This window comes from Diorhabda sublineata, chromosome 9, assembly GCF_026230105.1.
Source record: "Diorhabda sublineata isolate icDioSubl1.1 chromosome 9, icDioSubl1.1, whole genome shotgun sequence".
Lineage (NCBI taxonomy): Eukaryota > Metazoa > Arthropoda > Insecta > Coleoptera > Chrysomelidae > Diorhabda > Diorhabda sublineata.
The window spans coordinates 12816752-12960930 of NC_079482.1; the positions used below are offsets into that span (position 1 = coordinate 12816752).

The 144179-nt window shown below is 31.2% G+C and overlaps 2 protein-coding genes across 2 annotated transcripts; both read left to right on the forward strand.

The window, feature by feature from the left end:
• Window positions 1-10562: 10562 nt before the first annotated feature.
• Window positions 10563-97802, forward strand: LOC130449019 (uncharacterized). The gene is made up of 3 exons (XM_056786650.1): window positions 10563-10685; window positions 82271-82444; window positions 96558-97802. Exons 1-3 carry the CDS (start codon window positions 10563-10565, stop codon window positions 96642-96644), a joined length of 384 nt encoding a protein of 127 aa, XP_056642628.1. The 3' UTR covers window positions 96645-97802.
• A 30982-nt stretch (window positions 97803-128784) lies between these two features.
• Window positions 128785-135411, forward strand: LOC130448866 (retinol dehydrogenase 11-like). The gene is made up of 4 exons (XM_056786420.1): window positions 128785-129069; window positions 130975-131304; window positions 132420-132709; window positions 135105-135411. Exons 1-4 carry the CDS (start codon window positions 128928-128930, stop codon window positions 135309-135311), a joined length of 969 nt encoding a protein of 322 aa, XP_056642398.1. The 5' UTR covers window positions 128785-128927; the 3' UTR covers window positions 135312-135411.
• The last annotated feature ends 8768 nt before the right edge of the window (window positions 135412-144179 follow it).

A 144179-nucleotide genomic window follows, 5' to 3' on the forward strand; every position in this document is an offset into this window, starting at 1 on the left:
TTCTATAAAACATTTTTCATTTAACGATAACGTTATCTCTGCTAAATATTATTGTTTATTAAACGTACATAGACCTACATTATTAGTTAGAACAAATTGTCGGCTCCTTATAGAAAAACTATTATTGTTAGACATAGTATTAATAAAGTGCAAGCAAGAATTTTATAGAATTCGTTTCAACAGTTATCAAGGATATATGATCAAAAAAAGTACAGTATATTACAAGACAGAAAAAAACTAAATTGAAATTAACGAACTATAACGGTATTTCTGCTAAATATTTTTGTTTATCAAACGTTCATAGATCTACATTGTTAGCTAGACTCAATTGTAGCATCAGTAAACACTCCAATTGAATCTCTTAATCTTTGGTTAAAGGAAAGTGTGTCAAAATCCGTTAAGTGTAACAATGAATATTATAAATTCATAATTATGTAGCTTCCAATTATCACAGTTATGTTGGATGAGTTTAGACGCAATATCACTTTTTAGTAATGTTCATTAAAATATACATCTAACAACTCTTCAATTCCAAGAAGTAAAAATTGCGAGCGACCGTTATAGTGCGTTAATTTCAATTTAGTTTTTTTTGTCTTGTAATATACTGTACTTTTTTTGATCATATATCCTTGATAACTGTTGAAACGAATTCTATAAAATTCTTGCTTGCACTTTATTAACACTATGTCTAACAATAATAGTTTTTCTATAAGGAGCCGATATTGAGTAATATCCCCCCTAGAAATCTTATTTTAGACAAAAGTGGAAAATTCTCGAGCTCGTCAATTTTCTTTTAGTCCAGGTGCTTTATAACATACAAAAAATTGTCACCCCTTCTACCCCCTACCCTTGACAATTACCCCTTCAGATTTTTTAAATAGCAAGAGGAGTTGCGCGATATTCAGCTGGAGAGGGTTTGAAGCAGAACTGAAAAATGCATAATTTTTTAATTTCTCCTGTTAAATTTCCGTCCATAGAGTAAGTGTCTATGAGATGAGCCCGTAGAATACATTTCCTATTTTCAAAAATTAAGTATGACACTCTCGGATTGGTCGAAAGTTTTTAGTAATTTAGATCTTATGAAATATTATTAGCTATAGTTTCACAATATTGCAGTCGTCTATCTGGATCACCATCTGTCAATTCGTACGCCATTTTCACTTTATATGGATGAAATGTTTGTTTTTTTTTAAGATTGTTTGGAACGGTTCTGTGTTCTTCGTATTCGCTAGCAATATTTCTACTTGAACTGGATGGACTACAAATTGAGGCAAAATATCCACTTATTTTTCCTCAGAAGTCTTTTTTATATTATCCTGTTCTCTGTTTTCGACAGGATCAGTTTAAAAATTTTAGGACAAAGATCTGATGGTAAAGTGGATCAATTTGATAATCTCGGAAACGTTCATTAAATATTCTTACAGACCTGAGGTACATCAACGTACCGAACCGAAAGCTAAAATAACGTACTTGTACGTGTTATTCATGCACCTTTAATAATTGGAATTTTGATATGAAGGAAATATGTACCTTTGCTTATATGTTTATATAATATCCAGGCAAAACTATTAATTTTTTTCTTGGGGATAAAAGATAAAATCTCAAACTTGTTTTTGTCACAGAAAAAGATATTAAATTTTGTTAAATCGAGTGTATAAAATGGAAGTAAAACCAGTGTAATTTTTTTGTGTTGTTATTAGCAAAGTGTGAATCTTAAAATAATAAATATCGTTGTTAACAAACAAATATTTGAGATTAAAGCAAAGTCGGATACATTTTTGAGTTTTACTTTTCAAACCTTTTCCATCAAAGGCTCGTACGACCCTTTTGATAAATAAAAAATCTAAAATAAGATTTCTAGGGGGGATAAGACTTAATATCCGCACAGTATATACCATATATGAAATCAGTTACATCTATACTGCCCAGAATCTTTATACGACATAATATGGAAATCCCAAATATTAGTAAAATCAAGTAGATAACACGAATAAGTAAATTGACGAACATTGATGAAATTCTAACAAAAAATATAATCAATAGTCAATATAAATGGTCACACAAATTATTTTCAATAAACATCATGGATTGATTGATGTTGATGTTTCATGATAAATGCCAATATTTTTAATAGTGTACTAAGGTGGATGACCACTTTTAACTTGGTGACGTAATCAATGATTTCAGAAACTGAGATATGGGTCTTCTTATACTAACACCTCAATTGAAGCATCGCTTAATTATATATCCAGCAGTATAATACTTAATTCAGGAACGCTTATCCAGAAATAATGAAAAGTAATTTAATTTAGACAGAGAATAATTTCACAATAAACGAATTCAAATATTGAGTTGATTAATACATCACAATTGTAAGGTTAATTGATTGCTCAAAATGTTATCCATCGGTCTCTTGAAGGAAAACAAATCTACGAACAAATAAAATCAAGAGGTGTAAGATCTGAAGATCATGGGAGACTCTCTATTGGTTCTCGTATACCAATCTACCTTCCAGGAAAATACTGGCTCAAATGTTGACTACACCATGTTTAATTATATACTGTCATCTGGTATGTTAGGGTCGTTGGTGTTTGAAAATATTTTGGCAAGGGATTGTGTTAACACAAATAGCAGATAATGTTCCCCTGTAAGGTTTACATGGAAAAAATGAGTACCCATAATTATGGCATCAATTATTTCCTCTCAGAAATTAATTTTCTGCTGGTGTTTATTATGCCCATTTGTCATCCAGTAAGGATTGTTCTTAATTTCGTATCGTTAATTTTGATGATTGACCGACCTATTTAGCGGAAATTTAGCCTCATCAAAAATCATTATAAGGCAATCGGAATCTTCATCGTTGATTTCTTGATGTAACTGACTATTGCACGGATGATACGTCTTTCAAAATATGTAAAACCAACCATTAAGATATACCTTTCTCCACAGCAATTTGGCTTGAAGTATTATGGCGATTATCTTCAAGACTTAGTGTAACACCAATATTTTAACATGTTCTGGATTTCTATCTTTATAAATAATTTTACTGACTTTAGATCGATTGATGGATCTATTTGCATTATTGCATTAAACAAATCGCATACCTAATGTTATATTAACATACCATGAAAAATTGAAATTTCTGTCTATGAAATTTACTTCGAAAACTTTTACTGCAAATTTAGTGTATCTGTCAAAACGTGAACTTATCTATTCAAAGACATGTCAGGTAACTTGATTTTTGAACATTAATTGTTGTTGTGTTTTCGTGTGTTTCCAGCTTAGTTCTATTCCTATTAAAAGGTGAAGCTCATTCAATACTATATATCGAGTTCAACAGCTTACTGTTGATAATTTATTTTTAATGGTGTATGAAATGTTCACATTGAAAAATAAACTTTCATTATTCACACTCTGTGTTTTATCAACCATGCTATAACTGATTACAGTATTAAAAGACTTTTCGAATTACATATAACAATTCTAATAAAAAAATAATTACGATATCACGCCAAAACTATTGACCGAAAACTCATATTTAAAATTTCAGTAGTTTCGTTAAAAGTAAATTGTAAGAAAATAATGAAGTTCTTCCATAATTTACCCGCGTTTATACTCATATATTTTGCACAAAATATTTCTAGCGACAAAGAATTACCTGTGACAAATATCTGATGTAATATTGAATGCAACATCAATCATCTAAATAACGAAATTTAAAATAAAATAATTCTGATACTTGTAATATTATAATTAATTTCAAAAATGAATTGAAAAACAAAAAACTACAGAGCAATATCAAACTTCAAAATATAACTAAAACCAAAGAATTTATCAATGAAAACAGAAATATCAAAATTTTGAAAGCAGATAAATCTAATAAAAATGTTATTATGAAATGATGAAATTATTAAACGATAGGACAACTTACAAAAAAATTAAATGAGACCCTTTCACCAAAAAACAAAAGAAGTAATATTATATATCTAGTGCCTTGTACTACTTGTGATGCTGTCTACATAGGGCAAACATCTCAGTGACTAAGAGGTCATCAATACGATAAAAAAATAGAACTGCATTAACGAATCATGAAGTATTAAAAAAACATCTTGTCGATTTGTTCTCTATTTCTGAGTTAATATGTACATATTTTTTTATTTTTCTCTTGTTTGATTGTTTGGAGTGTGGTGTCTTCCTATGTCTTGTTGTTTATGTTGTCATTTATAATCGAATTCAGAAATTGTAAGTGCCCTAATCCTCATTATAAAACTTCTTTCATTAGCAAGTGTTTTCGTTTACTTTTATATACTAAACTAAGCAAAAAGGGATGGAAAAAAGCGCGTATTTTTCGTTTGAATATATTTGAAATTTACCGGCTAATTATGTGTTAAAACTAAATTACAATTAAAAGAAACTTAAAATTAAGACGATTTATCAGCAAAAGTATATGAAAAAAGGTCTTAGAATTGGAGAAATTAATAGATATTTCTTGGTCTTTTTTTATTAATAATGTAATTTTTGCCTTGAAAAATACCTATCTTCTTTTATGTGATTTAAATTAATTTGAAATTTTGATAGGATAGGTCCAAACATCAACCATTATATTGAAATAAATACATATTTGCCTTTGCATTACATATGATTGTGAACATATAGTTAGATTAGAATAGTTTAACTAGAATTTTTGTTTTGAAGGTATATGGACTCATGAAATAATTGCAATAATTACTCAATCAATACGTTCATACGTTTTTTGATATTTTATGGTTTGTTAATGCAGTTCTATATTTTTATCGTATTGATGACCTCTTTTTCTATTTTCTAAATACTAAGATGTCTGCCCTATATAGACAGCGTCACAATTAGTACAAGGCACTTGATATATGATATTACTTCTTTTGTTTTTTGGTGCTTTAGATTTTAATTCAGTGAAAAATTTGGATAATGTATTATGTCCATTTTGACTGATAGTAATATCATATTTATTGAAATAATTCCATAATTATTTTATTATTAATTAGAGAACGTGGCAATGAAATACCAAAGTGGACTAACTTTAATATATTTTCCGAGTTTTGGATTACTTATGTATCGTCTGTGACTGAAATTGTGGTCAAATGCAATATAAGAAATATGTATAAATTTATAACAATAATAAAATTTTTATTTACAATAATTGAGATTTTCGGTGGTTTTGAATTGTATTAATTCTTGTAAAAATTTTTAAATTCATAGGATTGAGAATTCAATATTCAAATTGACTTTGATAGAAATATTGATTCTGGTTACTATAGGAATTTTTATTTGTATTTTTATATATATAATTTTTATGGGTTATTAAGGATAACTTCCAGTGAATGATGTTCAATATTGATTGGTTGATTTATGGATAACATTAAATTTAAATAGGCTAGGTCGTTGTGAATGTAGCTGAATATTCATTGGTTAGAATATACATTACAATAAATTTTATAGGTTAGGTAGTTATAAGTGAAGTTGAAATTCATAAGTAAGGTGAGGTTAGTTGTAGTTGTCATTTTTTTCAGTTATCAAAAAAGTTGGCAGATTCATAATTCATATTGTGTCCTTCATGATAGACATAAGTCGCTAATTAACATCTATCAGGATATAATCTGCTATCACTCCTGTGGGAACTTATCCACCTAATCAGTGTCCTATTCGACTGTGCTTTTTTTCACAATAATTTATTTATTGGTGTTTTATCTTTTACTTTAATAAAAATAGATTAGATTTAAGGGTACGCTATGTTAATATTATGTTGTTCAAATATTCTATAAAGTTTAGGAGGAACTGATTTTATATATGGTAAAGGTGTATAAATATATGAAATAGAAATGTTAGAAATGATCATTCAATGTTTATGTTACTATCGGATGTATTATACAGAATTTGTTTTAAACGATATGAATATTTGAGTTTTCATCAAAAAGTTTGTAAAGTATTTTAATGTTTTTTTATAAAAAATTAGATCAGAAATTTTGAGGACTCTATTTTTCATATGTTTGATTAAATTAATTTTAGTATTACGAAGATGATATAAACGATAATTGATATATCTTCCAGAACTTATTGGTTTCATGTACCAGTCAAACTTGAAAATGATCTCTCGCAATTTAAAAACCAAATAATTGGTACAACAAATGGATTCACTGTTGAAAATTTTGATTAACATCAAAATAAGAATAAAATCAAAATAGAAATTTATTTTAATAAGAAAAATTCATTTTTCCTCAGTCCTCACATCTCAAATATGTAGTAGAACTTAATCAATCAAATTCTATAACTTTTTCAATCTTAAAATGAGAACCATTTCTAACAATTCTCTGAAAAACTGAAATTAAGTCGAAACGTCAATTTTTTATCAATCTTTTAAAAATTTAAAAAAAAACTAATTTTAAAAGAGAGACCTAGAATTAAGAACATTTAGAAACACACACACACACACACATACACACACACACACACACACACATACACACACACACACACACATATATATCAGGATTCCCAAATTCCTCGATAAAATTTTTCAAAAATTTAAGTACTGTTCTTGCATTTGTTCTTGGAGAAGGGTAAAGTTTTACATATTTTGTGAAAATGTCTACTATGACAAATATGTGTTTATTTCCCTGAATACTTGGAACTAAATTGCTTACTAAATCGATTGCCAATATCTGCATAGGTCTTTGAGAAACAATAGATTTTGCCAAGTAGTTATTATGAAAATTCTTTTCTTTTGCCAATTGACAAATTGAACATTTTTTACAAATTTCTTTTGCTAATACTAAATCTCCTTTTGTAAAATAATTTTCTCTAAACATCATCCATAATTTCCTAGTTCCCAAATGTATATACTCTTCATGTAAGTCCAGTAATATTTCCTTTCCAAATTCTGGCGTAATTATATCTTCTTCTAGATCTTGTAATTTTTTGTACCAGATCCCATCAATTTTTAAAGCTTTATCCTTGATCTTTTTTTCTAGGTTCCTCTGATCTTCTTTAATTGCTTTCAAAGTATACCTTCCTTCGAATTGATTAAATAAGTTAATACCAATTTTATATTTTCTTCTATTGTCCAGATCATCAGTTTCCTTACTCAAAGCATCGGCTACAATATTTAATTTTCCTGGGATGTATCGAACTTCAAAATCATATTCTTGTAATAATAATATCCATCGATGAATTCTATTGTTTGCATATCTGTTTTTAAGCATGGCTGTTAATGCAGAGTGATCACTCATTATGCCTCATCCATTTCGTCTTATTTTATCTTCTATATCTTCCCCAGTTTCCCGCAATTTCTTATTCATCTCCTCCAATTCCCTATAAAATTGCTTGCCTATAGTCTCATTTCTTTTAGCGCATGTCCCTGTTTTTTCTTCTACTCTAACATCTAAGTCTTTAATTTTTTTATTGAAATTTTCTTGATATTCCTGCATTACTTCTTCATTTTGTCTTGTAACTTCCATTAGTATTGTTTCTGGTAAATTTTCTTCTATGCATTTTCCTAATGCTTGAACCTCTTCCACTACCTTATTCCACTACCATATTTTCTTGCACCTTATCAATTCTTTTTTTAAAATCTTCATTTTCTTGTCTAAGTTTCTTAATTTCCTTCAAACCTTCAATTTTAACCTCTTCAATTTTCCTCTCCAATCTATTCATATTTCCATTAATATTATCCATCTTTTCATTAAAATCTCCCCTCATATTATTCATATCTTGTTTAATTTCTCCCCTCATAATAATAAAAAATTCCATTAATTGATCATTATTGTTTCTTTGTTGTCTCCTATCCTCCTGTTCTTCCAATTCATCCCCTGTCACATTTCCATCTGATTGTTCTCTTCCTTGTTCTAAATACTGCACCTCAAAATCACCACTTCTATGCCTTCGTTCTTCGTTTTCCTCTTCTGATCTTTCTTCTGTACCTATCTGTTTTCCATTTCTTAAGTTCATTTTCCTTTCCATGATTTCTTTGTTTATTTTTATTTTTAGTGATGTGTTATTATTATTATGTGAGCCCCACGTTTTTCGTTTTATGTGAGCCCCACGTTTTTCGTTTTATGTCGATCCCCACGTTTTTCGTTTTATGTGAGCCCCACGTTGGGCGCCAATTTGCAATTATTTATTTCTACCTTTTTATTGTTTTTATTATTGTTTTTATTTTTCTATTGTTGTCGCTAGCACGTTATTTGCCGGGCATGAAACTCATTCTCTCTTTGAGTTCTGGCATAAATAAATAACTTATGGATGTTTTTCCTTTTTAATAAATCAATAAAAGTTTTATGTTAAAAGTTAATTGTATTATTTTTAATTCAAATAAAGTTTAATAAAATGTAGTTGAGTACGCCTATGAGTCTAACCTGAAGTTAGCCGTTCCTCTAATTTGATAATTCTACACAGTTCTCTGTTATAAATCGACTCAGATGAATATTCTATTATTTAGATGTACAATATAAGGAAAATACTAAAAAATTATGTCAATTTTATATGATATAATCAAGAAGTTCTATTTCTGTGGAAGGATTACATATGATACATTGAACAAAATTTAATTATACTACACAATTCATATTATTTCTACGGAAAAGGAATCTTAACCTCACAAATAAGGAATTTTATCCATTGTCAACATAAGTATAGGTAATATTCTTTTTTTTTTTAAATTATTTTATATTGTTACTATTATTATTATTGGCCAATAATACGTGAAGGAACTGACCTGAGATGATAATATCTTGCAATATCAGATCTAAAACTTGCATTTACTTCTGTGAATTGTCAGTAACAAATCTTCAACTCATTGGATTTTCTTCAGTCCAGATATTTATCTTCCATTCATCTTTAATAATTCGCAATTATTTTGTATTTTGATTCAAATTTAACTTCTATTTCTTATAACTTTTCACTCCCCATTCTCTTTTCTGCTGATACTCTTCTTCCAATCAATAATAATCCCCTTCTTTTTCTTTTTTTTTGTTTTTTTTTCCTTAGCAACCATATAATATGACTGACTAGACTTTTGCTGCTCTTGTCTCCTCACAATGTCCTTCACTTTTCAAATACTTGTCAGTTCTTATATTTATGTTTTTAAATAAACTTTTATTTCATTACTAAGTTTTATATTAATTTATAATTAATAACATTATAATATGATACAAATTATGATTTGTACATATGCAATCCTTTTAGAATATATCATTTTTAATAAATAATTCCTTATATATGAAATAACTATAATTAATCAACTTGCAAATATCAATTCAATTTCTTTTATTTTTTTTATCGATTTTCTGCCTTTAGTTTAATTATTATCTTTAGTGAAACTAATCTCATTAAATTATAAATTTTCATTATGTACTTACTTGCTTTTTGATTTCTGATCATTTCAATATATATATATATATATATATATATATATATATATATATATATATATATATATATCAAGGCTACAAAAATTTGGTTTTGATTTATTTAGTAAGATTATATCTCTACTCCATTTTTATTATTTCTAGTTCAATTAATCCAGTCCTATCGGATTGATTGCTTTTGAGTAATTTTTGAATTTGTTTCTTGTTCTTAAGAAACATTTTTGCCAACATTACTAATTCGAACAGAAGAGACCTAAAATGAAGAACATTTAGAATCATAAATATATGAAAAGGTCTCAGAAATTAAAGAAATATTTATATTATATAATTACATTGATATATTTTCAAACTATGAAATAACTAGATTTAAATAAATTCCGTCAAGTCAAATAAGGCTTAAAGTAGGATCACAGCGAGTTCTAAATTATATTGAACGAAATACATAAAAATCGAATGTAGAGAAAATAATGTTCGGTATGGTATAATTATAACTCATATTTGTCGATTATCAGTGGAAACAACTCAAATTTATCATCCAAGTCGTTGAAACATTCGTAAGAGCTAAAACACGCTTGTGCATCTGATGAATTAATATTATAATAATTATTAGTCACGATGAGTGTCTAGTGTCCCTAATTAAACCATTCTTTTCAAATCTTAAAGAGTATTATATATATATATATATATATATATATATATATATATATATATATATATATATATATATATATATATATATATATCTTGGAAAACAACGCCAATTAAAAGATATGTATTTTTCTTTTTCAACTGGATTAATTCAACTATCATGTTGTTGGAATGTTTTATGCTCTGCAACATCATGTGTAGAAAGGGTTAACGAATCAACTTATACTACTAGAAATGAACTTTGACGGCCTCCAAGAGTGGTTAATAACTGAAACACGCAAAAACGACATCGAAATATGAAAACAAACTTTATGAAATCGTGAAAATAATGTTCGAATAGCGTTTGCGTACGAACAACCCCTTTAAAAGCCGCTCTCCTCTATTCTATCCTTTACAGTTTAACGCCACCCTCACATTATCATCTCGAAGCTTAAAAATTAAAGCGCGCCAAAAACTTTCAAACCTGTTGATGCCTGTTATTCGTGACATGTTTTGAATATTACGCGGTTATCTACAATGAGAGGTTTGATATTTTACATGTTGCTTCTGGTTGCGACTGAAGGACTTCCTATAGGCAGACCGCCATTATTGGAAGATTATCCCGATTACCAGTTAGGCGTGAGATATGATGAATATCCAGTAAGTATAAATGATTTATCGGATTCCTTGTGACACTTATTGGATTAGAACGAAATGTTATTTATCATTTTAATTTGACAACATACATTAGCTTTCACGAAACAACAACTTGGTGATAGATGTTATGACATTATCATTCCATATTGTGAGTTATTTCGGAAGAATGTGAAAATAAAGTGATTATTGTTATTGTATATTAGACACATTAGTGGCTAATTAAACTATAATGTCTTATAGAGTACCTTTCTATTTAAATATTGCTAGTGAATATTTATATATTTTTGCGTATAGCGATTTATCTTTATATAGTTAAGATGTTATGGCATGATATGCGACTTTCATATTTTTATTATTTTAGGAATTCTGATTCGAATTTTCACTGAGGGACAATATTTTTAAATATAATCCATTGAAATTTGCAATTTATATCTGGGGTAGTAGGAGTTGACATATGGGTTAATTTTTGGGACTTTTCTTAGTTCATATTGAAAAAATTTATTTGAAAAACAATATTATTTTAACCCATATACTGACTTCCATAACAAAATAAATACTTTGTATATTGAGTTTTTGTTCTAATGTGATATATTATGTGTTCTTATACAACTAATAAGTTGATACATTTACAATTTAATATGATCAAGTATTTATAACAAAAATTTGGGGAAACTTGGGGAATTTTATTTTATTTTAATAAGATTATTTGATGAAGTTCTCTTTATATATAAATGAATATTTTAATTCATTTTTATTTTGCTCAGGTACTCTTTTCCATTTTTAGACCTTTTTTTATAACATATTCCAATGAAAATTGAGCGGTATAATGTTGGGATATCTAGGATATCAAAACTCGAAAGCATTGCCTCTGCGTTTCTCGCGTTTATAATATTTTTGGTTCATAGCAAGACGAACATTTCTGGAATAATATATAAAGTACTTAAATTTAGCTGAAAATATTTGCTCTCTCATATTGAAAGGAAGACTGTGAATTGCTTCCTATAATTCGAAAAACTTATGATGGATCATGAGTTTTTCGTTTAATGATTCATTGAAGAAAAAGGATCAACTATTCGATACGCTGATTCAAACTAGAAATTTATTTCCTGAGGGTACTGGTGTTTATATTACCCCATTAGTAGTAAATTTAGCTATTCTGAGAATTTTTTCTTGAAAAAAATTCTACTTAGTAGCAACATTCTAATCTTTTATTATCATCAACTTCTTCACTGTATGTGGAAACATTGTTTAATAAAGTAAAGTACGAAACTTCTTATAAGTATTGCTATAATAAATTATATAACTTCGGCATTATCAAGATAATATTCGATGATTATAATGGTGAGAATTATGATGGATTTTATGAAGTTACTACTTTTACTAACGCATTTATTGTGTCCCAAGTTAACCTATACAGCAATTTTCAAACAATCAGATTATTTCGATTTTTTCTGTTAAAGCTATTGACAGTTCAATTATGAGATATATAATACAGAAAAACATTCATTATTTTTGTCCGAATGTTTTGAATGCAGTTATATAGTTATTACAATAAATTTAACTGCATAAAAATTTAAATCTAAATTTCCAAATAACGAAAATGTGGTGGGATCTTCATCTTGAATACGAACACTGTATATTGGGTTCAATATCTATTTATCCTAGAAATAATTTCAAAATATGCGGAGCTCTTGAGTTAGTAAATGGTGATGATAATCTCATGAGATTCATTGTCGGATGAATCCGATGTGAAATATTATAAAGCTTCAAAAAACGTTCTATAGATTACCGGTAATAAAAAAGACTACCTCTTCATTTTAAAAATGTTATGATTGTATACGTAGAAAACAAAGTCATCTGTGTAACAGTCAAATTAGTTCATTCTAAGAGCTACGTGAAAAGATATAAATATAACAATATAAAATGTGCTTTCTTGACAATTGGCAAACATAAACCAAAGAAATCTAAAGTTTTCAGGTAGTTGTTAACATATGTTTAATAATTGTACAAATTACAACTCAACTATAAATATACTCACAGACGTTCAGTATTATCTTATGAATACTATCAACAATATGAAGTATTGGAGAATTATTTGATGGAAAAATGACTTTTCAAAGGTTGAGGACACTTTTGGTTATATTATTATAAAGGTGATTATATTGTTAGCTTCCACAATGTTTTTCACGTCATTTTCATTACAATTTTTATTAAATCTAACAGATAGATAAGATTCAATAAAAGATAGAAAAATTGAGAAAAAGAAAACCGAGAAAAAAATACGCAAATATTATTCTGAAAGTGCTCCATCTATTGGAATAACTTGTAATTGGTTCTATGCTTTGCAAACAGATCAAATTAGTACGAATGATGTCGTCTGTATTATTGTTTTGTACTTGGAGTATTTATAAATGAAATGCTTTGTCTATATGTATTGAATAGTTTAAATCTAGTCCTACCTTTATTATATTCCGAAGCCACATGTATCTACCAATGTCTTATGATAGACTAAATAGAGCATCTTCTGTATTTTGTGGTCTCGTAAGCTATCGATGAGTGCTGCACTCTCATAAACTCCAATATGATCTTGGTGCTGATAGATAGACGAATCAAACTAGACATTCAATATCCTCATCTTATTCTTGTATGGATTCATCACATCATCAGAAATCTTTTTATCCATAGTAGCAGAGATGATTGACTGGATTAAGGTGGAAGCCTCGTCTTTAAATAAAAATGGTTCAGGATTTAAACTACCACTTTCCAGTTTTCTCTTTCCTTTCTCGTTTTTATTTCCGAACATTACCAACTCACGATTCTTTAATTTCACGTTTAGGTCCGTGAATTCTATGTCGCGTAGTCTCAATGCCATTTTTACTCATTTATTTATCTTCTCCTACTTCTGATACCAATGTAATTAGTTACGTGTTTAAAAAATTCATTTATAGTTTATCCTGATGAGTTTTAGCACACCTTAGATTTCTTTACCCTTAACTTATCTTTATACTTCGCTACTAACTAATCCATATTTTAATTGCACTATTCACCAACCACTAATTTATATTGATTTCTTGCGATTGGATTTCTCGTCTTTCATATCAGGTGAAGTACTGAAGGGAACTTCCGTATTTCAATGTTGAAGTCTAATCATGAAAACTCGATTTCTGAGAATCGCCAAACATTAACTTAAATTTGAACATTTTGCAATATTCTATTAGACAGGATCGGCTTCGATTCTTAACTAAGTGTGCGATTGCATAACAATAAAAATGAGGATAAATCAGTCTAATTGAAAAAAAATACATACGCAAACCGATTTATTATTATATTCACACTTTACATTAAATTTAATAGTTGCTCAGTAAAACTGAATCTATGTATAATTTATGTATTAAATACAGAAACTGAAAAGCAAAAGCCTCGAAATTAATAAGAATCATTATATGTACATTTTTATTACTTTATGAAAAATATCGTACTTCGAATCATTAAACCCAGAATATCCTCCATTTAAATTTAGAAAGTTGTGAATTATTTAGTGCGAAAATGAATATTTATGTTTTAAGGATCATTTTGGTATTAGCCAATAATGTTATCAGATAATACGTTACCCGAATCTTGTGATATATTGTGTGCCTAATGATTGTCTATGATACTTATTTCAGTAATGTACATTGAAGGGTAACAACGAAATTGTTGGAATGTGTTCTTATGTCATAGTCAAAGTTTAATACATTGAATAAGTTTTGACGGATTGTATAATGTATGATTTTCCTCTAAAATTGCACAAGTTATCTAATCGTGCAGTTGAACTATTAATGCCTACAAATGTTGAAAGCACACATAAAAAAACCTATTCAATTATGGAAGATCGAGAAATATTTGCTATTGAGAGTATAAATTTTAATAGGTACAAGTTAAGCACTGGAAACTGAAATTTCTCCTGATTAACGAAACAATTTTGACGCCTACTTTTAATATTGATTTAATATATCACAATACTGTAGATTTTATCACTGAATTAAAAATTTTGAAGAGTATATATTTCTCTATTGTTATTACAACTCAATCACTATAGTACTTACGTTTTTTGACACTAAAAATGAATTTCAGAAGAATGTCAGTATGATACATAGATAAAATTTATAATTATCTCTTTTTAGTTAGTTAGTACGAAATTATGGACATCATATGCGGTGCAATTTCAATAGGATATTATACAGATTTCTGTCAATCACAATGTTCGGATAATTTTTAGAATAGCTAATAGTAGGAACATATATAGGACTTTTCATTTAATTCATCCAGTAAAGCTGTTATGAATCCTTTGTTGTTGAGTGGTTCACTGATAACTAAATTTGGCCTCTGATATCTAGTTATTAATAGGCTTGGACTCCATAAAACTTTTTTTCATATTACTGCTTTTTGTTTTGTGTACAACAACTTAATGAGTGAAAAACTTTTTTTTGTACGTTTTAATCTACGATTCTTTGATTATTTATTATTGTTAGTATATATTTTGGTTATTTCTGAATTATTTTTTATAAGCTGATTTGTATGTACCACATTTAAATTTTTATTGTATCATTTCAATGCTTAAAAGGAGAATAAGTAGTTTCTTGAATTTTATAAAACAAATTTTAAATAATAATTTCTCGGCTTGTGTAGAGGGTATTTCAAAAAAGGTGACCCCGTCTCTAAGATAGGTAGAAAGCTGAGAATTAATTGGGGTTTGCGTTGAAGAAAAAAATTTATACATATTTGATCGATTTTGTCAAAACTACTGGTAACATTGTGATAAAATTTTATACGTATATGTTTTGGAAGCTGATGTATCCCATAAGTTGGGTTTACATCTGACTCTCATAGAGCTAGTTACACGGATCGTATCATGAAAATTGGATTGAAAACTAATGAAATATTAGATAAAATTCAATTAGAGTCTATGCTTTTCTCTGAAGAATATATTGATTTTCTGAACGGTTGAGAACAATCTATGAAGTCATTGAAGTGACGCTTGAATTCTGTATTCCAATTCTTGACGTGAATTTACTCTGCAGCATAGACATTTTCTTTAAGATACGACCAAACTGTGTAGTCCAATGATTTGAATTAGCTCGACCGAGGAGGCATATAAATTGGATCTTCTACGCCTCTACCAATCAATCGTTTTAGAGAATTATGAAATTGCGGTGAAGCTGTAGCGTGCATAAAAAATATATTTTTGCTAGTTTGGGGTTAAATCTTCTAATATCGTGGATAAGAGATTATCTAGAAAATCCAGGTACACATCATCATTTCAATTTCCAGATAGAATATGGTAACCTATTAATTCGTTGACTAAAGTTGCTATATTTGTAATCATAAGGAAGTAGCTGCTGCTCTATTCTCTGCTCCGAGTATCCATCAAGTACTTGAAGAAGAGGTATTTTTTGTCCTGCCATATTCCTTACGCTAACAGTTTTATCTACATCAACTAAATTTAAAATTAAATAAATAATACTGCCTATTTAATAACAAAACATTACATCAAATTTATCAATTTTTATGGAACTTGTCAAAGCAAGGCAAACAGAAATAAGGTTCTTCAATACAGTCTCTTCAAAATGTCACCACTTCTTAACCTGGCTTTTTCTTTGTTCTGGTATTTCTTAAAACAGTTCTTTCTAATTCTATCGTCCTTCTTTTATGCTGAATCTATGTGATTGGAGAGATCTCCGCCGGGCTGATGTTGAAGCTTCCGCTTGCACTTCTACGAGGGCTGTTTTCGCAATAGCCTACGTACCATTTCTTCATTGCACTCGGTGAAGGTGATTTTTGTCTGAAGAAGATTATTGAAAATCTATCAAAACGTTTACTAGCGACTTTCCAAGGCTAATTTGTGATATCATTTCACAGTACGTCAGAAAATAATTGAATATCACGACATCTGATTTGATGTGTCGATATTGGTTGTACTTTTATTGTACTAAATGACTTTGATTTATTATCACTTTTTAGCTGCTTTTGCGTTGTACATCCGCAGATTCTGTACTATGTTTTGTTCAAATCATTAGGCATATCTTGTTTGTCGTTCTATTTCAATACCACAATTCCTCTATCTATTTCTCTGGTCACAGTTTCAGCTTTCTTCAATTTTTCTTTATAACCTTTTTGGGATTAATTTTTCTGTTATAACGGATCGTACACATAAGATGAGTTTTCCTATCTAATAATGTATTTTCAAAATCTACAGTGGGGAAGTAATTATCAGTAACAATTGTTCGGCCCTAGCCCAGAAATTTTTCAGTCAGTCATTACTCCGCTTGTAGGTACAGCACCACTTGGATCTCGTTACTTTCCTGCGTAAATTTTTAAATTCCATGTGCATCCACTTTCAGTATAAAGTTTGAAGACCTTATTGCCATTCGATTTTTAAAAGTATTTTCTGATTGAACAAAATATTGAAAAACCTGATAAGAAGTAACACTGGACAAAGTTACTTGGTATACCAGGGTTTACGAGGATATATTGAAAAATGCTTAGCCTACTATATAACCAAACAACATTTTATTGTCAAAATATGTTATTACTCAACATATTCTTCTCTTAATACATTTATTACAGCGAACCTGCAACGTCTCTAGACCTTTAAAAAAAATGTTTCTTCTTGCTCTGCAAACCAGACTTCCACAGTTTTTATTACCCCCTTGTTGGAAGAAAATTTGCGACCTTCTAAACTTTTTTTCAGTTGAGGAAAGAGATGATAGTCGGATGGAGCCAAATCTGGTGAATAAGGGGGGTGTAATTCAAACCCTAAATCACGAATTTTTTGTATGGCAACATGAGATTTGTGTGCAGGGGCGTTGTCCTGCAAAAACAAAACACCTTTGGATAGCTTTCCGCGTCTTTTCTCTTTAATTTTTTCCCGTAGAGTGGTTTGTAATGGTACTGTCGAATAGTGATCTCCAGTTATTTTTCTTCCCTTATCTAAAAAATCAATTATGATTACTCTATGGCAATCCCAAAAAACTGAAGCAAGAACTTTTCCAGCAGATTTTTGGACACAAAGCTCTGGATTGTAGAAATGTACCCAAGTCACATCCATAGTAATAACTAGGTTTAAGAAGTCTACATCCTTTTCAAATTGAGCACAGATCGAACGCGATGCTTTCTACTCTTGCACGCTTTTGGTCAACATTCAAACATTTTGGGGATTCATTTTGCAGTAATTTTTCTCATGTCCAAATTGACGTAAACTCTATGATGAACGCATTCGTATGAAATATTCAGTGCTTCAGATATCCGTTTTAGCCCAATGATAAAATCATGTCATGAATTGCATCGATATTTTCGGAGATTGACACAGAAACTGGCCTTCCCGGTCGGTCCTCATCTTCATTGGAAAATTAACCTTTTTTGAAGCTTGCGGTCCAATTTTTCACGGTCGCATACGAAGGACATTGATTGTCAAGGGTATAAAGCATATCTTCGTAAATTTGCTTATCTCTTAACCCTTTTAAATAAAGGTACTTGATAATGGCTCGTTACTCCAATTTTTCGATTTTCACAATTTCGGTGAGCATATTTTTTCTCTTAATTTATTGCGGAACTATGATTTACTTTTTTGACGTCAAACTTTATACTGACACTTCTAATAAGTTATTGTTTGTTGCTATGGTAACGCAATATTTTGTTTATGCATGGAACTGGTTTAGGCTAACTAGATATCAATACTACTCCAGAAGTAGTGGTAATAATAGTAGAGGCTGACGTTGTTTTTGTCTGTTACGGCTATGATAAAGGGTCTTCATTGCCGATAAATTCAGATTCTACTAACTAATGTCTGTTTGTAACAAGAGCTATAAGCATACTTAATAAAGTGGAAGGTGGGAGGTAGTAGAGTTGATAGGGTTGATAATAGTTAGTTAATACGTAATAAAAGGGTTTCGACAGGTCAATCACTTATTTATTTTTTGTTTCTAAAGGAAAACAGTTTTATATCTGATCGCGTGAACAACACATTTCTGCTGATAAAAATGTTATTCCATCAATATTTTTAGATCTAGGTACTGTTATTTTTTTCTATTCATATTCATTTTATGGAAAAAGAACTAATCTTGAAGGAGTTTATACATTTTTTTCCAATTTTTCAACAGTGTAGTAATGCTTTGTGTGAAATTTAAAAATAAATCAAAATATGTCAATATAGAAGTTAAAAATATCTATCGAAGGAAAAAAATATTTTTTTATGATTTAGAAATAAACGGACACGGCCGGATATTGGCGGGCACATAGGACCACTACATTTTTGCTCTGGTTACCATAATTGAATAGTTGCTAATGATTATAAAACTGTATGACATTTTTTAACTGCTGAATGCAGGTTAAAAACATGTTGGTGTAGTTTACATATGAGTACATGTTGATTAACAATATATGGTTTTCAAATAACAAAGTTCCAAAAATCTAGTTATTGTCAACTTCCATCAATAATTGACAGCTTTCCATGGCATAATTGAAGGAAATCGAGATAGATCGATTATTAGATTTTTGTGAAACGTCACAAGAAAGGTGAGCCTTCATCCATACCAAAAATTTTTGAATCACATCATGCCTACTTATTAATAATAACAACTTTATCATTATTTGATACCAGCATCGGTTATTACTTCATAATATCTAAATCATGGAAATGACACAGAGTATCGAATTTTACTAACCATACCTTTCTGGTGTAGGTGCCCTATATGAGAGTTACATATAAAAATTTATAGTATGTGTCACCCTCTAAAACATATTAGTATCGAATTTGATTACAATTTTGCCATAAGTTTCAGCAAAATCGTGAATAATTTTTTTTCTTCAATACCTTTTATCTTGAATACATATTATTTATTTATTTATTTTTTATTATTATTTTTTTTAGCTCTCTACCTATCTTAGAAACGTGGTTACTATATTTTTGAACACCTTGTACAATGAAAACAAAAATCTTGGTCATTATATGTGTATGAAATTTCATGATTGTACGTCTTATTATACTATTATATGGTCAATATTTATTTCAGATTCATCATATTAAAACTTTATTTATAAGTTTTTCATAATGATTGTCAGGATTCACTAGAAACTGATATCGTTGGATGACAATTAACACATAATTCTCATCCAATGTGTTATAAGGACATTTCTTATGATTCGAAGTAAATTTCCTGATCTACCTCAACCGTATGTAATATTGATAAAAGACAATTTCATTCTAATCTCATTTTATATATGTGAAACATTCACATCACATAATATATAGTTAGAATTTCAATAAGTTATGCTGATATTTTATTCATATTTTCAAATATTTTTAAGTGTTTTGAGTAATCAAGCAATTTCATTATTCATACTCAAAATTCAACGATTTCGTGCAATTTTCACCTATCATGGTTGGCTGTAATTTAACACATAGGAATCCATCCTCAAATTGAACTTTCCCTGATAACTTTTTTTATGTGAACTACGAGTACATACTTACCGATTTAATACATGGTAAATCGTATAGTACATAGACAGAATGTGACAAATTTCAAAAGAGTGTGAATGTTATAAATGACGATCTAACCCTGTAAAACAATCCTCGAGTGGGTGAAGAACTTCCTTGGAATGTTTCTAAATTGCACTTATTTTCGTAAATATTGTCATTTTTTTGTACAAAATGAGTTGAAACTGATTTTCCCTACATGCATATTGTACAAAAGTAAAAAAAATATACTTCTTTCAAGAGTCTGGATAGAATATGAAACAAGACCAAGTCTTAAGAAAAGAGAAAAAAGAAGCATTTTTTTAGTTTAAAAGACTGTGTCTCTTCCATTGCATTTTTTTGAAACTTGCAAGAATTTTCTTCTGACTGTGAAATTTTTAGGAACTTTAATATCTTCTCAGGACAGCACCCTGAAATTGAAATCAAAAATTTAATTTTCTATAGGATTTCTTCAATATGTCTTCATCAGCCAATACTTTTCATCGGATGCATTCTTTAGAAATTTTTGAATTTCTTCAGAAACGTTAAGGAATATTTTTTCTAATTTTCGTGCAAAAAATGTGTGTAGTTTTGCGTACTTTCAGATATTAACACCATTTTTGATAATTATGGTACTCGTACCATCGAGTACCTACCATAATGTTGATAGTTTTAGCTTTTGTGATAGCTTTTCAAAATAAATTAACAAAGTATTATGAGGAAAAGAATTCACCTTGGCTTGTAGTCGATAGAGCGATTTCAGAGTTTTATGTGCTCAATGTGCTAGGCGCTCATATTCAATAATTATCAAATCTAAGCTATTTCAATATAATAAACAGCAATAACACAATTCTTGTTTGGAAAGTTGACAGCAATAATAATATATATATATATTTAGATGCATTAATATATATATATATATATATATATATATATATATATATATATATATATATATATATATATATATATATATTATTAAAGAAACTAATTTTAAAATCAAGAACATTTAGATGCATTAATATATAAAATTTCTTTCATAGTCTTTGTTTTGTTTATTTAGTTGAGTAGTAAACAATTCACGTTTTAATTATTTCACTCCTTGATGGTTTATGTGAATTCCTAAATAAATAATAACTAATTCTAAATTGTTTAATACTATTACGAACATAATTTTGGTTTCTATCAACCTTGTTCTTGTGCCAGTTCTACTCAGTTCATATTGGACTTTCTGACCTTCGAGGTTAATAGTCACCACACGACTGTAGCAGAGTGCATTGTACAAGAATTTATTGGAGTATTTTCTTCATGATAGTCCTTTTTTTCAATCAAATACCCTAAGGTCACCATTAACAAATCCTTGTGCACTTTCAATATTTAAAACAATTAAGTGGCGAACTATATTCCATCAATACTCAACTTTGTGATCTTGTTTTGCCTAATTTAGTTCAACTAGCACATTTCAAAATTATTTGAATTGTTGTTTTGGCTTATATTTAATATATATCACAATTTAGCTGTATATCTTCATGCAATTTTTACAGAGTACGATTTTTTTTACGATTTTTCAATAAACTTTTTATCCTCATTAGTTATAATTTTCAGAGATGCTTCTTAAATTATTTGATTTCTATTTCTTCAAAGGTCAAATTTTCCAAGTAATTGTAGATATGTACCAATAAATTATAAGTTTTATAACTCTTTACGGACCATTAAATACTATTGATAAATTTTATTGTCCAACGCTGATTCATTTCACTATTGTCTGCCTTTATTTGGTTCTTATGGATTTGCGAAATAGTTCATGTTTTCAAGAGACCTTTTGATTAAGCGTAGTAGGATGCACTTTATTGAAAGTCGTGATATTGACAGCTTCGTAGCTATTTGGTTATTTTCACAAATCTCTATTTTACTCTACCATTTTTAGAAACTTGCAACCTGTGTTTGACATATAAGTTCGGAAGAGACAAGTCAAACAATTTTTATTAATAGTTTCATGATTGATTTATATGATTAATAATCACATTCCAACTAATGTTTTATGGAGAAATGACGCTGATGTGATTGTATACGTTGAGAAAGAGGCTTTGTTATCGGTATTAAAAATTATTGATTAGGCTTCAGCTATTGTTTTAGTTATCTATTGTACCTTTCTTTTCGCTAAAAAAATCTTCCAGTGTATAAAGTTCATCAATAAAAAATTTGAGCTGTAATATTGAGGACAGATTATGAAAGATATTATACACCAAACACTGTGGTAACTATTATCATTAATATGAAAAGATAAATCTAATATTAGACTACTGAATCCACTTTTCCCTAGTACACACTAACACTCTTTGAACATAAAAAGTCATGCTTATCCCTACAAATAATCTTTAGCCTTTGAAAAAGATAACTGGATTATTGAAGCATATATTAGATATTGTGAGTTTTGATGTAATGTCAGTGTAAAGTGTGTTCAATAAGAATATCACACAATATTTATAGTGTTTTTTCATATATAGCTGAAATCTCATAAATATCATACTTTGCTTTCAAATAATTTGAAAGGGGCTATCTTCGAGTTTTATTTTGAAGAATTTGATTTAAATAGTACTCATTGTTTAAGATTCTGATTTGAATTATGATGAAACTTAATCGGACATTATTTTAATCTGGTAATTAATACTTATTAATTATTTCACGTGCTTTCATAATCCGTAAAAATCATAGTAAAACACGAATCATGATGAAAAATGTTGTCTTCAGTATTTTCTAACCAATTCGGTAAACTCACAGCACTGTATTATTTCATACTCTTTTCGTTAACATTTGTTTCACTTCATGTTCAATTAGCTTTATTTGTATTGAATCTAGTTTTTGAGTTATTTGAACGGAAATTGAGGAAAGCACAGGTGGAATTATGAGCGACAGTATGCTGATGCATGTACTCGTAATTATGCAATATATCTCCGTTATATACCAGCTCCATAATTTTTTGATTGATATTAAGAGCTGATTCCAGAATTTAATTTTGACTCGAATAAGTTGAGGTACTTTTGTTCAGTTAGCATTTTATTAATCAAGCGCATTGTCCATTTCAGGTGTTTTAGATGTTCGTGACCATATCGCATATGTAACCGCTTTTTCAGCTGCTTGAAGTCGTCACTTTCGTATCGTCTGGAGAACATTTAAGGCTCCTCGCAGTGCGATAGCTGATTTCACGAACCAATTATTTATTTTAATGGCTATTTCAGACTTTTTCACATAATTGGTTTACAATGTCTTAGCGTAAAATGTTTATATCTTCACTCTGCAAAAAATACTGTTCTTTTGCTGGGGTGTCTTGTGTCCTAGAATCTTTTTCTCTAACTCCTTGATTTTCCTATTTTGTTTCTCATCTTTGTCATCTCTATCATTGTTGTCGTCTTATACTTGATATACAATTAGATTTTTACGTTAATAATTGTAATTTTATTCTCGATATCCGATTTTAGTGATGAAATTTCATTCGACATTAGCGGTAATGTTCATTTCCAATTATAAAATATCGACTTAAATATCGTTCCTCATAGTCGAAATACCGACCATCATGGTCGAAATATCGTTCTTTATGGTCAAAATCTTCTCGTCAATATTAACAGAAATATCATTCTTCATAGTCGATATCTTTTCATCCCTTTTAGCAGAAATATTTTTCTTCATAGTCGAAATATCGTCCTTCATGGAAGAAATCGACGAAATTAAGGTGAAAGCCTTGTCTTTGAGTAAAAATGATTCTGGTCGTCTCTTTCCAGTGTCACTTTGAGACTTTCCATCAATTCACTCTTCTTACTTGACGTTTTCAGCTTGCGATTTTCCAAATGTGCTTTTAGTCCCGTCACTTTCAGGTCATCTAGTCTCTTATCCATATTAATTTATATTGCTTTACACCTGACACCAAGTAATGTTCTTCCTATATATTTAAACAGTTTCTAATTACAAAACGCCGGAGTGAATGTATATACACGGTGTATTTTACTTACGTAATTTATTTACACATTAAACTAGTGCCTAATACTCATTACTAAATAATGCACACATGTTTAACACATTAATTTATGTAAATACACCGTTTAATTTACTTTGATCTATCCCGATGTGTTCAATATGACATCAAATTGTTCACTAGCACTGTCTGGCTGCTAGAGTTTTATATACTATCTAACTTTCTAGAATCTTAGATTTCCTGGAAATCTCTAGTTCGCCGCAATTAAAAAAAATATTTTTTTAGTATTTAGAAATTGTCTACATAGAAACAGCTACAAAAATGTGAATAGACCATAAACAAATGAGCTAACGAAATACAAAAAAAAACCCGGCGCATTTGCCAAACTATATCAGATAACAGGCCTGGCATCACGGTCGAGTTCGGAGTTATTTGGATTGGACTTCGTTCTATTACAATGGATTGGTTATATTATAATTGGTTGGATTAGATTGGATTAGAATATGGCGGAGCCTAATTAAGATTTTTAATCAAAACCAAAACACAGAACCTCTTTATTTATGCCGATTTATATTCTTAGGTTTTCTCAAGAAATTTCCAATATTGTTTAATTTATAGTTCGAATTATTTCAAAAGTAATGGTACTTGATCTGCATAAGACAACAACACTTAGAATTGGTAAAATTTGAAATTTTTAGGTAATATTTCAATGGCGCAATGGTGCAAAATTCGTGTATTAGATGTAAAACCCCGTATATTATACTAAACACCTTTGAAATATTGAATAAGCAGTACAGTGCTGCTTTCTATAGACAACAGCAGAAATCACCTATATCAGCTGCTCCCAAGATTTAGTGTGAGTACCTTGTAGATTTTGTATTTTTTGAGCGTTTTCTTATTGTGTTTTCAACATTGCGAATTATTCAATCTTGACACCTTGGATAGCTACTGCTATCTTTGGTCAGAATACAGACGAATTAGCAATCATCTTATACGAATTCATCGCAAGAAAACTTCACGGAAATACTAACAATCATGTCATATTTTACAGTGATGATTGCACATATTAAAACAGAAACCGCATAATCAATGCTATTTTGCTACAGAAAAAGTTGGAAAACAGATTGTAGGAGTACTCTGCTTCAACCTACTAAGATGTTTGTTGAATAGCAAGACTCACTCCTAAGCCATACAAGGAATACTCTCTACACCATTACTTCTTTAAAAAGTTCAGTAATCCGAACTTTTTCCAATTTTTCAGAACCAGCATTGGAAAATGAACTTATTTTATTTTGGATTATATTTTAATGACTTTCTTCTAATTTATTGAAACTATTCCACTTCTGACACCAATGTAATGTTTTTCTTATTTATTTCAACTATTTATAACTATAGGGTGCACACTTATACTAGACTACCAATAATTATCCTCTAGATAATAATTAACCATTCACTTATTATGTAATTTATTCAAATTCACCGGTTACTTTCTAGTATTTCGATACCTTCACTATGACTTTTAATTATAAACTACTAAAGAATCTCGAATTTATATCAGAAAGGAATTTCTAGAATTCTAGAAAGTAAACAAACAAATAAATAAATTGGCCTTCCTGAAAACTGATTGAAAAAAATAATATAAACAAATTGCCGTTATGATAAAAGCATACACTTATCTACTTAAGCTGGAACCATATGGAAAACTTTTTTATTAGTCGTTTTATGGAAAAAGTTATCTATGTGTTTTGTAATTTTCTACAACAATTAACACAAGTTTTATTTTTTCTTTACGATTTAGTGAATTTACCATTTTTATTGTAATGTTATAAACAACAACTTATCCTATCAATCACTGTCAGGGCATCCTAGATTAGGTTAAATTTTATCCCGCCCGAATAATTAATACAGAATGACTAGTAAATAATCACAAAATTTGAATATAACTTATAATTCAAAACAACTTTACTTCATAGCATTTTTCTGAATTGTGGAAAATAAAGATACTTTACTCTTGCACAAAATTTTTTGACAAACCTTGTATACTGCTTTAAAAAATTGATATCTGATGATTGCATTTCAACTTTTGGACCATGCAGAAGTTTTTTACATAAATAACTTTTTTTCATAAAACCACTAATAAAAAAGTTTTCCATATGATTCCCACTTAAGTAGACACACTGTATAAAAACAAACATCAAACGAATTTTACGAGTCAGCGTATTTATCAAATTTTAGACTTGCATTATAACCGAACAGGACCAGCTTCACGGTCCATGTCGTGGACGTGTTCGTAACAATATTAATTTATAAAGCAGCCTGAAGAGGATATTTTTAAACAAAAAATAACTTTTAGTTACGATACAAAATTTTATTTACTTTTATTTTAAACTCCATACAATGTAGTAATAACAAAAATTTCTTCGCCACTACTTATATACTACTACTATTACTATTATTATATAATTTTTCTGATGGTTGGAATTAACGGATAAATATCATATTCTAAATATTACCTCTTTTCTCTAGATAAAACAGCGATATGTGTTCACACTGTTTACTACCCCTACTCTCACACTTACAATTACACTGTCTGATGCCTTTTCCGATAACCAAGTTATAATCTTCAGAGACGGTAAACTGAATAACCTGAGTTTACCTTCGGTCGGTTTAACTAATCCACAATCATATTACATGTTATGTTATTAGAAGAATATTGGATATTATCCTGAATGTTTTAATGAGAATTCAATCGAGTACCATAATGATTTTGGAGTACTTTTATTATAATAAATTTGTTTTATTTTCAATTTAGTCTTTTCAGATTAAGAAGAAATAAACCTTATCTATTTCATGGAAATATACTACAGATAAGGAATATATAAAATGGTGGATTAATCATCGGAAATAATTATCTAAACCGTTTAATCTAAGTTTTTGAAGGTACGGAATCCTTACTGAGGAAAGTATTGTAACCTTTAAACTCAAGCTCTCTTGCTCAGAAATGTCTACACGATATAGAAAGAAATTAAAGTTGAACATATAATAGAGAAAATAGAATAAAAAATCTATTTTATGAAGAAAATTTCAAAAAATTTATAAAATTGTTAATATACATCTTGATGTAAGATTGATAATAAAGTACTTGTCATGTAGCTCGTTTCTCAAACTGAAGGAAAAGTAGAATAGCTCTTTCGTGAGCTTACTTTCAACTATTTCAAAAATATCCTAGGATTCACTTATATAGCAGAAAATTGAAGGAGGTAGTGAACGGTATTGGAATATTCTTGAATAATCAGTTAGGATTTTACAAGGAAAAGTAGAGTTAGTCAAAAGAATAGTTAATCAAATGAATGGATATATGCGCTAAAAATGCCATTTTCTTATAAAAATTCCAACTTTTAATGAAGTGCGGTTAATTAGACTGTCATTTAAAATTAAGAACCTACTACATCCTCCTCTGTTATCCAGGAGAATGAGCATACTTATTCGCAATCCATTAACACAGGAGTTTGTCAATGAGAAATAATAATGTTAAATCAGTATAAATTTTCTCCATTTTCTCCAGTCACAAGCAGAGGACACAAAATACCTAGGTAGGCTAACCTTTCATGTTGTCTTTGGCTACAAAATCTTGAAATCTATATAGATACATATATGGAACAGGTTCACAACAAAGACCTACCACGTTGGTCTTGATGTTGTGAGTTGATGTTCACCATTCAAGGATATTAGCAGTTACGGCGGATATTGAAACGCTTGTTACTATCCAATGTGAGCTACGAGTATACAGATAAGTTAAGATCTTAGAAGAAACACAAAACTGAAAATTCGAGAGAGCTACCCCACTAAATTGATTCTTTACAAATAATTTCTCCTATTCTCCGAACGTTTTTACCTAATTTATTAACTTATTAATTTGAAAAGTGCCAAACAAATTTGCAGAGTGTCACGTTGTTCCTTCACATGCTTTTAATTATAGACTTAAAAATCATTACAGGTGCCAATTTGCAATTTCTGCCACAGCTCATATTTGCATCTATTTCAAAGAATCGACAGCTTTTCAGGAATTGTCTGTTTCAGTTTATCTCAACAATTAATCGGAAGAGAAAGTTATTGGAAATTTTATTTTACTCCTATCGACTTGCGGTTACTCAATTGTTCAGAAATAGAAATATAATTATTGACTGCTGTGGATTTGAAGAGTTCATATTCAAATCCACCATATTTTATGAATATAAAAGTGATTGTTAGAAATGATACGTGGAATATTAAATTTAGCCTGGAATATTTTGTTAGTATGATAAAGTATCTGCAAAAATAAATAATATACTCATTATACTAAGTAAACATTATTCTCAAATGTGAACAGGAAGTTTTTCTTAGCACAGTATTGTTTTTAATTACAATCCAGATATGTGCGTTTAATATATTCTCAAACTTTGAATTGGCTTCAACTAAACAAGGACCAGAAATTGTACAATTGGAGATTATGCGGTAGGAAACTATTTATATCCGTATTTGAAGACGCAAAAAAGATGGTTTCAACTAAATAAGGACCATGAATTGTATAATTGAAGATTGTGCGATAGGCTACTATTCATGTTTGCATTTGAAAAAACAAAAAAGATTGTGAAATAAAAAAGGATTTTGTAGTTTTCCGTGGTGTCTCATTATTAAGATAACTGAATTATACCTATTATGATAGACAATCATGTTATAATAAAATTTTTATATTGGACTTTTATGAAATTAGTAAATTAAAATTTTTCAAAATCACTTGGCAAATGAAAAAAATTTGGGTTTTTTTCGCCCACAACTCGCTTTGGTAGTAAAGAGATCAAACGATCTAGAGTTTTTATAAGATAATTGGATCGAATTTCAATGTAAATGTTTTTTGCCAATATGAAGCTCATATGGAATTTAATTACTTTATTTGACGTATCGCATTGATTAAAAAACCAACTATAGATTATCAATTCATTGCTTCAAACCCTCCTCACAGGCGCTCATTAAACATTACTTATTACGAATTGGTTTTTTGTGTATAATTTCTTCTCTATAATTAAATTCATATAAATCTCTAGTGAATATTAAAAAAATTTACCTTTGTATTAATATGAAAATCTAGTTTCATCATTATCATCTGAAATCGTCACGATTCATTATTATTGACGTTAAAGGTGGAAAAATTCGTTCTTTTCCTTTTTACACAATTTATTACAAAATTTTTCCATACATTATTGTCAAATTCCGATAAAAGTTGATGTATGTCTTCATTCACTTTGGCACTTGAAATAGGTGAACGATTATATTTGCATAGGTTTGAGCATACAACCAAACGGAGGCAGTCTTAAGGGTAAGTAAGGTAAGTCTTACAAATGGTATTAAAAACATACTCGTTTTTTAAATTACAAGTTCTTATAATATAAAACAACTTTTCGTGGGAATCTCTTTGGGAATAGTTATGTTCTTAATTTTCATAAATGTTAATATTTTTATATATTTTTTTCAAAATTGATATTGCGAATGTGTCTTAATATTCGAGAATAATAAGATTCAATGTTTGGTAGGAGCTTATCGTTCAACCAATCATATTTCAAATAATGTCCTAATAATATCTCCGAGGAAATGCAAGAAGTACTTAAGATACAATAGTCATCAACACAGGCATATATAGATAGAAGAGTATGGAAGAAATTTATTAAATAATATGATTTTCTGACTGAACTCCATATTATTGTTTTAGGCACACGCATATCCCTTCGATTTTGCACATGAAAATATTTAGGTCCAAACTCTCGATTGACCTTTTTCACTTTTCGATACTGTATGGTCCAACTCAAATGGTCGCTAAAAAGACAAAAAAAACCAAAACGCTCAATGTATCTAAACAAAAATTGTAAATTAAACCAACATCCGGAGTACAAATTTCAATATTTATAATTTTTAGATTTTTTATTTATTGCAAATAACGAGTAGGCTTCTTTGAAATTATTACTTTAATGTGTTACCGGGGTCTAGCTAGTAAAATTCTCTACTTTAGTCGAGGGAATACGTATAATTAGCGCTTCTTTACAATTCGCCCCAGTATATCTGTTTTGAGGTTGGAATACCTTTTTAATGTTTACATTACTTTAAGTAAGAATAGATAACGTATACGAGGACGATAAATTATAAGAACTGAGCTATATTTGTCCACAAATTATTATATCATATTAAAGTTCATATAATACGTGTAAATAAGATTCTAACGACTGTATCTACCAAATTTTAGACAATCTCTATAATACTTACATCAACACAATAGTAACAGGTAAATGCAATTTCTTCATATTTGCTAATATATCTTTCTGAAGGATGCTCTATTAACTGATAACACACATTTGAATTTTGAATTGATAATTCTCACCACCTTCTTTGAAGAATTTTAGATTCAACAGAAGCATCACATTGGCATAGAATTAATCTTAAAATCTTAGAAGCTAAAATACTTGCGTACATCTCATCTCATATATTCTAGTTGCACTAGTCTACTATATATTTTGTACAAATCTCTACATTTATCTAAGCAATATCTGATGTTTTGGTTTTCTCAGACTTCGCACTGCTACAGACTCTACTCAAACACTGTGCTCTTCTATTGTACCATACAAGATTTGTGGGCTTATTTCTTTTCAATGATGTTTATTGATAATTATTTAGCAGTTGTACAAATTGATTATTGATGTACTGGTGTGGTTATTTCATAAATTCCTTCTTTCTGTATTTGAAATATCAAAATTTAATTATTTATTAATAATGTAGATTGTTGTAGCTAGTAATATTATTTTTAGTATAGTTAAAATTGATTTTTCAACATATTTTTTCTATGGGACTAGGACTAGTCCTTATAGAAAAGGACTGAGGATATTAGTCTATATGTGTAAAAAGCTTGTCTTTTAATAAACTGTCTAGTATGTTTGTAAAAGGTCTAGTCTATTTATATACGGCTCAGCTGCACCTACGCCATATGTATATTTCTAAGATATTTAAACACAATTTTGTTTATTTATATATTATAGAAATGAGTTTTAGAATTACATAATATATTACCTTTGCGACAAGCACATTTCTTTGATTGACACTTACCCTTACAATTACATTTTTTTAAACCTTGCCCGTGTCCTGTTGATTGAGCAGTAGCCATCGATTTAAGAGGGATTTCCCTGTCTTTGGAAACTCCTTCAATTTTCAAAATGTTAGCAGGGCATGTACTAAATTCTGAACGCCTATAGTATTTTGAAATCACTTATTGTTTTGTTCCCAAGCGTGGCTTCCAGTACTACAGCTAAAACTGACCTAGCATCTCTGACTCGATCGACGTCTGGAATGGGAATTCTTACAGTCGATCCGATTTTCGGTTTTCGATAGGTGCTATCTGATATTACTTTCATTCGTTTTACTTGTAGCTGTAATCCATCATGATCAGCTTTCCAGATAAAATACTTTGGAAACAACAGCAAAAAAGCGGTAAACTGTCCACGTGCTTGGAAACACTGCCTTCGAGCATATGGCCTGAATCTCAATAGCCCGTATATGAAATACCATATTTTTTACATATATATATATATATATATATATATATATATATATATATATATATGTAAATATAATATATATATATATATATATATATATATATATATATATATAATATATATATATATATATATATATATAATATATTATAAATCTTCATTATCGGTCATTTGTTTTCGATTATGCTTTATATATTTAACTAAGCTTTTATTGGAATAGTCAGAATGAATAGATTTTTTGTTAGTGCAGTTTGATTTGATTTCAAGTTTATAATGCGGTATAATCAGCAAATGGAACTTTCTCTGTTTTATCTATCTGTGGTTTATTAGTGGTGAATTAAAGATAAATGATGAGCCTCAACAACATTACTGGAGTACTCCAGTTTCTATTTGCTTTAACTTACTAGTATCTTAGTTGTATAACCGTGACAAATATGTCTATTATACATATTTACAGTTTTTTCATTTTATTTGGTAGTATTTTGTTGAATTTATACATAACGCATTTTGCAAAACTATGCAATGAGATTTGTTTCTCGCACTACATCGTTAGTAAGACTGTGAAGTTATTGAATCTTTATATGCATGGAAATGAGGCGGTCGGCGGCTTTAACTACATGTTCCAAATAACTTGCCCTCGGCATTACTATCACTTCTGAGCCGTGTATGTGGCTCAATCTAATTAATGCATTTGTCCACTTTTTAAGATAACTAATCCCGTCCATTGCAATTTATTGCTACTTTAATTTTTCATTGCCATATACTTTATTTGTATTCAAATAATTCTTCAATTCAACAAAAAGTCCACATGGTTCCTATTCAGTATCATTCATTTATGTTTCGCTTACCGATTTTCTCGCTAGCTTTATATAGGAAGAAGTCTGTCTTGTCTTCTTGTCATGCAATTTTGCTAATAAAAGCCAATCGATTCCTGTTAAAACTTCATGTTTGTTTGTTTTATTTTTTAAAGTGATTTTGCCTACCGATTTCATAGTGTTGTTAGCATTTTAGTTTTCGTTGTTGGGCTAGCAAAATGTAAAAAACACGATTGTATTTTTAAGAGCAATATTTCTATAAATTTAAAAGATAATTAATGTCGTATACAATCAAGATGATAGACAAAAAGTAGGTGTATTTACTATACATCGTTGCAGCATATTATCACGACCTCCCAGCTCTAGATAATTTGCGTTAGTGAAGTATCGGGCAACACGATCATGAGAACATGTAGAGGTATATGACGATAAAAATAAAATTACTGTTCTAATAATTTCTTTTCCTGTAGGATCAGAAATTCTTATGGACACCCGGTGCCCTTGTCTAGTAGTGTCGGACTCATACCAACTAAAACTATCCCTGGGCTTCCGCATTTTGCAATGATATTCGGTCTCGCATTGCAAAGGCTGTCTTTCATTCTAGTTCCTACTCTCTTTTTTTTTGGTTTCTATCGTACCGCTTCATAGGTGTACTTCAAGGACTACTCTGATTCTAACAAGCACTCCATTATGTTGGCAATATTGAAACTTTTCTGGGTTTCATCTCCGCCTGGTATAAAGAAAGCATCCATGGCTTTTGAGTACTTGTGTTAAGAAGTATTCAGTTTTCTTATGCTTCCTGTTCACTGACACTTCGATAATAGGAATGAGTCGGTGGGTTCATCGGGCATATGGTCCGTTGTCCCATTTCCCATGCTTCCTCCGGATAATATTTGTTCTTATGTTAGCCTTCGACAATCCGTGGTTCTTTTCTTTTTTACTTGCAGGTCCATAGGAGCCAGCCCTGTGATTACCCCTATTCTTTCTGCAGATACAGTCTGGCAAGGCTATATGACATATTGGTGCGCCGTACAAAATCTGGCTATGGACCACGATCGAAAGGATTTTCCTTTTATATGCATTAGGACCGCCAATGTTTGTGTTCGTGTCTAGCCAAACATCAGATGCTTTACTGCTTTAGTAGGCGTAACAGTCATGCCTTTTACATTGAACCATATTTGTTCAATTTTCCTTTTATGTGTCAAGAGGATAGCTTTTGTTTTTTCTCGATAGTTCTAGACGTTCGCTTTAAAGCCAGTTTCCTACGAATTGCAGTGATGTGTTAGTCAGGTTCATAAAGAGTTGTTCTGTTACAGTTGTTACCACTAGGGCGAAGGCGTCTAAAAAGCCAACTAGGGTAACTCCTTGTGAGATCTCTATTTTAAAGAGCCCATCGTACAAGATGTTCCACATAATTGGGCCCAGTACCCATCTTTGTGGCACTCCACTGTTCATGTCGAAGGTCCTGGAGTCGTTTTCTGCTTCGGTGATTACCTTTCTTTTCAACAGATACGATGCAATGATGCTTATTAGTCATTTTGAATGTTTGTGCAATGTGTATTCTGCAAATCTCTCCTATAGTCTGTCCACCTGAATCCGTACCGTCATTTTGATACACCTCCAATGCGCTGTATTTTTTGGCTAGGTCTTTCGAGAACTAGGTGCTGGTTCAGTTTTTCCTCTACATTGACAAGACAAATTGACCTGAACGATGATGGGTTTTCTATTGGTTAGTTTCCTTCACGTAACAGTACCAGTCCGGATTAGCTTCGGCAGCAGCTGCCCGAGTTCTTTCCAGCATTTCCATTTGGATTGCTTGATTTCGCATTTAAGCATGTTGTTGTTCTCCTGGTATTTTGCTCAAAGAGCTTCACTGACTTTTGAAAAATTAATTTTGTTGTTTCTAGTGCAAAGCATTCTTTTCCTACTAGATTGCCTACGAAGTTCAGTTATTTTTTGATTCCACCAATAGACTAGAGATTTTCGTGGAGAATCCTTTTGCAGTACTCTGTAACATATTTCTCTTATAATCTTGTTGAGGCCATAGTTTTTAATGTTTCCTGCTCGGAAATTACTCTTTCGAAGTGTTGTTTGTCTAGGTTCTTCAACAACCATCCTCCATCGTTTCTAGGTTTTGCTGGTATATGCGTTGTCTCTAGAGCCATATTTTCTCCTTTCGAAAGTAGAAACTCCCCGTTTGTTGAGTACTATGAGGTCATTTGTCGCAATCCATTCGCTTACAATGTGCCCTCTTCTGTTGGTGTAACTCATGCCAATGAAACTCTTCTCCTATGACCCACTTTTGTTTTTTTCCTCGGATTAACATTCCTATTGCATTTAGGGTCTCTTCCTCTTTGGTCTGCGTCATTCCCTGACACGTAACAGCAATATAATGTTGTATCATCAGTTCTTCGATTATTTCTATTCCTAATAAAATTTTTGTTCGGCTCACTTACAATCAAGATACCAGCACCTATGGTTTACATTTACTACCATGTCTACAGCCGGGCGTCTCCTATTGCAGTTTATCTAGAGACTTTTATTGTTGTTTATGCTTTTTTGACATTTTGAGAATTTATGACCTAGTGCTTTGCTGTATACACAGAAGGCCTTGTTTTTATGACCTTTAATTTTATGCCCGTCTTTACCACACTTCTGATAATTTTCATTAAAGAAAATAACGACCAAGATTTTGTTATAAAATGATACTAAGAACTAAAATATTTATTATCTACTACCTATTATCAATCTATTATCTGTAATCTCCAATACAATAAATTTGTGTGAGACTATCAAAAACTAATTCGAGCAAGTGAGAAAATTCAGATATTTAGACAATAGAAAATATTATCAAACACACATGAATATAGAATAGGAATAATATTCTTATAAAAAAATTGAGTGTGTGAACAGTTACCAGCGCTAAATGAACATCTGGACGAACAGTTAACTCCACAGTTTTTGTTGATAAAATAAATATATGAATAAATTAGTAGTGCTCCAATGATTTTTTAAGTGAATTCCACCGTAATTTAACCGTTTTTAATAGATAAAAATAGAATGCGTTCTTTGGGTATGAATTATTTCATTTCAAATATATTTTATTTCATGTATATAACAACAATTATATTACTCTCAGCAATAGCATTAATATTCTGTTATTCTATTATACTACAATCATATCTTATTCAATACATTACCAGTGAATTCTATATATTTTTATGCTGACGCAGAAGAAAAGATTCCACTGTATGCCTAATCAAAGCAGCCGATAGACCCTGTAAGTTTCTTTTACACCAAGACAATCTTCCTGAATAAAAAAAAACCGTTAAAATTCAACGGTTAAAACTGAGTAACCGCCATTTTGTGACGTACACTATTATTGGAACTGATCTACAATTGTCGCGACCAACATCCAAAAGAATATTTTGAATTTGTTTCTGTTAATCGGGAAAAAATAGTTTTAATTACATTTACTGATTAATTAGCAGCATGTGCCAAGCATATAACATGTAATAATCACGTGTGAAGAATTTGTTGCATTTAAAAGCTCGGGAAAGTGTTTTAACGCCAGTACATACTTTGATAGTGGAGAATAATCACAGTACTTGTAAAACTATCGTAAAAATATAAGACTGGTAGGAATCATCTTTTCATGGATATCAAAACAATTTTTGATATTAGGACTTGTATAATTCAACTATCATTTAAAAAGATTTTCTCTATATATGATGACAATTGGACAAAAATCTATTAAATGAGGAACTAAATTCCACCAACGATGTGGCAACTATACAAATAAAACTAAAAACTTTGATGCCAAATGTTTCAGTTAAACAAAAAAGGAAATGAGTTCTGGAGGATGAACCTCTAATCTATATCCACATAAGAAGTTCTTTTTTGAGAACAAAGAAAGCCAATATGAATGTGGAAAATACGTTGAAGTGATTTGGCACTTTTAATACCATTGCTGTTTGTGAATATCAATTTTATTTATAACAGTACTCTTTGGTTGCTTGTACATTGATAATAGTTATTTTAGATATCGAAGCAACCATCTGGAAATAATTTGAAAATAAGGCCTATTTAATTAGAGATTTAATTCAATACAATATTATGAAAATTAAACACCAATGTGTACTCAAATACAATATTCAAATTGACGCTTGATAGAAACATAAAACATAAAACGTATTGCATCTATTTTATCAAGCTTCAATTTGAATATTGAATTTCAAAAATTGATAAAACTAATATATTACAAAATTTTTAAGACACTGCAATTCTTAACTAATCAATTTCCAGACCATTTCCATATATATATATATATATATATACATATTACTATATATATATATATATATATATATATATATATATATATATATATATATATATATATATATAGTAATATGTATAAATGTATAACAATAATAAAATCTTACTTACAAACTTTTGATATTATTAAAGCTGATAAAAATTTTTTAAACTGATATAGAAACTGATAGCAATATTGATTAATTGAAATATTGATTCTAGTTACTATAGGAATATTCATTAATTTTTGATTGGTTAGATTTTGAATGACGTTGAATTTTCATAGGTTAGATAAAGATAAGATTTAGTGAATTATGGATAATATTAAATTTCAATAGGTTAGGTCGTTATGAACGTAGTTCACTATTTCCTTCGAAAAATTTAAGCCAACCAAAAAGCTGTAATATTTTATGTTTACCTAGCAACGATCAAATTTCAGCGAAAATACTGCACTAGTGCAAATTATCGATAATTTGCACTAGTGCCAAATTTTCGTCTAGGATTAATAAACATCATTTGGTTTTAATTTTATATTTTAAGAAAAGGAACAATTATTGTTTATTTTGAATTAAATTTTTCTCAGGAAATAGTCTGCCAAAATGCCCTCTCGTGCATGTCAAATTGTCTCATAATTTCCTCTCGTGCGCATTCGCGCACTCGAGAAAATTAAATTATCGACAATTTGACATGCACTCGGGACATTAATATTGACTATTATAAAATAAAATTTAAGCCAACCAAAAAGCTGTAATATTTTGTTTACCTAGCAACGATCAAATTTCAGCGATAATACTGCACTAGTGCAAATTATCGATAATTTGCACTAGTGCCAAATTTTCGTCTAGGATTAATAAACATCATTTGGTTTTAATTTTATATTTTAAGAAAAGGAACAATTGAAAATGCAATTAGAATATACAACTTTACTGGAGGCCGACGATGGTGTTTCTATGCTGCTTCCGCCACTTCTTATTGTTACTTCGCTACTGTCATTTCGCATTTTTTGTACAATTTCCTCGTCGTGTTCACTATTTACTATTTATTATAACTACGGTATAATTTAAAGAATAACAAAGCTTAAACACATAATTAAGTTTATTTTAAACTAAAGTTTTCTCAGGAAATAGTCTGCCAAAATGCCCTCTCGTGCATGTCAAATTGTCTCATAATTTCCCCGAGTGCGCGAAATTATCGACAATTTGACATGCACGAGAGGGCATTAATATTGAATATTCAACGTCTGCATCAACACTGGCGCACTCTGGATACTAGTATAGTTGTGCTCTACATCGTTTTCTTTCTTAGCTGCCTTACTAGTTTCAGTAGACGTTGAATTCCGGTTACGAGGAATTGGGCACATCACAGTAACATGAGGTTCAACAAAAACTAAGCAACACAGCTTTTCCTTACAGGGCCGTTTTCCGTGGAATTTTTTCAGACACTTAAAACAGCGGCTTTTAGCTTTAAGGAGCTTAATTTTCTCCTCTTTGCTCTTGTCCCTCGCCTCTGAACACAATTCGGTATTGTGAGAATTTTTGCAAAAAATGCAATGACATCTTCAGTGCCTTCAGTGGATTCAATACCAACTAGGTCAGCAGCTGTGGTGTACTTTTCAGTCGAGGACTTGACATTCCCAGCACTGCTCTTTGGTGCAGCGCTGGGGACAGAAAACGTGCTCCTAGCTAGCAGAAACCGCTCCTCGCTTTCAACCTCTCTCTTCAGGAAATCTCGCAATTTGACCATTTGATCTGCAGCCTCAAAGAGGGATCCATCAACTAACTGCGCGAGCATGCATGCGTATTTTTCTGATGTAACTCCCAAACTTTCCAAGGCGATTGTCATAAAGCTGTGCGAGAGTCAAAGAAACTTTGCCCGTTGCCTGTACCAAGACCAATGAGAGTAGCTCCCTAGCATACAACTCAATCAGCAATTCGTCACTTCCTAAACGGTTTTTCAGTTGGCCAAAAGCCTTCGGATAATTGGCCGTTGATGCAAGATAGCTACTCAACAGTTCCTTTGCCTGGGTACCATCATTGGCAATACGCAACAAAATCAAGAGCTTATCCTCAGAAGTCAGGTCCTCTCTTTCATGGATTTTCTTGAAATATGCCCAAAAACTGATCCATGTTTTCGGCGTGATGTCGAATTTTGGGAGATCCAACTTAGGTAATTTGAGGATGAGAGTATCACCAGGAGCAGCAGCAGAAACTTCGGTAGGACACGCTGTGTTGGCCTTGACTTTTTCCAGTAACACATTCTTTCTAGCACTCAAAGTTAGCCAGGTGTCCCTGTACTTCTCCACAGTTTCAAACTCGTTACCTAAATCTTCTTCTTTGACCTGATCCAATGACTCGAACATAATTTCTTTTACTTTATCATCGAGAAGAAAAAGCCTATCAGCCTTGTCGGCAAGCTTAATGAAAGCAACAGTTACCTCCTCGACGGATGCCTCAGGTTTTCCAAAGGTTTCTTCACAACCATTCGCTGCAAACGTGAAGAATCTTCTAAGTTGCGTTCGTTCCGCGCACAGACGTTCCATAGTTCCAAACTGCTGTAACAACATGACGTCGACGATCGTCCTTCCCCACCAGGGATGCCAGATGTTTAAAAAATCGGGTCCAGTCACAAACAAACATACGAACTTAACAGAAGAAACGGAAACTATTTAATCACAACTATTGAAAATTACACTGACTGACAAACTTTTTAACTAAATTTTTTATCTATATCAAATTTGACAAGACAAGAGGCTACTACGACGCGATTAAAGCGACAACAACAACAACCACTTACTTCACTATACCGACTACAACCATGACAGACACTAATTCCACAACAAACATCATTTTCAAACGTCATTTCTAACATTTCTTTTCCATTTATTTATACACCTTTACCATATATAAAATCAGTTACTCCTAAACTTTTAAAACCAGATTCGAAGATATTCTGTCGTTGGGAATACTACCATGGATCATAAATCTATTTGATAAAACGAAAGTCAAAAATGTGATATTACAAAAGGGGCTACTCGAGCTTAGCACTAATGAGGAGCTGAAAATGACATTTCAATGAGTTATCCAAAAATTTTGATTGTAGGTAGAAGTACCCAAAAAATACCCTGATTGTGCAAAAGCTTCTGATCGCGTTTCCCTTGTTATAACTTGTCTGAAAAAGTTTTAGAGCCGTTACAAACTTATTAACAAAAAAAGGAGCAGATTAAACATCACAGAACGACGAAATATGCGGTTATTCCTTACAAAACTCGAGCCAAATATTACAATATGTCTTTCCCGCACGCGACTGCAGTTGTCCCGAACGACGCGGAGCGGAGTTCGGGACAACTGCAGTCGCGTGCGGGAAAGTATCACTTTCCGCACTTGTTAGGAAAATAACTATTTCAATGCATGGTTTTGGGAAATATTTCACACTTCACTCACGTTATGAAGAGCAAATTCATGTGATTTAATATTTCCATTCCATAAATAGTTTCAATCATTCTAGTCTCAGAAGTATATCAGGAATTTACTCATTTCGTGATATTTGTTAAATTAGCGATCATGATCAATTTGATATTTACTTAAGATACTTACTTCAATTTATGCACTTGTGAAGGTTATTTTGGTCATCCAATACGGGTACGAATATTTTTCTCTATGAATTTAATAATTTATGAGTAAAACTGCTGGCAATGTACTTCAATTAGTATCTATTCTATCAATACCACTAGGCATCCGTGAGCTTCTACGGCAGTTACGGTTAGTTGTATTTATATTGGTCCTCCAGAGACATACATAATGAAGGTTGGGTCGATAAAGATGGAGGCGGAATGGTTTATAATCTTACTTGAAAGAATTGAGGCATTATTCGAATACTCCTTATTTTATATCGCCAGGTACGAGCAACCCCTAAGCCAAACCAGTTAGTAAAGAAATATTAGAATAAGACATATATTCTGCGAAGCCAGTAGTTTGACAGTGGTACCTACAGAAATTGGGTGAAGGTACTGTGAAAAGGTAATCGCAACAAAAAACTGTTAAAGGATTTCACTTATCAAGATATGGGTCCGTATATGAATGGATTTAAAGGAAAAAGCGAATATTGACTTATATTTATGTGATGATGTACCCTGTCATACAAAAAATTGTTCTGTATAAGTAAGCTATAGTAATTGAAGACTTATGAATTTTTTATTTACTCATCATCCGAACAAAAAAATGCTTTAAACTCACGAATATTACGTGGTATCATTATTTTACTAAAGTCATAACTGTATATTAAATTTATAATTTTGGGTATTAATTCGGACGTTGCAGGACGTAAACGGCCGACGTTATTGTTCATTCTTTATTTTGCTGCCAATTCTTTTCTCAGTTGCATTCCTGCATTCCTCGTCTAATTGGTGGAATTTTATAATTTCATTCTATCTTGTTGCTTTGTTAGTTCAATTTTTTAAGATTGGATTATAATTATTTCTACTTGATCTTGGGTGTTTCTCATTCAGTTTATACGACTTATCCCCAATTAACCTTAAACGTATAGTATAAAATAAATACACTAAAACGTTTTTCATTTAATATTCTCTTAGGTTTTCTCAGGTTTTCAGTGGAGATATTAATATCGACAAAAATTTTTATTGACATTACGCTCTTCAGAAGAGATGTAATTCAGTATTAGCCAGGAGAGTAGTTATTTTGCCTTTTGAGGAAACTAGCCTACACTGACTAGTTAGAAACTATGTCTACTGTCATTTTGAATGTTGCGTTTTGAATAATAAGAATTCAATCTTTCATTACAGAATTAGTATAACACAATTCTTGCTAGATTAATTCCCCGCTCGATATGTAGTTGTTCGAAAGCATGGAATATATATTAAAAAAATATACTTTGATATTTTATTGCCAGAATATATGAACCTGTTGTGGGACTGTGGATTAATTCTGTTTGCTTTTGTGTTTGAATTCCACGGGCTAGCAACAAAAACGTTTCCTTTTAAATAATTCTCTTAAGTTCCCCATGGAGAAGTTAAAGAGCTTTCTAACATTTTCATATTCGAAGTGATATTTGCGATTTTATTTTTCCTCTTTTGGCATAGTTGTCCATTAAGTTACTTCAGATATACTCTTCTTTGTATCATTAGACCTCTCTGAGAATCTGTTAATGTGCTTTAGGAAGGAAAATCCCCGCTTAGTTAATGGACGTAATTTCCTTTCGATCATATAGAGAAAAGTGTAAAAGTTTGATGGGTTTGTAAGGGTTTGTCATTTCCAGAATATTTCAAATATTTTTGATAATATTTGCATCGACAACGCCCTCTATTGTATACTCATAGAATTACTTCTACACACTCAATAGTACTGAGAAAGTAAAAAGTAGTTTTGAGCTGCAACGATCATATGATGAATATTTGTCTAATAAGTTCGCATATTATTTTCCTATAATCATTTGTTCAAATGTTATATCAGGAATATCACAAAGATTGGCCCTAGGATTCAGAATTTACTATTTTGTTTTGACAAACACAACATTTCACCAGTTATTATAAACGTAAAGAAAGGTGAGATACTTATAATTGGGAACCGAGCGCCAATTTCCAGGATGGTTAATTAAATCCAGCCGGACTTTAAATAAGGTGTCTTAAAATAAAACATATGTAAAAGTGAAATTCGACTTTTGATAGAATAAAGAGAAGCTTTTGAAGGTATTAGGGTTGGTGTTATAAGTTGTTGCGTCTTTGGAGCAATATCAACACTAGCATGAACATTGGAAAAAATTAATGTTCCTTTTAAAATGGTATTTTATTATTGTATTTTGGACTACACAATTGTTATAGGTTTTCATCAAGGACAACTATCATTGTAAACAGTAGATTGAAACTTTATTGTGTATTAATTCTGCTTAGCGATTCCAATGTTCTACCGGCTTACGAAGGCGCACTGACTCTCTCTCGAGCAAATAAAGCGGTGTCCACTTAAGTTTTTGTCATTGTTTCAAAGTTCATCTAGAACAATTCTTCAAGTACATGTGAATAAAGTCACATTGGCACGATGAGGAAGAAATCCCTTGGCTTTAACTTTGTTTCATCGTCAAAGTTCTCCATTTGTACGTTCTGTATTAATATATCTAATATTTAACCACCTGTTCAATCGATCAAGTTTGTTGTCCCTGTCCCTATCATTTCTCGCCATTAACTGACACATTTCCACTTTTAAATAGCTCACACCACTTGTAAACCGTCTTCGAAGTTTCGACTTTATTATCATTGAGAGATTTAAACATTTCGTGTGCCTCTTTAGAACTTTATTTCACCTCGAAACAAATCAAAGTTAATGCGTTGTTCAAGATATACATTTCACGATGGATACTGCAGACACGATTACAAAAGCAGCTATAGTAGCCGAACTGGTTCAAACTTATCAACTTTGAATACAAGTTATTTAATATACATTACATTTATACACTGCTAAGATAAAATGGATTCAATTTTGTGAATAAACCAAATAATAAAATTTAACAAACGGCAATCCTAAAATATGTAGATATTTGTATTAAAAATCAATATTAATATTAACCCAGTGTGTAGAATGTTCAGAATTAAATATTAGTAATGAAATACAAATTGTTTGAAGTGTAGATAGCACTTTCCAGTATATATGCCTCCAAATTCTTACAAAATGCGGGAAAATATGTTATACGATTTGATTTTCGGTGGCAAATGATTGTGCATTTTTTCGTATTGTACACAGTATTGAGCCTTTATCTAATTCTGGACGTGAAATAGGTAAATAAAGATTGTGCTCCGCTTTCCTATGTGGGTAGCTGAGCAATTACCTTTCTAAGATAAGAGATGCATGCTTACGGTTTAGGTAAATGGACTTAAATATAAATAAGGAAGGAAGAGTCAATATTTTGAACCTTTTAAAGAAGTCTCTGAAGTGAGTTTTACTGTTTAGTCCAAGTAAATATCTAGCAGCTCTCTTCTATGGTTTGAAAATTTGCTCGAATTCAGTCGCACAACACACAATTCGGAGTATATATGTCATATATATATCACATGTCCGTTGTGGTTCTGCCTTGCAATGAATCCCCTATCTATCATGCTCAATGATACAAAGTACGGATTCAACATTAAAGCGAACAGAGATACCAACTATACCATCTCCTATCTTCTTTATAAGGACGATATCAAGCTATACTCAGCAAATAAGCGTCAAATCAATCCCCTTCTCAATATAATACATGGATTCTCCACCGATATACATATGGAATTTGGACTAAGTGCAAGACTCTACATATGGAGAAAGGCATTATCATGAATGGAGATGTGCAACTTCCCAACGGAGATATCATACAGGCGATGGAAAACGGAGAAACCTACAAATACCTAGGATTTCAACAGGCTAAGTTGCTGGACCACAAGTAGGCAAATGCTAGAATTCAGTAAATATACACCAAAAGAGTGAAGTCACTTAAGAAATCCCAATTAAATGCAGGCAACTTACTCCAGGCAATCAACACCTATGCCACACCTGTTTTAACGTCCTCTTTTGGTATCCTGAAGTGGACGAAAACAGAGGGTGGGAGAGGCTTGATCCACTCTCGACAGGTAATGAAACTACGTGAATTCTTTCATACTAAATCAGAGCTATCAACTCTGCAGCGGATTATATCCAAAGCGGATAAAGATTATTCACCCTTCAAACTCGCATCGCCAGAGTCTGACTTGAATATATTATTGGACACCGAGAAACTGGAGCAGTGGTCACGAAAGGCACTTCACGGTAGACATCATCATGACCTCAACCAACCGCATGTTGACAAAGAAGCTTCAAACTAGCGGCAATATCTTTCCAGAGACCGAAGGTTTCATGATGGCTATCCAGGATCAAGTTATTTACACAAATAACTACAAGAAAAATATTATTAAGGATCCGAACACTCAATCTGACAAAGGCAGAGAGTACCAACAAACATCAGAGATCATTCAACATAAAACATCTGCTTGTAGTGAGATAGCTAATACTGAGTATCTACAACGGCATAACCAAGTGTGCAACATCATCCACCAGAAACTGGCCAACAAGTTCGGTCTTCTCAATACGTATACACCGTATTACAAGGACCAGCCGCAGAGGGTGCTCGAAAGTGACAATTTTAGACTCTACTACGATAGGTCCATTGCCACCGACAGACAGGTGACTAATAAAAGACCTGACATCGTGGTGGTTGATAGAAGAGTCAATTCAGTCCTTCTTGTCGATGTAGCTATATCGAACACTCATAACGTTCTCAACAAACACCAGGAGAAACTAGCTAAATACGGGGATCTCGCAATTCATATTAACCAGATGTCGCATAATAATAATAATAATACAGTTTTCGAAAAATAAGTATGTTAACTTTTCTTCGCTCCCTTTATCTGTGACAGCACGTCTTTTAAATGTGAAGATTCCTTCCAAGGAGGTTTCCAGCTTGAATTAATATTTACGGGAGATGGTTTATTGGCGGGAAAATTTAGTTTAAAGCAGGTTATTATTTACCTTCAGTCCCTGAAGACGATAACTTTGTTATCAAAACGTTCATCAGACAGTGTAACTGTGTAGTGGTAGTGTAAACAATGTATTCAGTATGAATATCACCAACGAATCCAGAAATTCAAACTTACGTCTTTACATCAATAAAATGGATAACATATGACTTCTACTGTCTGAGCATTAAGTGCAAGAATGCTTCTTATATCAAAATCAGATTATGCCGCAAACGAGACTGTTGAGTCAACAACCTGTTACTTTTAGATTCTTGCTACTCAAATGATGATAATCACACGAGAGCGTAATCTGTTTTTTATTAATGAGGACATTATTTGATAGTTGCTTTTCGTTTTTCATAAATCTAAAATGCAAGGGATTTTTTATCTATAAAATTTATGAGATATTCCCCTCATGTAACTAATTATTACCAGATTTAATAACTTTTCATCGAAGATAGCATGTTATAAAGGCGAAATGTGTCTGCATATTATATGCTAGTTGAAGGAATTCATTTGAAAATTATAATCTTTCATTTAGACACGCTTATAATTAGAAGGTGGAGATTAAGTATATTCATAATTAAATGTTATTAATTACTGAAAATTTATTTAATCCATCACTAGAGATAGCGGGAAAGATATTTTTCTTGTAAACATCAACCCTCTAAATTACTCTTCTTGAATATTTGATGCCCGACACAGGTTGAGTTTTGTATTAACAACTCCTAAGCACGACAATCCAATTACGCAATATCAGTGGAATATATTCTTTATTCCTCCATTTCCATCTAATGTTTTTTAGGAAACTTCTGTGAATATTATTCACCATAAAAATATCTATAATCTCGGTGTTTTGCCAGTTGCGAATGATTTGGCAAATTGCTGGAGCCTTACTAAGCATTCAACGTTATAATATTGGCTCAAATTCTGATAATTTATTGTAATTTCTCAAAATCTATATAATTAATTGGGTGTATCTGAAAGTGCGAGTGATAATTCTATGAATCTTGCAATAGCTTACTTCTATTGGTGCTGCTAACTTGTTGCACGTTGAGTCCTAGATTATGATAAGCTGACATACCATCTGGTCTTGCATAATTATAATTGTTCGCTTTGTATTCAATTTATCTTCAGAATAATAAAGTTGGGGAGTCATTATTTTTCAATAGTTTCCATTAAGAGCTACACATTTTTCATATCGATCTAGACTGAGTAAGTAAATAATCTTATTTTATTACATAACAAAAATGTTATGTATAACTTAAGAATGCTGCAATTTTCAACATTTGTTATTATTATTTCTTCTGTCGTTGGAGATATTTTAGGATTAAATTAAACCAGCCTGCAAAAATTGTAGCACATTCTTCTATCAATCTAACCAATACTCGCTGGTCAAAATTAATTTGATTGGTTTATTTCATTATTTATTTTTTTTTGATTCCCTTGAATATTATTACTTTTCTCATAAAATTAGATATATTTAATTTAAATCAACTATTAAATTCATTGAATGCAAATAAATCAATTAAATTATTCAAATTTTTTATCATTAGGAGATTTACCTCCATTCTTAAGGTTTCTACCTAAATGAATTGTAATCAATAATTTAATTTTAAGCCAAATATATTTTTTAAGGGTTATTTTAATTATCACAACTTCAATTTACTCTTCACTTTTATATTCGATTAACAAGTGTCTCCAAAGAAAGCTTGTTCGACCTTTGCAAATCACTGATTCACGAAACATATCGTCCCTACAATGGTAAACTCGCGAATCTGCAATTTTTGTGAATTTGGGGTTATTGGTGCATTTGGATGTAAGATGACCAATACACACTATGGTAGACTCGCGTATCTGTAGCTCGTTTCGTTATACTAGATATTGCCACTGTAAACTCACCTAACTGCGTGAATCTTGTTTTTCGACCTCTGTAAAGTAGCGAATTTATAGATTGGTGACTTTACCGTAGTGAATTTTAATAACACATGCATCTCTTTACCAATGTATACTCGCGAATAGGCGAATTCGTTACTCTACTGTTGTGAGCTATTTCGTAAATGTTATCAGCGTGTTGTAAACTCGCGTAACTTATGGACATTTTACTCTTTTGGATACAAACAATTTTTATTGCGCTTTTGGATTTGGATAAATTTTCAACGTGTGTCTTTATTTGTTACAGCACTATGAATTCAAGAACGATATTTTACTATAAATGATAATGAGTACGATTTTTTGACCCTAAGACTAAGTAATTTGAAAAATTTTTAATAGGTATTCAAATATCTATTAATTTATTAACTTACATTTTGTACGAGTTTTACAAGTCAGGTTCGGCTTAAGGTTTTTACTTATTATAAACAAATACCTAAATGTATCAACTATTCATTATTCTTTGTTAACATTACAAGATAGTATAAATTTGTATACATTTTAAAATCCGAATTAAACAAACGTAAGTATACCGTATACGAAGTACAATGTATTTCAAAGAAAACTATCATGATTAAGGATAAGATGAGAAATGATGACCAAAACAATAGTCATGGTGATCATTTAAAACGCAAGGAAGCTGCACGTCAATGCAGGGACGAGGATAAAGAAACAGCAAGGGAAGATACGTCTGTTTTGGCGTTTAACTTTGACTTACAGTCAGTTCTTAACACTCCTAAGGGTGCAGCCGGGCCTCTGTTTTATGTCAGAAAACTTGCAGTTTACAATCTTACGACATATAACTTAAGAAATTCTGATGCTACCTGTTACCTTTGGGATGAAACTGAAGGAAAGCGGGGAAATGGGGAAATTTCTACTTATATTTACAATTTTATAATGAATAAACCAGAAATAAGGCATGTTCGAATGATGTCAGATAATTGTGCAGGGCAGCAAAAGAACGTAACTTTTTCTATAATGTGTCTCCATTTACTAAAAGTACACCCTGTTCTTGAGGTGATAGATCACAAGTTTTTCGAATCTGGACACACCCAAATGGAATGCGACTCCATTCACGGTAAGATAGAGCAGAAATCGAAAAATATTCCTATATACACCCCAGAAGGCTGGGCACAAGTGATAAGAACAGCACGATCAAATCCAAGACCTTATGACGTCACGTATCTTTTACACGATGATTTCATAGATTTTAACCAATCTAAAAAATCTGTTTTCCAAGACGAGTCAGGTGAGAAACTTAAGTTTCGCAATGCAGTGTGGCTGCATTATGAAAAATCGGCTCCAGAGACAATTTTTTTTTAAAATAGTTACAACGATACGTCATACACTAAATGTACTTTGAAGAAGCTACGAGGGCGTCCTGTAATAATATCAGAGCCTGCAAAACTGTATTCTTCTCGAATTCCGATTTCGAATGCAAAAAAGAAAGACTTAAAAAAACTTTGTGATGAATTAGTGAAACCCAAAGTCAATCACGATTACTATGATAATTTACCTACAAATAAATTGGCAAGAGACAACTTGCCAGAACCAGATCAGCTGGAAGAGTCTGATTATTCTGAATAATAAGTTCTAAGGATTAATCTAAGTTGATTTTTGAGATTTAATTTTTGTTAATTTTGTATTTTTTAATTTGATCTTATAATTATTAATTTACGTTTAGTTTTGAGATTTAATTTTTGATAACGATAAATATTTTTTAATTTGTTCTTGTATTTGGTTTGGACTAAGTACTTTTTTTATATTAAAATATGTACCCTAAAACTATTGTGCATTAGTATAGCGAAGTTGTGTAATAAAAACCGACAATTGAGTGAATAATAACATTAAATTTGGAACAATAATTATTACGGATTCGCTAGTTTACTGTCAAACTACAATAATTACCAAATGTGTACCACAGTAAACTAACGAATCTGCGTTTTAGGCCTTTAAAATCGAAAATTTTCAAAGTTGCTCTTATAGCCTTCAAAATAGCCTCAAGTTATACATTATAGACAAAAATAAAATTTAAAAAGAATTAAAACTGATTTTAGGGAAACAAATCGAATTGCTTTTTGCTCCCCTGAATAATTGAGATTTTGCAGATTCGCGAGTTTACCATTGAAGGGACGATATGTCTTCATTATACAAAGAAAAACGTTTAACACGCTATTATTTGAATTTTAGAAACAGGCATGATCAAATCAGGAGAAAATGGTGGAAAATTGGCTTAATAATCTATCTATCTACCTTTCAAAGGAATTTATTCGGATTTTTTAAGCATTATGTTTCTGTTTCCTTTAATAGGTTTTGTTTTTAATATTAGGTAATTAATTTTATTCAGCTTTCACCTTTTTTGAATAAGGTTTAACTCTGACTCGACATTATTATCTCAATGTTTGTAAAAAATTATTTGGAAGCAAGCTATGTAATATAATAAAAAAGTATCTTTAATTGCTTTCTACCTTCCACATCAGTAATTACATTATTGTCTAAATTCGGCAATTGAAATCAGTGAACTCTGTACACATTTATTCCATACAATTGAAAGTACTAATTGAAACAAATCAAATTCATTAAGAGAATATTTGTTTTGCAAATTTCACTTCTCAGAAACTCTTTTAACTTTAGAAGAGTGCTTTTATGAATAATTAGAAATGTACTGAAATAATTGACTGAAATTTTCAATAGCAACTTTAATATCTAGTATTTCTGGCTTCAATATATAGAACATTTGAATGAAATTGAGAGTTTGATTCAATATTTCTGATTATCTTTTGGAAACTTCACACTCAATGCTCAATTGTTACCGTTCTTCCTTCCATTCATTGTTTCACTTTTGATTTGTTTCAATGTTTATTGATCAATTGTTAAGCTGAAATCGACTGACCTGAAATCCGACATATACCATTACGATAAGCTCAATTCAATGTTTTAATCAATTTACAAAAATTATATAATCAACATAATTATATATGATGGAAAAAATTATTTTTTCATTAAGTGCATATGTTTTATACAAAACAATTCTGACACGAAATTTTCTCTGTTCTGATACTTTTCAAGTTAAAATATGAAAAATGATAGTTTTCAAAGACTACTGAATTGTTTCTAATATATATGAAAATACACTATAATTAATTGTTAAAATGTAGTATTGGCCTACTATCAAAGGTCCCAGGACATTGTCATTTAGATGCCTAAGAAACCAATCATCGACCAAACCATTTTACATCTGTGAAAGTAAATTCCATAGCGGTTTTCAATAGATAATCGTGTCCGTGTGTTTTGCTGTCCCTTCGAATCATACATCTGTAGTATTCAATTTGGGCTACGAATGTGTTTTTGTTTTGATGCTAGCGATGTAGCGCCCACTGATTTTTTTGTAAACCAAAATACTGCTATAATGTCTAATGTGATAGACGATCTTGCATAATCGCATCCTGTATTTTTGCTGTTTTCTGACATTGAATCACTTTTTGGACGTCCTTCACGTGGATCACCTTTAAATGCAGCAGTACAATGTTTACACCACCAGACACAATTACACTGTCTGACGCGCGTTTCGATAACCAAGACTGAAGTTTACCTTCAGTCTCTGAAGACGATAGCGCGTCAGACAGTGTAATTATGAGTGTTGCTGTAGTGATTGTGTAATCAGTGTACTGTACAGTATAAATATCGCCAACGGTTCCAGAAATTCCAACTTACAAATTAAAGGTGTTCTTATATATTTTTAACAATTGTTCATCGATTTCTTTTGATGTAACACTTCTCAAACCTAAGAATATTTAAGCTTTTTTATTATAAAATATACATTGAAGCGTCAATTTTGAGAAAACAGATAAGCTTAATAATTTTCAATAATTTTTATTGAACGAAAGAACAGCTGATTACAACATCAAGGAACTTTTATAGTAGATTTGTTTTAATTTCACTTTTTTAAGATGATGTGAATAAAGTTTTATTTTTACGTCCTAATTTTGCACAAAATATTACTAGTGGCAAATAATTACTCATGATAAATATCTTATGTAATATTTAACATAACAACAATTATATACAAACACACACAAAACTCAAAATAACATCTGATACCTGTAATATTATCATTAATTTTAAAAACAAATTGAAAAACAAAAAACAACAGAGCAACCACATATTAAAAGAATTTATATCAAAAACAACAACTACTTATTTTGCAGTCAGATTCAAAGAAATTGAAATTCATAAGACTTTACGCCCTAAAATATATGGTCCATCAAAACTATACTAACTTGACATACCCCTTCGACTAATCAATTTTTCCAAGTATTCAAATTACTTTCAGCCCATCACAGCCCCACATCTTCAGTTATATTCGATTAACAAGTGTCTCCAAAGAAAGCTTGTTCGACCTTTGTAAATCACGGATTCACTGAACATATTACTTCAGACTACCTTAGAACGAATTTATCAAAGCTATACAACTAACACTTGCAACATACTTCAAATATAGAAAGAAAGTGATGATTGTGCTAAAAGAGTTTCCATATCAAGTGTAATAGCACAGTTAATATTGAGGAAACTATCTTAAGCAAACATAATATGAATATCCCATTCTTTTTTTGTTATGTAGATGATTTCATTACTGCTGTATCAAAAAATGGAATTGAAAACATAAATCAAAAATTCAATTCTTATCACAAAAATTTAAATTCACGATCGAACAAAATGATAAAAATAATTTTCTTGATGTCACATTATAAAGAATTAACAATAACATAATGTAACGTTTTTCGTATTTATTTACACTCTTTCTTTTCTTGTGGAGAATAAATAAACGCTGTCTCACTTATAAATTTCGGTTTTCGAAATTTATTTTTAAAAAATTTTATTTTACAATATTTGAATGAATACAATTAATCTCAAGAGCGAACTAATTATAAACATTATTAAGTTGTTAACAAAAGTCTTATTTATAATAAAATAAATCCTGATACATGTTTACGATATTTGATACAATTGCGTTTTTTATAAAATGTCCTTCAAGAATTCTTTACATGTAACTCCTCCATCCCTAAGAATGAAAAATGACGGAGGTATTTTTCATCTCTTGTTTTCTTCTTTCTTCTAATTCGATGTCTGCTTTCTTCGTTTCTTCAATTTTCTGTTTTCTTACAAACTTATATTTATATTTACGAATTAACCAGAATATTATTAAAATTATACAAATTATTATTATTATAGTAAATGATCCAATTGATACATGACTTGGTGGATTGTAAATTTCATGAATTGGTTTTATGTTTTTAGCAATGTTATTAATTTCATATAATTTATTAAAATTTATATTGGTTAAATTAGGATATTTATAAATTTGATTATTTAGAAATTTAAAGTTTAATTTCGGTAATATTATTGATTTTCCTTTTTTAATTTGTACATTGGTTGAGAAAATTTCACTTCCTATTTAGATACTACAGTTCTTTGGAATTTTTATAATGGATGGATACCTTATTTTAAAATAACGGTCCGAAACACATTTAGAAATTACGCCAGTTTCTGAATTTGGAATCACTAAAAGTTCATTATTTGTTACTTGTTCTAATATAGTTTCTTGAAGATCAATTTCACTAATAACACAATTTTTACCAGAATGTTCATTTAACAATTCAATAGTACAATTATCTTGTAACTTGAAAGTCTCTTTACAATAATGTTCTCCTTCTAACTCTGGGCATTCTTCTTTAATAAAAGTAACTTCTTCTTGACTTCTGGCCAAATAAGGTTGAGGAGGGATAAATATCGTATGGTTTTGGATTACGGGATATAAATAAAAAAATTCATAGGTTTTAGGTTTAAGGATAGAACATGGGTAGCAAATATTATTTTGGATTTGGAAAAAGTTACTTGTGAACCAAGAAAGAGATAATATATCAAAATATTATTAAATTTTGGTATTTGTTCTTTATTATAAATAGTACTTAAATATTTTATCATTTCCAAAATTTCTTGACTTGATATGACAGAGCTGTGAATTGTATTTAATTTAGAAAACGTTATTGCATTTTCAATATTATCAATCAGTGTAATTAAACTTTGACAATCCAGATTAATTTGTGAAATTGTACTTTGAAATGTTATAAAATTATTCAAAGTTATTATTTTATTTTCAATTGAAATGTGAAATTTATCTAAATTATCAGAAAGTTTTTGTTGATTAGTCCATAGAGTCGTAATCGATTTGTCGTAATGATCAATTAATTTTTTATGTAATGGTATTTGTAAATTAACTTCATGAATTATTTGCTTTTGATTTTGTTGTAAAACATTTATAGCATTATTATATCTTTCTTCATCATCTGAATCTAAAGTTCCAAAAAGCCATTTATCTATTTTACCTACTGTATTTATTAATCCTCTTTTCAATCTTAAATGTGGATAAATATTTTCTGATTTTTTGTCTAAAGTATTAATTAAAATTTCTGTTCTACTCAATAATTGTTCAGCTAGATTATGATAGGAAATAGGATTTATAGCGTTCGCTTGAGATAAATTATTTTTTAAGCTATAATAATATTGTTTTAAATTATTGATTTGTTTATGAATAAATTCTAAATCTATATAATATATGAAAGTGTGTTTGGTATGTATAAGATTACTGGGTCCTAAATTGATGGGTAATAATAAGTTATTTACGTTTGTAACTGTTATGTCCTCTGTCTTGGTCGTCGTGTAAAGTAGTAGTAATATTAATACTATTGTCAGCTTCATTATCCTGTAAGAATTTTTCTGTTTTAGTTTTTTGGTTTTCTAATTATATTTTTATGATAAGTTCCTTTGTCTGTTTCTAATAATATGCCAGAGTCTTTTACAATTTCAGCCTTTTTGAATTTAGGTAGTTTTTTGTCTCGGAATTTTGTTTTTATATAAGCTATGTTTTGATTTTCATAGGAAAGGGGATCATTTCTGTTTTCATTTCTCTTATTAATTATTTTTTCTTTAATATTAGCATTTCTCTCTTGAATTTTTTCATATAATAATTTTGATGTTTCTTTATGATTTTGTATATAATTAGATATTATTAGGTGATCATCTAAGTCAAATGGATCGGGGTTATTTATATGACCTTTAATAATTTCGAATGGTGTAAATTGCGTTACAGAATGAATTGAATTATTGTATGCCAATATTGAATGTTTTATTAATTGATTAAGAGTTAAATCTTTATTATTTTCTTTTATACATCTAAAATGTTCAATTAAACTAGAATGAAAACGTTCTACTGGTGAATTAGAATTACTATTTTTAGACGTTGTATAATGTAGTTCAATTTTGTGCAGTTTGCAAAAATCTTGTAGTTCGTTATTCTTAAACTCTGAACCGCAATCAGCTGTTATTTTGTAAGGTAAACCATGATGAGTAACGTAATTTAATATGTTATCAACAATTGAGGTTCCATTCACACTTGACATAGAATATGCTTGACGGTAACGACAAATAGATACATTTTCTCGTTATTGTTGAATATGAAAGATTTACTTTCTTAATAACATTGATATATTAAATTAAATTTAATTAAAGGGTTTATATTATATTTATTCATTTAACACAATTCACAATTATTAATAAAGTTTTCTACGTCTTCTGAATTCATAGGTTTGTTTTGATTAATTTACTTATATCTATTTTATATTTGCGCCAATTATAATTTTCGTTAATTATTTGTTTTTATCTTTTTTCGAATAGTTAAAGTTGTGAATTTCATATTGGTTTGTTTCAAATGGCTGGACCTTAAGAGGTTCATTAAAATTCTATAAATTGTCTTAAATGTTTCATTTGTGTTACATTGATTGTAATTTAAATTTTTATATTATTTTCTTTTTCCATTAGTTGAATAAACAAAGTTATGAATTATATTATTAAATTTCTTATATATATTCTAATTAATAATAACTTTTTATTATTATAGTTTCTAAAACTTTACTAATTTAATTTTTTTTATATATTTTACTTATTTTTTTATCTATTAATTCTAAATCTTATCTATTATTATAACATAGTAATAAAATAGAAAGAAAGGTCTTTGTATAAAAATCGTTACGTTTCAAAAATAGTTCAATTATAATTTCATTTAGTATCGCATTTAATTTTCTATTGAAATATTTTAAACTTATTTCATTATTATTTCTATCAAATTCTTTGTTAATTGTGTCATAATTAATCTCAACTTCGTCATTTTCATTATTTATGACTCTTTTATTAATCATATTATTTTTATTTTGTATGTCCAATATATTTGTATTTAATTCAGGTTTTATAACATAACATTCTTTTTCTAATATATCATTATCTATTTTTATAACATCATTTATATCTTTTTCTTCCATTGTCATATCATTATTTGTTTCATTTATTTTTCTATTTAATTCTATTACATTTTCTTTTGCTTCACTTACATTATCATTTTCATTCATTTTCAATTCATCTAATTCCGTATATTGTAATTCTACATTTAATTCCACTTTATCAAATAATTCTACTTCTAATTCTCTTTTTGTATTATTATTCATTTGTTCTACCATTATAATATTTTCTTCCGTATTCTTTTCTGTTACATTTAATTTATCTTTTTCTTCTTCATCAAATAATTTACTGAGATCTAGTTCTAATTGTTCATTTTTTTCTTTACAATGATTTAATCCCGAGTCTTTCATTTTTATGAATTTTTGGTGATGAATTATTAGATGTAAAAATTTTTCTATTATCTTTTCACTGTGGTCTGATTCGTTAGATTCAATGAAATTTTCAAAATATGTTTATGGATCATTAGGAGTAAAATTTATTTCTTCTGTTTTTGATTCTTTTTCCGAGGCTCTTTCCGAAAATTTACAATACGATCATTATTCTCATCATGCTGTTGGAATGTTGGAAATCAATTACCTCTTCTTCTTCTTCTTCGTTATCTTTATAATTATTATTATATAACTCTTCTGGTGTAAAATTTGGTTCCTCATTTGTGATTGGAAATATTTATTATTGTTTGCATTGTTATTATTATAATTGTTATTATTGTTTACACGTCTACTAGGTTTATCAGAAAAATTTCTCGATGTCGTAGAAATCGGTTCTGGTCTAGGTAAACGGTTTACAGGTATTTGGTTCGGACAGAAAACATTTTTCCTGGGACCAAACACTTGTGCATTCGTCGGGTAATTTTGCCTTCTTTGTGGCATGGGATTTACATTTATAGGTTGACTAGGAAAATTATTATTATAATTATTATTATTGTTATTATATCTTTCATTATTATAATTATTATTGTTATTATATTTTTTGTTATTATATCTATTATAATTATTATTGTAAGGTTGTCGGTAGAAAGAATTGTAATTACTATGTTGGTTATTTCTATATTGGTTATTATTTCTTATTTTATTCGTTTGGACATCATTATTATTATTGTTATTTTTAACTCTAGGCTCATAAAATTGGGCGTAAAGTTTTTCAAAATTTTCAAATTCATCAACGTAAGCCATAGCGTCTTCTAAAGAGTTAGGCTTTTTTCATTACATATTATTGCGTATAACACCTGAACATCGCGCTATAAAGGTGTTCAAGGCTGTCTTTTCACAATGATTTATTTGACATCTCTTATCAATTTCGCCTAAATTTAAATTGTTGCTAATTATTTGTATAGTTTGACTTTTTAACAATTGAAGTCTGTTTCCAAAAGCTATTAGATTTTCATTTTTAAATGGTCTTGTTCTAGTTAATTCTTGTAAAATACAATCTAAATCACGTCTATTTGCAAAACACTGTATAAACGCTTCTTTTAATTTAAGCCAAGTATTTAATTCTATCCTATTTCCCACCATTATTTCAGCCTTATCAATTAATTTTTCTTGTATACATTCTAATATATGGTTATTAATGTCTTGATCGTTATAAACCGAGTACGTATCTATTAAGTTTTCGCATCTATTTATAAATTTGTTTAATGTATTTTTATTTCCGTCGTACGGTTTGATGTTTTCTAATTTTAATTTGAACAATTCCCAATTTAGGGTTTTTGGACTTAAAGTTGCCATTCTTATATAATCTGGATTCTCTTTTAAGTTTAAATTACTGAATGTATTTAATAATTTATCTAAATCGTTCATATAATTATATTCAAAATTATTAAATTATCTCTTCCTTATTCAAAGTTTTGATAAGGATGGATAATAAAAGGGAATAAAAATAATAAGGAAACTTGGCACTTACAGCTATCTGAAGTCCTGAAGTTCCTTGTCGAACACGTAGGTCTAGTGCTGCTGTACTGAAGTACGTAGTCGGAATTTTTATCGCACTTTGCGTGAAAAATCGCGACCGCACTAATCCGAATGACTGCGCCACTTATAAATTTCGGTTTTCGAAATTTATTTTTAAAAAATTTTATTTAACAATATTTGAATGAATACAATTAATCTCAAGAGCGAACTAATTATAAACATTATTAAGTTGTTTACAAAAGTCTGATTTATAATAAAATAAATGCTGATACATGTTTACGATATTTGATACAATTGCGTTTTTTATAAAATGTCCTTCAAGAATTCTTTACATGTAACTTCTCTAACGTTTTTAATTTATTTATATACTATACAATACAGTAACTTATAATAATTTACTTATATCACCTACATGAAGTCTGGGATTATTTTTACTAATTCGTTGTTTTCACTAAGACTATTTATTTAAAATTAACTAATCTCATTTACACAAATTATTTATATGCCTAAATAAAATTCTACAAAGTTCTAGAACAAAAAGAAACAACAGAAATAGACTTTCCTAGATATTATTTAGAAGAAATGCTGTAAATAAACCACATGCTATAATAAAAAGTCCTAAAAGGAAAAATCAAATTAATCCATTTATAAAAATCAGATGAAAAGCGCTGTGCGAATTCGCCGAATTTTAAAAGTCCATTGCAGTTGGACAGGGCCTGCCTAAGGATCTACTTCGCGAATTTGTTCGTAACAATAACAACAGATGGGTATATGGAAGCAACATGGTTCTTCAGATATATATATATATATATATAAATATAATTTTTACTGCGCTATACTTTTCCAATTAAAAAGTACCGAAAATCAAGTTAATTTCAGAATTTCGATTTATTTTTATTTATTATTTTTCAGAAAGTTATCAGCAACTCACAGCTCCAATTGACTTCCTTGGTTCGAATACTACCAAATCACCATGACAATTCCATTTTTGGTACCGTCGATGGAAGTAATTCTCTCATCTTTTTTTCAAGGATGTTTGTAATCCAGAAAAGCTTATTTCGTATAATAAATACAGCAATATTTCACCTTAATAGAACATATAATCTATATCTTACTGTTGTCTCTTACACAATATCAAATGTCCTTTAAAACTGTCGTCAAAAGCAAATTTCATACTTTTTTATTATAAAAGATCTTATTCAGATTTTTTTATAATGAGAAATAGTTCCGTGGAAAGATTGCTCCAAACAAATCTTTTTTGCGTGTAAAGCTAGTGTATGAATTTCTTCCATATTCAGGTAGTACAGTTTCTTATATCTTTGTACTTTTCTTTTGTGGCTTCTCTGGCTGCAGTCGTATTAATATCTTCCAACTATATTTGTGACTCACAATATTAATCTTTGGTGATAAACAGCGATGATCCCATTGAGACGAAAACTTTCACATCTGTAGGAAGCAGAGTTTCACTAATCCATTTCTCGAAATTACTAGTAATTTAACATTCTACAACAACCAATGGTTTAATTGATAAATTAGTGAGGCACCTCCTTGAGATGTCTAATGCCAATCACTTCAACTTTGCCTATAAAATGGAAAATGGGAAAAGTCGCTAATGATTATGTGATTACAATAAGTGGTCAATCAATTCGATTTTAGCCAAGACAAGCACTTTCTCTTTTGCCATTTGCAGTAACTTCCACCTTATTAATAATTATAACAAAATAAAAGATTTTAGCTATGAAATGGGTTTTTTCTAAGGAATATCCTGAACATATTTTCAAAAGAGTCAGTTAGGTAATGCATATATTTGATTAAAACTATGTTTTCCTGATTTATAATTATCCTATACAACAAGCTGATACATTACATATCTTCAAAAATCAGCAATAATCACGACTGGATTCTAGCGCTTTTGGTAACAGATTTCCATTGTTCTTAACCTTGGTGAAACCACTGAGAACTTCCAAATTCTCTGGAAAAAATGATGAATGGTAGTATAGAAACTCAATCTGAAAACTATAACTAAGATCATTAACTTTGCATTTATAATAATTACCTAAAAATCCCCTTACGAATAATTCTCAATCTCTTGTGTGTTCGTGCGTGTAAACTTGTCTATAAAATTTATATCGCTGAGCAGCTTCCTAATTTTTGGTCCAATTAAAATTTAACTTGGTGTCATTTAACTTGTATCCTTCATCTTCTTTATTTGCAGCTTTCATAAAGTTTTTCATTAGTCCAATTTTAATGTGAAGTGAAGGAGGAAAAAAATTTTTTTTAGGTCTACATAAGGCCAAACTTAGCTCAGATAGTGTTCATTTGATATTTCGTAAATTATCCCTGAGATGCCACTGAAATTGCAATAACTTTTAAATAACCACAAGTTTGCCACTTGGAGCGGTTTTAGATTTTATCTAGTAGGCGCATATTTACGTAGGTTTCTCTAATTTTCACTGAATAGACAGCTGGTATACATATTTTAAACTATATTTCGATGAGTTTATGAACAAGCATTAATCATACATACAGATAGATAAATGCATCAATACATACAGATATCATTTTCCATATTGCGAAGTACAGATAATGCGGCATTTCTTTTTCTAAAAGTTGTAATTTTCATTTCAAATGACAGGAACTAGAATGTTCAGATTGTTGCTTTTACAACTCCAAATCAATGGAATTAGGTGTGAATGCGATATCGATACACTGCTCCTCGAAGCTTCTTAAAAAATTGTTATCTCCATCATTTTCCATAACAATCCTTCCATTCCAAAGGTACCGTCGATAAATCTGCATTAAGAGAAACGGCACGGCGCACACTGGGGCAAGCCTATTCATTTGTTGGGCATAGGATTAATATCTGAAATTTAAAATTTACCAATATTTTCTTTGGTTAAGCTATTTCTTTAGTTTCTATTATCATTTTCCGTCGTCTAATAAATCTTATCAGAACGACGCTCCATGGAAAATGTCCTTTTATTGAAAAAAGTACCACAACTATTTGATGAACCAACAGTAATGAATCATCTTTATTACGATACTTCAAATTTGTTATCATAATTTAGGTTTATGCAGCTTTAACTTTTATAGACTCTTGAAGTTTTTTTTAATGAAAATTTCAATCATTAATAGCGAAAATCGGTCAAAAATATACTTTCACAAAAATTAACTAGGTTTATAGTTCCGATAACAATTACCTGTGAGTACATGCCGGTTTACGAGAAAACACATTTTATATATTTTTTTCCTATCAGCTGTGGCTTTTTTAAAATGTTGTCCCTATAAATTTTAGTTTATTTGTTTTGTTTGTTTGTTTATCCCCTATCTTTGATACACATGAATTGCAAAAACAAGAAAGTCAATAAGGAAATAAAGTTCAGTATAGAGCATTAAAAGTATTTTGAACTAAAATCTCGACGTTTTCAATTTTTTCAGAGCAAATCATATAGGTTTCAAAGATGTGGAAAATGGAATCACGATCTTGGACTCGAAAATATTCCTAAGAAAAAGAAGCTTCGTGTGCTGAAAATTTATTATGAATTGAATTGTTCCTACTCCTCTTATGTGGAAAAAGGGGTTGTGGTTTGGTTAGATTAGGTTAGGTTAACATCAAAATATTTTCCTAATTACATTAGCCTAAGTTTTAGAATTCAGATGAAAACTGAATAGATATCAAATATTTCTGCTTATAAATATGGGCCATTTTAATAATCCCTTATATAATTCACTACCTCCGACCAACAAAGAATTAAGGAACATATTATTGAAAAAGTTGTGCATATTAGGTCCTCATAAGTATTTTTTTATTTGGAAAGTATTAGTGTTATGAAAACAGTTGTCACAAAAATTATGTATATCAGCGAATTTGCTATCATTCGTATAGAAAATCGACTGGAACCCAAAACAAACAGATTTACTAACTTACACTATTTTACACTAACTTTTTCACTTTTCTAATGTTACATGATTTTGGGATGTTCATTGTATCATAGAGATTTGTTTTTCGAAAATATACTTCATTGAGATTGTATGATTGTTTAAAAAATACCAAAAAAGAAACAAACCGAATACTCCATTTCGCGTGAAGATTAAGATTTGAAAAAAAGCGTTTTGAAAAATCATGTGAGATATTGCAAAATCCTTGTTTCCGACACAGGAGATTAATGCAATTGCTGTTTGGTCTCAGCATGACAATGTTCTTGGCCTTCGGCTTTTAACTTCAAACATGTAAACCAAACAGGGGTAGATGGCGATGCATTAACAGCCACGCATTAAGCTTCTTGGGGTCGGTAAATGGAGTTTGATATATGAGAATAGTGACTAACTAGTATACCGTGGTAATAAGGGTCAGATGGGTTCAGCACTTACACCTGCATCCGTGAATTAATAATAATTTTATTGTGAAATTATTTCTGTCCGTTCAATATCTTGCCATAGTAAATTCTTCAATTTGTTATGAGTAAAATAGCACAAACTGGAATAATACCTAGAATGTTTCGGAACTTCATGTTGTAATAATTCTATTTCTTTTCAACGGTGAATTTATTGAAATATTATTGACTCCAATCTGGCAACATTTTGTTTTTCAATAATTTACTAAGTAATTGTTTTACAAACAATTAGTTCTATAGATATATAAATACAATAACAAACAACTCGATATTTTTGTTTAATGGGTGGGTTAGCGATTTAATGAGAATATTTCAAAAATGTTACCAGATTGTAATTCTCGAATTTGAGAGCTTAAATACATTTTTCTTCTGTTTCTGGAGGAAGAGTTGAAGTTAAAACTTTAAAAGTGAGTCTTCTGTAACCTATTGAAATAAAGCATTGTAGTATTCTTTCATTCAACGTAATGGGTAGGATGTATTTAAGCAGGCAGTATATTTTCTCATCTCATCTCATTTGTCATCAATATTCAACTATTTCATAGTTCAAATTCATTATGCACTAATATTCGCTTTCGTAACATTGCCCTCTCTTTACTTTTGGAACTTCTATGAAGCTAAGATGGATACTATGGGCAAAAGTGTATGTAATTTTCCCGCAAACTTCTTCTCATATATAGGGGTTGGGTTAAAAAATTTTTTTCTCTACTTTCTCTACTTTGAAACTGCTTTCTGTGGCCTGCGTATGGTAGCATTTTTTTCATTTGATTGAAGTCAAAGCTACGTTCGAAGCAGTTTGTGCACAATCACCCATCACTTCAAGATCACTTAACCGTTTCCTAGTAGTCCTTTATTTTTATTACCATATAACTGACAGCGATGTGAAATTTATATTTCACTATTTTTCCTAATGATTAAAATAAATTTAGAAATACGGCATATAAACTTACTACTAATTTAATCACACATTTCACCACAATACAACTAATTCATATTTTATATGTACTATTCATAATCACTGCTTTCTATTCTCTTTTTTGGCACCAACAGATACAATTTTATCATTTCCCACACGGTCTACAGGTTGAATTTTACATTAGAAATACTTATTCAAAGTTAATGTTTGGGCGGCAACTTACGGTAACTAATTAAAGGAAATGTAAATTGTGTTATGTAGTTGGATTTAAAAAAAAATCACTTATTCGAAATATTAGAATATTTATCGTATAATTCTTACAATATTAATTGTAGAAGACAGATATACGGGGAACAATCAATATTTCATAAATATGCACAGCACTCATCCTCAATTAAGAAATGAAAAATAATGTTTATTTCCCGTATAAGATTCGGTAAACATCTAACAAACCGTCAGTCCACGTGGACTCATCATCTCCACTGTTTATCAATGTAAACATCGAATCGTAAACGTAAATGCATTTCTATTGGCCGAAGCCATATGTACACATTTTCATCATTTCATCATTCATCATCAGTTATGACTTCAATTCTGATCACTCGCCTATTATTGCAACCGTTGGAGCGTCAATCATAATTAGAACTCCACCACGAAGATTACTAACTTTAAAACAGACTGGGAAGCATATCGTAACAAAATCAATGAAACGGTAGATTTAATGATAAGGCTTAACCAGGAGATATCGAAAGAGCAACAGAATTATTTAACTCACAACTTCAGCTAGCAGCCCAAACTGCTACACCAAACACAAAACAGAAAAAAGGAAAAAAATATGTCCCACTCAAAATAAAAATACTATTAGCAGAAAAGAGACAGGATCGGGCAAAGGAGCCACATTCCTGCAGACAAAAACAACTTCAATCAGTCATAAAATGAAGAAAAAACTTGAAGAAATAAGGGATGCTCAATTTGAGGAATACGTATCTAAATTAAAAAGAACAAATAAGCCAATAAAAAATTCAAAAAAGCACAAGATAACAGCCTCACCTGTACGAATAAACAGTGAGCTAGAAGCGACAGAGAAAAAGCAGATATATTTGCAAATCATCTCACAACAGTCTTTCAACCACTAAGTCCGGAAATAGACCAAAAAGTAGAGCAAAACCTAGCAGATGCTATAAACACAAGACACCCCATAAAAGCAATGATCTAAAAGAAGTACACAATGAAAGAAAATTACTAAACCCGAAAGAAGCACCGGACTCCGATCTAATAACCACCAAAATGCTGAAGGAATTGCCACAAAAAGGGGTATTCAAGCTAATATACATTTACAATGCAATTCTAAGACTCGGATACTGGCCAAAATCATATAAAGTTGCACAAATTGTATTGATTGGTAAACCAGGTAAAGACCCAACCAACGTGTCATCTTACCGTCCTATAAGCCTTCTACCTACAATGTCCAAATTCTTGAACTTGAAAAATTACTCCTACATAAAATAACGGTAAACTTACTCTACAGGAATGGATCCCCTGCCATCAATTTGGATTCCAACAAAAACATTTGACAGTGCAACTGTCTGACGCAGAAAATAAATAAAGCCCTGGAAAACTAAGAATAATGCTCTGCTGTTTTCCTTGATATTGGACAGGTTTATGACGTGTGTGATATCAAGGACTACTATACAAAATTAAAAGAACTCTTCCCCAAACTAAAACCCATTTCTGAAATCTTACTTAAATAAGAGAACCTTCCAAACAAAGTTAATGAGGAAAAGTCCGAAAATTTTAATATTAACATTCACGCTACGTAAGGGTACATGTCCGCCAGTTAAGTTAAACAATTCGTAAATACCACAAGCAGATGGTGCTAAATACTTAGGAATCCACCTAGACAAAAGACTTAACTGGAAACAACACATTACAAAAAAAAAGATAACAACTTGAAATAAAAGCAAGAGAACTACATTGGTTGATAAGGAGAAAATCTTAAGTCTCACTTGAAAACAAAGTCCCCATCTACAAATCTGTCATCAAGCCTATCTGGACATATTTAGAGATCCCAATCTAAAATACTCAGTCAACTATTAGATGCTCCATGGTATGTAACAAATCACACCATTCACGTGGACCTGGGAGTCTCCACTGTACAAGAAGTTATCCATGAGAGGATCATCAAACACCACAAAACTATAGAAACCCATCCAAATCCACTACAAGAGGAGTTTTTAACGCCACGAAACGCAAGAGATTGAAAAAAAGCTGGCGAATAGACCTAATATGAGGTATAAGTGGTTGCATCACTGGATGTACGCCTCACCAAGACATTATAGATGTTAGATTATCTAACACTCTCGAGCAAATTAACCCATAGATGGTATAAAATATTCTGTAAATAAAAACTTATATAAAAAAACTCGTCTATTTACGTTTTATAATCTAATATTCAGTAGCAAGCTAACGAGGTATAATAATGTAGTAAGTAGTACTACAATTACGTGCATCTGACTAAATAACGGCATATAATGCCGTCCAATTTATAATGATTTGATTGTCTTTTAACGAATACTTTCTCGAGAGATACATATTTTCAGAAGTATTTATAAAAAGAAGGTATCTACGCCTATGGTAGATCAAACGAAATTCGGCAAGGGTTTTTATAATCTGCAATTGATATTGGAAGAACTCTAATTGCTTGAGTAACCATTTTTTGAATAGATCGATAGAGTTGTATGATGTAGGATTCATTGGCCTACGCAGTAATACGATTTCAATCCTTTTTTCAATCCTTTGGAATACACAGTAAGGAAAAATATATGCTATATTAGTAAATTCACTTCAAGAATTGGAAGTAAGAATTCAACTTTACCCCAAAGACCTCATAGCTGATCCCCAACCGTTTGAAATATAATTTTTCTACGACCGTGCGTTTTAACCCACTTTACCGCATGCATTTTAGTTTTGAAAGTGTCACTAGTGCGGTAAAGTAAAATTATGCAAATTTTGACCTTATTAAATAGTTTTTTACTTCTGCGATTATACTATTGTTACTACAGGTAAACAAATAATTACGAAATAGTCCATTAAATAAAATTTAAACCTTTTCTAGCCCTTTGTAGCATTTTTAATTTTTTGAAAATATAAAATAATAAAGAAATTTTTTAAATAACTATGTATATTCTTCAAAGGAGTGTCACAAAACAACTATCAAACCACCGAGTTTGATATCAGTTGCTATGACAACCTAGACGTGTAATTGTTACTAAAACGTCAAATTTGTTCAAAACATCTTGGTGACCGAATAAGTACAATCTTCTTCTAAATTAAGCCACATTAAACCGAATCCGACACAATAATATTAATGGATTCATTCGACGAAGAACTTCCCGAAGCCATCTTGAAAGCTGCAAATGAAGCTAATTCCGAGCTGTTACCTGCCAAATCTAGACTAGGGTATGAGAAGCAATACGACCATTTTGTTACATGGTGTAAGGAGAAAGGGGACAAAACTTATAAGGAAGAGGTATTTCTGGCGTATTTTTCAGACCTAAGTAAGGTTTTGAAATCTAATACATTATGGTCCCGCTATTCGATGGTAAAAAGTTTAGTAAAAATAAAATTAGGGAAACTTCCATAAGATAACGTCGTTTCTTAAACAAAAAAAATATTGGTTTTCGAGCACAGTTTTTACCAAAGAAGATATATCCAGGGTTATGCTAGCTCCCGATGAGGTATACCTGATGATTAAAGTGAGTATCATTTTTGCACTGGCTGGCGCTCTCCGCAGATCCGATTGTAAAAATTTCCGATTCCAAAAATCATTTGTCAAGATTATTTGTTTTATCTAAAGAAATAAATGATGGAACCTATTTGACGCTGTGCAGAAAGTATGCAGATTTACGACCACCTACCACTCCACACCGCCGATTTTTCATTCATTATAAGAATGGAAAATGCTCAGTTCAATGCGTTGGCGTGAACACTTTTGGTAAGATGGCAGCAGAGATTGCTGCAAATTCACGCCTACCTAATCCGAACATTATACAAGATACAGTTTCAGACGTTCTTCAGCAACGTTCCTAGCAGACTCCGGCGAAGAAATAACCAACCTAAAGCTCCTCGGTGGCTGGAAGTCTACTACTGTCGCTGAGGGCTATTTGGAGGACTCCGAGAATCAGAAAAAAAATATCAAATAAAATTCTCTGTACTACAAATGACTTAAAACCGTTGCCGTCACCGTCATCTTTATGCGACCTGCAACCGATGCCATCCTCATCGACGTCATCTACCTTCCAGTTGGGGCCAAATAACTCCACTGGACCTACAATTCTTAGTAGTCTACAGAATGCAACAAATTGTGTTTTCAATATTAATATTTATAATAATTAGTAGTTTTTAGTTAAAGTTTTGTATATTATTATACTTGTTGGAAAAAAATAATTTTTTGAAAAATAGGTTGGTATACTTTTTTGTATATATGGTCGTAGAAAAAATAACGTTCCTTACTCATGAGTAAAGTGTCTCTCCCGCACTTGACCGCTTGCCCGAACTCCGCTCCGCGTCGTTCGGGACAACTGCAGTCGCGTGCGGGAAAGTATCACTTTCCGCACTTGTTAGGAAAATAACTATTGATGTCTTTCGATTTTCGATTATATTTTAATTTTCTTCTTGTGATTTTATATTCCATTAATCACTTTATGATTATTTTTTCGAATTTTCGAATTAAAATATCCCGAAAACAGTACACAAGATCTAGTTTTATCAGAATACTTTTTGGTGTAAAATTGGATGATATTTAAATTCGGAACTTTAATGATAATTTCAACCATAAAAAAATGATGGTGTTATGAACCGTGTTACCAGCGCTTTCTATGAGATATAAAAAAGCAAACTCATGTGATATATTAGCTTCGAAAACAAATCTGTATGAAATTTCACAATGTTGCCAGTAGTTTTGGCAATTGTTGATAATTATCTCCTCCTGCGTAATATTAAAACAATAGAAAGACGTGTTAAACTCCTTATTTAAATTCTGAAGAAATTAAAATACATTTCGAAGCATACATGTAGTTGGTATAATCCTTTTGATATAAATTAATAAAGAAAATTGAATTGATTCATAAAGTTGATCATGTATAGAGAAACTCAAACTTTAATGAATTTCCCAGTTCCTTCTATCGATGTGAACGGAAGATTATCTTTATAACCATCGTTTTAGCTTAGCTATAATTCTGTTTGACCAATAAATTATTAATAATATGTGAGTTGTGGTGCATTTCGATGAATAGTAAGAAAGACTAGAATCAATGAGGGCACTTCCTATATGCCAGCAGTATCAATTTTTTTGTCGGTCTTTAAAAAGAAATGGTTTTGCAACTAGACAAGTTCCTCAAAACATTTGAAAAATATAGTTGATTGACAATACAAAATAATAATTGAGGTTTTTTTTTCACTTGCATTAGCGATTCCACTATACCGTAATAAAAAGGAACATTTGTGAACTGTACTAACTGGGAAAGCTAAAACTCTTCATTAACGGATAGTTATAAGTCGACTATTCTGGCTTCACACTTTGGATATGCGAGAAACAAAAAAAATAAAGAGTGCCTGAATGGAAAGGTTTACTATTTTAAGACTATATGGCTTCTTGCAAGAGCGGTGTCGTAAATATCACACTAGATGAAGTTAAATTTTGATTATAATTGGTACGTGCATTTCAGCTTTTATATAAAAAACTACAGAATTACATTTCACAAATAGTTTAATAAATATGAATGAAGAATTTATTTCATAACCATCGAATTAAAAATTATGTTAATATTTGTTTATTTAATATTATTTTTGTGTATATATGATAAAAGTAGAAGAGTTTATGAAATAAAAAAAAATATAGCCAAATATAATTTTTACGATGATTATTGAAGAAAATAGGAAATAAATAGAAGTTTAAAAGAATATACTCGATAAGTAATAATTTTAAATAACAGAACTTACGCCTTTGGTATTTGTACGATCTCAACAGTTAGAAAGAGTAGCATTAGATGCCAGTGCCAGTGCTCTGATGTTCAAGGCACAAATACTTTTTATCTGACTCACATTGACAGCTTACAGTATTTTTATACCCGACACTCCTTAGTTGTAATTTTTTTTTTAAATTTTAATTTGTCTTCAATTTCTCCCACAATACAGAATACAATAAGCAGTTTTTTCGATATATAGATTTGAGAGATTTTTGGTGAGTATATAGAGTTTTATAGGAAAACGTGTACAGATACACTAAAATATTTATTACAAGAAAATTTACAACTGCTTAATTAATTTTCTTCATAGCTTCCGAACAGTTGTGTACACTTGTCATAGCATGGCACAAATTGTTATATGCCTTCTTTCTAGAAGGTTGCCGCCTGTGTTTTCACCAATATTGTAAAATTTTCTTTCATAATCGTTGAAATATTGACCCCAGAAGGAAATATTTTAGGTGTACTACGTGTAGTGCAGTAGTGTGAAGTACGGAAAATTACCAAAAACGTTCTAGCTAAATTCAAGAGGAGTTTTTTTGTTACATTTGCAGTGTGAATTCGAGCATTATTGAGGAAAAAACCAACACCTCAAGTCTGTAATCCTTGGTGCTTATTTTGTGTTGCGCGGCACAATTTCTTAATGGACTCGCAGTAAACATGTGCATTGATTGTTTAGCCTCGCGGTAATGTCTTTTTTGCCACAAAATGGTGCACATCTGTTTAAGAGGTGTCAAGATTTGCTACGGCTCAATTTTTGTTGGGGACGAAGTGTAGAGTATAGTAAGATATCAAAGCTTCATCCCTGTTACTATTCAACTATGAAAAGCATCACCGTCGTCATTGTAACGGGGGAAAAACTGTGCACTGTCCATCCGTTGTATTTTGTGTTGTTTAGTTGGAATTAAGTTACTCAATGTGAGAACAATAACTAATTTTAAACTCGCAGTTTTGCTTAAGTTACTCTTTTTGTAAGTTTAACTTTCAAAGAAGTAAACAGGAGGATGAAAATTTATATGGAAATCCTTCAATTTCAAAGTTAGAACCTACCAATTTCTTGTTTGGGAATTCATATTTCAACCGGATTAAGAAGGCTTTTCCAATTTTGTGTTTAGACTGAATATTGGAAGATAATACCTACATATTTCATCATTTTCGAATATTCAACCGTCAAATTGTTTAACTAGGGTGAGAAAGTTTAGGCTGGAAATTAAAAATAATTTAAAATTCCCCAAAATCAGGCAGTTTATTTATATACTTTATAGCTAGTATTTAATCTTTACCAAAAATGATTAAAAAAAAATAGTTTACAAATACCTGAGAGGAATTTTCATGATGTTTTATTCTTTTTAGTGGAAACATTTGGGGTTTAGGCAACTGAACTGTGGGGTTTACTTTGATTGTTCGCACAGCGACTAGTGTAGGTGTTTGTAATAACGAGTATGTTGTATTGTTACTTATTAATGGCAAGTGTGAAAAGTGAAACTATAATTTCGTTGGAGTATAACTTTTAATTTATCATACTTTTACAGTATTCTGATACACATTTCAACTCTTTTAGTTTTGTACATGCACAATCGTTAGATTTATACATATTGATCACAGCGTTGTCATTGTTTTCCAAAATTAGAGAAAATAAAGAAGTAAGTAACTGATTTCGTTAATTTTGACATGTTAATTAACTGTATATATTAATGACTGAAATTCTTGTAAAGATTATGAAATTCTGGGTTTAATCAGCCTAACTTTTTGTTTTGTAAAATAGGACGATTTTTACCTAGAGTGATTTTGCCTTCTAATAAAGGTCCCAAAAGAGAGTGACCCCAATAATCATGTCGATTTGATTAGGCAAATTAAATTCGGGATTGGCTAGATTAAGGTTATCTGGAATATTGATTGAAGAAATATCAACTTGTTCTGTTGGTGTGGTTGATGATATTATTGGAACGATATTTGAAACATATTATAGTTCGAGTATATGAACATAAGTCTTTTTTATAAGGATACATATTGTTTGATTGATTCCCATGATTGACAAATTGGCAGAGATCAATGTTTGCTTGCAACAAGTTTCAGTGATTAGATAGGATTGTGCTCTAGAGTCTAATAACGCTCTACATGCTTGAAAATGGCCTTGACCATCTTTTACTTTGAATGTTGCAGTTGAGAGAAGAATTAATGAATTGTAATTATTTTGTTGATTATACATTGGATTTGTTTGTAACAGAACATTAGAAGAATCTTGAAAGATAGAAGAATTTTTATAGTCACTGCATGATTGTTTGACTAGTTTACAATTGCATTGATTAGATTGTTTTATGTTTTATCATTATATTACAATTATGTATTGTGTTTTCCTTTGCAATCTTTGAAGAAACCTAAATTGCACGTTCCATTTGGATGTTCTTTTCTAAGACAGTTTGAACCTAGTTGTAGTTCTTTCACCTTGTCTCATCTTTCATTGATGCTTAATTTTAAAAAGACATAACATATATAATGTTCACCTTTGCAAAAGTTACCTGTATTTTTGGCGATTTTGGGACTTGAACATTTGATTGATTATGATTAGTGTGTACTTTAGTTTGAAAATGAGGCTCTTCCAAAGATTCCAAAACATCTTGTCTTTTTTTAAAAATTCTAGAAAATTATATAGCGTTGGTAATTAAGATGATGTATAAGATTCTTTCCATTTATTTTGAGTCATTTTATCAAGTTTATTGTAAATGATATGAATAATAGTCATATGCCAAAGAGCTTCTTTGGAAAGCTTCATTTCTTCAAGTGCTGTGATATGTTTTGAAATGTCATCTACTAAATTTCTGAACTGCATGAATGTCGATTTAATTATAGGATTAATATTGAAAAGTGCAATTAGAAATTGTTTTCTATCAAACTTTTCACAAAGTTTTTGCCAAGCTCTTTGATAGTCTTGAGATTCATCACATACAGAGATGATTCGTTTTGCATACTCTTCTAAAGTATCATTTAAGAAGTAAAATTTTTGACTATCATTTAGATAGGTATTTGAATCAATAAGTGACATAAAATTCATTTTAAATCCTAGCCATTAATCATAATCACCGTTAAAGACAGGTAGCTTAATTTTAGGAAGTAAAAAATTTGACAATGAATCTTTGATTGATGAAGAATTGTTGCAGGACCTGTTCTTTTTGAAATGTAATCTTTTAAAAATGATAAATTACTATAGTATTTGTTTTCAAAGGTTCCCGTTTTTCAAACTGCTCTAGTTCTTCTATAAACCCTCATATATTTTCAAATTCATGAATTATATTAATATTACTGTCATACCGTAATAGAATATTTATTAAATCAGGTGAGTTGGCACCGTCCTTGATTGAATTTATATACTTTTCAAAAGTTGTTCAACGTTTTTTAATAGATCCCCTATTTCTAATAAGTTGTTTAATATCTACATTAGCCATTATAATAGAAAGTAATTATTAATTGTATTTAATTTGATATTTGTGTGTAAATATTATTTGAATGTCTGAGAGTTTTTTGGTACAAATCAAATTCAAAAAATACACTCTAGCAATAATGCTTTAATGACAATGGTGAATAGAGTTGAAAATAGGATCGGGACTGCTCTTATATTGTTTTAACCTGGCTACTGGTTGCACACACACAAGCACACTTCAAACTTGTGGATTCTTTGAATATAATTTATATATAATTTTTATTTGATGTGATTGAAAGTTGGTGTAATACTAGACTTATTCTCACATCCGACTCTCGGAGGACCAGAAATGTGTTTGTTTTTATGTTGAATTGTTATTTATTAATTGCAAGTGTGAATAAGTGAAACTATACTTGGAATATGATTTTTAATTTTTCATATTTTTACAGTATTCTGTATTACACACATGATAACTTTTATAGTTTTGTACAGTGAATGACTTGCACGATTGTTACATTTATAGATATTGATCTTAGCGTTGCCGTGATTTTTCAAAATTAGAGAAAATAAAGAGGAAAATAAAATAAACAGTACTTGTAAGGGAAAATAGAAATAATGCTTATGATTCACGAACAATTGTGATTTATGCTTTCCTTTTGCAGGTCTTTTCAAGTTATTATATAATAATATACATAGGTATAATAATCTTCTTTGATCCTCTCATCTTTAGTATTATCGCAATTATTAGATTGCCAGCTTTTTGTCCTAGATTATTAAGTCAAAAATTGTTTGAGTTGAACCAAAAATTTAGTGGACTGACTTTATTTCGAATATATTTTATTTCTAGGCTTCTTCTATTGGTTGTGAGTCTTGTGTGAGTGGAAAGTTACGAATTGTCTATGTTCGAAAAGATAAAGTTCACAATAATAATTTTTCATTATAGATATTCTTTTATTTTTCGTCCGCTTCTAGACCTTTTTGTGATGTAGAATCTCTATTTTCTAGACAGTTACACTTTTCTCAGTTTCTACAGCCTGCTTCTTTCTTGAACGGTTGATTAATGCCACGTGGATTTTCTTCAGCTAGCCTTCTTAAATACTCTTCTCTGTTATTTTTCGAGTTCATTCTTTTTTATTTTTTAGGCCCGTCTTTTCAGTATAATTAGAACTTTGGTATAAGCAGTAACGAAATAATTTTAATGGATAAGTTGTTATTCGTATCAGTACTGTGATATTCCAATCTTTGTTCGGCAAGAACAGACTTAATTATGAGTAGATGTGCCTGGAAATAAAATAAGTTTCAGGGTATGGTAGCGGACACAACCCGAAACGTTTCAGATTGATTTGAGGTTTGAGCAATACCTTTCAAATTTCTAAGGCTTCTTTTGGAGCTATTAAGTAAAGTCGTGAAGATGATTTTTATATGAAGTATTTTACAAAAAAATATCTTTCATTATTCTTTTAACGGTGATTATGTTTGTTCTCAAATTCTTCATCAATCAATCTCGAATGCCGCCGACAGAAGTGCAGGAGTCTATTGTTTCCCGGAGGAAATTCAGGCAGACCTTACCAGCTAAATTTTCTTTAATGTATAGAGATCCAAATAAACTAATCCCAAAAACGATCATCAGTATTGTAAATATTGTGCTAAATATTATGTTGTATTACCAACCTTTATATGAACAACTTGTATTTTATATGGATGGAATTTATACATCTTATGAATTGAATTAACAAACGGAAATTTTCCAAAGGACTTTATGTTTGCATATCTTCCATTCTATCCATAAGTAATAATAATTTAAGTTCCAGGTGGTAGTGTCAACATCGTTTATGATAGTAACATTTATGAGTGTATAATGGAGGTTATTATTCACGAGGTGAGGTTTACTGCCACGGGCTCTAGTGACTAACATAGATGACCGAGTAAATAATAACTCATTATACGCGAGTAGAATACTATATTTTATCCACGATTACTGAATATTTTTGTTGGAAAATTTTGTTACATTATTGGAAACAATATTAATTATTCTATCAAATATTTCATACAATAAATTATGATTCATCAAATATCAAAAGTTTTAATAATCGCTTAATGTCTCCATAGTAATCAACACAAAAATCTATGTATTAGTATTTGGTATCTAACGTTACAAGGGAATGGAATTTATTTATAGTTATTAATAATCCCTCTAGCCAGTTCAAAATTCATATACCATATTGTATACTTTCCTTGACCTCTCCGGTAGTAAATTTGATGCGGTAACTTCTCTCATTTCTGGTAGTGTTGAAGAAATGTCACTTTTGTTTTCTACATCCATTTTAGTTGTTTTTTTAACACAGTACAATATACAATACATAATACACACCATAATGATGACAGCTTTGACTAAAATTTATATTGTTTTAAAAAGTATTTCGCTTTATAAATTGTTCTAAAAACTATGATGTTAAAAATCAGATATACGACAAAAAAATACAATGTTTATGCCCTCTGTCTCCAAACTGGAAATTCCGGGTTCGAAACTGGTCTAAGAAAATTTACTTTTTCAAGTTTTTTTATGTGTACAGAACTAAATTCAAAATATTTAGTAGTGCTTTACAATGTAAAATTATGAAAATAGATTTTTTATTACAAAGGAATATATTATTGCTATAGATACAAGAAAATGGATACATTATACAAACGTAGTGGACAAAAAAATTATTAAACACACAACTATCAAAACTTAATTTCCAATACATAAACTGTGTGGCATATTTGTTGTGAACCTCAAAATTTATTTGTTTGTTAACAATCATATCTATGATTTATAAACCGTTCTAAAAACCATGGTACGTTAAAAACAGATATACGTCAAACACATACAATGACGTTGACAGTTTTCAAACTGGAAGTTCGGGTTCAAATCTGGTTTGAGAAATTTTAATATTTCAAGTTTTATTATGTTGATTGAAAATTGAAAATATCTAGTTCAGTGCTTTACATTGTAAAATTATGAAAACCGATTTTTTATTACAAAAGAATATATTATTGCTAAAGATACAAGAAAATGGATTAATTATACAAATGTAATGGATAAAAAAATTATTAAACGCACAACCATCAAAACTTAATTTCCAATACATACACTGTGTGGCAATATGTGTTGCAAACCTCAAAATGTATTTGTTTGTTAACAATCATATCTATGATGACGTCATCAACACTTCGTGATGATGGATAATGGAAACCTTTTATAAGACAAATCTACATACATACTGAACACACTATTTACACAACCACTGAAGGTTTAGTGGTCTAAACCTTCAGTCTCTGACGACGATCAATTGGTTATCAAAACGCGCTTCGGGTAGTGTAGTTGTGAATTAAATTAGGTAAGTTCTTATTTTAAAAATTATGGTTGAAATGTATAGTTGTACTGATGGTGTCACGTCCAAAAGTTGTTGCTTTAGCAAGAATTTTATATGATTATGCCGACGGATGTATATTTTCAACTTCAAACAAATCTACAAATAGAAATCTAGCCTAATACCACCGAATATTAACAAGACACTCCAACATAGATTTAAACTCACAAATTTCTTTATACAAAAGACTGAGCAATCACTATATTTGATAAAAACAGTGACGGGACACCGTTATATTGCAGATTTTTTCTGGAATTATTTTATATAAAACTTGCTTTAGCTAGGGGAATGTAACTCGCAACGTCTTAGTTTGTAAATAAATTGTTCAGGAGTCATATTCGCAAAAATATGTCTGTTTACAAATCCCATGGCCTGTTACCAACGTTGATATCTAAAAATATTAGTAAAATATTTCGAGCCTTCGAATGGAATAGTCGGTTTTTTCTGGTGAGCCTTATCTTTCAAAAGTACAGTAAATTAGCTTCTACTAGTGGTAATATTTATTAATAACATAATCTTTGACATGGGGTAAGTTAATAACTTTATATTAATATGATTGGCGAGTCAGGTGGGGGAGGGCTCCCATCTCAACATGAGCCTCCTGATAAAATTGACATTAATGTAAACAACAAGTACAATTTAAATAATAAATTAATATTCTTCAACCGATATTGGACTGTTCTATGTTATTGTTGAACCAACAGAAACGAGTATTCATATTTCAGCAGTTAAGGTGGGGCCATTACCTTTTTAGTGAAAAAAATTAAATATATATATATATATATATATATATATATATATATATATATATATATATATATATATCTAATATTTTTCCTAGTTTTGTCAAAATCGGTTTATAGTTTTGTTTATTTTGTAGTGCAGTGCTACATATGCTTCCGCTTTGGACACACTAAAAAATACTGCACACAAAGTACCACAGAAAATGATTGGACAAAAACATGATGTTAAAGGGGGTATAGAATGTGAATTTGTATTTATTGCGGACAAAACAGTCATAAGTATGTATTAAAAGAATGTCCCAGTTACCAGCATCAGTTGAATATTAAAAAAAAAATATGTCTGAACAGAATGTATCATTTAAAAAGCGGAATATTTGGTCAATAACCCAAGCTAGGGTAAAAATGTCTCAAACAATCGGTACAATATATTGAACAACTTCACCATCTTCCCACTTCTAAGTGACGGTAATGATAGTGAAAATACCTCTGATAATGAAAATACTTTTTCTCTTATAGTCAACAAGCCTCTTACCTTCAAATCCTTTTACAATTAGTTACTCTGTCCTGTCTAATCTCCATAAAGATGATTTTCAGTTATAGAAAGAAAAGCTAGAAATCGAAATCTTACATAAAATTCTGTACGTGTTGGAACAACTTATGAAAAAATTTAATTGGACTTTTCCAGACTGGGATATTTTTCAAGAAACTCAAAAAGAAATTAAAACTGATATAAACTCTTTACCTGATCCTAACGATGGTGGATTCTATTAGAACCTAAAATATAATACAATGGAATTGTAATTCAATAAAAAAAAACTTTACACGTTAACAGGACTGATGGATGTAGTGGTGTTTGTAACCTTCTGAAATAGTTCTCCGTAAAAACTTCAACTCTAGAGAAGAGATTTGTGAAACATACCTAAATGATCTTAACATATCTGTACTATGTGTTTATAAGCCTCCTAAATACAAGGGACTACAAAAAACTGGGAAAATATTTTTCGCGATTGTATGTGATTTCAACTGTCATCATAGTTATTAGGGATCTACATTCAAAGTGACAGATTAATAGACCCTATAGATGAAAAAAAATGACAGCCGTAAAAATTTGGGAATTTGTTAAAAAAATATCAAACAAAAATCCAACTTTGAAAAAACAATCAATACCTGAAAGCCTCATAAGCTTAATGTTAGACAACATCTCCATAAGTTTGTTCCAAATATATTAAAAGAACCAACTGAGAGCCCCAGCAATCATCACATCGATAAACCCTTTGATATCTGAAAATTGCCATCAAATCCACAGGACGTACAGCTCCCGATAATAATAATATAACATTTAATATTACCAGAAATGTGCTTTTACCTCATGAATTCATGTAGCACTTCCATACATAACCTCACAAATCAATATTGTGAAAGCCTTCATTCAAACCAATGAATTCTATAATATATACAGAATCAACAAAAATTTATTTATACATAACATTATTTATCAAGTCCACAAAGTCGTAATCCTTCTAGTTTAGTCACATTAACTCAATCCTGTTGAAATCCATAGCAGCAGAGTTTGCTCACAAGACAATAATATACATATACTGATGGATCTAAGCCGATGGAGGGAGTTGGATGTGCAGTATACATCCAGAATACAAATCAATCTTGACAAATCAAATTACCCGATATATCTAGCTAATATACTAAGAAACTGTATGCTATCTTACAAGGTCTTTTCTGGTTGAAGTCAAATGAAAAAGATGGATATGTGATTTTATCTGATTTTAGATTAGCACTCTGTGCTATAAAAGAGACATCTTGAAACAATGAAATGTCCTATTTTATGTGATATCAAAACTATAATATTAAATTTGAGTATTACATTCATTTGGGTTAAAGGATATATTGGAATACATTTTAATGAAAAAGCTAATCGATCAGCAAATGATTCAGTACCTAATGGAGTTTTTTGTAACATATATACAGGAAGAGATGCGATTAATTCATTAGAAGATAAAATGTTCGTATCCTGACAGAAACACTGGGATACCGTTCCACGATCTTCAAATAACACCTATTTTCAAATTTTACTTACCTGACTCCTATCTCCAAACTATATTTTCAAATACACAGCTTTGAAATTTTACTCAGCAAGTATACTTAAAATGAAGACTGGTCATGGTAGAGCCCCACCCATCCTGCCACGCTGGTTATTATACAATCATTAGCCTGGACCTGCGATGATAATTTTTGTGTTGATTCATAAAGCAACCAATTTGTTATAGTCACCTGTTAAAATAAACAATTCCCTACGTCCAAGCCTCACACACCTTTTAAGCATGGATAGCTGACATACTTTAAAGCTATTGGTGAATTTTATCAAAGATTTAAAAATTATTATTTTTGTAGAATGATTGAAAAGTTCTGTGGCTAATGGACTTGCTTCTAAGCCATTTTCTTTCACACACACACACACATACACACACACACACTCAAAAGATAAAGTAAATCTTCATCAATAATCAATATAATAACATATTCCTTCAATATTTACATTTAAAAAAAATCCAATAGATATATGTTTGTCCCTTATCTGATAGAACATCCATTAGCACAGCATATTCTTGGCATCTCATTGCGGTAGCAAACTTAAAACACTGAGTGAATAATTTGTTTAATTTAAAAAAGGATTGCCATTAATACGGCAAGTAGGGACAATCCGTATATTATATGCACTTTAGTCTAGAGTTGACGTGGTGGACAACCGGTTTGTGCAAGGTGACTTCGAACGAGTGAAAAAGAGTAGCATTTGAGTGAGATAGGCATAACAAGGGGAGGAGCCTAGAGTGATCTTCTTCGTTATTTTCAAACCGCTAAACATTACATTTTTCTCAATTTCCAGACAAATTGAATCTCATTAAAATTATTAAATTATATTAGTCAATAAATAAAAAGTAGCGGACTGTCAATTTTTATTACAATTTTATTACAATTTTTATTACAATACAATATTTATTACTTCTGAAGTAAATAACCATTAAAACAACGTAATTTATTATCATTTTATAATCTAGTAGTCTTGCGATATTGATAGTTGGCATTAGACTAAATTACAAGCTTAATTCACTTCGAGTGGAAAACATAGAATTGGAATATTAATTTTGTGAGGTTATGATGGCATCATACCTACATTTTCCAAAATAACGAATGCATTTCATAACAAATATGAAAATGCCTACTAAATCAGGTTTTTCTAAGATTTTCAAAACGTTTGAGTAGTTTAGAAATTCGAGTAATTGTTTTTTTTTCTTTCTGGTCGGAAAAAAGTATCTGAAGATATACAATTAAGCATGTTAAGTGACGCACAAAACAATCCACATGTAAGTTCTAGAAGTTTAGCCTACTGTAACTATATCAGTCAACAATCAGTGATAATTTACACAAAAAATAAGAGCCGCTGATATTATAAGTTTAATTACAAAATGATAGCAGATGATGGACGGATGTAATCTAATTTCTTATTTCGTTAGTAATATAGTATTATAATATTTATTATAATATACACTATTAATTCGTCTGTTTCCAGCTCACTTATAATGAACCAAATTTGAGTGGCAACAAAGTGTTAAATTGGCGAGAACGTGTCTTTCTTTTATCTACATATAGCTCGTAAAACAAGGGGTGCAGTGAAAATATATACACAACAAGACATAAATTGAAAATGTAAGTTCAATACAAGAATAAGAAAACCGTGAAATAAAACCGGATTCGAATAACTTAGTAATAAAAACAGTGGGAATCGGTGAGGTTAAAGTGATAACAGCTGTTCATATCACACTGAAGCGTTGTACGAAAAATAAGCGCAGGCGCCGACCCTTAAATATAGAAGAAATACTTTTTTAGTTTGAATATGTCGTCTCATTTATCTTAAACAAGCACATAACACTTTAAATATTGGATAGCAACGAAACCTCATGTGATGATAAAAATAAAAACTAAATATAAATTTTCTGTCAAAAGTAAGAAACTGTTTAGAAGGCCTTCGAAAAGGACAGGAAATGAGGACAAATTAGAAAAAGTTATTGAAAACTTATACATAACAGAAAAAAAATTGGAAGACGAGCAAAAACAATACAGAAAAGAAACAAAAGAACTTAAAAAATCGTGATCCGAGGATTGGAACAAATAATCGAAACCTATTAAACAAAGAAACTGACAGTTTAAAGTATATTGAAGATAAATAAAGATTAACAGTTTAAAAAGTGTTATGAGAGGAATTTGAGCGATAAATAGAGGAAGATACAAAAGTGAATCAAAATTTATTTAATAAAATAATAAATGACTTAAAGAAGAATGAACGACATGGAATAAAACAAGTGATTCCAATATATAATAAAGAGGACGCCAAGTGCTCGCAATTAAAAAGGCATCACTTTATTAAGCATTGTTTCCAAGCCATATAAAAACATACTATAGAAGAAGCTTGAGAGTCTATTCGAGGATCAACTAGTCGAAGCCCAAAATGGATATAGAAAATGACATAAGGTCAAGTGTTCACAATTGAAAAATTAATCGTAAAAAACAAAACAAAAGAAGGTCACATTGCTTTCTTAGACCTACAAAAAGCTTTTGACTATGTCAAAACAACTCAATCAAAAGTCTGTTTGACAACAACAAGGGTTACGTCAGGAAAGATAGGCATTTATTTTAGTTATGGATGATATAAATGAGGCAACGAAAAGAGAATTCGGAAAGGTAAGGACGTATTATGATATGTTGAAAATAGCAGAATTTTCAGAATGCAGAAGACCTCGTAATATAGGAATCGATACCCACAAGGATTTAATAAATAGCACCAAAGTATGGTATAGAAAACTTCATCTAACAATCTAAAGTCTATTACTAAAAAGCCAAAAGTATTATATACAGCAGAATAGCTATAAAATGGAAAAATGGAACAAATAAAATATTTAGCGATAACAATACTCAGAGAAGAAGCAGTTGATGAAAGAAATTCTATTACCTGGAAACTGTATAATGCAATTTTAAGGTCATCCATAGGCAAAAAAAATCAGCGTCAAAACCAAAATGATAATATACAAGATAGTATTCAGGCCAATATGAAATAAAAAGGAATATACAAGCTATGAAGATGAAGTACTAAAGAAGAGTGAAGATAAAAGATAGAATTCAAAACCAAGCAGTAAGGGAAAAAATTAAGTATTGAATCAACAGCCGAAACGATAGAAAACGACATAGTTTAAACACAAGTATCAAGAGCACATTTTGAAGTTTTGGATCAATAATAAAATTCATGAGACTCCAAATACAATACTCAAAATGACTCTTGACATAAATGAGTCTGGTCTCTATGAATAAGTCAAAGACTTAGTATCAAGGATTAAAAGTAGAAATTATGGTGCTTATTTTAATTACTTTCTGTGGTTGAAGTGAGCTTTTTTAATTAGAATAGAATATTGGGAACAAAAGTATATTGATTTTAATTGAGTGTTTTGAGTTTGAGAACGATTTAGGTTGCTTAAGTACTCAAAATTCTAATCAAAAGTCTATTGCAGGATTGCGGACTCACTCATAAACAAACAACGGAGCAAAGTGAAGAAGATAATGTATATCAAAGAAGTTCTGAAGGTTATCAAAAGCATTCATAGGAAGTGCTCATACTTACCAATTGTATGCTGCTTCTCAATTTTTTTATCATCCTTTAATAAATTGACTTTAATAAGTTTAAAACAGAAATACATATAATAATTATGTAATAATGACTTTTTTATTTCAGCTGATTGTCCCGAAGAAACGAACAGCTATATTGATGAATAGACTAATGGTTGCTTTGAAAGAGGCATTGGAAAATGAAGGACGAAAGGATACATTGAGAAATGGTAACAATTTAGATGAATTTTTCTCAAAAACTAGCATGAATTATCCAATGGGTGAAGAGGACATTCGATCGGTATGTATAATGTACACCCTCCTATACACAACCACATATAGAAATACACAAATACAACAATGAAACCGATGCCATGGTAATTGTGGCGGAGCACGTGTAGGAGTTGATTTCACATTTTATATTTTCCTCGAGAAGATTTGAAGATGTAGTCGCCATATCTGCATTGTTGTTGAAAAGAAGCTTACAATAGTACACTATCAAATGCTTTTTTATGATCCATGAAAGCAGAGTGTATATTCCGGTGATCTCTCTGTGCTTGCCGAAGTATCACAGAGTCCATGATAAGCTTTTGCACCGACTACAATACGCTCGAATTGTAGTTGGTACATAGGCTTCCTATTAATGAGTGGACTCCTGCAATGATGTTATTAGAGTTTTTGTTCGTCCTCAGCTTATGTAATTTTGGACGACATAAAGAGTTTGCGCCCTCAAATTCTGTCAATGCAGTGACACTTATCGACGATATTTGTTTCGGTATTGTCTGATTGTCGGTAATTTTATCTTCATGTTCGCCAGTGTAGGTTTCACCTTGTGGACCGTTTGCATCTTGCACTGCGAGATGATCATCTATTCTTTGGAGATCTAGAAGGACCTCTTCTCGTATTTGCTGCAGGATAGGTGTAGGAAAATATTCCTTCTCTGGTCAGCTATTCGTTGTTCCGTTAAATGCTGCCATTCTGGGTACCCCTTAAAAAAATCACGATGAATGGCATATCGGTAGGTGGTCGCGGAGCGCATAATGAATGAATTCAACTCACTGGTTCATTTAATGTGCTTCCTAGGCAATCCAGCTTTCGTGGTCGTGGGCACATTGACTTGCGTCGCCATAGAAACAGCAAGAGCTGGTGGAAGAGAGTTAGTGATGTATTCCTCTATTGTGTTGTTTATCACAATAGCCTTACTCGGCGTCACGTTGCGATTGCCGCTAGCCGAGGGAGATCTGTAGCTTATTTTTCTAATAGCACCCTCTACCTAAATCCTGAATGGGACAAGAGGTTATAGTGGTACAATGCCCATTCGCCCGTTTAGACCGTAAATTAAAAATTATAAATTATTATTATTCTTATTATTATTCTTCTTCTTCTTCTTCTTCTTCTTATTATTATTATTATTATTATTATTATTATTATTATTATTATTATTACTATTATTATTATTATTATTATTATTATTATTATTATTATTATTATTATTATTATTATTATTATTATTATTTTATGAAAGACTTATGCACTACTCAGCTTAGAGCCGGTATTATTTACCTATCCCTGATACAAAGTATCAAAAGGATTAGGCACGGTTCACATAATGAACTTGCGCACTGTGTGGTAAGTATTCAATATTACAGCCTTCTGGATGTTGGCGAAGGTGTTTTTTGGTAATCCCAGTTTGGCGATGCTATCATGCAGAGTCTTAGGCACGACGCCAGTCGCTAACATAATAACTATTTCCACATTTTCGCTGTGCCACATCTGTTTGATCTCAATTGCGATATCCGCGTATTTGACCAGTTTCTCCTGGTGTTTGTTGAGTGTTCGGTATAGCTACGTCGACAAGAAGGACTGAATTGACTCTTCTATCGACCACCACGATGTCAGGTCTGTTATTCGTCACCTTTCTATCGGTTATAATTGACCTATCGTAGTAGAGTCTAACATTGTCATTTTCGAGCACCTCCTTCTATGGCTGGTACTATATGTTGGTCTCTGATGTTCGTTGGCACTTTATGCATTTGTCAGATTGAGTGTTCGGATCGTTAATAATATTTTTCTTGTAGTTATTCGTGTTAATAACTTGATCCTGGATAACCATCATGAAGCCTTCGGTCTCTGGAAAGAGATTGTTGCAATTATTATTATATCATAAGCACTTTTATTTTATCAACAACATCAAGTTGACAGTTTATTATCAAAAATTGAGAGAAATTGAAATTATTGATTCCTATATCAGTCAAATAGATATAGAAGAATCAATAAATATTACTTGTATGTAGTTGCTGTCAATAAAATCGAGAAGGAGGAATGACACAATATATCAATACTTCAAGAAATGGTACCAAATGAAGACTGCATTTGCAAATTGTGAAAAAAGTTATAAAACTTAGTGAATAATGTCCGTAAATCAAATAATTATAATAATAATAATATTGTATTACTGAATATTACAAAATTGTTAGTTCTATGCACGGTCTTCCATACATGTCTGGAAGGGAGGTAGAGAGTGGGGTCATTTCACAGGCGCTAAATTACCTTACTCTGTGGCCGCCAGGTCGGCGTTGTAATCATGAGATGGTTATTATTATTTCTATCTGTAATGAATTATAATATAATTATAAATAGAAAAATTTAATACATGACGTAATTATGACGTAAGAGTAGTTAAATAAGAACAAATAATAGTAATTGTGAAAATGGATATACATAAAGTACATATTCAAGAGTTGGAATTCATCCATAACGAAGATTTTACAGAACTACTAGGATTAGAACTGTTTCCAGGGACTTCAGAGTATTTTAGGAACAAAGAAAATCATTTTCTTACATGGAATGAGGAGGAATTTGTTATTCGATTACGATTAATTAAAGGAAAAGTCCATTTTATTATTGCAGAATTAGAGGAAGATATAAAGGACACCAGAGATGGGTAAGTGTACTAAGAAAATTTCACTTTTCTAGAAAATTTCTATCCCTTTTATCTTTGCAGGATTCATGCAATTACAAACGATGTGAAGGTATTAATAATTTAAGGATATATAGCTTTAGGATGAACACTACAGACACTAGAAGAGTTAGGCTTTGATAATATGTAGAGCCTTTTACAAAGTGTGTAACTGATGTTAATATGGGCATTGATAAGTCCACTGCAGTCGAGTAATCGAGAAAGTATTATCTTGTATAGAAATATTTCTTCCTGAAATGATTAAAATCTCTGAAATGGAACAGCAGCTGCAAAAGGTTCAAAAATTTTCAGTATAAGCCGTTTTCCTAGGTATAAAATAGGAGTGGATTGAACGCACGTAAAAATATCTCATGAAGGAAATAATGCGGAAACTTTTGATATGAGATATATCATATGAGCCTGAAATCCTTATAGATGAAAATAAAGCACAATTTATCAGAAAAGCTAACAACCATATTGATTCAGTGGTACCAGATATACCTATCACTATTTCAAAGGGACAATTTAGCTATATCTAATTTAACATCACATTTTCAAGGCATATTGCAGGCATTTGTGAGTTATATTCCATGTATGAAGTTATAATTTGTTAGAACTATTATACATAAATGAAAAATTCATTCTTCTGTTATTTATTTTTCACTTCACCTCACCAAGATTAATACAACAGTAACTTAACGTCTTTCATTTTGAATGTCGTGTTGTGTCTTGCTACAAATCCTTTCACTTGCGCCGATATAAGTTCTATAGGATTCAGTTCGCAATGATATGTCGGTGTGCGCAGCACAGTTACACTATGTGTTTCTGCTATATCTTCCACGGCGTATTTCATAGAACGATGTTTGTCTAAATTTGCTATAGCTAATAGTTCTTTTTTTATCAAATTATCTTCAAATTCAATACTTCTGGTGGTTAACCAATCAAGAATTTCTTGTTTTCTCCAAGATGAAGTTGAAGTCTTCTCTCTGCGTCGATAATGATAACTTATGTCATCCATAATTACTACTACTATAATTTCACCAAAATAGTCTTCAAAAAAATCCGATCACATGTCCTTGTGGTAATCTCCCGTATGACACGACTGAAAGGTTAGCATACCATCTTTTAAAAATCCCTCTTCGCTTCCAATATGGACGATTATTAGTCTTTTTCCTTTACCTGAAGGCACCTTAATATACGTTGACAAGCCTTCCTTCAAAGCTTGGCGAGCACTGGTTATATTTTTGCCTTGCTACATTTTTGGTAATGTATAACCTTCATTAATCCATGTCTCATCAAGATTTTCTTCTTCTCTGTTCTGTACTGCTTTATACTTCTTAAGTATTTTCGTCGCCAGCAAACAATTTCATCGCTTTCCAGTAAAAGTAATTTACGGTTATGCTTTTCCCAGGTAAAATATTTTTCAAAGTGGTCCATAAAAGCTTTTTAGTTACCAACGGAATACTGTCATCCTGGCCAAGCTCCATTAAAATCTTATCTAGGGTGGGTATTTCTTTTTTAAAATAAATAGAGTAAACTTTTCTTCGAATTACACTTTTGGTATCTTCATCAAGGACAACTTTATTCCTAATCTTATAATACTATGAACACTTCTTACGGTTTAACAGCAAATACTGATGCGTTAATCTAAAAATATATTTTTAAAGGTCTAAAAATTTTGGATAAGGCACCATTGCCCTTACGGGGCATGGTTAAGCCGAATATGAAATAGGGTTTGAATTAGGCAGAGGTACTGATAGAAGGTTAAACGGTACCTGTTAAACGAAAACATAACTGTAAAATCTATTACCTCAGTAATCCCTACAAAATATTTCGATATTGACACTCCAGGCCAGAAAACATACTTTTCCTAATTCTCTTACGCAATTACTTGAAATATTAATATTACAAACAATACTATTTCAAAACTTACACCTATGGCCGATACCGAAATTGAGCTGAACTAGACGGAATTCCCCATTTTATTACTCTACACTTTTCTGAAATAGACTCTAGCAATTGTTCATAATATAGGTACATTACCTACTTCCTGAAATGAATGAGTCTGTTTCCACTGTTTACCACTTTTCCTTACTGTTGTAAGTTCAGAAGTGTTATCACGTTCTCAACTAACGCCGAGGTTTAGCCTAGGATAACAATTTAATGAATTCAAATATAGAAATTCAATTATACAACGCATTTGAAAAATTATATGAATTTTGGAGAGCAATAAATATAAAAGCAATAGAAATAAATAAACGTACCTCAGCAATGACCCTGTCATTCGAATAATGTTTTATCAATTTTCTCAAAATATATCTTTCTTTGAATGCTTCCACTTTTTGTATTGTCCGATGTTTGAAGGCACAGCGAGAGCTTTTCCATAACTATTGTTTTACCCGTCTTACACCGCGCACCACACACGGTAACCATTTGATTTGAATATTCAACGGCCGAAAAATGAAATATTCAATAACAAATAAATTGGAATGAATACGAAAAAACCGATTTATTATAGCACAGCTGACACTTTATAACAGACCCGCCGATTTTAGGTTACATGCTTTATGACAAAATTTCCATTTCTGCTCTACCCCACGGTGTTACATGTAACCGTTCCCTGCCCGCGTCCATCTCTAGTATCTCTAGATAGCAGCACCGCGCCATGGGTATTTCAAACACTTAGAATCCGGACAACAAGAGAACCAAGCAGCTATATAGAACTTGGGATTGGTTTCCAGACCTGTATGTAAGACCGTGGTTGTATATTACCTTTAGATGGCATATTACAACCAAAGGGTGGTAAGTTGACTTACAACCCATTGTCAATGGCAATTGTTACTTACGTTCTTTAAATAGTCTCAAAATGCATTGTTTACAATATAGGAAAAAAATACATTTTTCAGGAGACAGTGATAGAAGTTTCAACAAGGTTTGTAAATATTTGATGCGAAACATGCAGGGCAAATATTCAATGAATAATATGAAACAATATTTCTAACTGGAATTTTCATAAACACTGCAATCAGGAGACAAGGCAAAATGTCTGGAATATTCTTTATGTATTCAGCGGAAATATTTGAACAACAGAAAGTTTCTAGAAAATTTGATGTTTACCGACCAAGCCACGCTCTCTATAAAGGAGGTAGTATGGTCCGTAACTGTAAATGACAATATTCTCAAAAAATCCCCGTCTGCTGTGGATATTTAACGAAGTAATTAATGGTACTTTCTTTATTGATGAAAATATCAACTCGTAGAGCTTTTTACAGTTTTTTAGTAACGATTTTTGTTAGTAATTTTACAGTTCATTTTAACATTATCCCTACCGATGCGAGCCAGATCTTCAGTTATAATTATTTTAGATTTTGTTCTATAGAAACTAATCACTCAAAAATTTTACAAAGTCCGCTCTAATAAATGAAACAATTTTGCATAAGCTTTTAACAGGTATGTGTTAAGCTTATTTCTCATAAAATAAAAAGTGTAATTAAAAACTTTCATAAGCGCTAACTCAAATGTACCGAACTAGATGAAGAACCCTAAGAAAAACCTAGGAATTAAGATAGCATAAAGTTTAACAATGTTTACACATTTTTAGTAACAACTTTTCTGTTCACTTTTATTATAGTTAAATATAATTCGCTCTTCCAATTGTGATGTTACTGTTGATATATTTTCTCCACCACTATTCTATGAATTAATGAAAAATAATTTCCATGGCCATCCATTAATACAGAGCATTTTTTTGTGAGTACGAGCTTAGGATGCTTTCTAAATTTTATAACTTTGGTATTGATAATATTATTCCAGTGAAGTTTTTAAGTTAAAACATTTTAAGTCCATGGGCGGAGACATTTTTCATAATCATGTCGCTAATAGCAGTTTTCGCAATGTACACTGAAAATTGAATAGGGTAATCTAACCTTTTTCACGAAATGGATTTATTGGATATTGGTGCTTTTTGTTTTTGTCGTAAAAACTGATACAATTTTCTGTCAACCCTGGTCCATCATTCTCATTTGGGAAGTTCATATTGTCAACTGTATTTTGATATCAAAAAAGACAAGTACCATTCTTAGGAACTCAACTCAAAAACTTTTCGGGTTATCCTATTTGATTTCTTTTTCGTCTTTACTGTAATTTTGTATTTCATTTTTTCATGTGTGTGTGGCTGTAAGACTTTATCCTAGTAGCCGCTTTTCCATAGATCAGCCTGTATCATATGTCTAAACTGCTTATTGGCGTTTAGTAGTCTTTGTACAATGGTAGTGCTCGTTTCATCTAGATTGAAAATCTGTGATCCATCTGCAGAAGCTACGTTTCTGTTCAATACACATTCAATATTAGTTTCGGCATTTGGTTCATTAAATAAAATAGTTCGGGCTAGGCTACATACTTCGGGTTTTATTAGGTATAAATCAAAATGAAGTTGGCCATTCGTTTATCAAACCACATCTCAAGTTCTCTAATTTGCCATTTTAAATCTTGTCTTTGTTCGGAAATGGAAATTATGTTTACATTGTATTGTGGAGTTAGTTAAGTTAGTTCAATAACTTCTTTGTGTCTTGAGAAATACCTTCATAATGTTGGGTAGGCAATATTACTTATTGATGCCGCTTTATAAATGCTGTTTCCTTATTCAATTAAGTTTAACGATTTTTTTCTGATCTTCAGTTGTTTTTCTAAATTACTAGTGTTTTGTCCGTCCATTCCTCTGTCTGTATCACCTAATTATTGTTTTATTTTTCATGGTAACGTCGTTTTATAAATTAAGATTGTAAAGTAAGTGAAAAATGTGTTAGCGCCGAGAGTGCGACAACTTTTTTACTTGTGTGCAATATTCTTTTTGTATATATTTTTAAAAATCTGAAGGTGAAAATTAAATATAATAGAAATATTACCGTATCTAATAGTATGAGGTTTTGAATAAATTGTGGGGTACACAGTTAACTGAGTACCACCATATTCCGGTTCAGTATGTACGAGTAGGCCATTTTCTTCTGAAGTGTTTTTCCAAAGATATTTTCCCCATTCCATGTTACAGCTGTTCAATAATAAGTGACACGCCGTAGTTTTGTGTACTACAGTGGATATTTTACCAGAAATAATCTGTCCTTTGAGTATGATTGGAATATGATGTAGGAATGATGTGGTACTTATTTCTTTAGTTTATATTGTAGGCTTTTGTGCCACACCCTATCGAAGGCTTGACTTGTATCTAAATACGTAGCTGAATAATATCTTGTTTTCGAGATCATCTTTGATATTTGAGCTATCTTCTACTGACATGGGAAATGGTTGAGTCTCAGAATGGCAATGTATATTTACAAAATTGCTAATATCACTTTCTGTGTAATTTCTAGTATTCTAGCAGTTATAAGATAATACCATGGAGCTTTTTTTGGATCAATTTCGTTGACAAAAACTAGTGTCAGTTCTTGGAATGTAGAATTTTGGATAGGTAAGTAATTCCATTTGGAAGGGTTGTTCGAGGATTATTTCTTACATTTTTTATTCTATAACAAATAGCTGCCATACGTCTATTAAATGATCTGCAGAAGCTTGTGCTTTTTATATTGCTTTTGCCTATTCGCCCATTTTGTCTCTTCAAGTTGGCATTACCGTCTGTGGATTTGTTAGTCTTTTTTTTAGGTAACAAGCAGGCACAAGAGGGTAAACCCTTTTACTCTTGATTAATTGGAGTGGTTAGGCCTGTAGATATTGATATTGAGCTTCTGTATGGTGTAGTGCTCGGGAAAGATGTGCCTGATTCCACAGAATTGCACTTCTCCAAAGAAATTAGTCCCGATAAATTGAAATTCTTGGCGTGTGTAGGCGAACTATGTGTTCATGAGCCACGTCTGCCTCGATTAGGTCTTGCAAAAACTGCTCTAGGCGGGATTATGCTAAACAGCTCGGACGACCATTTGCCGTGGTTGTATAGGTAAAATAGAGACAGGCCGGCTATCTTTTTTCTATGCTCTAAATTTAAAAAGTCCTGGTCAACTCTGGATCGCTTATAAGTCTTATGTATTAAATCGAGCATGTTTAGGGTATGGTTGGAAGTCAAGCTGCAAATCAGTGAGCAATATCCTAAAGATGGACAAATTTGGGCCTTGTAGAGTATTAGAAGCAGTTGCGGGGTATACAGCTTTTTGGTCTTAAAGAGGACTCTGTTTTGGAGAAGCTACCTTGTCCTAATCGGCAACGTGACTATACCAAGAAATATTGCTTCTAACCTCACGGACTTGGGTGTTACCTGAGTTTATTGAGCCGGTTGACTTAAAAGACGACACCAATGTGCTATCGTCGGAAGCTGTAGATCGGGTATATAGTTTTGTCGAGTAGATCGTTGATATACAGGAGATAGAGAGTAGATGACAAAAAGCATCCGTGGGGAATACCAGCGTTGACCACAAACCTTGCTGAGGTGTGTTCATCGATAGAGACTTAGATGGATCGTTTTTTGAAAGCCACTGAGCCAGCCAATAAGTGAGGACGAGAAACCGAACGATCCTCATTGTTTTAAGGTTGTCATGTCAAACCCTGTCTAAAGCCTTCGATATGTCATGTGAGATTGCTCTGGATTCCCCATATATCATACGTTAGAGACATATGCCAGGAGGTTCCCGGTTGATCTATGTTTATAGAAGTCGTATTGATAGTCGCTGATGATGTTAGTAGACTCACGATATCTCAAGATTGGCTGGTTAACGACTTGCCAATGGCTGGGTATAAAGCACTCGGAGGGTAGTTATTGAAAACCGTCTTTTTCCTTTTTTGGTATGGGTTGAACCCAAGTTGCTGCAGGGAAAGACCTCTTTTTTATGATGGAGAAAAGAGTTTGCATAGCAGATTTGTTAGTTCAGCTGCCCAATTCTTCAATACGATTGGTGGTATTCCATCTGGGCCAGTCGCCTTATTGATTTTCAAGCCCTTGAGAAGTTTAACTACATCTCGGTGTCGTAATTCTATTTTCTGCATATATGTATCAACTCTAGCCAGACTGGGTGGTGATTTTTCCAGCAAATCAAGAGTTGATTCGCTGTCACTGCGATTGACCTATCTTTTCTAGTTAACGGTGGAATTTTTTACTTATAAAAGCCATTGCTGACTGCTTCTGTTACAGATTAGGAAAACCTCGATCTATGTAGGTAATTGAGCAGTTTGTTTTTCATGTTCTCATAATATCGTTCCTTGCAAGCATATATGGTTTACTTGCAGGTCTTTCCCGAGACAACAAAGTTTATACGATTTTCGGCACTAGTATTTGAGCACCATTTGCGATAAGCAGCATTTTTATTGTGCAATTTTTATTAAACCATGAATTGTTGTCGGAAAAGCTCTTGAAGAAGTGAGGAAAATAGGCTTCCATACCTGCCAAGATTACTTCTGAAATCTCGTTTGCACACACTGAAGGATTATTGGAATTGAAGCAATCATCGTTCCAAGGAAACATAAATAGGAAATCCTTTAGATGCTTCTCTTTGGCCGATCTGTAATGCCAATCTTAACGCGGTCTAGGTGGATCCGGGGTTTGAGTTTCCAGTTCGCATGTTGCTGTAGTTTGTGATCTGATGTTTCGAGGGGTGCATGTACGTCATGTTGTATAGATCAGGGTCTGATGCTAGAAACAGGTCTGAGAGTCTAGCAAAGTTATCACCTCGATCAGGGACTCTAGTTGTTTCATTGATAAGTAGCGTTAGTCCGTGCCTGTTGGCAAAATCTCTAGCTTCCACACTTCATCGTCAGTTCTGTTAGAAAAATTGTTGATGTGATGAACATTGAAGTCACCAGCGGTACCGGTACCTGCGTTTGTATCTTCATAATGTATCTCCATAATGAGTGCTATCGGTAGGTAATTCTAAGTATTTTTGAATTAGTTCATTTTTAACTGTTATTAACAATCTTTCCAGTTCTTTTGCTACTCTGTTAATTTGTTGTAATGTGCTCGAATTTATTGTTACATCCTCCTCAGTCTTCTTTTTCCAGTTATTAAGTCTTGTACAAATTATTTATTTTTATTTTCATATTTTTGTATTGTAGCTGCTCATGAGGCAGTTTGGATATTTTTTGTAATTATTCTTAATGCTTCTTTTATGTCATTTCTAGTTTCCAAAAGTAGGTATATAAAGTTGTACAATGTCATCTAACTTTTTTCCAAAGATTTATTTCATACATATTTAGCACAACAGTTGTGCGGTATGATGACATATCTACATGTGGTGTTACTTTAAGTTGCCTAATATCAATACCTATGGTCTGAGAGGTCTGCTAATTTATTCGGGTCCGACGGTAAGTATGTTGGTTCACCTGTATAAACAATTTTTAATTTTTGTTGGTTATGGCTGTTATAACCTTTTTGGAGTTGTGATTCGTGAGCCCCATAATGTTTTTAGAGTCTCTTTCAGTTATATCATTATTTCCTAGACTTCTGAAGGATGATGATCTCTTTTGATGTGCTGGGGGACAATAAACAGATGTTATTCTTTTTCTTGTTTGAAGCATTTCTTGAAAGTTGCTTGAATGTAATTAAGTTCAAAACTTATACTTTTTGATGTTTAATACCAACCGCTGTTCCATATGGGTAGTTGGTTGTGTATATGTTATGATGAATAGTTTAAAATAAGGTTTCATTGTAAAGTGCGTTTCAGAAACTAGCATAATTTCGATTTTCTTACTAATGATTAAGTATTTCAACTCTTGAGTTGCTTGAGTTCTGAGATTCTGAGACAATTGCCGTAGATGAGTATAGAAACAAAACAATCAAAATATAATTCTATATTTAATAAATCCTTTCACAAAATTATGAGAATCTTTGGGATTATCTTGTACATAGACCTCTGTCCTGATTTGCTCCATTGTGACTAATAGCTAGACGTAAAAATAATAAAAAACGTCAAGAATACCGTTAAAAACTTTTTAAATTAAGTTTTGATTCATACAAGACTGTTACAATAATAAATAATAAATTTAAAATGTCCAAAAGAAGCTATAATAATAATAAATTTGAGAAGTCAATTTTTTTTATTTCGTGAAGTTGCATGATATTCTGTTTATTTTTATCTTGAAGTTTCAATGTAGGAATACCAGAATCTTTAAAGTTGAAAGGATTAATGTATTTATCGCCAACCCAACAGATCTAATACGAGTAAATGGATGTATGTATAATATATAATAATATAATATTCTGGAGGAAATTCTAATGTTCAAACAATTGGAAGATACTCATTTATATTAAACATCATACTGCTGATATAAATGAAAAAAGCAGCTGTCTTATCATTTCCAGCAAACCATAGTTGTAGATCTTGGAGTTTCATCGTACTACTTCCTGGTACGTATCACTAATCATCGAAGGAGAAAGGAGAAGGAACCAAAATTTTACCCGATTCCTGGACCACCAATTTGTTTCATGTGTATTGCCCTTATTACATTAAAATACATGAATATTTCCAATAATGTATTGATTCTGATATGATTATGATGTAACTTTTCTTCTGGCCGTTCACATACAAGTACACAATATTCAAGAATGGTTAACTTGTGTATCAATATGCCCGTATAATATTAACAACATCTGGGATTTTCTGCAACATTTTTAGTTTAGTATTTCAAGAAATATGTGATTGAATATATAGATTTGGCCAACTTATGATTAAAATCTCGTTGCTTTTCCCTTGTTTCCATACATTTTAAATAATACCACTGGATTAGTTTCTGCTTTTATCAAGAAACACAACTAATTAATTCCATTATCAAGTTTATATTTAAAATAATATGAACGGATCTGAATAGAATTCTTCCAATTATAATAAGAATTTGGATCTTTTTTTTGGATTATTATGCCAGTCCAGGAAAATATTTATCCCGATATCTTTTTATAATTTGTAAATTTTCCAATTTACATTTCATTCGGCCATCGTGTAAGTGTTGATGGAAAATTGCTGGATAAGTAGGTTAATCTAAGATTTAAAATGAACTACTACTACTAAAAATTCAATCGGTCGGCTACATCTCTAAATGACGCCGTCACCCGTCTGGTGCCTAGCAAACCATAAATAGATACAAACATGGCCAGTTACACTTCATATTTTTAAATGTTTAATTCTTTTAAAGTTCAAATTTTTTCGTTTGATATGATTTAATTCATTCGAAAACAGTGTTTTCAATATAATATTCATTTTTACTTTTGCAAGAATGCTATTACTTTCATCTTTTATGGACGTACTTTGTGTTACAGCTACCGCCATATCAGTTGTATATTAAATCAAATATATTTTTTAATGACATACCTCACAATGAAATTCAACGTTCATTTTATGAAGCGTATAAACATTCTATCTATTACACAGAACATTTTTGCATGATCGATTTAAGTTCCATACATGTTATATGGGCCGCGAAATATTTTGTGACGGGCTCCTATATCTACAATAGTAATGTGTTATAACTATTTACGGATCAATGTGTAATGTACAATAATACTAACGATCGTAAGCGTGAACTTTTTTATATTTGCAGGTAGTCTCTCATATACTTTTAATAAGTTTCAATTATTCGGAATGCCTTACCAAGATTTGATTATAACTATGACAAATACAAAATAAAACTATTATTGAACAAACAATATATTCACGAAATTACGAATGACGTCAAGAATTTTGAGTAATTGGTATCGACAAAGTTTAGGGAACTATTAAACTTGGTTACACCGTTGATTTAAAAAATGAATATAACTATGAGGAGGAGCCCAAAATTAGAATATCTAGCTGAAATGCGACTTTTCATAGATATATCAATTTGATTGAAATATTAATGTACTCTGTGACATTTGATGTTACAAATAAAAGTTAAGGTTAATTATGACCGTGAAATTTAAAAATTATAACAAATATATATTGGGATCATATTGTCGTCTATATTAATGTGTGAAATGTACATGATGGTGATAATGCTCTTGTATATCATTATGATTAAATGATTGTATTATTATTATTTGGTCTCCTTTTTTACTGCTATTTTCTTCCACCTCTCGTTTATTTATTTTGATTTTCAGTTTTACAATTAGTTTAATTATGTGTTAAGTATGGTGAAGCTAATTAGTTTGGGATTTCAAATGATTTTCTAACAAACAAGAAGTGCATAAATATGTAAGAAGGAAGATGTGCTTCACAAGTGTCATAAATCAGGACTTTTACCTCTTTTTGTATCATGCTATTTGGCTTTTATATTTGGTAGTACTTGCAAAAGGGTATCTTGAACAATAGTAGTTTCTCAGTAGGACTCTACTTTGATTGAATCAACTCTTCATGTAATACATATGTCATTTAAAGTTTAAAGTACGAGCTCACAATTTATTAATCAGTTACCACATATTGTCATTCGATACTAATTGTTAACTGAGTATTTTTCCTGTTTTTGTATCTCTTTATTTTTGTTTCTGTTTTAGATGGACCGTCGGGGACATGGTAATATGAGTACCCAAAAAGCAAGAAGTTATTGGAGATGTTATTTTAACGCGGTTACATGTTTCTAATATTTCAGTACTACAAAAATCTTTGGCTATTTTTATTGGCTTGTCATTTATCATTGTGGTTATATCTTGAAATAATAAATGAAATGGAACTTTTTGGTACAAAAGTAAATTGTTTGGAAATTTTTTTATAGCAACTAAATACTGAACCTTCCACTAGAAAATTAGGACTATTTGGACTGAATAACAGAATTTCATTTACTTGAAATAGGTATAGCTGTACCTTACCTTACCTATCATCTTGTTCAGTTGTTATTATGCTGTGAAATTAAAAAAAAAATATATAATAATAATAAAGCAAAAGTAGTAGAATGAGATCGATTTTACAATTTTTTGTATGGCATATACTGTTACTCTAAATCACGTTTTGGGATGAGAATAGAGTATTGCCTGGTTCTCAATGTTCTCCACAAAACGAATCACAGACGTTTAAATCCGATGAACGAGGTGGACGAGCTCTGGTGCGCTTTGAAGATGATAGAGATGTAGAAGTTACACTTCAATGACCGTGTGTATTACGTCTTTGGAAACTGCAAATACTTTCAGGTTGTTGTTTTATGATTTCTAAAAAGTTCTCGTCTATTGAATGGATAAACTGAATAAGAAAATGCAACTCAATACATTTGATTAACTCCACTAATATTACTGATATGACGTTTAAACATACATAGTTCACTTTACTAGGTTATTTTTCTGGAAAATACGTGAAATCTGCCCCAGATAGTGACTTAGAGTAAAAGACAACTGCGATGCCAAAGAAGGTTACATGGCCGACAACATAAATAACAAATTAGAACAAAAATGGAAGTTGTGCAAATAACTGTATCATATAAAAGGTACAAAATAATGTAACTACCACAGAAAGTAGTACTTACGTCTAAATGAAATCTACCTGTTATTTTAAATAACTTTAGTATTATTAATATCAATTAGAATTATTATAGTGGCAAAAATTAATGGTATATTGTGTTTATTTTATAACTTTCACAATAATCGCTACGTTGCATAAAAATACTTCTATCAATTTTTTTCCTTCTAAAATTCTGCGTAATTTGAGGAATGCATGTCATATCCTCTAGACTGAATTGGTTATAAAAACTCTAAGATTGAAACCAAAAAGCTCCAGCTTAAGTAAAACGCCAAACTGTGTTAGTTCCTCGAAAAAATTGTATACTCTCTTTCTAGGCAACTTAGTTGTATGAATGGCATTGGACTTAGATATTTTAATAAAAGTTCTGATAAAATATGAAGTTTTTCTTACCATTATACTATAGATTTCATACATAAAAATTATCAGGACCACCGGGTCGCCTTTTTTTATGTTCGATTAAAAATTTCGTCTAAATTCTGACACCAGTTTTTTACTTACTCCCCTCGAGAATTGAGGGGGTTTGAGTGGTTCTCATATTCAGTCTTTTTATTTACATACCAACGTACAATTGTTCTTTTTTCAGAAGCATAATGAACGTTTGCTCATAAAAATACATTTATTGATTGCAGTAATCGATCGTTGATTTGTTTCGTGATCTAATTAATTTGGCAGTTGAGAAAAATAACAATTAATATTGTAGGTACATACTATTTCACTTATTGTAACTGAATAATTAGTGTATCATTAACATGATTAAACAATGCAATGAAAATATTGGCGTTTAATTCTAGTTCTAAGAAAATATAATTTCAGTGCATCCTAGTTTCTGAAAATTACATCTTTTTCTTATCTAAGAATAAACCCCTTGAGACTTCTCGGTATAACATTTCATTGATTCGCAAATAACTCCGTTTTTTCCTATATCAACATTTTGATATCATTAGATATATAACTTCTGAGCGCATCTAACAGCAAAACTCGCAAAGGTTTAAAAAAATCCGCCACAATTTGTCTAAACTCTAACACAACAACAACACAAACAAATCTTTGCAACTTCAAACCGTCATTTTGTTTAAAGCTAACAACACTTCTTGTTAATTTACTTGAACTGTTTTTATTCAATTATTTTTTCTGAACTGATATATGGCCACTATTTCAATCCTCTATTGAAAAGTATTAAGTAACGTTTTAATTCAACTTTTTTCATGGTTAAGTTTTTTGTGTCTACTGTAAAACTTGGAGCTTTGGAGTTACGAGGTTTGCTACTTGAGCCGACGATAACATAGTTGCCTAAGGTGAGGAAACAATAAATTTATCATACCTTTGAAATTTGTGCTTATCAGTATAGTTCAAGAAAAATACGCCTTGATCAATCTCATGGCAAACTTAGTAAAATTATTACAAGAATATATCGTATTGACTACTTCTAGAGCTAAAGATAATCCAGTTCTGTCTATTTATGTATTAATTTGTCGAAGGTGTGGAAACAATAAAATTATTCATGACAACTATCAGATATTCTATTTGATACAAAATTATATCCCTCTCTGAAAACAGAGTTTTTAAGCTTGAAATGATGATCTTTAGGGTGACGCGATTTACGATGAACACATTTCCAAAACTGTAGTTATCTTGCATATGGTTTACATGATGTTGCGATATTCGGAAAAAGTTAAACTATACATCGAAAGCCTCTATATACATTAAGATCTTCTCGCACCAAAATGTATGCCTGTAGCTTTATTAGAGATCAGATTAGTTTATTAATTACAAAAAGTTATTATTTGGTTCAAATCACAAGAGTAAAATTTTCATGCAAAATTAAAAAAAATTAAATATTAAAACCTATTTCCAGTTTAAATGCTCGATGTGTTTGATTATATACGAATCAAAGCATATGAAAATGAATATGATTTCTCACTTCTAAATATATCTCGCGAAGTATTTTTCCTTAAATTAGCCATAGAAAAATTACTTGAGTTCCAATTGAGTGAACATATTTTGTAATAATATCATATATTTCACCTGAAAATTCAATTTGTATGATTACTTCAGTTGTAGGCCTATTAAAAGTTATTTTTACGGCGAATGTATCAATAGGTGTTCTATCTTCATCAAATAAAAGAATCAAAATGAAAACTGATCCTCCTATTCCTACGTTTAGGAGTTAATAGGCAAAAAGATTATGTGGAATCTCCATATCAACTGGAGCTTACCGTAGCAGTAAACCCCAAGAAATATGTATGCCTGTAGCTTTATTAGAGATCAGATTAGTTTATTAATCACAAAAAGTTATTATTTGGTTCAAATCACAAGAGTAAAATTTTCATGCAAAATTAAAAAAAATTAAATATTAAAACCTATTTCCAGTTTAAATGCTCGATGTGTTTGATTATATACGAATCAAAGCATATGAAAATGAATATGATTTCTCACTTCTAAATATATCTCGCGAAGTATTTTTCCTTAAATTAGCCATAGAAAAATTACTTGAGTTCCAATTGAGTGAACATATTTTGTAATAATATCATATATTTCACCTGAAAATTCAATTTGTATGATTACTTCAGTTGTAGGCCTATTAAAAGTTATTTTTACGGCGAATGTATCAATAGGTGTTCTATCTTCATCAAATAAAAGAATCAAAATGAAAACTAATCCTCCTATTCCTACGTTTAGGAGTTAATAGGCAAAAAGGTTATGTGGAATCTCCATATCAACTGGAGCTTACCGTAGCAGTAAACCCCAAGAAATATGTATGCCTGTAGCTTTATTAGAGATCAGATTAGTTTATTAATCACAAAAAGTTATTATTTGGTTCAAATCACAAGAGTAAAATTTTCATGCAAAATTAAAAAAAATTAAATATTAAAACCTATTTCCAGTTTAAATGCTCGATGTGTTTGATTATATACGAATCAAAGCATATGAAAATGAATATGATTTCTCACTTCTAAATATATCTCGCGAAGTATTTTTCCTTAAATTAGCCATAGAAAAATTACTTGAGTTCCAATTGAGTGAACATATTTTGTAATAATATCATATATTTCACCTGAAAATTCAATTTGTATGATTACTTCAGTTGTAGGCCTATTAAAAGTTATTTTTACGGCGAATGTATCAATAGGTGTTCTATCTTCATCAAATAAAAGAATCAAAATGAAAACTAATCCTCCTATTCCTACGTTTAGGAGTTAATAGGCAAAAAGATTATGTGGAATCTCCATATCAACTGGAGCTTACCGTAGCAGTAAACCCCAAGAAATATGTATGCCTGTAGCTTTATTAGAGATCAGATTAGTTTATTAATCACAAAAAGTTATTATTTGGTTCAAATCACAAGAGTAAAATTTTCATGCAAAATTAAAAAAAAATAAATATTAAAACCTATTTCCAGTTTAAATGCTCGATGTGTTTGATTATATACGAATCAAAGCATATGAAAATGAATATGATTTCTCACTTCTAAATATATCTCGCGAAGTATTTTTCCTTAAATTAGCCATAGAAAAATTACTTGAGTTCCAATTGAGTGAACATATTTTGTAATAATATCATATATTTCACCTGAAAATTCAATTTGTATGATTACTTCAGTTGTAGGCCTATTAAAAGTTATTTTTACGGCGAATGTATCAATAGGTGTTCTATCTTCATCAAATAAAAGAATCAAAATGAAAACTAATCCTCCTATTCCTACGTTTAGGAGTTAATAGGCAAAAAGATTATGTAGAATCTCCATATCAACTGGAACTTACCGTAGCAGTAAACCCCAAGAAATATCCCGGAGATGTTTAAATTGGTGTCAATATTCTGAGCTATCAAATCAAGGGCTGAAGTATCTAACATCATTGTACACGTTCGTACCAAGTAGTATTGAACATAAATTTATTAATCAAAATTACAAGGAAATTTAAAAGTCATTCAGTTTTTCACCAAAATTTACTCCTGGTAAAACTCAATACTGTTTACTGTTTCGGAATATTTGGATTTGAAAATTATGAAGTAATAATCTATGCTGGAATAAAGTAATGACAACATTATTTAGTAAACAAAAAAATCACAAGAAGAGATTAACATGAAGACTGAGGATAAAGAATAAAATTTAATTATAGTAAGCGTCTAGATTTTCCTCCTTTTCCCGAATATACAAGTATATCCTTTTATATGAATCATTCATCAATGCTCTTAACAGCTGGGTATCAGCTATGAGGACACTAAAGTGACGTTGAATTCTGTCTTTCAGTTCTTGACATGAATTTATCTCTGTAGCGTAGTCTTTTTTCTTAAGATACGACCAAACTGTGTAGCCCAAATGATTTTTTCACCTCAATCAATCCATCGATCCAGAAAATGGTAACTCTATCAGAGTGTGCTGGAGCTCCAGCGTGCATAAAAAATAGAAATATTTGCTCGTTTAGCGTTAAATCTTCTCTTTGTTACCTAAATTTGGTACTAAAAATTTACCTTTACTTAACAATATCTAATCTTAAAAATAACAATGTTCGAAAAATCCATTTACTATTGATTATACGTCACAACTATGAATAATCACAGTTTTCCATATTTTCATGAAAGAACTAACACATAATAACCACTAATAATAATTGGTAACATTATAATTACATCAAACCAACTTCGGTGTTTACTTCATAATTTTTAAATCAAGATAGTCCGAAAATGGTATGTACAAACGAGTTTTACAGGGAGTATTTTTTTGTATTTAAAATTGATAATTCAAGTTCACTTGAAATTTTGATTAATGAATTTAACATTAAAAATATTACGTTCAATATACTAGAATGAACCGTGTAACTAGCGTCTTTAAGACTCGGATATGAAATCAAATCCATGGAATATATCTGCTTTCAAAATATATTCGATTGAAATATAATTACAATGTTACCAGTAGTTGCCGCAATATCGTGAAAAACGTTTTTCTTTAACGCCATTTATATTGAATATAGATGGCACTATAAAAATTTTTTACATGTTTTGCCCCCAATTATTTTATAGTTTTCTACTTATGTTAGAAACGAAGTTACCTTTTCTTAAACACCTTCTATAAATGATGTCCTCCTTTCTTTAAAAATTTAGTCCAGCGTCTATTTTCCTAAAATATGTACTGTGGAATAAACAATATTTTACAAAATTAATCCTCACGTCGTAGCGAACGATATCACAGAAAGTTCTCCGGTTACAATATTTGCTAGAGTAACAAGAATACTTGGCTAATCAGGTATTTACTTACACATTAATTATATCAAAAAATTCTCTACTGAAATACTCAAATGAAACAGGGTGCTTCCAACAGAAAAAGAGAATGTATCTCGAAAACTAGTTGATTTGGAGAAATGATTTCACTGTACTTAGTATGTTGAATATTCAATAATGCTCGAAATACAAATGAGATGCGTTTCGAATAATTCTAATGACTTAAATTAATCTATACTCATTCCTTTCTTCAAGTGTTCCTAAGAAAATATATCCTGGAGGACTAAGATTTGGTAATGCTGGGCCGTTTCCTATACATTTGCCTATAAATACAGTATCAAGTTAGTTTCAAAATAGTTCTTTTCTTATTTGCGTAAAAAAGTACACCTCGTTTTCGTGCCATAAATATTCTAACAACAAAAAAAAATTAAGATATTGAAAATATTCCATTTTCTTGTGTCCTTAGAAATGTGTACGCTTTTGTATGTTTCAGAAAATTTTAATAAAAGCATACAACGCATTATTTGAACCCTTTTAATGAAGTCAATAATTACGATTATAAGAGGTTAATTATTCTTAATAACGATTGACAAATTTGTAAACAAATCTTTAAGAACTATTAAATGTAAAAATGCATATATTTTAGTAATGCATGTACAAAATATCGATTCAATTCCTTTATTTATTATTATTATAGATCATAAAACTGTGTTTGGCCCAAAACAAGGCGTTTTATCATACTGCTGATTTACTATTTTCATTAAATACAATGTTTGAATAAGCCATTATTGAAAAAAGGTAACATATTTCTTGCGTAGTGACCATTGAGGTTAAGCTACTTCAATATTTAATATATAAGATCAATGGAAGACAAAATATAACTAAAACATTGAAATATCAATCATTTATGTACATAAAGCTCGCAATGTCCCTTGGGTATATACTAATCTTATCCCAAAACTGTGAACCGTATATTTCTTTTTATTTGTATAAGAAGTTATGATCAATTCAAATATGTGAGAAGTCACTGTCCATTATTTATAAAGCATTAAAGCTAATGTGATTAGAATAATCCTAGGAGATATACAATACGTAGAAAAATTTATACTCGTAGAATTTCAATTATTTACTTAACAATTATGATTATATTAAATGAAGAACATATCAAAAAATTGTTCTTAGAATAAATTGATACTAGAAAATAATTCCAATTTAGCCCTTAAATAGACATTTATAGCAAGTTTTAAGTTAAAACGCGCCATATTTCGGCCTCTAGAAAAGTTAAACATATTCATTCATCACATTCATCTTTACGGAGGACAGTTTGAAGGTTGCTTCTCAAGGATGACTTCACAAATGCATCAAAACGATCGATAATTTTAGAATTCAATGTGGTTTTTTATGATTGAAAGAGTTTGTTTTTATATTTTTGCGAAAAGTCTTATTCTGCAGAAAGAAAATGATTAGAATTTGAAAAAACGCGTGTCTCTGTGAAATAGTTTTTTGAATACCTTGGTGCTTCTTATCCACACCGGATTAGCTCGTGGGATTGAAACAGAATCATATTTTTTCGCTTTCTTTATCGGCTCCTGCCGTGGGATGATTTGAACTGATTGTCACTGAATTACTTTTTAAGCGTTGAGATCTAATTTAGTTTAGACAGTATAATTTCTATAATATCTATCTATATAATAGTCTTCACCATTTTGCTTTTTGATAGACGCCCAGTCTTTTAAGGTATCTGCGAGCTTAGGAAGATCAATTTCTTTTCATCAAGAATGTATCCCCTTTCTAAGAGACATGAGCTGTCACTTTCTACTCGATTTTAAGGTATTAAGATATTTTTTGCTAAAAATGAATTATTTTTGTAAGAAACCTGCGCTCACGGAGCAAATTTGTTTATTATTCTATATATTTGTTTACAAAGGAACAAAAAAGTCAACGTTGCCAAGGATTTTTCTAAACCAAAGAGAGAGTGTTTAAAATTTAAAGGTACTGAAATGAGAGGAAATTGTTCCCCATAAAGATCTGAAATCTGTTGTTGTCAGTGATATTTTTGTCTGCTGTCATTCAATAACATTATAAAATCTGATATTTTTCTGTTTGGCAATAAAAAAATCTACTTTGACGTTTCTTCAACAATATAAACATGCGATGTAATACCATATAGTTGACTTATTTTGGTAGTTCCTACCAATTCCTTTTGATATATTAGATATTATGTTCAACCAGCTGGAGGGTAAATGTATTTAATGGATAATTATCCTGCAGACTATCACCTATAAAAATAAGTTCAACGCCTCTGGAGATATTTTCGAATATTCTGTAATGTGTTTAAAAGTCCTGTACAAAATAATATTGTTATTGTAATGTTTTTTGTATTTATTTCTCTTTCTATTCGTGGGATGAATTAATAAACACTGTCTCTTACGTTCTTAATTTATTCACACACTATACAATACAATTAACTTACAATAATTTACTTATAAATATCACTTGAACAATTTCTGCGATTACTTTTACTAATTCGTTCTTTTCACTACTAATATTTATTTAAAACTCATTAACTGCATTTACACAAATCATTTATATACCTAATTAAAATTCTACAAAGTTATAGAAAAAAAAAAGAAAAATAGACTTTTCTAGAAATTATTTAAAAGAAATACTGTGAATTAACTACCTTTTATAAAAAGAAGTTCTACGTGGAAACATCAAAGGTGCGTCAGCCATTTATAAAATTCAAATAAAAGGCACAGCGCGAATTTGCCGAATTTTAAAATTCCATTGTAGCTTCACAGGACTGGCGTAAGGACCCATTTCGCGAGCTTGTTCGTAACATTACCTCCTCCTTAGATGGAAGTTACTCCTGGAACTGATGGATAGCTGGTAATATTTGGTTATATATATCCTATCATAGAAATCTAATATAGGTAGTTTTAACCGATTGAAAGGCCCAAAGTTAGACGGTAAGATGTCTTGGACCAATTACGTTTGACAGTTACGTTACGTTACGTTACAGTTTGAGGCAATCGTCACAGTAAATAATTGTTGTTGCCTTAGTTGTATTCCAGGCGATACCAAGCCACCCAGCTAGAGAAGTGGCATCTAGAATACCTGTATCAATAGCAGCTGAAGAGCCTAATACAGAAGCCCGATGAAACTTTTCATGAATATGAGGTAGACATTGCCCGAATTGGCCGATTTACTTAACCATCATCATCAGATAACATGATGGAATGTTTGGACATCCACGCATTCATTGATGGCCTGCGTGACCATGATATGCAGAGGAAGCTTCGATTAACCCAAACCTTAGCAGATGCCCTCGCTGCTGATATTTAATATGAAGCAATTACGATGGCTTCTCATAACAAGGTTAGAACCATACATGAAGAAGATGACGACAGCAGTTTTGACCAGATCGTCAACCTAATAAAAGGTATGACTGAGAGAAAGCCGAAGAGGATTAGATGCTAGAATTGTGGAGAACGAGGACATGAACGGAGTTTCTGCAAGCGTCCTATGACTTCTGCAAATGTGGAACTACAGGCACAGCAAACCTAGAACGAGTCGACTACGAGGAGGAAGTACTGACCCAGGATCGTTCTTAAGATCCAAAAGCTTAGACATGTGTAGCTGACATTGAAGAAGAACGTGATTATAATAATGGACGTAATAAATCTTTCTATTGGACTTTGGGAACATAACCATTAAAATTGGTTCTGAAGAAACATTCCTCCATTCATCTCAGAGCAACATGGTGTTGACAGCTATACAGGATACTGTTTTACCTACACGAAGCGAAGCAATGATTTTAGAGCGGCAGCTGGGTGTCATGGAAGAAATTACTCCGGTTATGATGCACCATGGAACCACGATAGAGAGGTTAGCAGAGGAATACTAATTAGAAAAGAATTACCTCGGCGAAAAAAATCATCCGATTACAATAAAAAAGGAAACCAGGGCTGGATCCTGCATACCAGTAAAGTCTTTAGATGACCAAATCTCAATAACTGACAATTCCCATAACCGAATCGAACATATGTTATCAGTAGCTAGTGAATCCTTGAATCGAGCTGAGAAAAGGAGAATGTAAGGATTTCTCTTTCAGTATCCAGACCTATTCGTACCAAAAGGAGAGAAGACTGGTATAACATCAGCCGTCAAACATGAAATCGATACTGGTGATACCAAGCCAATCAGACAATCAGTTCGTAGACTACTATAAGCAAAGAGAGAGAAAGAGTAGTTCATATGTATCTCCAGGAGTGCTCGTCAAGAAAAAGGCTGGAACTACGAGATTCTGTGTTATCTATAGTAAGTGAAACAACATGACAAAGAAAGACAGCTTAAGAATCTCGAGGGGCGCATGGCTAGATGGATTGAACGCCTTCAAGCGTAGAATTTTAGTATCTAAAATCGAGTCGGTGTCACCCATCGAAATGCCGACTCCCTGTCTAGACTACTATGCCCAGCAAACCGCTTCCACTACAAGAAAGCCGAGCCTAAGAAAGTCGTAGTATCAAGAACTACTGTGGTCAACGAAGAATGGTCACCCACTAGGATGAAAGAAGATCAGGAGAATAATCCTCACCTGAAAATGATTCGGCAATGAAAGGAAGAAAATCGGCAACCTACCTAGCAGGAATTATCAATATTTTCACCGGCTCTGAAGGCATATTCGGCTCTATGGGACTTCCTTGTCATTTGTCATGGAAGAGGGCCTTTTAAGAAGAATCCTTGAGAACGGTGAACAGCTTCGATGATGTAGCAAGAGCGCACGCGGGCAGGCAATTGTCTTCCAGAAGAAATTTGGTCAATTAACAAAACTTGATGAGCAGTTTCTAAACTCGGAAAGGCGTCGAGAATCAATCAATCTTTTACCTAGTAATAAAGAATAAATTTTAAGATTGATTCGCCTTCCACGATGTGTGGGAAATGCTTCAGAGCCTCTGTGACCATGTACTGGAAGCCAACGTGAAGAAACTGGCTATGAAGAAGGCAGCGAGTAACCAGTTGGATTGGCAAATCGTCAGGTAGATTGGTAATATTTTAGGATATTTTGGTCCACATATTAATTTGCAGTTATCCACCCCATCATTAGTACTTAATAAAGACGATGCAATGCTATTTTCATATGACCAGAAATTGCAGGAATGGATCCAGCTGATTTAAACATCCAGTCTCGGCTTTACTTGCGTTCCAGAAGGAATTTCCTTTTAAGTAAGGGGTAATTTACAAACTTGTACAGGACATGTACCGTGAGGCAGGTTCTGTTTGGTTATAATAGAAGTCTAAAATTGAGTGAGTACGCTGATTCGCAAACTTTTTTAGATGTTTGGTTTTACACATTATTTTATCATAGCGGAAATTTGTTCATATTGTTTTGTTTTGAACCAGTTTCTAGGAAGGCCTATTTATTCATTTGTCTGTTTTTTCACTTTCTAAAATTATTAGGAAGTTATTTTTGGGTATGAATACGTGTTTATTTTTGAACTACGAAGTCAATTTATAATGAAAATTCATAGTGAACGCAACGAAACACTAAACAGTATACACACAGCATGAAGAAGGAAATTAATTATTCATAAATAATAAACAAAAGCAACATACAAAAAACAAAGAGATAGAAAAATCTAAATAGAAAACCTAAAACTGAAAAAGTGATGGAAACATGGAATGCTAAAAGTACATGATAAAAACATGCGGAAAGAATCAGAAAATGGAGACAAAGTGGAAACTATCGAGGAGGAATGGAACAATATAGAGAAGAGTTTGCAAACTGCAGCTTACTACCATTTGGGTAAAGCATGGTTCTATGAAAGAAAGCAGTTTGAGCGTAGTTGAAATGAAAGCCAGAACAAGACTAAAATGGATAGTTAACTTGAGTGGATGGATAATTATGTTCGAAAAATAGAAAAGGAAAGTCCAAATAAAAATACAAAGAGTTTTTACAAAATAGTAAATGAATCTAATAAAACATACAAACGTAATGTCAGAGGAATAAAGATAAATATGGGTAGATACTTCAAGAACTTGTTAACTGAACCAAGCACAGAAAAAAACGAGGAACAAGAAGAGAATGATCAAAAAACCTTATCAGAACAAAAAACAATAAAAAATCATGAAAAAAAAAATGTGGAACGGAAAAGCCCTTGGTAAAGATGAAAATGGTATAGAGTTGGCAAAGTATGGAGGAACCAAACTTCCAGAAAGAATATACCAAATAATTAGGAAAATTTGGATTGTGGAAAGAATGCCAGAAGAATGGGAAACAGGACAAATTATCACTATATTCAACAAAGGTGACCAAGACCAATGCAGCAACTATCTATCTATAGGGGATGACCCTATTAAACGTTGCATGAAAGATTATATCAACAGTAATATAAAAACGTCTATATAGTAGCACTCAGAAATAGTGGGAAAATATCTATGCGGCTTCACATGCAGGAATCTCAAGAACAGACGCAGTACATACAATAAACCAAATGGAAAAAGCACATGAGCATTAAATAAGCACAGAAATGCTATTTATGGATTATCAACAACCCTTTATTTTATTTATTCACAGCACTAAAAGAACAAAGTATAGATGCAAAACTACGAAGATTAAACAAGATGACTATGAGCGAAACAAGAGTCAGCATACTAACACCTTAAGGAGAATATGACGTTTGTGATGATATAGTACTTGTAACTAAAATATTTATAATGGAAGATCTATAATGGATACGAAATAGTTACAAAAGGAAAACGGTGGGGTTCAAAAAACAAAAATGATATTTGGAAAGCAATGTCAAGTGGAAAAGGTGAAGGTATATATATATATATATATATATATATATATATATATATATATATATATATATATATATATATATATATATATATATATATATATAAATGGCTGAAATAATCAAAATTGTAATTCAGGTAATAATACTGAGTCCTGCAGAAAATTGCGGGAGGAATGGAATTGGTTCAACGGGTTGAACTTGTCCATGTGTCCCTGAATTTTGGAGTTTTTCTATCATAATTCCGTGCTTCGAATGCAGCTTGGTTGGGACTACTTGGGGCCCTGTAATTTCTTGCACAGTTCTATTATTGTATCGTATTCCTTCTATAGTAATTGGCTCGTTTGTCATAAAGATGCTACTTCTCCTAATTTCTTGGTTTTGAATTATGGTTGGATGAACTATTCCTAATAGGATTACTTTGCTGGTTTCTTGTGAAAAGTTCTCTGTTGTGATTGACTTCGGAATCTTGCATTTCGAGCAGCATGTTATTCGAGCATGTTATTCTTGGAATATTTTAGATGAATCTTCTGTAATATCCAATGAATCCTAATAATGATCTGACTCCTTTCACAGTCTTTGGAATAAGGAAGGAATAGGATTGGGCTTAATGCCTTCAGTAGTCACAATGCGACCAAGGAAAGCGACTTCTTTCGTCAGAAATTTAGATTTGTCTAATTGAATTTTCAAATTTGCCTTTCGGAATGTTTCAAAGATTGCAGCAATGTGAATCAAGTGTTTTCGTTTAATTTGCGGTAGTCAATAACCATACGGAATTTCTTGACGGAAGCATCGGGTTTTTTGGTACAATCCAAACAGGGGCGGAATAAGGAGATATTGAGGGTCTAATAATTTTTTTGTCGAGTAATTGATGAACCTTTATGGAAATTTCTTCTTGCATGGCTTTCGAATGTTGTAAGCTTTTAACGTAAATTATGTTTTTATATTTTGTTCTAATTTCGTGCTTAATGGCCGAAGTATGAGTTAAATCGGAGTTATCGTCATAGAAAATTTGAGTTTTAAAAGATCGAGAACTATTAACTGAAGTAGAACTGTCCAAAGGGTTTATTGAGATATTTGACAATAATAAATGTGAGTTACTTTCAGAAATATCGCTAAAAGTGCTCATAAATAAGGTGGAAAGGAACGCGTTGTATTTACTGGATGATCACTGGTGATGTCATCTGCATATTACGTTTATCTCTCCTTGGTTCGATGGATCGTCTCGTTTAACAATTAAAGTTGACCAGGGAACACTTTCAATTTTTTTTAAACAGTATTTTTATTTAGAATAAACGACTTATGATTTCTACAGAATATAACTGTACAGACAAATCAATATGAAGTTAGTGGATTAATCTATTTTGTACCTGGCTTTTTCACACTAAACAGCTTGCTTCGGAATTGCACTCCAATTTTTCATGAAATCATTCTATAGGTAAATATAAGGAAAAAAGTCGGTATAACAAAACTTCCAAAAAGCTTCGCAAGAGAGTTATGGAGAGAGATTTCACCCGAATTCCTGATCCACCAATAATATGAAGCATTTGCAAATTTGTTTGGTCTATACGCATTTTGACCTGAAAAATTGAATAAAATAGGTCTCAGATCTGTAATTATAATAGTTTTTATGCATTTTATTATTGTTATTCATTGGACAATTGGAAATATAGCTTAAAGTTGAAATAATATTACAATACATAAAATGGAAACAAATGATTTTCTTAATAATATTAAGAATTAGGTAGAAATATTTTCACAAGAAGTTCGTTTGTATTTTCATTTCCATCTCACTTGTATTACACACATTGACAATCAAAGTATCAAACCCTCTCACTACATTGTACATTTGCTCTTCTCACTATGTAATGATTAACCTTTGTTAATCGAAGTTTAGTCTCAAAAACATAGCATATCCGACAACACGATAGATGTTACGTCAACTTCATCAATTTTGTACCCAATGTGTTTATCAAAGTCCCCTATTGGATGTTCTCTCACAGTTGCATTCACAGGGAGCTTTCAAAATGCGAATTCTCAAATTTTTTGCAGAGTAAAAAAGAAATTTGCCCCTCCTACTAGATAAATTGATAACATTATCGCAGTAGATTTATTAATTTAATTTTCTTAAAAAAATTTGACTGTGAATGCATCTTTCCTAATCTGTACTATATAATTAGATGAAGGTAGCTACAAAAGTACCTCAATGCTATTCATTAGTGATGTCTTTTACATTCTATTATTTCTAAAAATTTCTATATTTCAATTCGATATCTCCAATATTTCTGTATATTATCATGATCTAAATTACTTTTAGCTATTTTCTTCATTTATAGAACAATACTTTATGTTGGATCCTTTGATATATCAAGTTGTTAGTCACTCAGACATACACCCGTGTGTGTTTGTTTTTCTATAGAGATTTGGGTACATCTTCTCTTCAAGCATATTTAATAATGCGTCGGCTCACATGAAAATTCCGTATATAATAAGACCTCGGACGATAACAGAACTCTTTTTCTCTGTTTTGAAGTTCGATATAATCCAAGAAAAGATGTTTCTCACCCCAGGCTCTTTTTTCCTAACTGGCCTTCCTTAAAACCGTATTGTTTGCCTTTAGTAGTGTCTCTACTACTACTTCTATCCTTCTATGTAGTATACACTCAAGGATTTATAGCCACGTCATGATGATTGCACGTTGTGCTAGCTTCCCATTGGTGGAGTGTAACAGCTGTACAAATAGATTACGTCTAGCTTGGCTATCACAAACTTGCTTTGATTTGGATTGGGTTTTTTCTACATGACCAGATGACAGTGTTAGAAGTGGCATCTATGTTAGAAGTGGCATCTATGTTAGAAGTTATCTATGTCAGGATGGTGAGGAGTCTACATGGCTCGCTCCATTATAATCGTAAGGTCTATCTTCAACTCGCACATTATACATACAAGCAGAGCATGTGCCGACGCACAGTGATTGAGGTTGAGGTTGAGGTGCTTCATTTCTGTTTTCATCTGAACTTCTGAAGTGCCTTCTTGTACACTTGAAATCTACTACTACTCCCAATATGAGCATATTTCTCAATAAAACCTTTCGCTATGCACAAAGCATACCTTGCCTCAATCTTGCAGCCCGCAGTTTTGTGGCCAGACTTTTCCCACTTGAAACAATAGTTTCCTCGATCCACCTCGCTTCTCGATTTACTGGTGAAATGTCCATAATGCCTGTCCTCGAAACGTTTGGTAGGTATTTCCACTTTTTTTATTCGACAAGTGACCCAGCCGATTATGATCTTACCTTGTTTGCTCAGGAGCTTCTTCGCGACCGTGGATGATAGAGTTCCTGAGGCACTCTACGTTTCTTACCTTAGTTTTTGATAGAGTCCAGTCTACCCCTCCCCTGTTGCCGTTTGAACCTCTTCGAGAACTTTCTTCTTTGTTGTGGTTTTATTAAGATCTTTGATCTGGAACTCCTCCTGCTAAATACCACGGCCTGTTTCCCAAGGATATCGGCTATGGTTCGTTGTAATTGCTGTGCCTTGTCAGTACTGCCTTTGATTAGGGTTATCAACACATCCCCTTCAACCGTCCTGTGTATTTTACAACGCATGATCGATTCTGCTCAACAGGGACATCCCTCTTGACACAACTAAGTTTGTCATGAAAAGGTATTGAATAGCACTCTTACTTTTGTATCTTCGTGCACAAGCGTTCCATATACCGATAGTTTCAGTTTTTTGCTTTCATTCTAACGATGATACTTTGAAGTGGCTTTTCAAAAGATGAAACAATATTCTCCGGAAGAAAGAATTGACATAATTTCAACCATAGGCTAATATCATGTGAACATACTTCTAGCGTCAAGGGTATATGCAGAAATATATCCTAAACGAGACCATATAAAAATTTTTGTGAATTGTGCTACAGGTATTTGCTTGCCTGATGCAAGTGACAGTTACCCCGACAAAATAAATAAATATTTTGTGTTAGGATTAATAGTAGAGTATCCCAACATCAGCAAAAATCAAACCACTGTTTCTAGAGCCATTAGAACGCACAAATAACATCTGCATCACATGCAGCTGCATCAGTACTTATGTATCCATACGGCGATTACTTTCATAACAGAGTTTCTACTTGGGGGGTCATTGATGGAGTTAGACTTTTTTGCAATTTGTGTTATTCACATATGAACCTATTCACGACAATAATAATCTAGTCAATATGGATAACTTATGACACTCAATAAAGGCACTTTCTCCATATTGTGTACCATCAGAATCGATGGAAGATAAATATGTTTGATGATATAGTGGAGAATCATGTAATAGGTCTCTATTTTCTCAAATATTAGAACAAGGATATTACTCCAGTTAGATTACGCACACCAGCACCTTTTCTATTAGCTGTAAGACAGAAACGAACAAGTTTGAAACAAAGTGTTTCAATGCTTTTCGAAATATTTGCCCTTAATACATTTTTGCATATGATGAAATCAACTCTGGAACCATATTTTGAACCCTGAAGCTGATATCGTAGGAATATGGTTTTGAAACTCTTGAACAGCGTATTGATGTGATGAAAATCGCTGTCCGCGAATCTTTTGTTTGACAGTGGGGAAATAGGTGAATGCGGACAAAAAGACTGATGTTTTTCTCCTTACATATCCTTAGAGATTCTTTAATCATGTCGCGTACAGCATTGATTTTTCTCGGAATGAGAACCGATTTTGGCCGACCTTCTCGACATTCATCACTGATGGATGAACGACCATGAGTAAATTCTACAAATAAATTGTAAGCAGTCTTCTCTGATGGTGATTCATTATGAAAAATTGCAAGAAGCGTTTCTATAAATTATTATTGAGTCCTTTTTAAAATCTTTATAATTCATCCAACGATAGCTCTCGCGGTTCATTTTCATTTTTAGACAAAGCTGCTACTTTTATATAACCGTTCACAATAAACAACTTAGCACATTTTTAAATTGCCACTAGCTAAATACTAAACACAGTAGTGCCACTACTCTTCCACTGCACCTATTGTTCGATTGTGAAAGCTTAAAAGACAACTCTTGTAGTACTCCACCAACTAGTGATATGAAAATTCATATTAGGAACGTGTTTGCTGCAGTTAAATCTGACATTCCAATTTATGTTTTATTATATATTATATATTATAAAACTTTATTATAAAAAATGGTACTCAATTCGTTCAGCCTTTCTTATTTTTTATATTATTCATTTGACAGTTTGCGTATTTGGTAAAATGTGTTACTATCTTCTTTGTTGTCTAACAGAAGTTAAGTACAATTCGTATACGTATAACTCTAATTATCGTGAATAATCAGTAATAATTATTTTTTGGTCATATTAGATAGAGATAGATATTAACTAAGAGGAACAAGAATGAATGAGTTTGAACTAGCCCTTAAGTCAGATATTAAATATCTAGGGGTGACAGTTTCCGAAAAAACCACTAAGTCATGATCATAAAAGTGGTAGAAGAATTCAAAATAATGGAGTAAGTTCCTCGGTCTGAACCAATCAAACATATTTCTTTCTCATTTTACAACTGGTTCGAAAAGACACAAATAGTAGAAACAGTCGAAAACTTTCTCTGTGACTGCGATGCTGCTCATAGACAAAGCCTACGCTACGGTACATACATTCATTAAAAGTCAGAAGAGGTGAGCCGCATAGACATCAGACAATAAGCTCACTTTGCAAAGTTGTCATTACCTGACCAGTAAATTGTTCGGGGTACACAATAGGTCAATGGATCAAGATGCTAGGTAGATTCACGGCCTACACTCCCTAGCTCATCTAATTTGATCTAATGGCAAATTGTTCTCTGTAATAGAAAACTAAGAGTTCTAAAATATACAGAGTAATTGATACGATTGGCGAAAGTGACTTGAAGACTCTTTAAGGAATTATTGGAACAAATACCACGATTGTTAGTTCATGGTATACCAAAAACATGAAATATCTCAAGAAACGCAGAACCTAGGTACTCGAAACTCTATTTAAAGTTAAAGTAAATTTGTATGAAAATTAAAAAAGTAATCAAATATGGTACTTTTGACACATCGTATATGGCTTTAAGTTACTTAAGATTTTAGCCGTAAGTGATGTTGATATTATGGCTCCAATAAAATAAATTTAGGTGACCAACTCCTAGGTTATATATATATATATAAATATATATATATATATATATATATATATATATATATATATATATATATATATATATATATATATATATTGTGATAAAGACTTAAAGAAACTACCAAAAAAAACTAATTTAGAAACAGAAGAGACCTAAAATCAAGAACATTTAGATGCATTATTATAAAAGGCATATTTTTTAAGCTAGTACCGTTTTGGAATTAAAAAAAGAAGTGCAAAGATATCGCAATAATTGTATTTTTACATGAAAGCCTGTACCTTAATCTACTTTTCTACATAATTTCCGTGAATATTGAGGTACTTGTCATAACGTAGCACCAGTTTTCGAATACCCTCCTCATAAAGTTCTGCCGCCTGACTTGTTAACCACTGTTTTGACTTCGTTATTGTCTTGAAGACGCTGACCGCCCAGGTGCGCAAGTGCAAGAACAAATGGTAGTCACTGGGCGCCAGATCAGGGCTGTAGGGAGGATGATCTAGAGTTTCCCATTGAAAACATTTGATGAGATCTTTGGTCCGATTAGCCACATGTGAACGGGCATTGTCATGCACCAAAACAATACCCTTACTCAACTTACCACGTCTTTTGTTCTGGATTGCAATTGTTCAATGTCTCACAATAAGACGCTGCATTGATTATCTCATTACGAAACCAAAAAACTGTGCACATGATTTTCCGGGCAGAAATTGTTTGCTTAAGCTTCATTTTTTTGGGTGATGATGAATGTCGCCATTCCATGGATTGTTGTTTCGATTCTGGTGTGACGTAGGCCACTAATGTTTCGTCACCAGTAACAATTTGGTCTAAAAAATCTTCACCTTCATTGTGGTACCGCTCAAGGAAAGTCAATGCATTGCCTAAACGTTCGGTTTTGTGCAAATCCGTCAACATTTTTAGAACCCAATGTGAACACAATTTCCGATATTTCAGGTTTTCGGTCACAATGTGATACAAAACACTACGATAATATTGATGAGGAAAGTAGTCGCACAATAATGAAATTGTAAAGCGTCTGTTTTCACAATCGGCGGGACTCATGATTGTCGGAGGCATCTTAAAAACTCAGTAAACAACGTACACAATGAAGAATCAGATTTTAATGGCGTCAGTGCGTAGACAAGAGATGTAGGTAACCAGCGCGCATGTGCGGAACGCCGACCTTGGGGTTGCGGCGGCGGAATCGCAAAACGCCACTTACTTAAAAAATATGCCTCTCATATATATATATATATATATATATATATATATATATATATATATATATATATATATATATATATATATATATATATATATATATACTAAGTTTTCACACTAATAGAATTCTTTTGGTGGTTCTTTTTTTTTGTGGTTCTGTGACTTAAGTGCGTAGAAGATTCTGCAATATTCTAGGTTTTCACCAACATAAATAACTTGCAAAGTATCTTTCTCTTACTTATAAAATGAAGAGGGATTAAACCAGTTATGCTTATGAGTATCCTAATATTTTGTTTCGGAAGCTTACAAGCGCAAATATTCATAGATTCTCATTTCACCGCAGTAGATGCTCTAGGCCGGTACCGTGTTTTGCTAAAAATATCAGGGCATTATGTTGATGAGAGAACAAGTGACATTAGGGCATTGAAGTATGGGGGATAAAAAAGTGAGCCGATAACGACAACATCGAAGTATCGAAATAGGGGGTTAACCGAGTGCACAAACACAAACATTGTTTCTTAAAACAATGCCACCAAATTGAATAACTTCTTTCTGTCTTGAACAATGTGTACCAAAGGAGCATTATCTTCAAATCTTTGTGGAGTAAAATTAGGTTGGTTGATTTGAATATGGTAATAGTACTCTTGAAAATTGTCAAATATCACAAGGAGGCAAATATATTTGTATTGAAATCTAAATTGAAATCGTGATATGAATATCTTTCCCAATTGAGAAATATACGCAAGTTTATCAGTTTGCAATGGTCAAATTTACTCATGTCCTTTGTTATTTCTTCTTTTCTTTTGTTTTGAAAGGCTACGATAACATGGCTTGGAGTTTTAATTTTCGTACACGTTTTAACAGCCCACAGTAGAATCATTTAGTGAAGAATATTCCACAATTTGCCAGGAGCGAAATTTGATCGGCAAATCTTCATTAGTTTGTATTATCTTATTCAAACGTAGTTGTTGGCTTATACTTGAAGTGACGTGTGGTACATTCTAATTATTGCATCAGTATCATCTCTTGCACGAATTAATATCCGACCCGGTTTCATATTATTAATTTTTTCAAAATCTTCAAAAAAACCAGATAAAAATTGTAATGGTACACAAACATTGAAATTGCCATTTGCGTCAAACAAAACCTTTTCACTCTTCATTTTTGGGAACCATCCTGCGGTTTGCATGAGAATACTCTCATTTTCATTCAGAGACTGGTAATTTTTTATTGTCGTACATCACGTACAGAATCTATTACGACACCGTTCAGCTCATATTTACGCCCACGAAATAAGAATGCGATAGCGTTGTTGATAAACTTCAATTTTGTTGGTATAGTGCCTGTAGAAGTTTGCAGTTTTCCTCCAATGTATGAATAACTGTTTGTATATAGTAGTGTATATGCATCCAGATCCTGTAGGGGCAATTCGAATTTCTTCATTATAGTTCAATTTACCAGGTATGAAGGACTGATATGTGTGAAACTAGAATTGCTCAATAGTGGTATTATTGAAGGATTCATCAGTATTTCAGATTTCAAAAATTGTCTATTTTTGGTTGTGAGTAGTGTCTTTGCTTTCATCAAACTGATGCTCCTCCCAGAAATGGAGGGTCTTTTATAGTATTCAATGGAATGTGAGTAATTGAAGTTAAAGACCTTTAATATCCATTCGCAAAAAATAAAATACAGCTTAAAAATACTGAGACACCTGTTCTTAGATTTCGATATCAACAAACTAAAAAGTAAAAAATAACTCTTGGCATAAGAATAAAATTACTGATGAGAAAATAATCTCACTTCTATAAAAGCGTGGGATACTTTGTAACTGAGTTTTTAATACCAAAAATTATTTTTTGCTTTCTCGTTTCATTATTTCTAAAAGTGTATTTTTTAGTTTTATTGAACCATAAGTTATTTATATTCGTGTTAATGGAATCAAAAAACCATTTCCGAGAACAGATATAATGATAAATACATATGTAATAAAATCAATAAGCAATAGTCTATCAATATCAATAACTGTGTAATAAAAGGTTAAACGCGAAATTGATGAACTTTTCCAGTTATAATTGCGAGCAAAAACGATAAATGTAATGCAATTAATAAGTTTATGAGAAATTGTCAATGATATGAGAATCGTTATCCAGATATTAGTTTGAAAAGTAATAGCTCTTTCGGTATATTTTGTTTAGATACATTCTACAATAAAAACACTAAAATAACAATTTTAAAACTAAATTCTCTCTGTGTCTATCGACCTATGGTACTTCATAAATAGATGTGAAGAGAATATTTAGAAAAAACTTGTAGACTAATATTTGGAAGTGTATAGAAGTTTCTCGGCCAATTACAAAAGCTTCATTAAATGCAATATATTGAGATAACTGTCTAGGGAAACGTCTCTATAGCGATATTAATGAAGTCCTAATTGCCAATTAATGTATTTATGAGCACCTTCAGTTTAACTTTGAAGTTGGTCATGTTATCGTTAACATTTACTTGTTTGGGTTTCAATTTGATATGAATTAAATTTTACCATAAATATTAGTACCAATTATACAATTTCAAAATTAATAGCAATACCACAAATGAAGTTTTATAAATCATAAATAAACATAGTACAGAGATATTTGCGGTATTAAAGTGATCAGTAATCATTTGTTTCAATAGACAGGGCGAATGTGATGTTATATTATGACATAGACATTTCTATTTGATTCTTTTTTTAATGGATTTATTCCCCTCCAGGTAACATTGCTTATTCTGGATATTCGTATAGAGTATTGATCTTCTCCTAAAGCAAGATTAATTATGAATCTGCGGAAATATGAGAGATGACATCCAAGGCAAAACACAAATCTGAAACTTCCTCTTAAAAGATGCCTACTCAATATCAAACTAATTCTTATACCTTGTGAGATACTAGATTGCTTCAAATGCCGTTTATATCAATGTGATTTGTAGGGTCATCAGTAGGTCATCATGAAATAATTCAATTTTATAAGTAAGCTCTAATTTGTATAAAAAGATGAAACGCGTTATCAATATTATTTGGAAACATTCAAATAATGCATCAATTTAACTTTTCTATAAAAGCCTTCTTATTTAGTAAATCGATTTCAATTATTTTGCAATGGTTTGAATATATCTAATGTAATGCAAATTTGAAGCTTCCATAAAATCCTTCATTTCTCGAAACAACTCGAAGTAAGTAGAAATATTTTTTCTACTACCGTGCGCAAAGTACGTACTTTCGAGTGTGTATAACTTTACGCACTAAAGTGCAGTGTTTCCCAATCTTTTTTATGTCATGCTCCACTTTAGCCTTTTTAAAATTCTTACGCCTCCCTATGTAACACACAAGAAAAATTTAGTTGTTTAATGAAGAAACTCAAATTAATATAGGTAGATAGTAGGTAGATAATATACACTGCGATTCAAAGGATCTATTGTGTCCTGGAAGCACAGTGAGTAGAAAGTTAATTTTCTAAACATATAATAAAAAACTGGAATTTCAATTTCGTATAATATTAATAGTAATTTCTCTATAATAATACATTATTTTATTTTCTGAGATCCTTATGCTTGCTGCATAGAGATTTTATATTAGGTTCCAATTTGGTTAGCTCGGTCTGAAGTGTTTACGTTGGGTTATATTTCGCTTTTTACCAGTGAATCATTCACAGCACTTATTCCACACTAAGCTAAATATGAAAAGGAAATGGTAGCCATAGTTTCAGTGCAAATTAAGTAATAAATGCACAAATGATGCTATATTCTCCTTCCTAAATAATGTCTACTCTGGCCTAAACAGCCATCACCAAGAAACTGTTCAACTTAGTGAAAGTAATGATACCAAATATCTTCGATTTTGCATCGACAATACTTTCATTTGGTTCTTGATATAATACTCGTATATTTATTTTTTCAAAGATAAAGAAATAAAATTAAGTAGGTACTTACTTATTATATCTATATAATGCATAGGTATATTTATTGAATAAAAAAGGCCAAAAACAACATTTTTTGAGAACACATTTCAAATTAACACCAACTATAAGCTGTGAAATACTACAGCGAGAAGTCCGGGGTTTCCCGCGGAGCCTGTTCTTTACCTGTCGACACCAAACACCTAGCGAATATTTTGGTCTCTTCAAGCCACATTATACCTAATAATTATTTTTATGTGGCATTCATGCATACCGAAAAGAATAGTTGAAAAATATTTTATTAGCTGCACAAAGTGCACCTGTAATATTAGAATTGTTAATAATTGAATTGAATAATTGATAAGGAAGACCCAAACAATATGAAAAAAATTTATTTTCCTATTTTATAAATTTCATTGTTTTTAAAAGTAATAAGAATGAGTAGCTGCTTCATCTTGACATATAATACGAGGTATAATGTAACTTTCGTTCCCATTTCTATTAGTGACAGCGCTTTGATAATAATTTCGAGCATGCGGGGCAGGTACTCTGACTCAAGCAGAAAAAGTTTAAACCATTTTCGTAGTGTTTCTTTATGAGCTCATCCTTAATTAAAGATGTCGCCTTTCATTAAACCGAGATCTGATTAGTGTAATTAGAAGAGCGATGTGTAAGTTCAATTAGTGCTATTGCTATGGAATTTCTACAAGTCTCACAATCACTCATTTATAAAATTGTTATTGAAAAAACTGGAATTCTGAAAATTTGCTCACTTAACTACACAAAAAGCAATGGGTTAACAGTGCACTTCAGTTTCTGACACGCTACAATGAAGATGGTGATGACACTTGGTAATCTTACGATGATTAAAACTCAATTCGTCCTCAACGAATATTGAGCCTAAGCAAATCTTGACACCCCGCAAACTCATGTGCACCGTTTTTTGGAACAGAAAAAGCATTTTGCTGATTAATCTCTCACTGTGACGCCAAGCAATCGATGTACTTGATAACTGAGAGAGAGAGACGACCATTAAGATAAGAGATAAGAATAAGCACCAAGGATTATTGTCGAAAGATGTTATTCTCCACGATAATGTCCACACACACTGCGAACGGAACAAAAAAATTTCTATAGGAATTTGGCTGGGACGTGTTTTATAATCTACCGTACAGTGTGGACCTCGATTCTAGCTACTGTGATTTCCTGTTAAACGTAAATTATTTCTGGGGGGTTAACACTTCAACCATGAGGACAAGCTGAAGAAAAATGTTACCACATGAGTGAAAAAGCCTTGTTCCGCGCTATGACAAGTACCTAAAAAATCTTAGAAGCTATGTAGAAAATTATTGTTATCGAAATATTGAAACAAACAAAACAAATAGTAATGATTGGATATGGCTTTATTGTTTTTGAAAATAAGATCAATATACTTTTGCATTTTTTTTAACTAATTGTTGAAGCTTTTCAAAAAAGTTTTTGTTTGAACTGATGTGTGAGAGCTCGCATTGTTGTGCTGGATGATTTGTTTCCTATGATTAGTTTTCTTGATTTTTACACTTCTGACAAACAAATGCTGGTGTACCATTTAACATTAACCGTTCTACGTTACTCTAATGTAACAGTGGTGACATGTCCAGTTGTTCCGAAAAAACAGGCGATCCAGTTTAGTTACGGGTTGATATGCATAGATCCATGACTCGTTGTCTATCACTATTTTATGGACGTCTTTTGAAGCACCGCGATTGAATTATTTTATTTATTATTTCTTTGAACCAATATTTATGATTAAGGGTCAAATTTTGTTGTATCCAGAGCGAAAAAGTCTTTTCGACTGCCAAATGTTCATGCAATATGAATGTATGCCAAAGTATTCCTCAATCTCAGGGTATATCACATGACGGAAAACCCATCGAAACAAGGTGACTCGTGATGATGCTTCATCAACAAAAGTCGAAGCGAGTTGAACGCCACAGTGCTATCGGTTCAATCAATCTCCAAAGTAAAAAAAAATTCCATTCTTTGACCAAGATGAATGTTCCAAGAATCTGTAAACAATTCATATAGCACTCATATGACAACACGTTCTGAGTACGTTCACTGTTAAAAATGTGAAACTTGATTTAACAGTTGTGGATTTTAGTACAATGATTATTTCTACTATATCTGTACAGTATTTTTTATAACCAAACGGAACTCTCGTAAATTTGAAATATGTTCAACGATGTATGGTTTAAACAAATCCAACGTTTTAGATTCAAACGTTGAAAATATTTTCAAAGTTATATTAGATCTGGACAAATGTGATTAACTCAATATCACTCTATTTGGATCATGAGATGCCAAAAAATGAATTTTAGGAGATTACAATAAACGGCTATACATCTCATTTGAATCAGTCATTTGAGAAACTTCATGTCCCTTTTTCGCAAAAATTGATAGTTAAGTTCGGTGAAGGCTAGAGAAATTTAAAATTTCAACTGTTATGGAGTTTCATTATTAGTAAACATATGAGTCAAGTTAAAGTAAAAAACTTGATTGGTGTGTATATAATGTGTACCTATTAATATCATTCAAATGAATGATATTGAAATCTATTTAGCTCCAAAATTGTTGATCTTGGTTCAGAAACTTTTTTACGTTTTATTTCATACCTAAAAATATATCGTTTGATGAGTCAATTGCAAAACAACACATTTTTATAAACTTGTATAGTTTCTAAAATATCAAAATGAAAATAATGAAATTTTTGCAAAATTAGCTTACAAAAAATGTATGATGTTTTTCCCGACATCTACGTAAAATTTTAGTATACTTTTGTCTGAAAACTTTTTTCAAAAATTGTATACTTTTCGAGTTATTAATTTTTTTGTAAAATTTTTGACCGTTGCAGACCCATATAAATTATTTTTTTACGAGGATACCCTTAATAATATGAAAATGGTTTCTACTCGGTTGCTTTTAGCAAGGTCAGACGTATTCGAATCTATATTGAAAAATTTTTTATTTTATACAGGGTGTGTATAAAAAGTATTTAACTTCATAATTATCAAATTACTTTATTTTCTTAAATAAAACCACCCTGTTTTTTCTATTTCAACGCATCCAGAAGTAAAAAATAAGGCAAATTCATGTATACTTTCCTATACCTAAACCTTACCGTTATCCAGATATTAAAAGTTTTCTGTAAATTTTTAGAGATGCAGGTGTGGTCTAAATTTTATTTTGACCTGTTGATACAAGCACTAAGAAGTAAAAAAGTATTTTTGTTTATCGTGTCAAAAAAATCAAATCAAATTGTATTAACTAATCCTATTCCAACTTTTAGTCGTTTCCGAGATATATGAGGTTTTGAATTGTTAGCGTATTTTCTAACAAATTTTAATTTTTTATTTATTCTTTTAGTAGGCTTTGTAATTAATGACACTTATTTAACTGTCATTAGTCAATTGTTGAAACTTTCGAAAATCGTTAAAATGGCTCGTTCTCAATTTAACAACGAAGATTATGTAAATTTGCTTTTCATACATGATGAATGTGACAAAGTTGTTACAAGAACAAGTACTTTATTTGGTCCTATTAAGTTTACTTTGAAAAGTTTTATACACACCCTGTATAAAATGAAAAATTTTTCAATATAGATTCAAGTACGTCTGACCTTGCTAAAAGCAACCGAATAGAAACCAGTTTTATATCTTTAAGGGTATCCTCGTAAAAAAATAATTTAAAGGGTCTGCAATGGTCAAATTTTTCACAAAAAAATTAATTAAAGTTCTTAGACAAAAGTATAAAGTTTTATGTAGATTTCAGAAATGTATTAATATACTGGATGTTCTATTCAAAATTATTCAAAGTTACAGTCAGAGTTTACTATGAGTATTTTGCCATATACAGATAGTTTGAGCTCGTCTTGGGACACCCTATATAGTAGTTATTCTTAAATTACATTTGTCATATATTGCACAAAGTACTCTAACATTTTTGGGGTTGATTATTTAATATTAATATGAACATGGGCTTCCATCATCCACTTCCCTATCTATACCTATTTTTATCTGTTCTCAACTCTATACCAAACTTCAAACGGGAATTTGCATCATTATATATGATTACGGCTTATTGCAAACATGAAATCTGAATCTCCTCAAACAAAAAGATACGTTTTAGAATCTAGTTGCCATCTGGGTCAAATTATCACTACCACCATTTGCTTCAAATAAAATTATCGCTTAGATAAAAAAATACGGCAACATTTCAGAAGTCAATATAACTTGAACAAGGAGTTCTAGTCTTCATTGAAATCAAAAATATATAACTAATCAGAAACAAAGTTTGACGAAATCCACTTTCTGGTCTATAAAAAATAACAACTACAATCCCTACCAATTACTCAGTAAATGATTCTATCCACTTCTAGATAAAATCACTATTTTCTTAGTAACAATTACAAGAACTAGTCATTGGGACTCTAATAACTACTTCGTAACTATCAGTCAATATATGTATTTAATTTCTACAAAATCATTAATTTATTAATATATTATTATACCTTCATTTGAAATGTATTAACTTTACAATCATCAATCATCTTGATCGAAAAAGATAGTTAATCTGTTTTTGTTGGGTAAATAATCAAGTTCATCCAATTCAAATAAGATAAACAAAATTAAAATCAATAGGAACAAATGTGAGATTTCCCAACAAGATTACACACAAATATTGAGAATCAAGGAGTATTGAAGTACGTAAGTAATGATATGTCGGTTATAACATTTTTATATTCATCCTGACACTGAACGTGAATTTTCTATGTTTATGTCAAATGTCAAATGAATGCAAGAGGATGAAGTAAATAAAAAGCCTGTGTATAGGGTCCAAGACATTACAAAATTATTTATAAAAATTAATCAAACTTGATCGTGAGTTATTTAATTATTGCCTAAAAATGACGAAATTTGCTTTGTCAAGCTATAATTCCAAGATATCAGAAATTACTCTTCCCATCATCAGGGAAAGTTTAATTTGAGGGTAGATTTCCAGTTGTTGAAAATAACGTCGAATTTTTTACTGCAGTGGAACGTTATTGGTTATATTGGTAGCAAGTCATCTCTCTTTTTATATTAGGTGATGTAAATGTTATAATAATTAATAATTTCAATCTTATTCTACTATTACAACAGCTTAAATACCTAAGTCTCGTATCTAGCCATAAAGGTGTAGTTGGTAGTACCCCATAGCTTTTATGGGAGTCTTTCATTGAATCTGACGTGTCATGGCCAATATCATATTCATTGCTCATTTATTTCCTTCTTCTGATTACTCATATAATTCGAAACATCAATATTGCTATCAATCCTTAGCAAAATTACTGTGGTGTGCAGCCAATTTTTTTTTGACCTTCAGATACAAAAGTAAGCACTCACATGTCTTCTTGACTTGAGTACCACCCACTCTTCGAAATTGACAAGATCATACTTTTAATGTTGTAAAGTTGAACAAAACTTATTTTGATTGAAATCTCTATTTCATAATATATGTATGTATACTTAATGCTTAGTTTGCGCAATTATTGATATCAACTCCTACTTTCACATAGTGAAGAAGATATAAGTTTCGATTTTTAGGTAAGCGTTGATGCAATGATGGAGGTGCTTCAGTAGCAACATTTGTGAAATTCCTTTACAGGTGTGTTTCACCTGTTGAAATAGTTTTAGATATGATTTTATTGAAAATGGAAACCTCAATTTATTCTTTTTCGGTGACTGTTGAAGATATTCAATCTCTGTGCTTCAATGATAGAATATCTGCTCCGGAATTGACTAGAGTGTAGAAGATATGCCCAGATAACACCGGCGTTCCTTTGGCAGTTATGAAGATCTTGCAATCGCGATAGATCTCTTCGCAATTGTATCCACATCAACTACTTGCTCTTTACACTTTACTAATTGACAAAAAATATATTATTAATAACCCGTTAAAATTCTGTTAATCGTTTTTTCATTTATGAGTCAACATTCTCTTCGTCAATTCGAACAATAAAACAGAACTATAATAATATAACAATACATCGTAGCAAAATAAATTGAAATATTTTCCTGGTATATTTTCGTCTGGGGTCTCATGGAAAAATCGATTTTTTCTGTATTGCGATATTTGTTAAAAGTTTCGGTAAGTCTTCCCAATTGCCAATGTAGATTCTAGTACGTATTATACTGACAATAGCGTTGATGACTTATAATTATTGTCTTTACTTCACTTTACTGACTAGCCTGAAAGAACATGCTAGAGATTTTCGATAGTCTGTTCCTGATACCATTTCTTGTATCTTACGTATTTTTTGTATAAAATTCGTTGTTTATGAAGGAGTGAAAGTAGTCCCTCTGCGTCCCAGAGGAATGTTTTTGATAACTATATCGTTGTCTTTAACCAGTTTTGATTTTTATGAACACTTATAATCACAGCATGGAGTGATTCATACGTGAATACGAGTATAGCATATTTTGTGAACAAATAGTTTGACAGCATATGCTAGCTATTATCGTATACAACTGTTTGTATAAATTTTTAATAATTTTGTTAAGGTAAAATTATTGAAAAACTGATTTTGAAATAGTAGAGACCTAAAATCAAGAACATTTAGATGCATTAATATATTAAAAGGTTTAAGAAATAAGAAATTGAAAAAATTTATAAATATATATCGAAACAATCAATGCAAGATATTAATCAATTGCCGTAGACGTATTGGATAAAGTGTTACAGAATTTCGACATTGTACAAAAATAATTAGGTGCTATATTTTAATTAGAGAATTTGAAAACCTTTTAAACACGGTATTAGGTGCTAGCGGTGCAGTAAATAACCTTTTCTACTCCCTGTGCGAACTTCTTTAACTGCGCCCTTGATTTTTTTGATATTATAGGTACCCCAGCTAGAGCAATGCTATATGTACAGGTCTACTTCATTTCATTCAGGGTGATAAAATAAAGCAAAAGGACCTTCGTGTTGGTGGACCTATTATCTAATATTTTGGAAGCAAAATCGATGTTTGTTAAGAACTCGAACTGATGTGTGCAAACACGCAGGCAACCTATTATTCGTCGCTTATACCACCCACTGTGTTTCACTCACTAAAATTCAAACCCAAGTTCTCTAGTGCAAATACGTTGCCTACCTTGATGCTTAAGATTCAATTCTTGGGCCACTTTGGTCTTCATACGTCTATCATAAAATAACACCCTACATTAATTGTTGGTGGATGTGAATAAGGTAGGTAGCAGCATATAAATTGCGCTTAAGTATTTATTGGTGAAAAAACGTTGATTCAAAAATATTTGCAAAGATTATTCACAACTACACAATACACAAATGACCGAGTTCAGATAGTAAAGATTTATTAATAGTAGAAGGATCGGCCATACCTTCAAAGTCCGCGACCGTCAATATGACGTCATATGATGTTTATATAGATAATGTGATCAAAATATTAGAGGTATATATTTGACTTGACTCTAAACACTGAAAACAAATACGCTCGTTTAAAAGGAGCAAATTGAAAAAATAATAGTCCCGCCTGGTCTGGCCATTCTTGCCCCCCCCCCCAGAGTCTACGCCCTTTTCCACCGCTAGTCGGGTAAAGGGGTAGGTGAATCATTTGTTTTCGATATGTTTAGTTTTATTAATAAATATTGATCTGTTTCTATAATTGTGATAATAACTATGTAGACTATAAACATAATCGTTACTTTATTACTCTATTCTACTATAAATGCTACGAAAGGCTATCAAATTTCTAAGTATATATTCGATATGTAATTGAGTTATTCATAGACTACTGAATATTCGAGGGTATAATGTCCTGATATTATTAATTTCTTACTAATAATCAAAAACTTATTGCGCATATTTAAAAATATAAAATTAAATCATCTTACTATATGTTATGTACATTAAATAGTCAATGGTTGAAAATATATCGTGAGGTGCTATTTTGTATATTATCAAGTTGATAAAGATGTTATGAAATATTTTATCGTATATAATATTAGAATTCAGTCTAAACATCGGTTCCATTGAAAATGTATCTGGGATGGATGATTATATCCAGTTTTATATTAATTGTTTCAATAACTAAACTTCTAATTTATCTACGGACTGGATGGTGTAATAGCAAAATATGTTTAATTGGGAAAACCGTACTAGTTACTGGAGCAAATACAGGTAATGAAAATATAGTTGTTTTTGTTTTTTAAGAAAATTAATATTCTGATATAAGTGAAAGTTTAGGAAATATAATTTTTTAAAGTCCACTATTCTACTCTGTTTCTGCAACGCAAATAGTTTATCAAATTTTTGCTGTTCTAAAGCATCAAAATCTGTTTTTTAAATTCATTTTATACAACTAAATACAATTAAATTCAAAGAGGTAATAAGAGAGGTAAACCCAAACCTAGAACTTCAAAGTACAGGAAAAATAATGAACAGACTAATGGACGCATTGCAAGTGATCCCAATTTTTTTGTGTATTGAGTAATACTTTCATTCATAAGAACTTTGAAAACATTTTCAAACCTGTCTTAACATATAGTAGTGAGAATTGGATTCTTACAAGAGAGACGAAAAGAAAATTTTAAATGGTTGAGAGCAGTATTGATAATCACTAGAAAGGGCAAAATTAGAAATGATTATGTATATTATGTATAAAGAAACAAGTGAAAGTAGAACATCTAAGAAGTAAAAAAAGGAATCAGTTGAGAGTATTGCCATTTAATACTTATAGGCCCGGGATTTTACGAAATTACGTGACAAAATTAATAGTAGAAAAAAAACAACGCCATCATGTTCTAGGGGTTAAATAATTGTTATGTGCATGAAATTCAACATTTTTTGTGTACGTGTTATTTTTTTATATAATAAAAACATCAAAAAAATCGATACAAATTTTGTTTTTTGCGTTTTGCACTGAACCTATGCAAGACTTGTCTTTGTTACTATGGGCAATATTGTCAATGGCAATATCTATTATTGAAAATGTGCATTTGGTAGCAGTGTAAGTGACACTGTTTATCTCCGCTCCTCCGCTGTCGCGGAGGAGTGGGGATAATAAAATGAAGCAAAGACGGCGCGCTCAAAAATGCTCCGACAGACTTCAAATCTGCGGAGCGCTGCAAAATATAATAATAGATTATTGAAACTTTCATTGATAAAAATTTCAAGCTTCCCTTACAAAATGACGCAAAAAACATTGCTTAATATTGAAAAACAAAACGGCAGTGAATTTAAAAAAAAATGTCTAACGTCGCCCCAAATTGACCAAAATAGGTTTTTTTTAATGTAGGTAAAACTGCCAGCTCTCCGAATATGACATTGGTATGACATGTTTAAAAAACAATAAATTGTTTATGAATTTTTTCCCCTTTTTTGAACACTTTTTTGAGATCAAAAGATTCAAAAAACTGAGATGAGGGATTTTTAGTTCAATTCTTCTTATTTCCAACGCGACTAAATGATGATAGGATCATCCGGTGAGCGAAAATGGCCTTTTGAAGAAAAGGGCTTCCTATAGTTTAATTGAAATTCTGCAAAAAATATTGGGGTTACAGGGCTCATCTTAAAAGCATTCATTAAGTACATCGAGATTTCGATTTTCAGTGAATAAGAAACCTTTATATTTAAAATTAAGCAAAGAGTTTTGCATAGGTTCAGCACAAAACACAAAAAACAAAATTTGTACCGATTTTTTGGTGTTTTTATTGTGCAAAAAAATAACGCATAGACAAAAAATGTTGAATTTTATGCACATAACTTTTATTTAACCCCTAGAACACGATGGCGTTGTTTTTTTCTGCTATTAATTTTGTCACCAAAAGTCTTTTTTTTCGTGCCTGGCCTATTAAGTAATCAATAAGTGGAAATGATTAGAAAGAAAAAGATGTGGAGACAACTAAGAGGTGACTAAGAACTATTTTGGTTGTACATATAAAATATTGCTAAAAAAAGTACTACATATCTAGATAGATACAATTGACAGTATAATTTAGCAAGTTTATATCATAGATCAAATTTAACTGGTTTAATTCTCAATATATTGATTATGGTAGTATCCGTATTCGTTTTTTTTTCCAGGAATTGGATATGAAACCGCACTTGAGTTTGCTAAGAGGGGTGCTAGAGTTATTTTGGCATGCAGAGATCTCATAAGAGCTGAACAAGCTAAAAATAGAATAATCTCATTGACGAAGAATGATAATGTCATAGTGAAAGAGCTTAACTTGGTTTCTCTAAAGTCTGTGAGAGATTTAGCAGAAGATATAAAAAAAACTGAAGATAAATTACATATTCTAGTTAATAATGCAGGTGTTGGTTTCCTTAAACATAAGTACACTGATGATGGATTGCAGATATTGATGCAAATAAATTACTTTGGTCCATTTCTGCTCACCATTCTATTGTTAGGTGAGGTTTCAATCTATACTTTATATCCTTGATGACAGTTTTTATGAAGCAAGTAGAGAAGCTATAAATGAAATCATTTATCAAGCTGAATGATGATATTTTTGTATTGTTTATTTTTGAAAACAATTCTATATCTAATAGAAACTCAATAATTGCTATTTTGCCCTTGCTTTTGCAGTATAGGATATGAATCATTATGTTGTTATGAATATCCTGCCCTATCTCATCCCTCAAAATGCTTATTTTCATATTTTCTTGTTTCGTTATAAATATATGACATTGTTGGGGGTATTTTTCATTCCAGGTGTTTCTGGAATCAATAACCCATCAGAGAAACTCCAAATTATTTTTCATACATGCATGAGTTTTACTTTCATCATTTCACTTTGCTATTGTGCTAAGTAATTTCCTTTAATTACCGTATCTGTTTTCATTTTCTGGAGAGATTTTGTTTTTTTTTAATTGAACCCAGTAATCACAGCCCAATCAACAAATAGGAATTCAGTTTCCCTTTGAATCGGAGATTTATTTATTATAGATATTTTTCTGCAGAGGAGTGGAGATCCTCCAGTCTTTCTAGACTGCCGAGATCATTTCGAGTAAGACTGGTATTCTCCTAAATTTATAATGAATGATGTATCCCTCTTCTTGATTTTATGGCAAGTCTAGTTTACTCTCTCTTTTATATTCATACCATCAATAATAACAATTTCTCTCCTATTGTATTCTTGTTTCCAAAGTTTGGTCTTCTGAACTGATGATGGACTAAGGTCACCACAGCTATAATTGCTTGCGTGGCATCTGTATAGCTGTCATTTTTTCTCTAATTTCTTGTTCATTTTCGATTTCTTAAATCATCTTTTCGGTTCTGTTATCATGGAGTTGTTTTCCGTTTCCTCTTGGGCCTTGCTTTTCATATGTGAAGATATTACGCTTCTTAAGCATCAAAATTTTTTTCACGAGTAGCTAGGGAATTGAATTTCAGCTCTTGAAGCCGTGAATGTTTTTGCTATCTGATGCCAACGACTCCATGCAGACAAAAGTTTGAAAACTGCTTAATTTCCTTATTACTATTATTAGGTTGATGTCAACTCCCGAAATATTTTTTTTTGTAGATTTGTTGAAAAGAAGCGGTTCTAGTAGAATAATTAATGTTGCATCTTACCTAGCAAAAATAGCTGATTTAACACCTGAAAATATCAACAAACCGAACGAAGGTTATACTAACTATGGAAATAGTAAATTGGGAAACATTTTGTTCACAATGAAGTTAGCGAAGCTATTGAAGAATTCTGATGTAACGGTTTATTCAGTACATCCAGGCACAATAGCAACAAATATCTTCAATTTCTATAAGGGTATTGGAAAGTTAATTCTGAATTTTTTATCAAGTCTCTTTTTCAAAGTAAGTATGTATTCATTTATATAAATTTCTTTAATTTCTTATTTTTTAGACCTTTTGATTTATTAATGCTTCTAAATGTTCTTGATTTAAGGTGTTTTTAATAATTTTTCTAATGAAAAATGAAGATTGGGGTTTTGACTAATGAACATTTTGAAAAAGAATAAGTAAAAACGTCAATTTTTATCTTTCTTTTAAATAAAACTGATTTTAAAGCAGAAGAGTCCTAAAATCAGGAACATTGGGAAGAATAAACATATATAAAAGGTCTAAGAAATGAGAAATTGAAGAAATTTTTTAGTATTGCTCAATCTATCACTGTTTTATAGCTAGTTCTCGAACATTGTACATTTTTTATTAAAGTATACTTCAAAGTTTAGATGTCTCAGGTTGTTTTGTTACAAGCATTCATTCCATTTTTGTCCATTTTAATTATCACTTGATCTTTGTGAATTTTGAAACGTAACATCAGAATAAAATTCAATAAAACCAAAAAAATTTTTGTTGAAAATAGAATTTCCCAAAAAAAATCACACTTGCGAAATACTTTGAGAAATGCGAGAATTCTTTGACTCCACCCAATCAGGCAAATATGCTGCATTTACAGTTCTATGAGCATGAACACTACTACAACACCAACACTCACAATTATACTGTTCGATGCTCGTTTTTATAACCACGTATCGTCTTCAGAGAGTGAAGATAAAACTTTGACGTTCAGTCAGTGTTGTGAGTGTTTAGGTAGTGGTAGTATAAACAGTGTGTTTCGTATGAATATCACCATCTGTTAAAAAAATTCCAGCTTAGGTATTACCATTAGTATTAGTCTCCATCGAAAAAACTTGGAGGATTAAAATTACCCATTGACTTATTTTTGGTTGCTAATATTACAATATCAAACTTCTTTACATCCCTCAATTTGGAAACTTTTATTTTTTGACTCTATTTTATTACTTCATCCATTATGGCGTTAAGTGGAGAATAGCTTATAGAGGCATATGTCGTTTCATCCAGGCAATTATTCAGTTAGTAACAAATTAGTTTTGCTTGCGCATTATTTTCTGAATATACATTTCTGATTATCTCTAGGATGTGTATGTAATATGTTCAATAAAAAACTGTATTAGTTCAATCAAACGTCTTTAGCGGTTCGATGAAATGGATGTTATCTGTCTTATGACTAATATGGATTCATCTTGCAGATATAAACCTTCTTTCTTGTCTGCTAATCGGATTCATTCATTGATCTTGTCCGTAATTCTGTCGTTAACTTCAAGATATCGCATATTATTCCATTGTCTAGGAATTTTTTATTATTATTTTCCAAATGAGAGCCAAGAAAGTTATGTACTCAGTTTGGTTCCGTAATACAAGATTAGTGGAAGCAAGATCAATGTACAGTTGCAGCAAACTGATTCGTCATAAAATGTGCAGCTCCTGAGTCAATATCGCGGTTAATACAATATATTACGATAATGAGTAGCAGTTTATCAACTTTTTGAAACCAATCCAAACTTGCTCATTGATTCCAATAATAAATGATTTAGAAATTATTGTTGTTTATAGTTAATTTTTGGAAACAAAAAAAATTCATATCTAGTTTCATAATATCTCATTGAGTAAAGGTGTGTTTAATCTTAGTGATGTGACATGTTCAGGTACCGATTCTCCCAATTAATTAATTGATCTGAAGCAAATGTCTTCTAAGTTATCTAAACACTTTGCAGGTATAAATAAGGGATATTGACTCACCGAAAAAAGTCCCCGCGTCTTTTTCTCAAATTCAATGTATTAATATGTCTAATTCAATTTGTCTATAAGTGATACTCATCTCACGGGCGAGATACCCTATTGTGCATTATTGTGTATCGTCAGGCACAGTTAGATTTTAATGCTTCATCAATGATACTCGACAAAACAAAACCAAGTATTTCTCATCGATAACGAATCCAATAGGTTCATTTGTCAACGGAAAAGTATATAGGGGGTTATTTTCCTTCTGTATTAGATTGAAGAACATATACAACGTACCGCGATAAAGATCATTTTTGGCACACCATATATGTGAATTCAATATGGTTTCATGCAACGAATGTAAGCTGCCTCTTACTAAATCGTGATTGGTTTCAATGTATGAAACAAGTTTAAGTATATGTAAATAAATGTTCGTGATAATAACTTTATATTGTTGTTAAATTCAAATTAATCTTCATTGACTTCAGCATTTGATCTATATAACGCACTTCTATGTAATAAAAAAAATATTCTTCAATAAGTTCTAGCTTCATCATCACCACTCGTTTAAAAGTTTTTTAAATAATATAACAATAACAAATTTAAAGTTTGCACGTCATTTTTTATTGTTTCTTCGCTTTAATATCTATGTAATATGTTGTAGACCCCAGAACAAGGTGCTCAAACTACTTTATACACTGCTCTCGAACAAGGGATCGAAAAGTATTCAGGCGGACATTTTGAAGAATGCTCTTTAGTATCAACATATGCAAAAGCCAAAAATCCAGATTTTGCCGACAAAATATGGAATAAAACTATTGAAATCTTGGATATAGAGAAAGACGTAGAAGACTGTTTATTTTCTGATTAAGCAGTATATATCATTGTTTTTGACGAATTTATAATCAGGGATGCATTTTACTTATTATTGTTCAATTGAAAAATAAAATATAGACAATTTGTTCTTGTGACTCAGATTTTCTCAAATATTTAGTAATTTCTAATATTTGGATAACTGTGCCAAGTTCGATCTGCGATCTCTTATTTTTAGATGATTATGATAGATACATATTCTATTATTATCTGAATTAACCACTTGTTATGATTCTTATACTTCGATTGATTTACGTTTCTGGTAATGGTAAAGTATACACTAATAGGAAAAAGTCAAGTAGGCAGGTGTTGATCTACTTTTGAGATCTTCCGTATATGTTTCTATCTTTCCATTGTCAAATTGAGTTTTCACACCTTTCATATTTTCTCCTGTTTCTGAGGTCAAAGGACGTGCCAAATGTTCCTAGTCCTTGACTATTTGCTAGGCATACATGAAGCATTCATAACTGTGAATGAAACCTGGATCCACCATTACACTGAATAATAGGCTGAATAATAAAAGATGCGTATTACGCATTATTGCTTGATAAGGTAGGAAAAGAAAGACTACTCTTGTATTTAATAACTCCGGAAACTAAATTATCTAGTTTTTAAAATAAGAATGTAAATTTTTGTTATTTTGGTGTGATGTTTTGCTCCAAAAGTTTGATTAACAGAATTTTTTTCTTTTCATCTCTTTGTGTACTGGCATGTTAGTTTAACGAACCGTTTTTCTCGATAAAAAACTAGTATTTTCTATTATAAATATATTTATTCCTAAAGCATGCTTAACATTACCTCAAGCAGTAATTGAAGGTGGTTATGAAGTTCTTATCGCATGATTGCTCAGTTGAAAAGTATATATTACTTCACCACAAACATAAATGTTCTTGTTTGTTCCGTAAGCAACCTGCATATAAATATCCTTACTTCATCTCAAAGAATGAATTTACCAATTTTCTTGAATTCAAGATAAATTTGTATTGATGAACACCGATGAAATTGAATCACTCTCCAATAAAATGAATTCACGCCAGTTTTATCAAGATAATTTTATGATCAAGTTCTATCATGCCAAATTTAGAATAACAAACTCCAGTAAAACCTACCCAAAAAGTATATGTTGCAGTAATACTTGAAATGCTCATTCGTAGAGCCCCTCCACAGTCGAAACAAACAAATGAAAAGTTGAAAAAGAATGTATATCGAACAATAAATACAAATTAATTAATATTCTTATGCGAAAAATGAGTTTATTTTAAACACTCTAATAAAAATAAAATAAAAACTCTAATAAAATTGGTTTTTTAAATAATTTTTAAAAGATTAATAAAAAATTGACATTTCGACTAATTTCAAGTCTTTATCAAAACATTTCTTTATAAAGACTTAAAATTAGTTACCCACGTAACACTAAGATCAAGTTAATCAAACAAATGAAAAATAAAGTCCTCAAAATTCCTGATCCAATATTTTTTTAACTGAACCTTAAAATACTTAACAAACTTTTAGGGAAACTTATATCCTTAGTATCCTTTGAAACGAATTCTGTATAACACAACTGTAACTGACTTTAACATTGTAGTGACATCACATTTCAATTTCAATACGGACATTTCTATCTTACCTATTTTCCTATATATGAAACAAGTGATCCTAAACTTTCTGAAATCTTTGAACAACACAATATTAAAATAGCATACAGTCAAAAACGTAATATTCAATATAGACACATGTCTACCATTTCTACATGTCTACCTAATACTTCTATTCCACCTATTCTACCTATTTATTCACCTTTACCATCTATAAAATCAGTTACCCCTAAACTTTCTGGAATCTTTAAACAACACAATAATAAAATAGCGTACAGTCATAGTATATGAAAAACCTTGTTTAAATTATGACAAAAAGTACATTGATCAGTCGAAAAGGTCACTCATCAATCGGATAACTTCCCACATGAGCGATAGCAGATTATATCCTGATAGATGTTCATTAGCGACTCATGTCTATCATGAAGGACACAATATGAATTATGAATCTGCTAAAGGTTTGATAATTGAGAAAAACTACAAAAAACGTCTAATTTTATAAACAACATATATGTATTGCCCAAAATAATCAATGTAGCAATGAGAAACCTTATTCAAATAACCTTAGTATGATATATGCATATCTCTATTTTGAAAAAATAAATTTTATAACAGAAATTCAACGCTATCGACAATCTATTAACCTCAATTGTCCTATGAAATTCAACTTCACACATAACGACCTATCCTATAAAATTTAATGTTACTCATGATCGTACCAATAAATATTCAGTTCCATCCATAACGACCCAGCCTATCAAAATTTAATGTCATTTATTAAATAACCAATCAATATTCAATATCATTCAAAATAACCTAGACTATGTCATTCATAATCTAACCAATGTAAATTAAGAACGATTTTTATAACAAGCATAATCAATAAATAAAAGAAAAAACAAAATTTAAAACCGACGCAAATCTTAACTAGAAATTTTTAGTAAATTATTTATTATTGTTATACTTTCATACATATTTTTCTATTTAACTTTAGTCCCAGCCAATTTGCGTAGAACAAAGATATTTTGCGGGCGCCGAGTAAACTTGTCGTACTTAGATAATAGCTCAAGCTAGGAAAAAACTCACGTATAATTCTAAAATGTATAGAAGTTTTTTTTCAATTACAACAACGATCACTAAGATATTACCTATCCCACATGAGTAATAAAAAAGGTTCGATTGACCTGGACGACGTCGGGGCTAAAGTTAACTTACAACTCTTGGGGTTATGCCATATAAAACGTCTATTAGAATAGCAAAGAGGTAAGTTTCGGAGACAAGCAAAGGAAATTACTTCAATTTTTTCATTTCATCAACATTGCTAAACTAACAATCAATTGCAAAAATGGAGTACTATGAATACTATTAGTATTATTAGAAAGATGATTATTATTGCTCAAAGCTTAGTATACCTTGAAATATTCATTGTTCCTCTATGAGAATGTTGGACTGAAGCATGGAATATTCACAACATGAGCTAGGCGCAGAGTTTAATACAGTAGATTTTTCGTGAACGTGAAAGAAGTAAAGTCGTAGCCACAATAATGTTGACGGAAAAGGAAGAAACTGCAACGGCGACAACCTGCTGCAGTGCAGTAATTTTACTTCCCGCTAGCATTTTGATAGGCAAAAATATAAAAGCCGAGTGTCACAAAAATCGGATACATAACTGCGGATATCTTTACAGCTTGGTTTAAAGACCATTTTATTCCTCGAAAACCAACTGGTAAGGTCCTACTGATTGTTGATTGACATGCATCTCATTGTTAGGTTGAAGTTCTTGATCTAGTCGAAGCAAATGACAATGTCGTGATTGGAATAATAATTATCCAGGTCGAAGGTTTATCCGATTACAAATTGACACTGTTTTGTCAGAATATTGGAAAAAATCTACGTCTCAAAAAATGCTTCTTCTGGGTTCAACTCTACTGGAATATATCCATATAACCCGTCCATTATTCCTGAGTTTGCTTCCATATCAGACTTCAATGAAGAGCAAAATAAAGGAACAATACAACCTAATGTTTCTAATGAAAGTCAAATCGCAGAACCATTGGGTCGTGAGTCGAAGTAACCCTAACCAGAAACCTCAAAATCTGTTACAGGCACTCTCGAAACTCCTTCTAAATTTCTTTGTGAATTGAGTCCAGTCCCAAAAATCAACAACATTGGAAGAAAACATGTAAAACAAGTAACAGAAATACTGAAATCAAAAGAAAGTGCTAGAAAAACAAAAGAAAAAATGTGAAAAATATTTGGATAGAAAAAGGCTAGCTTGAGAAGACTACAGATATTATTGTGTGAGGTGTGGTGAAAACAACTATAAAACTGAAAAAATAGAAGATTGGATTCAGTGTATTCACTGTCTCAAATGGATTCATGACAATTGTACTCCGTTTGAAAATACTTGCGGAACATGTGGAAAAAGGCAGAGGAAAAGACTGAAGACAAGGAAAATCGAAACAAGGACAAAGGAAAAGAAAAAAGGACGATGAAATATTATGGTCATCTTTGACTACTTGCTTTGGCCATCTAACACAATTGAACAAGTTAATTACTAAAATTTCAATTGATAAATCGTCACCAAAGTTGATTGATAAGATATCATTGAAAAATATAGATTTTGATTTCTTCTTGTAACAGTTACATAAATTTTATTATTATTAGATAAGCATGATTTCTGCATTCAATTAGATAGCTGAGGATGGTAGAATATTTAGAAACAGAGTCCACTTCATATAACAAGATGTCTGAAAATATTACGTGGGAATAAGCAGCATGCCCTGAATTCGATATTACTCCTCCACGAACAACTTCATTCATTTGATTAATTAAATCAGTAATCATGTTTAAGTATATTATACAAAAGATTTTTCTTATTGAGATTGCTGGATGAATTTTACCCATTCACACCGTGATACAGATAACATTATTCATGGAAACCCGCTGGCAGAATATTGTCTCAACAGAATCTGAGACTATTAATAAAACCCACAAAGAGATTCAAAACATTATCCGAACATTGATATTTTGAGTCCAAAAGAAATTTTGAGATGTTATTGATTAATTCAAGCAATATTTTGTGTCTTCAAATTTGCAATATATATCGAACATGTGCCACCACAAGAATAACAAATATTGCTACCGAAATATTGATCAATATTTCACTGAGATTGTGTTTTTAATCCAATGTTGCTAATAACATTAATCTTTGAATTACAAATCCCTATCAATGATAGTCAAACATCAAGCTGCGTCTCTAATTTCAGAGTTATCCTAGTAGTTATTAGAAACAAGTCAAAGGAAAATTAATAATTGGAAATGATGAAACGGTTTGCTTAGTAATTAGATCGCAACGTTGCAAAATTTATTTTAATATTCTCATTTCATGTTTGTTGTCATCATGTGATAAATGGAGAATTATTTGACAAATGAATTTTCCTAAGACCACTTAGGTATTGCAATGCTTCTTTTTCTTATGTTTAATATGGTCTCGAAAGATAGAGAGAATACGCGAATACAATATGAATCTGGCTGAGTGCCAAAAGGAAAAGGCCAAATTTAAGAAGACTGAAGGAGTAGACACTATGATTTCTTGAGGTTATATTAGTGATTACAATAAAAATTGTTTGTTGTGATCTGTGTTCAAATACATGCTAGTGTCTGCAAGATAATTTAAACGTTAAAATTAAGTGTTATTATTATTACTGGGTGATGTATAAAGTAGTTGAATGAAATTTTATTCTCCATAGTGAAGAAAAACATTCTTCAACAGAACGATATACTGGCCACACCCTTAGGCGTTCTTGTGCAACAATTTTGTTAGATGCAGGAGCAGATCTTACTGCATTGAAACGCCACGGAGGATGGAAATCATCTACCGTGGCTAAGCAGTACATAGATGAGTCTTCAACTATTATATTAATGACTCCTCATAAAATAATGAATGCCATCAGCAACACAAGCACATTAAACAAAGAATTTGCAAATAGAAACATATAACAGTATTGGACAAAATGCTGAACAACATACTGACACTGCACAACCAAAAAACAAAGCAGGTTCATATATTTCATCTATACAGCAACAAGAGGCAATAAACACATATGCTAGAGATACCACCAATAATGCAACATTAAAAAATCCACTGAAATTTAGTAATTGTTATAATAACAATTTTACATTTAACTTTTATAACAGCTCAGGAAAAAATTAAAACAAAATCATTGATAATTATTCAGCTCTTGTTAGTTATCTAATATTGTTACAAAAAATTAATTGTTCTACGAGGTCTGGCTATCAAATAACGAGACTGGTTACGAAAAAAGGTTTTATTCTACATTCTAATGTTACCTTCCAATATACTCCCCTCCCTTCGCCACACACATTTCCGTATGTTTTTTCTATTGATCGAAACAGTGCTGGAAGTCTTCTTTCGTGAGAGCCTTTAGAAGCTCTGCCTTTTTTTGCTTTAGCGCTTCCATCGATCAATCGGTTCCCTTTCAAAGCAGATCTTTTTCTAACCTTTCAAGGAAATCTGAGCAGACCCATTGACGCAAGAGCTTTTGGTCAGGAGTTAGATTTTTTGGCACCTGCTTAGTACAGACATATGTTATGTGTAATTCCTGGAGTAAAATTTTTCTGGTTGATTTCGGTCACTGTTTCCAGAGTTGAAACAGTCACAGGACGACCTGTGCGCTGTTCTGACTTTAGATTTTTTGGTTTCATTTTCGCAGTTTTTTGAATGGGTAACATATCAATGTGATCTTCAATACCAAAATTACAATCAATAGCTATAAATACATAGCAAAAAACAAATATATAAGTGAATTTCAGCCCAGAAGACTGTCAGACAATCATAAAAATGAACCTAATGAGATAGAGTAAGATAGAGTAAATGTATATTTGAATATTGTTATTAGGGGTAAACATAGAACTGATACAATAGTTTAATGTTGAAAGCACTATTTGATAGAAATAATAGATTTGTATTGATAATAAGTATCTTAATGTGAATAGTAAGGGCTCTTACTACTGTATCTCGTTAATATTATTTTTATAATTAGAAAGTTGTACAAATAAACCATTTTCAAAATAAAATTTGGATAAAAATATAATGAATTAATATACCTATCAACCAACTTAGAGCGGCGAAATCATCTCCAAGGCTTTGATCCAAACTAAAGACTACACTATCTAGAGCTGCTATTTACTTTGTGTAGATTAGCATACGCTTATTGGCACTATCGTCATTTCCACTCTGCGAACCATCAGTCAGTTAAAATGGAGTCAAAGCCGCCAATAATATAGAACAACGTTTGGTCGTTAAACGAGGTGCATCTAATGTATCAAAATACATATATAATTCCTACTCTTTACCCGGGTAAATTATTTCGAATTTTAATATTTCAAAATAATATGGTTCGCCGCTCTTTAAATGAGGAAACAAACTTCACTTTCCTGGCTAATACTATGACTAATGAATTAGATCTTCTCCGAAGAACGTTACGTTCATCGTATAACAGCATCCCATAGTGGGGAGCTTTAAGATTCAAAGAAATGCAACAAAATATATATAAATTATACTTAATTGGATTAAGAAAACTAATGCATGAGCGTGAAGGCCGAGAGAGTCGGATTTTTGTTTTTACCTATTTCTATGATTTCCAATATCACTGCCAATTTTGTTTCAGAATTAGTAATCTCGAAACAAAAGTAAAACATTCTTCTTCTTCTAAAATAATACAACTACTTTCCGGGGCCTATGCCACACGACGATTTCTAAAAGTATTTGAAATACATTTAGAAATCACTATCTTGCGAAATACATAAACATTATACTTACAATGAACGAGTAGATAATTTGCTTTTGTTGAGTTTTCTCTTTATTAGAATCGACAACGCTGCTGATTTCTTAAATCAAATTAAATTACTTCGATTTTGACATCTCTAGGGAAATAATGTGGAGAGTTGATAAAATGTATCATTTAGGGCAAAAAATATTTTGACCTTCATATAAAAAGCGAACTATTGTGAGGAAAAATTAAAATTTTCTATGGATTTGCTATTGATAATCGAATATCAATTTATTTTATATATTTTCAATTATAATTTTTCCTATATTGCTTGGAATTCTCATCTGAATCCTAGAACTGATAAATGCTATGTTTACTAAGCAATGTTCGAAATATCATTTTACAACGTGTTTGTTTTCAATTATTTTGAAAATAAAGTTTTTTCATTAAAACAAAATGAAATATATAGATCTCATCGACTAAAAATTGGTATCAACATATGACAGAAGAATATGCAATTGGCTGAGGAACCAGTACACCAGGTTATAGTAAAATGGCAGATACCCTATAATCGATTAGTGGACGAGATGGGTTCAGGATTCACTTGATGGCTATAGGAAAATTATAGTGGAAGGCTCGCCAATTTTCTGAAAGTTGTTCGTAGGCCGTTGCTAGTTGATTGGACCAGTGTAGAAACGTTGTCTCATATAATTGGATCGCCTATGAAACATTAATAATCTGTCTGTACAGATTATGTGGTGTGACTAACGAGATTTGCATTCCGGTTTTTATTCTGAAATAAGGAAAAGGAAACAATTTAATCGGCAAGTATTTGGCTGAGTGTATTAGTTGTTATATCACGAAAGAGGTTATTTCGGGGGTTTAAGTGACCTAAGTTGTTGGCTCTAGGAAGAGGGGATGTATATTCAAGAATGTCGATAGAAAGAGTTTGATTCGGGTATTTATAATAGGAAGCAGTTTTATGTTATATTTTAGGACTTTGCAGACTATTTGCACGGCGAGGATGATAAGCGGAGTTTGGGCCACTGCAATTCTGACATTAGGGGTATTTAGCTTAGGGCAAATATCAAGTATGTGGTTTGAATCACCACAGGAAGGACATATTTGATTAGATTTGAAGGATATTTGGAATATAGAGTTGTAGTTGGAGAGAGATTCAATATGAAACATTGAGGTGGTTTAGTTTGAGTATTTAGTGATAATCCTATAGTGGCTGTGACTGGAAAATCAAGAGATTTTGGGTGGTTTGAGATTTTTCTATTTCATTATGGCATAGTACCGAGAAGGGTGTGATTACCCTCAGAGTCCGTGGAAGAAATGGATTGGCTGGAATCCTTTAGGAAGTGAGTTGATAAAGGGTCAATTCCTTGACTGGATTGAGGGTATGAAAGGTCGGAACTGTTTTTGGGGGTTTGTTGTCAGCCGGCAGTGAACTCATTTATGAACGAAGATGCC

Bases quoted from the DNA above. Each gene is read 5' to 3' on its own strand.
- LOC130449019 (XM_056786650.1), top strand. From the start codon at position 10,563: ATGAGAGGTTTGATATTTTACATGTTGCTTCTGGTTGCGACTGAAGGA. The intron at 10,686-82,270 runs GTAAGTATAAAT...TTTTTATTTCAG, and splicing joins TGAGATATGATGAATATCCA to CTGATTGTCCCGAAGAAACG. The intron at 82,445-96,557 runs GTATGTATAATG...TTTCTGTTTTAG, and splicing joins GTGAAGAGGACATTCGATCG to ATGGACCGTCGGGGACATGG.
- LOC130448866 (XM_056786420.1), top strand. From the start codon at position 128,928: ATGTATCTGGGATGGATGATTATATCCAGTTTTATATTAATTGTTTCA. The intron at 129,070-130,974 runs GTAATGAAAATA...TTTTTTTTCCAG, and splicing joins AGTTACTGGAGCAAATACAG to GAATTGGATATGAAACCGCA. The intron at 132,710-135,104 runs GTAAGTATGTAT...AATATGTTGTAG, and splicing joins TATCAAGTCTCTTTTTCAAA to ACCCCAGAACAAGGTGCTCA.